Genomic DNA, 121,896 nt, shown 5'->3' with positions numbered 1-121,896 from the left:
CACTTTTACATTCTGCTCGTTCTCCATTTTCCCACATTAGTGGACAGTCCACCCGCTACACTTAGAGTTACACGATAATCGGTCCTTCTTTCATTTTTACCACTTGTACCATTGCGGATCCTGACACACTCCGGGTCCTCCGGATTCAGGTCTAGCGCTCTAGTTAATTTTTTTGTGCCTCTGCCCCTCCTCCTCGCATTTAATGACGGGGGCATGACAACATTTGCTCCTTCCGCATCCGGAACAACCAAAGAAACATTCCCTCGTACTGCTTTTGCAGGTAAGCGCATCCGTAGATTCACGACTTAAGACTAATATTAGGTGTGTTTCCCTCTCTGGTTAATTTTCCCATTTTTCTTCTCTTTTTGATCCGGTAGTTTTCCTTATAGACGATTGTATCCGCCCGTCTTTGACTGCTCCTGATATTTATGGGAGCCTCGCCATTCTGCATATATGCCACTACTGGCCGCTCTCCTACGTCAATTAACCGTTTTCGAACCGGGTTGGAATTAACACAGGTTCACCAGTGAGTGTTGACCCCCTTTTTTTTTACCTATTTGGTCCCCTCTTACGAGATCCTTACCTTTGTTGTACACCATGCATTTTTCCTCATTGACACTTGTTTCTGGTTATATCCTCCCACAGATCCTGCATATTTTGACACTTTTAAGGTATTTCCAACACTTCTGCCCTTGCCATTTCAATGGATTAATTTCTCCAATCTAATGCTACGCTCCTTTTTACTTTGTCTTCTTCTCTCTATTTCCTCTACAGCCTTTTTCCTTCTCTTTAAACGTTCTTTAAACTTTCAGTTAGTCCTCAGTTTTTTTCGCTTTAAATATGTTGCAAATGTCAGCCTTTTCTGTTATGTTTATGAACCCTATGTATTCTTGGCATGAAGATCCTTGTCATTGTTACAAGTAACTTTTTTATTGTTTCATGTGCATGACTAATTAATATTTTCGAGAGAACACAGCTCATTTCTGTTTCATTTTGCTAATGTATTAATCTTGCTAAGGAACTTCAAAAGTTTTTGGTCCAAATGATTTTCTCCTTTATTTACAGGATACTCTATTCAGTGTTTCATGTGAATAAGTGTTATTCTTTACAATGATCTGCTCTAGTTGCATTTTTGGCCAATTTATTGATTTTCCTACTCATTAGAGTTGCAACGTGTGCCTGCACTCACTCACCAACCACTCACGTTCCGCCGCTTTTATGGATTCGTGTCAATACACGCAATGTATATAATTATTCCAATGGTTTTACTGTTATTTATGCTTAGACAACTTTTCCATCTTTTTTCTTTGTCCTACTCTCTTATTTTCTCTTCTCTTCTTTTTTCCTTTTATCCAGTTTTCTCTACTACAATGAAAATAATATTTTCCCATGTCACTATTGGTCTTTTTCTTCCAGTTGTGTGAAGTCACATATTTTTGCTCTTTCCACATTACTTATATGGTTTTTCCACTCACCTGGAGGTGTTTTTCTCGCCACTTTTTCTCGGCGCAATTCATAGTGCAAATGTATCATTTGGAAAATTTGTACTGTACCATGTTTTGTTTTGTTATCCCTAGCCCTGAAGAGTCACGAGTGACTACCTGCTTGACGAAACACGTGTCGGCTGGTTTCTTCTTGGTGTTTTCCTTTTGAAGGAGGTCCATATTATATAAAACGGACAAATCAACTATTGTTTGTCGACCCTGTCTCCAATTTTGCTTTAACACAAAATATTTATTGTTGATTCACGTTGTTTTGAACCAATTTACCTGCCGTGTGCACGGGTCCTTTGTTTGTAAGCAAGAGTTCCATGTCACAGATTTAGCTCCAGCTTTACCACTGTACTCTGTAGCTGCCCAATGCCTTACTACAGTCGGGCCCCTTAGTCCTTTCAAGAAGCTCTCTCCGTGCTGTTGTGTGCCCGGGGAAGGCGCCCTGGTTCGGTGAAACCGCCTGATAGTTCTCGTGATTAGCAGGAGGGAATGAATTACACCAACACTCTCTTAGTGGGTAACGTGGTCTGACCCGGATGTCCGGTCATGACCTATCTTTATAACCTAGCCCCAGCCTCCGCCCAGGGCTGTACCAAAAACAAGTGGAGATCGGCGTGGAGGACACCCCTTCCATAATGGTTTCTCATGGGTGGTCCCACAACATAACATTCCTCCTTTACCACAAATTGACAGACAACAACGTATTGTATGACATGCAATATCAAAAACCTTCTTCTGCAATACAAGACAGGATGGCAAATAACCAAAGAGAGAGAAAGAGAGAGAGAGAGAGAGAGAGAAAAAAAGAAAAATGAACGATACGTGACATGGGAATTAAACATTGTCCATGTGGAAACACTTAGTCCAATACGAAACCTCTCAGTCGAGACGACAGCGCAGTATTGGCCTGGAGATGATACCTCTGACCTCCGTGACGTGTACCCCTCTCCCGACTGTCCTCCGCACGGTACATCGTCAAGGAACTGCCGCTGGAAGCCCTTGGTGATGACAGTTCTTGTTGGATGGGTAGCAGGGTGCCTGCAGGTGTAGGCTCGAACGTGGACTCAACCTCATCTGGATCAGGTGTCCCTTCGCTGGGAGACACATGACGTTGCACAGGATGTTGATACGTCTTGAAATGCGAAATGTTCCTTGTGATTGTCTCTATATCTCTGTTAGCAGTTATCATTGTGCCTTTTATTGCCTGGATGGTCCAGGGGTCCAGTTCAAACGGGAGTGAAAACTTCCCTCGTGGATGCCGATTCTCACCAGTACCAAATCGCCGACTGCACGAGTCCGTCTCTTTGCATGCTGTCGTTTGGACATTAGATCATTCTTGATTTGTCGTTGTTGGAGCCGTTCAGCAACCTGATCACGAAGGCTAGAGGAAAGAGTCACATGAGGGATGACATCCTCCACCATCCGGTGAATGTACAGCGAGCCAGGGCTGACCATGGTTATGGAGTAAGGTGTCAGCCGGTATTCTTTCAAGAAAGTGTACAGGCCACATTCCATGTTCTACTCTCGGGCAATAGCTATTCTGAGAACCTTGTTAAGGGAGGGCATAAAGCGCTTCGCTTTCCCATTCGCTTAAGGCCATCGAGGAGTGAATACCTTGGGACTGAAGATAGTCAGTGAATTTGTGACTAGAAAACGGTGGACCATTGTCCGTGCGTAGATCTCGAATGAGCCCATGCGTGGCCATGGTTATCTCGATTCTCGGTATTGTGTTGCTCGCGGTGATCGAGTCCAGGATCTCAACCGCTGGGTATTTTGAAAAGTCATCGATAACAACAAGCATGTTCCATCCATCAGGTAGACTCCCAAAATCGGCACTTGCTCTGTGCCGGGGGTGAGGTGGTATGTCTTCCATCATAATCAGTGCCAGTGGTCCAGCTGGGCCAACCGCTTGACATAAAGAGCAAGATCGGATAGTCTGCTCTACCATAGTGTCCAAATCAGGGAACCACACCTTGCTGCGCAGCCGTGACTTGGTTTTGACTATTTCTTGGTGAGCGATGTGGGCCAGATCCACCACTCATTGTTGCAGTGTTTGGGAAATGACCAGCCTGGTTCCTCTCATCAAACACCCTGCCGGGGAAATGGCCAATTTGGTACGGACATTATGTAACGCCTTGAGGACCGTTTGTGCTTCTTCTGTCCTGCATGACAGATTGTCAAGAAGGAGGTGCCATCTTCCAGATACCACCGTCGAGGTCGCCATATTCCAGCATTCGTCTGACTTGGTTGTTTCTACGATGTCCTCCAGCGAGTTGGGAAGGGGGCGAGAACGCTCAACCACCAGTCTGACGTACTCCTCAACCTTGTCCTCTTCACTTTCCTCTTCCCTGGTGACCGGCCTCGCATGCCGGGACAGAAAATCAGCTGGGTTATGTGTCCCTGGGCGATAGACTACGTTAAACTGATATTCCTGCAGCTGCAGGATCCACTTTTCAATCCTTGGAGGTGGTTATGATGAGACTCCCATGAAAAGTAGAATCAGCGGCTTGTGGTCTGTGTGGACGGTAAACGGTTGACCATATAAGTATAGATGAAAGTGGCGCCCCCCCCCAGTGAATTGCAATTGCTTCTTTTACGATGTGTGAGTATCTCTGCTCAGTGTCTGTTAGGGCACGGCTTGCATATGCCACCGGGGCCCACTCCCCGTCCGGCTGTCTTTGGAATAGTACCGCCCGAGTCCGATGGGGCTCGCATCGACAGATAGTTCTGACTCGTGCGCTGGGCTGAAATAGACTAGCGTGGTCTCCGCCGAGAGTGAATGTTTGGTGTCCAGAAACGCTCTTTCTTGCACAGGACCCCATTCCCAAGTGGTGGTGTTTTTTGTGAGATCTCTCAGAGGCGCAGTTAGTTCTGTCAGGCTTTGGATGAATCTGCCACAGTATGTGACCATGCCCAAGAAGCTTCTCACGCCAGTCACAGTGGTAGGGGCCGGTGTGGTCTGTATGTCACAGACTTTTGCAGGATCAGGGGAGACTCCTTGCTGGGAGAAGTGGTATCCAAAGAATGCTACTTCCTTCTGGAGGAACGCAACTTTTTCGCGATGCAGGGTGAGGCCACAGTCTTGTAGTCTTTGGAAGACTTCGTGGAGGTGGTATATGTGTTCCTCCATGGTAGGTGCATGTACCATAATGTTGTCACTGACTTTTATGACTCCTCTTAGGGCAGAGAGCACCCCTCTAATGGTGTCTTGAAACACCTCCATCGCACTGGAGACTCCAAAGCTGAGGCGCTTGTATCTGCGTAGTCCCACATGTGTTGAGAACGTGGTGATGGCTCTCGATTCGGGGTCTAGCAGCAGCTGGTGATAGCCCGCTCACAGGTCCATTTTTGAAAACCACTGCTAACCACTGACCTCTGCAACTATGTCGTCTACTGTGGGGGTGAGATGGCGCTCCCTCTTCATTGTGTGGTTCTGCACGCGTATGTCTACGCAGATTCTGACCTCGCCTGGTTGTTTGGGTTTTCGGGCTATCACGATGGGAGACACCCAGGGAGTCGGGCCCTCCACCCGCTCGATTATGTCAGCTGCCTCTAGTTTCCTCAATTCCTCCTCAACTTTTGGCCGCAGATGAAAAGCCACTCGTCGATGCTTGAGCGCAACCGGCTGGATGGATTTGTCCACGTGGAGTCGCACCATGTGGTTCTTGGGGCATCCTATGCCTTCGAACAGGGATTTGAATTCTTCCACCAAAGACTCCACATCTTCCTGGTGAACCGCAAATGCGAAGGCTACCAGCTGTAAGTGCTCCGCCGTGCTGCAGCTCAGTAGCATCCCCGACCCTTCCTGGGTGACATAGACCTTGGCTCGGGTGGATCTAGACTCATGTGAGATGGTCGTGGTGAATACGCCAGCCAAAACCAGAGGTGTCGTGGAACCATACGCAAAAACCTGTGTGGAAGTTGGTCGCAGGGTCGGCTGAATGGGAAGCACCCTTAGTACGGACTGCGCCATGATGTTTATGGAGGCACCTGTGTCGATCATTGCTTGTATCAGGTGTACAGCAACGATTATGCTTCATTTCAGGATCCGTCGCTTGGGGCATCCATTTGGTTGTAGGGCATGGATGACGTGGACTGTATCCTCCACATCATCGTCATCCATGTCATCTTCATCGTCTCCCATCTGCGGGGTATCCACGGCGTTGACCTGTTGGCCTCACTGCCGTCTTTGCCCGGCAGAGTGACCCACTTTTGCCATGTGATTTAGCCGGTGACACACTGAACATCTCTTCCCTTGAGCAAGGCATGGTCCTTGATGCGGGTAGGGTCCTCCGCACATATAGCATGTCCTGGTCGTGTTTGGTGTCTTGCTGCGTTCCTGCTTCTTTGGGGAGTGCTTTGTAGGGGACGCAGTTGTCACCATGTACACTGGTTCAGTCTTAACTTGTCGTTGGAGGGCAGCTTCCATGTGCGCAGCATGCACTTTTAACAATTCCTTGGACCGACCCATTGTCAAGATGTCAGCCATGGAGATTCCTGGGGTTTGGAGTATGTGCTCTCGCAGCTTGATGGATGAGCACCCCTGAATGAATTGAGCCCGTATTTCATCATCCACATCCAGCAATGTGCACATGCTTGCAAGTTCCTTCAAACGGGCGTAGAATGTGTCCACCGATTCCTCCGGGAGCTGACGTGCCTGGTGTAACAAGAAACGCTCATAATCGGGATTCGCTAGAGGTTCGAAATGCGCGGTCAGCACAGCCTTGAGAGTAGCATTGGTGTGGGGTGGACCAGCCTTCACCACTGATTTGCCTAATTTGTGAATCGCAGGGCCGCCCAAGTGTAGCAGCATGAGCCGTTGGCGCTCTGGCTTCAGGCCCACCGCAGCAAAATAGTTCTCGAGGCGCTCCAGCCAGTATTTCCATTTGGCCACCTGTGCAGAAGGTGGGCCATCGACAATGAAAGCCTCAACCGGGGGAACAGTAGCCATGCTGTGCACTTCAGTCCTCTCAGGGCCTGCGCTGTCGACTTAGCCCAATTTGAAGCTGAATAACCACGCCTGTGGCTAATTAAACCTGGGTTCAGACCAAGAATCCAGCTCACCTCTGCTCTGCACAATTATGAAGTATCTGCTGGTCAAAAGAACAAACGCACACTTGCCCACCAGAGGGCGTACTCGGTGTCCCGGTACAGGAGCTGTATGTGGCATGTAGAACTGGGCAGAAAAGAGATGCTCTGGTACCTCCTCCTCACTTGAGATGTGGCATGCTGAAATCAGCACGAAACTGCAGGCCAGGAGACCCTGCCTGCCGGGAACGAAAGGCAGATACAACGCAGGATACTGCCGTCAGCGTTGCACGCCTCCGCGCTGGGGAGGGCTTGCGCACGCACGCAGCCCACATGTGCGGGAGCCGCGCCAACTGGAAAGTTTGATGCGGCCAGGCAGCCGCTCCGAGGTGTACAGGGACTCTAGTGTGGGAAAACGCACCACGGAAGGAGAGCAGGTCACCAGGGAAGGGCGCTCACCGTGAAGGAAGCAGGTGAGTCCAGCACCCGAGAATAGTCCGCCGTACTGGGGCCGCTCCAGCAGCAGAGGCGCTCTGAAGAATCAGGGTGGGCATGTGAGGGCAGACACAGCGCTCAGGGGTCCAAGGATCAGCGACCACCCTCATCGCCAGTTGTTGTGTGCCCGGGGAAGGCGCCCTGGTTCGGTGAAACCGCCTGATAGTTCTTGTGATTAGCAGGAGGGAATGAATTACACCATCACTCTCTTAGTTGGTAATGTGGTCTGACCCGGATGTCCGTTCATGACCTATCTTTATTACCTAGCCCCAACTTCCGCCCAGGGCTGTACCAAAAACAGTCACAAGTGGAGGTGGCCATGGAGGACACCCCTTCCATAATGGTTTCTCGTGAATGGTCCCACAACATAACACATGCTAGAAAGGACTAACAAAGACTTCAAAACATCACCTTACTTGCTGCATTCAACATAGTACTGCCAGGAGTCTGAGAGGACATTTGGCAATACAGTCTTTTTAGGTCTGCCGTACAGACAGCTTTAGCTGCCTCACCAGCCTCATGTTTTCAGAAAAATATGATAAAATATATACACATATACGTAGTTTCAGTCATCCCTCTTCACCTTTTGTTTTAATCAAGTGTCATTCACATTGTGCTTCCGCCCTCCACACAACACAGCACAGGTCTTTGGGCCAGCCCGCCCAATTCATTGGCTGTCTTCCACTGAGTGCACTGCTTCCTACCTGATCACATGTGCACAGGCATCTCAAAACCAATTGTGTCAATACTGGTGGCCTAACGTATGCTTTATTTGTGCTTTTGTCATTGATTTACCTTTGCACATTTTAGGGTTTTTTCCCCTTGCAAAGCTTAATCCGAGTGCAGTCCGTAGGGAATTGCTTCAGGTGGTAAACATCCATTTGTACGCGATCATTACACCGCGTACTATTACTACACAAGCGTTACAACGCATGCGCTGTAATAACGCATAGCCATTTCTACACGTTATTACAATGCATGCGTTATAATGCGAACCACATTGTTGTGAGGAACTAAGGAGTTTCCTCACAACGACGTGCAACGATCACCGCCCTTCTGACGACGCAGGCAGGAAGGAGAACAGAGGACACGAGGAGGGAGAGGTAAGAGGGTCTGTTTTTAAGGGTTTAGGATAGGGGGAGGGTCGTGCAGGGGGTAGTTTTTCTAGGATTAAGGGTAGTGTTGTGTTTGAGGAGTAGTGTTTTGGCATTTAGGGTAGTGTCGGGGGGTTAGTGCAGAGGAGTGTTTGGGTGTAGGGACAGGACTGGGGGTAGGGGGAGGGTCGTACTGGGTGTAGGGTAGTGTATTAGGGTTTAGGGTAGTGTTGGGGTGTCGTGTACGGTAGTGTTGTAGTGTAGGGCATGGACTGGGGGAAGGGTGATGGTCGTGCAGGTGGTAGTGTTTTAGGATTTAGGATAGCGGTGTGATGTTTGTGTAGTGTAGGGTAGTGTATTAGGCTTTAGGGTAGTGTCGGGGGTTGTGTAGGGTAGTGCTTGAGTGTAGGGACAGAACTGGGGTCGTGGGAGGGTTGTGCAGGGGGAGTGTTTTAGGATTTAGTGTAGTGTTGTGGTGTTTGTGTAGTGTAGGGTAGTCTTTTAGGGTTTAGGGTAGTGTTGGGGTGTCGTGCAGGGTAGTGTTGTAGTGTAGGGAGCGGACTGGGGGTCGGCGGGAGGGTTGTTCAGGGGGTAGTGTTTTAGGGTATAGGGTTGTGTTGTGGTTTTAGTGTTGTGTAGGTTACTGTTTTAGTGTTTAGTGTAGTGTCGTGATGGGTAGTGAATGAGTGTAGGGACCGGAGTGGGGGAATGCGTATGTTCGTGCAGGGGGTATTGATTTAGGGTTAAGGGTAGTGTAGTGGTGTTTCAGTAGTGTAGGGTAGTGTAGTGTTTGAGTGTTTTGGTAGTGTTTTCAAATTTTTGATGTGTAGGGTAGTGTATTTCTATTATTTAAAGTACGGTTGTGTTTTAAACATTTTAAAAAAGGGGTTAAATGTCTTTTTTTAATATGACATGTTATTTCGCATACCATTTTTATTACTAGGCAAGTTTTTACTTCGTATATATAAAACTTTCAATCTTTAATTGGTATGCGAAGAAAAAACTTGCGTAGTAACGGTTATTGCTAAGTAATAACCGCGTAGTAATGTCATGCAAAGTAATGGCATGCAAAATAACATGTCATATTCACTTCAGGCTGCTCATGCACATTCAACATTCATTCCAACCAGGGGCGCAACTAGACTCAAACTTCTGGGGGTGTTAACACATGAATTAGGGGCAACAGAGACACCATAAGAACCAAATCAAAATTACTTGTGGGGGGCTCCCTTCACTTTTCCGATGTAGTGCGTAAAACACTGAGTCATTCTTTGAGACTACATGTGGCAAGGGTAAGTAACATTATTCTCGGCATGACATGATTTTGGGGCTCTCAAGGAATTTTAACACAGTGAATGACAAATGTTCTATTTTAGTATACATTAGGCCATTAAACCTTGTGCAATGGGAAACACCAGATTCTATTTTACATCACACTCTCGGGCAAATCGAACACTCCAAACATTCTGGGCCAGTTGTGTCAATCTAACGAGTCTTAAAAAAAATCTTTTACAGGGTATTTCACTATCTTTCCACCAAAGAAAGGTTTTGAAAATTGGAAGCAAATAATGCAGTTTAAGCACATTTATTTAGTTTCTGCTCTGTTCATGCTTCATTTACCTGCACACAATACTTTATTTTATTTTCTGAATATGATGTTAGTATAGTAAACAGCTTTGTATCTGTTTGGGGGAAGCTGACACATATCCTAGCTCTATAGCATAAATAATGTTGAATATATATTATATGGTACTTTGTCACAACTCCCACCAAATATTTTTGATTTTGAAATGCTTGGGTAGTCATTTAGCAGGAATCACAACACGTTTGATAAGATTTGCTCTAATAACATAGATTTAGGATAGAAATTAAGCACACAAGCTTGGTTATATATGATACACCCACATCACAGATGGGTGTCAATCTGGGATTACCAAAGGTTAGAGCTTTTGACCTAGTTTTCCATTTGGCACTCATCACACTGCACTAAGTACCTACCCTTTGTCTAAGTGAAAGGATCAGAAAATAAACAGAGCTTTAAAAGTCTTATGTATTTTCTACATTCCAGTCTCTCCACCAAATAAGTAGCTGTTGTGGAGGTTAGCATGGGAAAGGGATCAACCTTTGATGCACCTACAGCTATTGCTGCCATTTTAGTGAATAAATGCCATGGCAGCTCAGGGCGGACATTCAAACTTGCAATGTACCCCTGAATACAAATGGGAGCAGATTATTAAATAGCAATAACATTTGTGAAAATAATTTGCAACAGTGCTCGAAGAATGAGAATGAATTTACTGATAACAATGTTTGCAGATTTCTATTGAATTCTTGTGTGAAGCAAATGACGTATGAAATAGGACTTCTTGTGGTGGAAGCTTAGTAGCAGTATGAAGAAGTAATCCCAGAAATAACTTTGGATGCATGAGTCTGTCGTCCTATAAAAATGATGGGGCTACATTTGGACAATTGCATATCATTTTGGAGTAATCATAGTGTGAGAAAAAGACAAACTAGTCTCTGCTTTGTTGTGGCAGGCAGGACACTAAGCACAATCGCATGGTCCTGCAAACCTAATTCCAACCTAATTTGAGTTAACATATTGGCTCATCTGAGCAGGAAGCAATTACTGCAGGGACAGAAAATACCTTCACGAAGTATTATCCATTTTCAGTACTGCCCCTCATGCTAACATAGCCATCTGCCCTATAAACTATTGCAGAAGACAACACTACCATGCTTGCTTCTGTCTTCAAAAAATTAATCTCTCCCTTCCACATTCTCTCCTGCTGTCTCCTCAGCTAAATGCAACTATTATAGCGAGGATCATGAGAGATCTGCCTTGAGGACCTAAGTAGAAGGTGGGCAGCTCCTGCTTCCAAGGGGCTCTTCTTGGTTTGCCCTAGTATCTCCTGCTCTCAAAATACTAGGTCAGATGTTTCTCTTTCAAATCACTTTTTATTACCAACAGGGGAATCTATACAAAGTTTCAATGATACACAAAGAATAGAACTCTGGCCTCAAAACTGGCATCCCAGCCCTCATTCATTTCCTCAGGAAGCTACACACTGATGGAACTTCCTTCTCTGTCCACAAAGCAACATTTTAAAACTCACTCCCTACAAAGATAAGAAACATCCAAAACCACCTCAGATTCAGGGATGCAGTAAAGACCCGGCTAGTCTGTAAAAGATGACACCCCTGATGCAAAGCAGTCCCAAATCCTAACAACCCCATGAAGTTGAGTCACGCACCTATGATGTGTTTAAAATACCGGAACACCAGAGACTATCTTGCTCACTGAACAGCATTTGATAAAGTCGTGCCAGACGAAACGCGTCATGCTGGGTGGAATAAAGCAAGCGTGAACAGAACCTGTGTGTGCCCCGTTTCTATTCCTGCAATAGGGACTTTGTTGTTGGTTTTATTTATCACGCGCATGCCACTTGCACGAAGGAGGCACCCGTCGCATAAGGAGTTCGGCAGAGGGGTGGCGATTGTTGGAACATTAATTTTGTGCTGCCTGAACCGCCGTGGCCATATCTGATGCACTGGTCGACATGCAGTTGATTCATGACAACATGAAGGAACACTGATTACTCAAATCGGTGCTCTCAGGTGCAGAAGAAAGTGATGGCAGGAAAACAGTTGACGAATGGGTCTGACGAAGCAACACCGTGGCTCCATATGACACCACCGAGTGCGACCCCCCTTTTTTCTCGGCCCCCGCTTGACGAATCACCCCGAGACTTTCAGGGTAGGAGCTGAGCGGAGCGCCCCATTAGTTTTGAACATTTCGCAAGGATTCATCAACCGGCGCCAAAGTTATTCAAAATAGAATTTTGAGATTTCCTATGGAAACTCGGTCCTAACTATAACTATCTACTGGCGACCGCCAGTAGATAATATATATATATATATATATATGGTAACCACAGTCTTGCAATTGGTTCCACTTAGCAACCACACAGGTACGGACCACGATGTGGAGATGAAATAATCCTTTTATTGCAGATTTAAAAGTGCATGTGCATAGTTTCTTCCAAGCAAGTGCCCAGCCTTATATATATATATATATATATATATATATATTACCTATAGGAAATCCGCAACATTCTATTTGGAATAACGTTGGCGCCGATTGACGAATCTTCGCAAAATGTTCCAAACTTTTGGCCCGCTCCGGTCTGCTCATATCATGAAAATTTCACGATGATTTGTCAAGCAGGGGCCGAGAAAAAAGGGGGTCCCAAAACGCGTTTTCCCCATGCATTTTCCTGTAGGACCTGTTGACGCAGCTACAGCCCGAACTGCTGAACGGAATTACACCAAATTTGGCAAAGAGGTAGTCCTCAGTTCAGACTCGTGCCTTTTGCTCAAATTGTGTAAATCCATTCAGTAGTTCCTGAGAAAATTAGAGTTAAAAAGATAGATATATCTGGGCGGAGCCCAACCACACATCTCATCTTGAGATCTGATTGGCTGTCAGTACTTCATCCAAGAAGTGTTGGCAGCCATCTTGGGACCAATATACATGATAGCACCTAATTAAAAAGCATTGCAGTTAATAGAAGGTTTTAAGACTTTAGTTACATTATAAATCATTTGTTGATGCTACCATACTCCTTTTAGGAATTGTGGTGTGTTCTAAGGTGATTTTACCATGTGAAAAAGCCTTGTGCTGTGATATCATGAATTATGTTTGAGAGAAAACTATTTTCTCATGCTTTTCCCACAGAGGTTTGGAAGGTGATCTATAAGCTAAACTGAGAGCATATTTTCTGTAAATTCACATTATCTTCCTCAGTCATGTGAGAATGAAGTCTGACATTCTCAGTAAAACATGTACATCAACAAGGGCAGAGACTGTCAGTTGATTCCTTTGTGTTCTACTGCAGCTTCCCAGAGTGTTCTAAAGAACAACTAGAGCGCTAACAGTCCTACTTATGACAAACGTATTGCACACCTGAAGCCATCTTGATTGGAATAAAGTGGTAACTCTTAAAACATTTAATTTAAAAAGGAACAAAATGAGGGGGTTCATTTTGCCATAGAAATTATGATTAGTGCTGCAGAAAGAAAAATTAGGGCACATTTTGACTTCTCAAATCCTCTTCTATTTCATTAAAAAATTCTGACATGCAGACTGAAACATGCACTTTGAAGACCAGCAGCAGACTTCCCTGGTGAGCAGTAGCTTTACTACAGTGATCTAATGAGCAACTACAGTGCTAACATTCAGAATTTATGGCAAATGTGTGACAAATCTGAATGCCTTCTTGATGGAACCAAAGTAAAAAACTGAAAGTATTTCCTACTGAGGAGACTGCAGTAAATGAGGAAATTAGGAAACTTCATAACAAATAAATCTCCCAAGATGGCCACCAGAGACAAAAGAGTCCAAATGTAGCCCAAATATCACCCAGATGTAGCCCAAGTATTGCCCAATGACAGAATGTCCCAGAGTGTTCTTAAAGACAACTAGAGCGCTTACTGTCTTACTTATGACAAAAGTATGGCACACCTGAAGCCATCTTGATTGGAATAAACTGGTAACGCTTAAAACATTTAATTTAAAAAGGAACACAATGAGGGGGTTCATTTTGCCATAGAAATTATGATTAGTGCTGAAGAAAGAAAAATTAGGGCACATTTTGATTGACTTCTCAAATCCTCTTCTATGTTATTAAAAAATTCTGATATGCAGTCTGAAACATGAACTTTTAATACCAGCAGCAGACTTCCGTGGTGAGCAGTAGCTTTACAACAGTGATCTAATGAGCAACTAGAGTGCTAACATTCAGATTTTATGGCAAATGTGTGACATATCTGAATACCTTCTTGATGGAATCAAAGTAAAAAACTGGAAGCATTTCCTACTGAGGAGACTGCAGTAAATGAGGAAATTAGGAAACTTCATAACAAATAAATCTCCCAAGATGGCCACCAGAGACAAAAGAGCCCAAATGCAGCACAAATATCACCCAGATGTAGCCCACATGTAGCCCAATGACAGAAGTGTGCAAAACACTTATTTTTTGTGTATTTGCAGTTTTATATAGTGCAGACTTGTCAGGTATTGGAGTGCTTTACATGAGCATTGGTTACATCACACAAGATCAAATTCATTTTGGTTGTAGACATGGGGAGGTTGAGTGAGTTGACCAGAATCACAGAATGTTGAGCTGAAGCAGAAACTCCAACCTGGTTCCCCAGTTGCAAAGTCTGCAGCTCTGGAAGTAACACCACATCCTCTCCCCTAAGTGCAACATTTAATCAAGTGGTCAACTGGATGAAAAAACATAAAGATTACAAATAATTTAAAATTTCTTTGTCGCTATTTGAAAACTCAGAAAATTAGTCCTCATTTTAGTTTTTTAGAGCACTAACCATCATTTTGATGCAAATAAGACCCTCTCATATATGTAATTTCTAAAGGAAATGCTCTAGGTATTACGGTTTTGATTACATCAAGATGACGTCAGGCGTTCCACACTTTTTTAATAAATATAGAATGTTAGCAAGCTAGTTGTTCCTTGGGATACTGTTGAAAGGCAGAGGCCAGGGGCACGGACTCTGAAAATTGAAGGCAGGTAGGAGAGTGCAGAGGCAACAATTTGACCACACTGGGCAGGCAGGAAGGGCAGTGGCAGCACAACAGACTATGGAGGGCAGTGGAAAGGGGGGCAGGGGCAACAAACCAACAATACAGGACTGGCAAGAGAGGCTGTGGCAATATAATAGACCATTGTGGGCAGAAGGAAGAGGCAGTAGTAGTACAACCATACATGCCAACAGACCCGTTGCAGCCAGGAAACGTCCAATGTTTTTAAGCTCAAATGGGCTTTATTTGATCTGTCTCCTGTCTCCAATCTCCTCTTTTTCAATGTAACTCAAAGGGGAAAATCAATACCCCAGTTTTTTTTCAAAATCTCCCTCTTACCAAGTTCAAAATGTTCGCAAGTATGGTACATTGGATCATGGTAGGCAGGAGGAATTGGGGTAGGGACATGGACTCGGATAACAGAGGACAGGAGGGACATGGGGAGGTGCACCAAACTGACCCTACAGGGCAGGCATCAGGGTTTGCAGCAGCACAATACACCACACAGGGCATGCGGGATGGGAGTGCAGCACAACAATCCATAGAAAGCAATTGGGAGGGGACAGGACCATGCACATGGACAACAGAGAACAGAGGGTAAAGAGGCAATGGTAGCTAGCTGACCATAATGGACAGACAGGAGAGAAAGCTGCAGCATAACAGACCATAAAGGGCAGGAGGGACGGATCAGGGGCATTATAATGGAACAGACAAGCCAGGAGGGAGGGAATAGGGGTCTGCACATGGAAACAGAGGGCTGGGGGCAAGGGGGCAGGGAAGGAGCAGCAAGATGACCATGGAGGTCAGGCAGGATGGGCACTAGAAACAAGACACACCATGGAGAGCAACAGTGAGACTATGATGGCATACACACAGACCATGGAGGGAAGGTGGGAGGGGCCATGGCAGCACAGAAGACCATGCATGGCAAGCGGGAGGGTTAGTGGCAGCACAATGGCTATGATGGGCAAGAAGGAGGGTGCAGGGGCATGCACAAAGGACCATGGAGGATAGAAGGGAGGGTCCGGACCTGGGCACAGACAAGAGAGTTCAGGGGAAGGGGCCTCACAACAGACCGCGCGGGGCAGGCAGGAGGAGCAGTTGCAGCACAACAGACCAGGGAGGGCAGAAGGGTGTGGCAGTAAAATGGACTATGGAGGACAGGAGGAAGGGAATAGGGGCATGGCATGTGGACAGGCAGGGTGGAGGTGGCAGGCACAGTTTACAGTCATATGACAATGCTAGGCAGGTGGGAGGGGAGTGGCAGCTCAACAGAACACTCAGAGTAGATAGGAGTGGCAGGTCCATGGAACATGGTGGGCAAAAAGGATGGAGCAGGGGCATGCACAAAGACATCGGAGAGCAGGGGGAAGGAGAATAGGGGCATCAAGCTAAGCACAGAGGCTAAGCAGGAGGTTAATGATGGGCCATAGAATTGGGCAATGGAGGGCATGAGGAGTGGACTGGTACATCATGCTAAATGGAGGGCAGTGGCAGCACATCAGACCATGCATGGCAGGAGGGAGGAGGCTAGTCCATGGATTCAGACAACAGAGGATAGGGAGGAGGTGGATGGGGCAGCAAGCTAACTGTTCAGAGAAGGTGGGTATTAGGAACTTTATAATTTTAAAATGTGTGTCTGTGCGAACTACTTAAATTATGAACAAGTATGCAGCATAATCTCACTTTTATTCAGGAAGAAGAGGACGTTTGTGACTGTGACTCCGGGCTCACTTGGCAGAAACACCCCCTGACCCTCCACCCCCCATCGCAAAATGTAATGCCCATGAAAAGGGTAGGTGGACGCAGTGTTATATAGAACATAGTCCTGAGAGCACGATTGAAAATGTAAACTAGATATAGTATATGGTATAAACTATGCACCAAAAAGTGTGATATAAGATGAACCGGGGCGTGAAATATAATATGCAATACATTGTGCGGAATGACAGATTCATTGGAGAGCGCGAGATAGCACAGGCACTAGCGCGTGCTATGCGATATGTGCCTTGGAGTGTAATATGCACAGGGCAGTGTTGTGTAACCGAACTAGTCTCTAAAATTGTAATGTAAAATATGTGCTGGGGAGTGTAACTTTGCATGTGCATTGTGACAAAGATATGGATCCCAGATTTTAATATGTATGGCATAGCGCTGTGCGTTATAACATAGACATCGAGGAAGGCATGTTAGATGGGGCAATATAACCCGTGCGAAGGCAAGTGTGGCATGACATATTCACGGGGTGGTGTTACAGTGCACATGGGCTTGAGAGTGTCATAGCATACGCACTAGCTGGTGGAATACAACACAGAGGTGTGTGGCACTCGACGGGCACTGGTGGGTGTAACACAGCATTGGGCTCAGCCAGGAGCACGCTGTGACTCTCAAGTGAGGTTCGTCTCCTTTCCAGAGAGTAAAATAAAAAGTATTACACATCCGGCGGTGGATGTGTGTTTTATTAACCGTGAGGGGGGTTTCTTGCATAGTTTGGTCGAATTTTTGTCGAATCCCCTTTGAATGGCTTGGTGTGCGTGTGTATTAAATGTGCCCGTCAATAGCTACCCATGTTTGTATAAATAAATGAAATAGGTGTCTACTTGGAGAGTACCCACCGGCGGGGGCACCGGGATTAGGCACGGTAGGGCGTCAGACACGTCAGAGCTTCACTAGCGGTGTAAATACATTCCACGTGGATTCATTGTATGCATAGTCGCCTTTTAATGAATATCTCGCAAATCGTCATGGTGATAGGTACATACGGTTTGTCCAGCATGTCCTAGGTGTTTCTATAAATATATGTTTTTTTTCCCGGGCCATAAGTGGCCTGAGGAGTGGAACAACGCAGCCCCACTCCTAAAGATTTTTTTTTAAAAAGGTCATGACCCGGGGGTTGGGGTCCCCGGGGCCGATTAAGGCCTTGTGAGGGGGGCCACGCGGCCCCCTTCCAAATTTATTTTTTTCAACAAAAAAAATTAGGGTGCAGGCCCTGGGGGATGGGGTCCCCAGGGCCAATAAATTAGAAAAAGAAGGGGGGCCACACAGCCCTCCTTCTTAAAAAAATTTAAAAAAATAAAAGACCGGCATCGTGCCGGAGGCCACGCCCCCACCTTGCAGCACTCTGCAAACATGCCCCCTTGCCAGTTGTAAGTTGTGGAATTAATCCCCCTTCAATACTGAGGGTCCCTGAGGGCCAACTAGCCCAACAGGTATCTCCAGTATGCGCCAGGGAGTTGCAGACAGGTGTTCTGAGGCCACGCCCCTTTTTACACCTCTATGCAACGCAGCTTTGTGGCGCTTACTGAAGGTACCTAGTGGGCTAGTTTGACCCTAGGGACCCTTAGGATTCAAGGGGACTTAATCTCTCAACTTAGAACGGCCACAGGGCGCGTTTACACAGTGGTGAAGGGAGGGGACGGGGCATGAGGTGACGTGTGCAAACACGCCCCTGTGGGGCGTTTTAAGTTGGGGAAATAATTCCCTTTCAATCCTGAGGGACCCTGGGGGCCAACTAGCCTACCAGGTGCTTCCAGTAAGCGCCACTGCTCTGCGTTGCAGAGAGTTGGTGCAGGCCGTGCCCCTTTTTACACCTCTCTGCAATGGCGCTTACTGGACGTTCCTAGTGGGCTACTTTGCCCCTAGGGACCCTCAGGATTCAAGGGGACTTAATCTCCCAACTTAAAACGGCCACAGGGTGTGTTTACACAGTGGGGAAGGGAGGGGACGGGGTCTGAGGTGACGTGTGCAAACACGCCCTGTGGCTCCTTTTAAGAGGTAGTTTTAGTCCCCTGCCCTATTATATACTAGGGGCTTACAGAGGAGGTCATGCTAATCACAGGGGGACCCCAACGCATAGTGTTCCCTAGTATATGTAGGTGTTTTCACTGTATTCTGAGTGTCTTTTAACATAGCACTGGTTCTAGGACTGGTTAGTCAGACTCAGTTACCACCAGTATCCATCTGAAAAAGTTGAGGGTACAGGATGATTTTGCAACAAGGCTTCTTTCTGCACGTTATCCTTCTTCCTGCACTTTTCTTCGTCTTTGAGGACTTCTGGTGCTTCTTTCTGCATTTCTTTTTTTTCTTTCTGTGCGTTTTTTCTTCTTTCTTCACATGTCCTATCTCTGTAGGCATAGTTAGAAATTAGCATTTAAAAAACCTTTGAAATTAACTGAAAAAAACAGGTTTCAGGCACGTTATAGTTAGGAATTAGCATTTAAAAAACCTTAAAATTTCACTGAAAAAACCATAGGTTTCAGGGGCGTTATAGTTAGCTGGACTTTTCACTCATACAAAACCATTGAAATTCCCCCGTTATAGTTAGTTCAGCTAACTAAAACTTGCGCGCCCGCAATGCACTGCTGATGACGTCACATATTACATCACTCGTGACATGGTCAGTGACATCACTCATGACATCACTGATGACATCTCAAATGACAACACTGATGACATCACTGATGACATCATCCTTGTGATAGAGTGGCAGACCTCCTTTCCCCCTAATATAACCTTTGATACACACATTCAAAAATAGAAACTAAAATTTTACAAAACAATGGACATACCAATACCAGTTACAACAACCTATTCAGTAATTCTAAGATCCACATACACATCCACTCATTCACCAACAGTCCTCATACATGTACTCACTCATCATATGTACTCATACACCTATACATCCTGTTACACAACGCCACTCATCCATAGAGTTACTCACACACATAGTCACTCATGCTAATAAAGAATCAAACATCCATTTACTTGCATATACAGTTATACACACACCACCACACCTACTTACTTCTACAGAAACTTACACATACTTAGTCTTTTAAACAATCACTTATAGAAACACATACTTATTCATACAGGAACTCTTCCAATCTCTCACTCTCACATATACTCACTTAGATACACCAATAGTCACATATACTAGTTTAAAACATATGTAGTTACTCTTAAAGACACTATTGAGACAGTCATTCACTCACTAACACACCCATGCACACACTCATCCACCCATACAGTCCACCACATGCTGTCTTCAACACATACAAACAGTGAGTCACTCATTCATGCACCTATGCACTACGTAATACCCCCCACCGAACCATACAGACACTCAGACACTCATACTGATACTCATAAAACCAACTAATAACCTATATAGACACTCATGTAGCTACTCACCAACCCATGCAGCCACTTATACACAAAGTGAGAGACTGATACAGATATTTACATATTTAAACATTACTCACTAAGCCATGTATTCACTAAGATACACTTAATCAGTCAGTTATACAATCAATTTTTCAAAAACAAATCATCGATTTAGACACTTATATACCCATTTATTCTTCCATCGACCTTGAGATATACATATATAAAACATATGTAATTTTCAGAAAAACACACATTCACTGGATGATGTCATCAGGGATGTCATCAGTGATGTCATTTGAGATGTCATCAGTGATGTCATGAGTGATGTCACTGACCATGTCATGAGTGATGTAATATGTGACGTCATCAGCAGTGCATTGCGGGCGCGCGAGTTATAGTTAGCTGAACTAACTATAACGGGGGAATTTCAATGGTTTTGTACGAGTGAAAAGTCCAGCTAACTATAACGCCCCTGAAACCTATGGTTTTTTCAGTAAATATATATATATATATATATATATATATATATATATATATATATATATATATGCACAGACTGCCACTGCAACAGCGACGAAGCCAGTAATTACCGGGCCAACTGGTGAGGCGGGGGTCTCTAAAACCGTGTTTCTGGCACACACGGGAACTAAATACACGAACCTCCTTCTTGCGAATGAGTAGACACCACCCGGGGAACAGTAAGGAAGCAGCTTTATTCCTTTCAGGGGCGAATGCATTTCGGCTGCACGTCAGATCGGGACCCGCCATGGAGTTTGGAGAGGAAAGACAGCAGTCATGAGGTTACCCAACCCCATGTTGGGCGACGTGCATTGTCATCGTTGCCCCTGCCAGACACAATCCCTGAATTCTGAGGCTGAGGCGGTTGGGGGACCCAAGGAGGCGTGATGTTCCTTTACCCAACGGGAAATTGGCTTCAAAACGAACTGTCCTGCCATTCCGCTTATCCACCAGGCGTAACACCCCTTACGCATTACCTACCTGGATTTCACCATGCATTCTGGGAGTTGCAGTTCATCAACACCACCCGAACTGACAACAGGTGAGCGTTTCATCACAGGGGGCGGAGCGGGCCCTCAGCCAATAAGAGGGCAGCAGGACTCAGGCTCGTGAAGTGGAAGCCTCCTGAACATTATGGCGCTGACGAAGGCTGATGTGCACCCGAAATGCATTCGCCCCTGAAAGGAATAAAGCTGCTTCCTTACTGTTCCCCGGGTGGTGTCTACTCATTCGCAAGAAGGAGGTTCGTGTGTTTAGTTCCCGTGTGTGCCAGAAACACGGTTTTAGAGACCCCCGCCTCACCAGTTGGCCCGGTAATTACTGGCTTCGTCGCTGTTGCAGTGGCAGTCTGTGCATCCAAGTTATTGGAAGATCGGGACCCGCCATGGAGTTTGGAGAGGAAAGACAGCAGTCATGAGGTTACCCAACCCCATGTTGGGCGACGTGCATTGTCATCGTTGCCCCTGCCAGACACAATCCCTGAATTCTGAGGCTGAGGCGGTTGGGGGACCCAAGGAGGCGTGATGTTCCTTTACCCAACGGGAAATTGGCTTCAAAACGAACTGTCCTGCCATTCCGCTTATCCACCAGGCGTAACACCCCTTACGCATTACCTACCTGGATTTCACCATGCATTCTGGGAGTTGCAGTTCATCAACACCACCCGAACTGACAACAGGTGAGCGTTTCATCACAGGGGGCGGAGCGGGCCCTCAGCCAATAAGAGGGCAGCAGGACTCAGGCTCGTGAAGTGGAAGCCTCCTGAACATTATGGCGCTGACGAAGGCTGATGTGCAGCCGAAATGCATTCGCCCCTGAAAGGAATAAAGCTGCTTCCTTACTGTTCCCCGGGTGGTGTCTACTCATTCGCAAGAAGGAGGTTCGTGTATTTAGTTCCCGTGTGTGCCAGAAACACGGTTTTAGAGACCCCCGCCTCACCAGTTGGCCCGGTAATTACTGGCTTCGTCGCTGTTGCAGTGGCAGTCTGTGCATCCAAGTTATTGGAAGATCGGGACCCGCCATGGAGTTTGGAGAGGAAAGACAGCAGTCATGAGGTTACCCAACCCCATGTTGGGCGACGTGCATTGTCATCGTTGCCCCTGCCAGACACAATCCCTGAATTCTGAGGCTGAGGCAGTTGGGGGACCCAAGGAGGCGTGATGTTCCTTTACCCAACGGGAAATTGGCTTCAAAACGAACTGTCCTGCCATTCCGCTTATCCACCAGGCGTAACACCCCTTACGCATTACCTCCCTGGATTTCACCATGCATTCTGAGAGTTGCAGTTCATCAACACCACCCGAACTGACAACAGGTGAGCGTTTCATCACAGGGGGCGGAGCGGGCCCTCAGCCAATAAGAGGGCAGCAGGACTCAGGCTCATGAAGTGGAAGCCTCCTGAACATTATGGCGCTGACGAAGGCTGATGTGCAGCCGAAATGCATTCACCCCTGAAAGGAATAAAGCTGCTTCCTTACTGTTCCCCGGGTGGTGTCTACTCATTCGCAAGAAGGAGGTTCGTGTATTTAGTTCCCGTGTGTGCCAGAAACACGGTTTTAGAGACCCCCGCCTCACCAGTTGGCCCGGTAATTACTGGCTTCGTCGCTGTTGCAGTGGCAGTCTGTGCATCCAAGTTATTGGAAGATCAGGACCCGCCATGGAGTTTGGAGAGGAAAAACAGCAGTCATGAGGTTACCCAATCCCATGTTGGGCGACGTGCATTGTCATCGTTGCCCCTACCAGACACAATCCCTGAATTCTGAGGCTGAGGCGGTTGGGGGACCCAAGGAGGTGTGATGTTCCTTTACCCAACGGGAAATTGGCTTCAAAACGAACTGTCCTGCCATTCCGCTTATCCACCAGGCGTAACACCCCTTACGCATTACCTACCTGGATTTCACCATGCATTCTGGGAGTTGCAGTTCATCAACACCGCCCGAACTAACAACAGGTGAGCGTTTCATCACAGGGGGCGGAGCGGGCCCTCAGCCAATAAGAGGGCAGCAGGACTCAGGCTCGTGAAGTGGAAGCCTCCTGAACATTATGGCGCTGACGAAGGCTGATGTGCAGCCGAAATGCATTCGCCCCTGAAAGGAATAAAGCTGCTTCCTTACTGTTCCCCGGGTGGTGTCTACTCATTCGCAAGAAGGAGGTTCGTGTATTTAGTTCCCGTGTGTGCCAGAAACACGGTTTTAGAGACCCCCGCCTCACCAGTTGGCCCGGTAATTACTGGCTTCGTCGCTGTTGCAGTGGCAGTCTGTGCATCCAAGTTATTGGAAGATCGGGACCCGCCATGGAGTTTGGAGAGGAAAGACAGCAGTCATGAGGTTACCCAACCCCATGTTGGGCGACGTGCATTGTCATCGTTGCCCCTGCCAGACACAATCCCTGAATTCTGAGGCTGAGGCGGTTGGGGGACCCAAGGAGGCGTGATGTTCCTTTACCCAACGGGAAATTGGCTTCAAAACGAACTGTCCTGCCATTCCGCTTATCCACCAGGCGTAACACCCCTTACGCATTACCTACCTGGATTTCACCATGCATTCTGGGAGTTGCAGTTCATCAACACCACCCGAACTGACAACAGGTGAGCGTTTCATCACAGGGGGCGGAGCGGGCCCTCAGCCAATAAGAGGGCAGCAGGACTCAGGCTCGTGAAGTGGAAGCCTCCTGGACATTATGGCGCTGACGAAGGCTGATGTGCAGCCGAAATGCATTCGCCCCTGAAAGGAATAAAGCTGCTTCCTTACTGTTCCCCGGGTGGTGTCTACTCATTCGCAAGAAGGAGGTTTGTGTATATATATATATATATATATATATATATATATATATATATATATATATATAGAAGAAAAGGTTGCCCTGCTTGAGACCGCACACTCGGTAAGAAAACCACTTTATTGAAGACTTGGCAGGTTAAAACAGGCTCACAGCACAAATCCTCTCTGGGAAGCCTGACGCGTTTCGAACATCCTTGTTCTTAATCATAGGCACATCCCAAACGGAGCCGCCACAATGTTGCAGAGCAGTTATTTAAATGCACCAACATCCCGCCCCCATGGGCGTGTACAAAAGTGCCTGCTGGATGTTGAAGTTCTGCAAGGAATATAAACCCAAGTGGGTGTAGCTGGCATCCAGGAAAAATAATCCCCAACAGTGAGTGCATTTAGGCTGAAAGTCCCGAAGCACACTGCCCATATATGTCGACAACCAGGGAACCTCACCCCTCAACCGGTAACCTCATTGCAAAGTTTCCGTCGATCTGCAGTTTCTCGCAGCAGTGCGGTCTCGCGACTGAGCCCAGCCGCCGTATATGGAAGAAAAGGTTGCCCTGCTTGAGACCGCACACTCGGTAAGAAAACCACTTTATTGAAGACTTGGCAGGTTAAAACAGGCTCACAGCACAAATCCTCTCTGGGAAGCCTGACGCGTTTCGAACATCCTTGTTCTTAATCATAGGCACATCCCAAACGGAGCCGCCACAATGTTGCAGAGCAGTTATTTAAATGCACCAACATCCCGCCCCCATGGGCGTGTACAAAAGTGCCTGCAGGATGTTGAAGTTCTGCAAGGAATATAAACCCAAGTGGGTGTAGCTGGCATCCAGGAAAAATAATCCCCAACAGTGAGTGCATTTAGGCTGAAAGTCCCGAAGCACACTGCCCATATATGTCGACAACCAGGGAACCTCACCGCTCAACCGGTAACCTCATTACAAAGTTTCCGTCGATCTGCAGTTCCTCGTAGCAGTGCGGTCTCGCGACTGAGCCCAGCCGCCGTATATGGAAGAAAAGGTTGCCCTGCTTGAGACCGCACACTCGGTAAGAAAACCACTTTATTGAAGACTTGGCAGGTTAAAACAGGCTCACAGCACAAATCCTCTCTGGGAAGCCTGACGCGTTTCGAACATCCTTGTTCTTAATCATAGGCACATCCCAAACGGAGCCGCACCAATGTTGCAGAGCAGTTATTTAAATGCACCAACATCCCGCCCCCATGGGCGTGTACAAAAGTGCCTGCTGGATGTTGAAGTTCTGCAAGGAATATAAACCCAAGTGGGTGTAGCTGGCATCCAGGAAAAATAATCCCCAACAGTGAGTGCATTTAGGCTGAAAGTCCCGAAGCACACTGCCCATATATGTCGACAACCAGGGAACCTCACCGCTCAACCGGTAACCTCATTACAAAGTTTCCGTCGATCTGCAGTTCCTCGCAGCAGTGCGGTCTCGCGACTGAGCCCAGCCGCCGTATATGGAAGAAAAGGTTGCCCTGCTTGAGACCGCACACTCGGTAAGAAAACCACTTTATTGAAGACTTGGCAGGTTAAAACAGGCTCACAGCACAAATCCTCTCTGGGAAGCCTGACGCGTTTCGAACATCCTTGTTCTTAATCATAGGCACATCCCAAACGGAGCCGCCACAATGTTGCAGAGCAGTTATTTAAATGCACCAACATCCCGCCCCCATGGGCGTGTACAAAAGTGCCTGCTGGATGTTGAAGTTCTGCAAGGAATATAAACCCAAGTGGGTGTAGCTGGCATCCAGGAAAAATAATCCCCAACAGTGAGTGCATTTAGGCTGAAAGTCCCGAAGCACACTGCCAATATATGTCGACAACCAGGGAACCTCACCGCTCAACCGGTAACCTCATTACAAAGTTTCCGTCGATCTGCAGTTCCTCGCAGCAGTGCGGTCTCGCGACTGAGCCCAGCCGCCGTATATGGAAGAAAAGGTTGCCCTGCTTGAGACCGCACACTCGGTAAGAAAACCACTTTATTGAAGACTTGGCAGGTTAAAACAGGCTCACAGCACAAATCCTCTCTGGGAAGCCTGACGCGTTTCGAACATCCTTGTTCTTAATCATAGGCACATCCCAAACGGAGCCGCCACAATGTTGCAGAGCAGTTATTTAAATGCACCAACATCCCGCCCCCATGGGCGTGTACAAAAGTGCCTGCTGGATGTTGAAGTTCTGCAAGGAATATAAACCCAAGTGGGTGTAGCTGGCATCCAGGAAAAATAATCCCCAACAGTGAGTGCATTTAGGCTGAAAGTCCCGAAGCACACTGCCCATATATGTCGACAACCAGGGAACCTCACCGCTCAACCGGTAACCTCATTACAAAGTTTCCGTCGATCTGCAGTTCCTCGCAGCAGTGCGGTCTCGCGACTGAGCCCAGCCGCCGTATATGGAAGAAAAGGTTGCCCTGCTTGAGACCGCACACTCGGTAAGAAAACCACTTTATTGAAGACTTGGCAGGTTAAAACAGGCTCACAGCACAAATCCTCTGGGAAGCCTGACGCGTTTCGAACATCCTTGTTCTTAATCATAGGCACATCCCAAACGGAGCCGCCACAATGTTGCAGAGCAGTTATTTAAATGCACCAACATCCCGCCCCCATGGGCGTGTACAAAAGTGCCTGCAGGATGTTGAAGTTCTGCAAGGAATATAAACCCAAGTGGGTGTAGCTGGCATCCAGGAAAAATAATCCCCAACAGTGAGTGCATTTAGGCTGAAAGTCCCGAAGCACACTGCCCATATATGTCGACAACCAGGGAACCTCACCGCTCAACCGGTAACCTCATTACAAAGTTTCCGTCGATCTGCAGTTCCTCGCAGCAGTGCGGTCTCGCGACTGAGCCCAGCCGCCGTATATGGAAGAAAAGGTTGCCCTGCTTGAGACCGCACACTCGGTAAGAAAACCACTTTATTGAAGACTTGGCAGGTTAAAACAGGCTCACAGCACAAATCCTCTCTGGGAAGCCTGACGCGTTTCGAACATCCTTGTTCTTAATCATAGGCACATGCCAAACGGAGCCGCAACAATGTTGCAGAGCAGTTATTTAAATGCACCAACATCCCGCCCCCATGGGCGTGTACAAAAGTGCCTGCTGGATGTTGAAGTTCTGCAAGGAATATAAACCCAAGTGGGTGTAGCTGGCATCCAGGAAAAGTAATCCCCAACAGTGAGTGCATTTAGGCTGAAAGTCCCGAAGCACACTGCCCGTATATGTCGACAACCAGGGAACCTCACCGCTCAACCGGTAACCTCATTACAAAGTTTCCGTCGATCTGCAGTTCCTCGCAGCAGTGCGGTCTCGCGACTGAGCCCAGCCGCCGTATATGGAAGAAAAGGTTGCCCTGCTTGAGACCGCGCACTCGGTAAGAAAACCACTTTATTGAAGACTTGGCAGGTTAAAACAGGCTCACAGCACAAATCCTCTCTGGGAAGCCTGACGCGTTTCGAACATCCTTGTTCTTAATCATAGGCACATCCCAAACGGAGCCGCCACAATGTTGCAGAGCAGTTATTTAAATGCACCAACATCCCGCCCCCATGGGCGTGTACAAAAGTGCCTGCTGGATGTTGAAGTTCTGCAAGGAATATAAACCCAAGTGGGTGTAGCTGGCATCCAGGAAAAATAATCCCCAACAGTGAGTGCATTTAGGCTGAAAGTCCCGAAGCACACTGCCCATATATGTCGACAACCAGGGAACCTCACCGCTCAACCGGTAACCTCATTACAAAGTTTCCGTCGATCTACAGTTCCTCGCAGCAGTGCGGTCTCGCGACTGAGCCCAGCCGCCGTATATGGAAGAAAAGGTTGCCCTGCTTGAGACCGCACACTCGGTAAGAAAACCACTTTATTGAAGACTTGGCAGGTTAAAACAGGCTCACAGCACAAATCCTCTCTGGGAAGCCTGACGCGTTTCGAACATCCTTGTTCTTAATCATAGGCACATCCCAAACGGAGCCGCCACAATGTTGCAGAGCAGTTATTTAAATGCACCAACATCCCGCCCCCATGGGTGTGTACAAAAGTGCCTGCTGGATGTTGAAGTTCTGCAAGGAATATAAACCCAAGTGGGTGTAGCTGGCATCCAGGAAAAATAATCCCCAACAGTGAGTGCATTTAGGCTGAAAGTCCCGAAGCACACTGCCCATATATGTCGACAACCAGGGAACCTCACCGCTCAACCGGTAACCTCATTACAAAGTTTCCGTCGATCTGCAGTTCCTCGCAGCAGTGCGGTCTCGTGACTGAGCCCAGCCGCCGTATATGGAAGAAAAGGTTGCCCTGCTTGAGACCGCACACTCGGTAAGAAAACCACTTTATTGAAGACTTGGCAGGTTAAAACAGGCTCACAGCACAAATCCTCTCTGGGAAGCCTGACGCGTTTCGAACATCCTTGTTCTTAATCATAGGCACATCCCAAACGGAGCCGCCACAATGTTGCAGAGCAGTTATTTAAATGCACCAACATCCCGCCCCCATGGGCGTGTACAAAAGTGCCTGCTGGATGTTGAAGTTCTGCAAGGAATATAAACCCAAGTGGGTGTAGCTGGCATCCAGGAAAAATAATCCCCAACAGTGAGTGCATTTAGGCTGAAAGTCCCGAAGCACACTGCCCATATATGTCGACAACCAGGGAACCTCACCGCTCAACCGGTAACCTCATTACAAAGTTTCCGTCGATCTGCAGTTCCTCGCAGCAGTGCGGTCTCGCGACTGAGCCCAGCCGCCGTATATGGAAGAAAAGGTTGCCCTGCTTGAGACCGCACACTCGGTAAGAAAACCACTTTATTGAAGACTTGGCAGGTTAAAACAGGCTCACAGCACAAATCCTCTCTGGGAAGCCTGACGCGTTTCGAACATCCTTGTTCTTAATCATAGGCACATCCCAAACGGAGCCGCCACAATGTTGCAGAGCAGTTATTTAAATGCACCAACATCCCGCCCCCATGGGCGTGTACAAAAGTGCCTGCTGGATGTTGAAGTTCTGCAAGGAATATAAACCCAAGTGGGTGTAGCTGGCATCCAGGAAAAATAATCCCCAACAGTGAGTGCATTTAGGCTGAAAGTCCCGAAGCACACTGCCCATATATGTCGACAACCAGGGAACCTCACCGCTCAACCGGTAACCTCATTACAAAGTTTCCGTCGATCTGCAGTTCCTCGCAGCAGTGCGGTCTCGCGACTGAGCCCAGCCGCCGTATATGGAAGAAAAGGTTGCCCTGCTTGAGACCGCACACTCGGTAAGAAAACCACTTTATTGAAGACTTGGCAGGTTAAAACAGGCTCACAGCACAAATCCTCTCTGGGAAGCCTGACGCGTTTCGAACATCCTTGTTCTTAATCATAGGCACATCCCAAACGGAGCCGCCACAATGTTGCAGAGCAGTTATTTAAATGCACCAACATCCCGCCCCCATGGGCGTGTACAAAAGTGCCTGCTGGATGTTGAAGTTCTGCAAGGAATATTCTATTTTGAATAACTTTGGCGCCGGTTGACGAATCCTCGCGAATTTTTCAAAATAGGTGGGGCGCTACGCTCCGCTCCTACCCTGAAAGTCTCGGGGGGATTCGTCAAGCGGGGGCTGAGATAAAAGGGGGGTCCCAAAACGCGTTTTTCCCATGCATTTTTCCATAGGACCTTTAGACACAGCTACAGCCACAGCCAGAACGGCTGAACAGAATTACTTGAAATTTGGCAGAGAGGTAGTCCTCAGGTCAAGGAAGTGCCTTTTGTAGGTTTGGTGTAAATCTGTTCAGTAGATTCTGAGAAAATAGCCTTTAAATCAATATATATATCTGAGCCAGCTTACGGTGCGCTTACGGTGCGCTTACCGTACGCGTACGGTGGCGTGCGCGAGCGCGATTCTGTTTGGCCCTTAGATCTTAGTAAACATTTGAATCGGTCGAAATCAGGAAGCGGCGGCCGCCATTTTCTCTCTCGCACTCTGACAGGGGGTTGAAAAACCAAGTGCAAAAACATGTAAAGGGGCTGTTTACAAAGCTCCCAAGCACCTAGCCATGTCGAGGGAGTCCCCAACGATCCCCCAGGTGACAAAAGGCAATTTTAATTTTTTCGAAAATTTCGCCGATTACGCTTACCGTACGCGTACGGTAAGAAATAATAATAAAAAAAAAAAATATCCACATTCTCCCCACCCCGTGTGCAAAAGGTGCCCGAACGGCACCTTTTGTGCATGGCTTAGTAGAGCTAAACAAAACATATATTTTACCTGTCACAACGATGCTCATCATATGTCCTCCATGTGCGCACGGTGCGCGAAGCACATCGTGCGTTCATGGCCCATCTAGCGTAACGTGGGCACTCACTGTGCTCACTGTGCTCACTGTGCGCGCACGGTGCGCGCACGGAACGAACTGCGTTAAGTGGGCGCACACGCCACAAATGGCGTAAAGTAACTTAGCATTTAAAAAAACGTACAAATTCACTGAAAAAACCATAGGTTTCACACACGTTATAGTTAGGAATTAGCATTTAAAAAACCTTGCAAATTCACTGAAAAAACCATAGGTTTCACACATGTTATAGTTAGCTGGACATTTTACTGATAAAAAACCAATGAAATTCCCCCGTTATAGTTACTGTAGGCAACTATAACTCCCGCGACCGTAATCCTCTGCTGATGACATATGTGTCTTTATGAAAAAAAAATATTTGTAATATATGTATAGCTAAAATTTAATGGAAGAAGACATGGACAAATAAGTGTCTAAATACAGTATTAGCATCAGCAGAGGATTACGGTCGCGTGAGTTATAGTTGCCTACAGTAACTATAATGGGGGAATTTCATTGGTTTTTTATCAGTAAAATGTCCAGCTAACTAGAACATGTGTGAAACCTATGGTTTTTTCAGTGAATATATATATATATATATGCATTATTTGCTCAGTGAGCCGAACATGGGGCCTGAGTATGATGGCGGTTGGACATTTGTCCGACCTCCATACTATCGGGAATGGGACTGGCCGACTAGCGGTCCCGTCATAGGGATTTTGATGCAACCGCCTTCAAGGCAATCGCAACATGTTTGTTTTGTATTGTGGCGTGTGCTGCGGGCTGCAAGCACACACCACAGTACAAAAAATACACATTTTGCATATTCCTGCATAATGTGGCATGCACCTTGTGGTGCCTGCCACATGGTGCGGGGATATGCAGGGGGGCACCTAACACAAGGCCTCGAGCAAGGAGGAAGGGGGGCCCACAAGAGGTCCCAAAAAGTCCCTTTCTGCCTGCCTGTTCATGGCGGGTTAAACGGCTGGTGGAAAGGGATATTGTAATCCCTACGGCGGTGCAGGCACAGCCACTGTTGTAGGGATTCAAGTCCCTCTGACGCATCGACTGGCTCCTTGAGCCCGACGGATGCATGGCAGTCCGTCTCACCGACTGCCAACCATCCGCCCGCCATTGTAATGTGGCATCTAGTGCGCATCCTCCCCACTTAATAAACAGCATTTCCTATGGGGTAATGCTGCGTATACGCAAAATATGCAGTGAAGAATATGATTTAAGAATCAAGCAGTTGGAAAGTAAAAATCGATTCTTGGAAAGGGGTAATAAAACTCACATTATAGGTGCCGCCATATTGAAATTAAGAAGTAAAGCTTGGGAAGATTTGCTGCAGTATAATCCCAAACGTAAAAAAGATACCAATGATAAGGAAGATACATCTAGGGAACCAACTAGGCTTATTACAACATACTCCAGACAGGAACAGCAATTATGGGGTATCATAAGACGTAATTGGCCTATTGTCTTGGATGATCCCGTCATTGGTGGTCTGCTTCCTAAAAATCCGGCCATAACATTCAGAAAAACAGCATCGATGGCCAATGCTTTAGTGAAAAGCAGTCGGGAAATTCAGGATCAAAGTGGTTGGCTTACAGCGAGAAAAGATTTTTTAAAATGTGCCAACTGTAAGGCGTGCCAATATGGGTCTAATAGAACCACTTATCATACTGCTTTTAGTGAGCGAGCACAAATAATAAATCAGCACTTAACATGTCGAACGGATCATGCCATTTATGTTTTAGAATTTAGGTGTAATCTGATCTATAGAGGCAGCACAACATTAGCTGTCCACAAAAGAATTCTGCCGCATACAAGGGCAATCAACAATAAGGATCCAAGCTACCTAGTGGCCAGGCTCTTCCAGGAACAGCATGATAGTGACTTTAAACATTTAAAGTACTATGTCAGAGATGCTGGTCCCCCCTCAAAGTAAAGGAGGTGACTGAGAATCGAAATTGAGGCGTCTTGAAACTCGCTATTTCCTGGAATTAGACACAATGCAACCAGGAGGCCTCAATACGAGTGAGGATCTGTATACTTACTTGTAATATCTTTTAACATAATGGTTTTTATTTTTCTTTAATTACGGAGTATAATATTAAGGTAGATGATCCAAATATACAGTATCCCCTGATAAGCCAATCTGCAATGACATATGACAAAATCTAAATATAAATTTGCTATTCTGAATTTTACTGTTTTTAGTGTACAATAGGTTTTTAGGCATACCGAATTTAGATGTCTGAGAACTAGTAATGCACTTTAATAATAAACATTATCAGAAGGTAAATATGGAGTATTGTGTATCTGCATACACATATATACAAATGAAATCTTTTAGATAGTTTGTATTCTGTTTGAGGTAATTGAATTGTATTAATGAATATTTATATTTATTTATTTATATGTATATTTATATATTTTACAATCATGAGAATCAATTGCTTGCGAATTAGAATTATATAAGCTATTTAGCCTCATTTGCACTTGTACACTTGCACTTTTTTAAGGGTTATCTTTGTAAAAGGACATTAAATCATAAAATAGATAACCCTTGTCAGTTAAACCCAGTTTATAATTAGGATTAGCATTTGCATTTTATATATGCACTAATGGTAGCACTTTTTAATATGTTATGCACTGGAAATACGTTTACATTTGTTCTCTGTGATGTGAAACAGACAAGAAATCAATGTATCTAAAAAACATTTATGCAATTATCTCTAAGAGTATTATGGTCTATGAATATGCAGAAGTATATACTGTGTATTTACATAATTAGGGCATATGAACCACATGTACTAAAGGTTTGCCTAGTAAGACTATAAACATGCATTAATGCAGATATTTGTTGGTAGGATACACAAATGAGAATGAAAGATTTCTTCTATGTCTATACGTCGACCATTGGACACTTTCACTTTAAATTGGTATCCCACAATATGTAGCACTGTCATGTGATCAAGACAGGGATCTGCCGAAACGCATCATGGCGGAAAAGTTCTGGTGTGAATAAACGAAAATTGCACAGATTTTGGGTCGACTCTCGTTTTATGTTCCCGTGGAGAGGAGGCAAGAAAAACGATTCACTTACATATTTATATATATATACATATATATACGTGTGTGTGTGTGTGTGTGTATATATATATCTATATATCTATCAACAGACTGCGTCTAAACTACTGCTTTTCGTTAGACTCCACGCACTATATATATATATATATATATATATATATATATATATATATATATCATCTACCGGCGGTCGCCAGTAGATAGTTATAGTTAAGACCTATTTTCCATTGGAAATCCGCAACATTCTATTGGGAATATCTTTGGCGCCGATTGATGAATCTTCGCAAAATTCTCCAAACTTTTGGCCAGCTCCGCTCCTACCCTGAAAGTTTTGCGGTGATCCGTGAAGCGAGGGCCGAGAAATAAGGCGGGTCCCAAAACGCGTTTTCCCCATGCAATTTCCTATAGGATCTGTTGTCGCAGGTACAGCCCGAACCGCTGAACGGAATGACACCAAATTTGGCAAAGAGGTAGTCCTCAGTTCGGACTCGTACCTTTTGCATATTTGGTGTGAATCTGTTCAGTAGTTCCTGAGAAAATTATGGTAACAAAGTTAGTGATATCTATGGCCGCGGAGGATCCGCGGACCGTACCCGCACCGGACGCGCACCCTCCCCGAACGGAGCGCGCACCCTCCTGATCGCGCGCTGAATGCTAATTGGCTGTTGAGTGTCTCTCTACATTCGAAACCAGGAACTGTTGGCGGACATTTTCTGCCTCGGTAGAAGCGAGGCTGAAGATGGAAGGAGAATAAGTGTGTAAAAGATATAAAGGGGGCAGAGTGTAAATACTCTGACCCTCTAGATCTGCTTAGGGGGTCCCAGAAGGACACCCTGTGGCCCCCCTTTTTAAAAAAAAAAAGCGGCGAAATGCACGCACGGTGCGCGCATTCTATCGCGTTGGATGCACGGATTCTCTCGCGGTGGGTTCGCGGATCCAAGGAAAAAAAAATGAAATTGTTGGGAGATAAAGATTAAGCTTAAGTGTTGTGTTCTTGAGTGGCTCTAAAAAGAGCCGTTGTGTTCATTCAGAGTTTTTGGTACTTATAAGTAAGTACCTATACAGAGTCTAAAGTTGTTGAGGAAGACTCTGTTTCCTTCATCAGTAAAGTGTACTCCATCTCTCCTATACATCTTTTGCATATGAAAGCGCAGATTGTTATTGTAAATGGACCCCATTCTGTAGTCTCGGAGAAAAGCAGAAACAGATTTATTCACATGTTTCCTAGCTTTTTCAATCTGTGGACGAAAATGATCGGACCAGTTCCATTTCTGCCTTTGGCATATGTTAGAATACACAAAGGCAGTTTTAGGGAAAAGTGAAATCATCTGTGCAAAAGTGTCCTTCATAAGCATTTCCAGACCTACCGCAGTCAAAGTGCCTAGGTCATTGCCACCACAGTGCACTATTATGAGGTCATGGTGTTGGATTTGCATGAAGGATTTCACCAATGGCATCAATTGGTGCCACTTTAACCCTCTCTGTCCAATCCCTATAATGTCTACATTTGGCAAACCTAGGTCTTTGTGAATGCCTTTGTTTTCTGCATACCTTTGGCTCCAGAAAATGTAGCTGTGTCCCACAATCCACACTGTAAGCATCTTGTAAGGAGGTCTGGATGCACTCAGATGGTCTCTGTAAATGAAATGGCAGTTTGGAAAGTAAGATGTTTCTAAAATGGTGGCTAAGATGCAATTTTGAAAAAGACAAGAAATCATTGGTTGTTTAACAACCTTCTACACTGAAAGGTAGGGTGCATGTTTCTGTTTTTTAAAAGCATGATTCTTATTGGTTAACAAAATGTGCGTGAAAGGAACAGTATATATGATAAGCTGATATGTTGAGAAGTCAAGCACACTTGCTGTTTTGATTAGCAACATTGTGTGTGCTGAACGTGTGACCTGTGTGCTCAGTACAGTGTTCCATGACCTGTTTCTATGGTAACGGGCAGAAGGCAGATTGGGGGAAGGGTTGAAGTTTATGTCATTTGGAAAAGGTTGAAATGTTTAACCAATAGAAATGTGTGTTTGCTTTTGAATTTATGTGGGAAGGAATGTGAATTGATGTTTACATGTATATGTGTGGAAAATGAGAGGGGAACTTTGCCATTCTTTGGTTCTGCTGACAGGTGCACAGTGCAGAGATTCTGTGTAAGAAAATCTGGTGTGTGACTGATATCTGGTGTGTGACTGATATACTTCTTAATCTACAAAACATCTTAAAAGGTGAGTTATTTAATTGTGAGGGGATGTATGTAGACTATTTTTAAAGTATTTTTTCTGCTAAAGTGTAGGGAGTATTTTTTTTTCTCTACAATCTTATTGACAGTGTGTGTGCATGTGGAAACCATTTTGTGATAAGAATTTGTGTTTTTTCATGTGTTTGTAGACAGATAACTATGCAGTTCTTATATTTTGGTAGATTTAGAAACCACTTATTGTTTATGAATTTGTGAAATGAGTTATGTTTACTCCTTGTAGATGAAGAAATGTGTTTTGGTATAGTGCAAGGGATAGTGTTGTTTGTCTAGAATCACACAGAGAGCCTGTGTGCATTTGGGAACCACTGTGGAGAAGCGTTTGGTAACATCGTGCATTTGCTGACAGATAACTGTTTTGAAACCTGTCATGTTGTCAAGTTTTAGTAGCATTAGAAGCCAGTCTTTGCTTATGTGTTGATTAAATGAGTCAGGCATTGACACTAAAGAGCAGTCGTGAAATATGTAGATTGTGTGCAATTCCCTTATCACTTCCAGTGTAGTGAATGAGTTTTGGTAAACTCCTATGAATACTGGTGCTTGTCTAGAATCACACTGTGAGTCTGTGTACATTTGGGAACCACTGTGAGAGAAGCGTTTGGTAACATCGTGCATTTGCTGGCAGATAACTGTTTTAAAACATGTAATGTTGTCAAGTTTTAGTAGCATTAGAAGCCAGTCTTTGCTTATGTGTTGATTAAATGAGTCAGGCATTGACACTAAAGTGCAGTCGTGAAATATGTAGATTGTGTGCAGTTCCCTTATCACTTCCAGTGTAGTGAATGAGTTTTGGTAAACTCCTAGGAATACTGGTGCTTGTCTAGAATCACACTGTGAGTCTGTGTGCATTTGGGAACCACTGTGAGAGAAGCGTTTGGTAACATTGTGTATTTGCTGGGAGAAAACTGTCTTAAAATCTGTCATGTTGTCAAGTTTTAGTACCATTAGAATCCAGTGTTTGCTTATGTGTTGATTAAATTAGTCAGGCATTGACATTAAAGTGCAGTCGTGAAATATGTAGATTGTGTGCAGTTCCCTTACCTCTTCCACTGTAGTGAATGAGTTTTGGTAAACTCCTAGGGATAGTGGTTGTTGTCTAGAATCACTCTGTGAGTCTGGGTGCATTTGGGAACCACTGTGAGAGAAACATTTGGTAACGTGTATTTGCTGACAGATAACTGTTTTAAAACCTGTCATGTTGTCAAGTTTTAGTAGCATTAGAAGCCAGTCTTTGCTTATGCGTTGATTAAATGAGTCATGCTTTGACACTGATGTGGTGGACTTAAATATGTAGATTGTGTGCAGTACCATTAACTCTTCCAGAGTAGTGAATGAGTTTTGGTAAACTCCTAGGATAGTGTTGCTTGTCTAAAATCACACTGTGAGTCTGTGTGCATTTGGGTAAGGATTGTGAGAGAAGCATTTGGTAACATTGTTTATTTACTGACAGATAACTGTTTAAAACTTGTCATGTTGTCAAGTTTTAGTAGCATTAGAAACCAGTGTTTGCTTATGTGTTGATTAAATGAGTCAGGCATTGACACTAAAGTGTAGTCGTGAAATATGTAGATTGTGTGCAGTTCTCTTACCTCTTCCACTGTAGTGAATGAGTTTTGGTAAACTCCTAGGGATAGTGGTGCTTGTCTAGAATCACACTGTGAGTCTGTGTGCATTTGGGTAAGGATTTTGAGAGAAGCATTTGGTAATATCGTTTATTTACTGACAGATAACTGTTTTAAAACTTGTCATGTTGTCAAGTTTTAGTAGCATTAGAAGCCAGTGTTTGCTTATGTGTTGATTAAATGAGTCAGGCATTGACACTAAAGTGTAGTCGTGAAATATGTAGATTGTGTGCAGTTCTCTTACCTCTTCCACTGTAGTGAATGAGTTTTGGTAAACTCCTAGGGATAGTGGTGATTGTCTAGAATGACACTGTGAGTCTGTGTGCATTTGGGAACCACTGTCAGAGAAGCGTTTGGTAACATCGTGCATTTGCTGACCGAAAACTGGTTTGAAACCTGTCATGTTGTCAAGTTTTAGTAGTATTACAAGCCAGTCTTTGCTTATGTGTTGATTAAATGAGTCAGGCATTGATACTAAAGTGTAGTCGTGAAATATGTAGATTGTGTGCAGTTCCCTTACCTCTTCCACTGTAGTGAATGAGTTTTGGTAAACTCCTAGGGATAGTGGTGCTTGTCTAGAATCACACTGTGAGTCTGTGTGCATTTGGGAACCACTGTCAGAGAAACGTTTGGTAACATCGTGCATTTGCTGACAGAAAACTGTTTTGAAACCTGTCATGTTGTCAAGTTTTAGTAGCATTAGAAGCCAGTCTTTGCTTATGTGTTGATTAAATGAGTCAGGCATTGACACTAAAGTGTAGTCGTGAACGATGTAGATTGTGTGCAGTTCTCTTATCACTTCCACTGTAGTGAATGAGTTTTGGTAAACTCCTAGGGATAGTGGTACTTGTCTAGAATCACACTGTGAGTCTGTGTGCATTTGGGAACCACTGTCAGAGAAGCGTTTGGTAACATTGTGCATTTGCTGAGAGAAAACTGTTTTGAAACCTGTCATGTTGTCAAGTTTTAGTAGCATTAGAAGCCAGTCTTTGCTTATGCGTTGATAAAATGAGTCATGCTTTGACACTAAAGTACAGTACCATGTAGTATTGTCTTTACTGCCCCAGAACTGAAAATTTTATATTTTTACCCAGGCACTGTCCTAGAAGTAGTCTGATGATTTAGTCAGTTTCTAAGTACTTATGTTGTGAACCATTCATTACCAAATAGACTGCTTCAAATGTCCATGCAGTATGCATGTAGTTCTCTAACCACCTACACAGTTGTTTTTCACATCTTCAATTCTCTAGACAGTTTCCATACACTTCGAGGAAACACCCTATCACTCTCTTTGTAGTCTTCTAGTGTCCCATTCAGCACCATGTAGTAATTCATTCACTGTGCCAAAACCCAAACATTTATAAATTCACCAAGACACTCTCTTTCCAGTACTCTAATGATTCAGTTACTGTCTAAGTATTCATGCACTGAGCCAGGACTTAGTACATGGACTGCTTCAAACCCCTATGCACTATGCATGCAGTCTTTTAACCACCTAGAGATTTGTCTTTTATACTTTCAATTCCCTAGTCAATATCCATATAGTCCAGCAAACAACTTGTCACTCCCTTTGCAGTCTTTTAGTGACTTTTTTGGTACCAAGTACTAATTCATTCCCTGTGCGAAAAGTCTACCAGTTATAAATTCATCCAGGCAGTCTCCTTGCTGTAGTCTAATCATTTAGTCAGTACCCAAGTACTCATGCAGTGAGCCGGGCCTTAGCACATGGACTGCTTTAAATGCCTATCCAGTATGCATTCAGTTCTCTAATGAGCTACACAGTTGTCTTTCGCAGCTTCAATTGCCCAGTTAGTATTCATACACTTCTAGCAAACACCCTGTTACTCACCCAGTGTGTCTCTTTTTAGTACTGTAATCATTCAGTTAGTTAGCATGAAGTCTTTTAGTGAGGTAGGCTTTAGGGCATGAACTGCTTCAAAGTAGTATGCATTATGTATGTAGTGTTTTAATCATCGTCACACTTGTGGTTCAGGGCTATAGTTTTTTAGTCTGTTTTTATATAAAATGTGTTTGTACAGTAATGGAATATTGTAAATTTGAAAGTTATTAATATACATTTATTTGTGACTCTTTTTTGCAGATACTGTTTTTCAACGTGAAAATCGAGAAAGTATGCCACAAAAAAAAAGAAAAAGAACAGAGACAGGAGGATTATTTGAAGAAACATCAACCACAAGTATTGAATGAAAAAGATAATGTGGCTAAAAGGAAAAAATCTTCTGGTAAGATCACGAAGCAATTTATTAAGAATGTAGAGAATGCTGCAACTTCAGATAATTTTTTAAGTAAGAAAAAAAATCAAAATAAGAGGAAAAGTAAAAAAAGCAAATGTTCAGTCAAAGGAGATAAAGTATGGTAAAAGAAGACAAAATCAGTATAAGGAATTACGCAAAAAAATATTTTACAAGAGAGTAGTGCATAATTTGCTGAAAGATGTAAAGAAATATAAAAAGAGAGCTTTATTTTATAAAAAGAAGAAGCATATTGAAAGCATTGTGGAAAAGGCTTTTGAAGTAAAAAGGAAACTGTTTCTTTTAGTGTTAGACAGAATTCAATCACTAGATAAATCAATATATGTAATGAAGGCCAAAAGTGGGAGGAAAAGAGTTATTAATAAAAAAAAAAGATTGTGATGTTTTTTTGGGAGAATGGAAACACAGTTCTAGTTCAGAGCCTTTTTTTAATGAAGAGAGTTATTCACTAAGTGTAAAATTATTGTATGCAGTTGACACCAGTGGTAGAGGTTATGAGGTTAGTGATGGTTGTCCAATGGAGAAAGAGAAAATGGTTGAAAGAAATGCAGAAGAAGTGATAGCTGATGAAGTTTTAGGGAGACGTGCTAAAAACCCTGTGTACACTTGGGATTGCAGTAGTGTTTGTAGTGTACGACAGGAATCTATTGAAAAATTATGTAGTTTTTTACGAGTCTATACTAAAGAAAGTGTAAAACAAAAGATTAAGCTGTTGCAAGGACTAGACCCTTGCAGAGTGAGAAAACATACTGGTTTGCAAGGTCATTATGAAAGTGTTTTTCACCATTTCAGAATGCTGGCAGTACATCATACTCAAATGCGGAAGTTAGTGAGAAGGTTGTATTATGCAAAAAGTCCAGCACTAAAGTTAAGTGAGTTGAACAGTGCTCTTTTGCGTGGGTCAGTTTCAGATGTGAAGCAGGTCTGTGAGGATATTGAGTTTTGTTACTTTGGGCCTCAGCAAGAGAGTGAAGAAACTGACACATTAGTAAAACAAAATGTTGAAGACAATGTAGAACCTGTAATTACAGAAAAATTTGAGGATGAAATTACAAAGTTTAAGGTAATTTCAGGTGAAAGACCAAATGTTTCTTGTATTTGTTGTCGGCGAAGTCACTATAAAAATCAGACTAGGGGTGTTAATCTGTATTTAAAAAGTGAAATAGAAGATAATGATAAGGGGATGGAATTTGCAACTTATTTGTTGGTAGAGGATTGTTTGGATTTGGGATGTGAGCAGCGTATTTGCAAATATTGTTATAATAAATTAGATGAGAATAAAATGCCTGCTAGAGCTGTTCATGATAATCTAGAATTGGTTGCTATTCCTCCAGAGCTGATAGATTTAAATACGTATGAGTCTATTCTGATACAGTGTATTCACCCATTTCAGGCTATTGTTCGTATGGAGCCCAAAACAAGTAAATTACCTCCATCAGAGTTGCAAAGAGGATTGAAAGGAAGAGTTGTGTATTTACCATTAGATTTAAGGACAAACGTTGAAACTATTGGTGTAGATCATGCAGAAAATGAGCCACTATTCATTCTAGTTAATGGTGTTCCTACTAAGAATAAGAAAATCTGGCAAGAGTTAGTGGATGTTAGAAAAGTGCAAAAGGCATCATTGTATCTGATAAAAAATAATGAGTACTATAGAAATGTGTTTGTTGGAGAAGAAGAAATATATTTAGCAGAAGATAGTGAAATATTAAGTGGACAAATTGAAAAAGTGGACATGTCCAGATCTGAAGAGATCTATGAACATTACAGTGTACATCCACTTCATTCCAAAGATGTGAAGGGGAATACAATTGAGTTGTTTCAAATGAAAAAAGCAACAGGAAGTCCCATGAGTGTATGGGAAGAGAGTTTGAAAGCTCGTTGTTTCCCGCAGTTGTTTCCAACAGGTAAAGGTGGACGATATGATGAACGTCCTGTGCAGATTCCTGCATCTGAATATCGGACAACAAGATTATATGCAGAAGATCCAAGATTTCGACAATGTATCCCTTATATGTTTCATCTTCGGTTTGAAAGTGACTTGTTTGGACTTTCATATGCAGTAAATCACATTTTAAAAACTGGAATGCATCTGCAAAATGTAACTGCAAAGGATTTTATGGATAAAGTGCATCAGAGAGATGATCATTTAGAATCTCAGTTGATTAATCTGATGGCATGTGAGCGTGGGACTAATGAATATTGGTACCGTCGACATGGAGAACTGAAATGCATGCTACGGAACTTGGGAACTCCTACATGGTTTGTTACACTAAGCTGTGCTGAGTATGCTTGGGATGATTTACTTGAATTTCTTCGAGAGGCAAATTCCAATATAAATAATATTGAATACAAGACACCTGGAGAATTGTACTCTTTGGATCCTGTCAATGTATGCAGATATTTCAATCATATATTTGAAGCTATGATCTCTTTCATCTGCAATAAAAAGAATCCTCCTCTTGCAGAAGTTGTGGATTTCTTTTGGAGAAAGGAGTATCAAGCAAGAGGTGCTCCTGACATACATATGTTGTTATGGGTCAAGGATGCTCCCAAATTTGGAACAGATTCAGATGAAAGTGTTTTGTCTTTCATTGAAGATTATGCTACATGTGCTGTACCAAATAGCAGAGAAGACAAAAACTTAAAAGAACAAGTCTTACGATTTCAAAGCCATAGGTGTGGAAAATACTGTTGACGAAAGTACAAGTCAAAGGATAAGTTCTATACCAAATGTCGTTTTGGATTTCCATGTCCTGTATTAGCCAAAGGAAGAGTGAACAGTTTCATGTCAGCTGTACGACATACCATCACAAGAAAGTCTCCGAAAAACACCTACAACTTAAGAAGAAGCGAAGAATCAAAATACATAAATGACTACAACCCAGTTATTTTATCCATGTGGAACGCTAACATGGATATTCAGTATGTTGCGGACAAATCTATTGCTGTTGCTCGATATGTAACGTCTTACATTACTAAATCAGAAAAGACTGAATTGAAAGAAATGTGGGAAGAGATTTCTCACGAGAAGAGTCTAAGTAAGAAATTATACAGTTTCAGTTTGAAAATTTTATCGCATCGTGAAATTGGAGCATTTGAATGTTCAGATCGGTTATCATCTGCAAGTCTATATTCCAAAAGTAGAAGAATCATTTGGGTAAGTCTAGGTCTTGCAGGAATGCGAAATCGGGTACTGAAATCGGTTCAAGAAATTGAATATTTAGCAGAAAATTACCCTGAAAGTACAGATATTTTGAAAACCAATATGTTGGACACATACTATCCAAAGAGAAGTCATCAACTTGAGAACATGTGTCTCTATGAAGTGTTGCAAAACTACTCTTTTAAACGGAATATTACAGAGAACATCAACGATGGAAAATATGGAGTGATTGGTTCTGAAGGATGTCTGGTGAAACAAAGGAAAGGAAATCTAATGAATTACAGAAAACTGAGTTGCGACACTGCTGACAAAAGGGAATTTTACTATTTAACCCTTTTGCAAATATTCAAACCATGGCGTTCTGAACTGGAATTACTTGGAGATTTTCCCAGCTATGAAGATTCATTTAATGCTTGTAAAGATAGCATACAATGCAGTGCTTTTGCAAATTATGTGAAAATGTTGAATGATGAAATTGATCAAGAAGCTACAATTGCAGCTGAGATTGCTAGAGACAGTTCTCAAGACAGTCAAAGTTCTGCTGCACTGAGTCAAGATCCACTTGGACAACCAATTGTTGAAAATGAAGCAGCGATTGTATCAAGCACAAGAAGATGCAATACAGTTAGGAAACTTGGAAGAGCAACTAAATGTTGAACAGAAACAAATATATCAGCAAGTGAAAGAGCAGATTGACCATGGATTACTTCATGAAAAGAAAGACTGCTCATGTACATCATTTCAACCTATCCGAATGTATGTGAGTGGTCAAGCTGGAACAGGAAAGAGTTTCTTAATTAAAGTAATTACAAGTTATCTGCAGACAACAACTGAGTCGCATTTGTCTTGTGTTGTCACTGCTCCAACTGGGTTGGCAGCACATAACATTAAAGGAATTACTTTACATCATTTACTAATGCTGCCAGTAGAGCATGAGAACAAATTGGAATACCACAAGCTATCTGGAGAAGCTTGTTGTGAAGTTTCAAGAGTGCTGAAGAAAATGAAACTTCTCATTATTGATGAGGTGAGCATGGTTTCAAACTTGATGCTTGCCTTTGTGCATTTAAGAATGCAGCAAATTCTTAAAACAGATTATGACGTGTTATTTGGAGGAAAACATGTCATAGTTTTTGGAGATCTACTGCAACTGACACCGGTGAAAGGACAACCGGTATTTAAAACACTTGCCCATGAAGATACTAGAATACAAAGAACTGACAACAAATATGCGACAGGCAAATGATGCTGAATATGGAAGTATTCTTCAAGATATAAGAATTGGAATTCTTTCAAAGAAAGGGAAAGAAGCTTTGGAGAGTCGATTACTTTGCAATGTCTTTCCAAATGAAAATGCAGTTGCTGCAAAAGTGTACGTGGAAATTGCTAAAAATAAGTCAGTGATTTGCTTAATGCCAACACTGCGTGAGTGTTCAATATTCAACGAAGAATTATTAAAATTGGAAAATGAAGAAATTGTCAAAATGGAAGCCATCGATAAAATACTACATGAAGGAATCACTATTATTTTAACGGGTAAGTTGAGATCAAAACTAGATTGTTTAGAAAAAAAAATATCTAAAACTGCTGGTTTGGAAAAGACACTGGGCCCGATTCACAGAACTAACTTAAGAAAAAAACGAATTTTAAGACTTTCGGTATTCACAGAAGGCATTTAGGAGTCCTAAAGTTAGGATTCCTAACTTCTGTGAATACCGCAGTGAGTAAGTGTTTTCTGTGAATACCAAAATGAGTAAGTGCCTTCTGTGAATACGAAAATGGTAGTAAGTTTAGGATTTTGACTTAAGTTAGTTCTGTGAATCGGGCCCACTGTATGTGTGTGTAAACTGTCGGGTAATTTTAAGGCGTAATTTGGATGTAGAGAAAGGTTTAGTTAATGGTGCAATGGGCAAAGTGGTGAATTTTGTGAATTATCAGAAAAAAGAAGTAATTGAATTTTTAAAAATTAAATTTGATCAGATTGATGAAGTTAAAGAAATTGGTCGTTGTTCAGTTCGTTTTTTGCTTGTTAAAGATTTATATGTCCGTAGGAAATAATTTCCATTTTCTCTGGCATATGCAGTGACTATTCATAAATCTCAAGGATTAAGTGTAGACAGTGCATTGGTGAACATTGGATCTATTGTATTTAAAGAGGGTATGGCATATGTTGCTTTGTCGCGAGTCAGAACATTATCTGGTTTTTTTGGATTGATTTTGATGAGACAAAGGTTACTGCAGATGCAAACTGTGTAAGAGTATAATAGGTTAAGAAGGGTGTATGCTCCAAATTTAGGTCAATATCCTGTATTTGAAAAGCGTGTGGTTGGTCGAAAAAGAAGGTTAGAGAATATCTGTTCTGAAGGTATCAAGAAAAGAAAAGAACAAGATAATGTTGTGATTGCAGGTAATAAGAAATTGGACACTGTTGAAGAGATTGTTGGTTATCAGTTTGAAAATAGTTCTGGTGTCAACTGCTATGCTAATGTAGTGGTCAATGTTGTTTTTTATCTTGAAGATTTGCAAGAGCAAATTATGGAGAATCGGCAAAAAAGATTTTGTTCTCTGTTGCACTCTGTTTATGAAAAATTGACAACAGATAGAAGTAAAATACAATCTGTTTCAGATGTTCGTAGTCTTTTGGATGTGTGTTCTGGTTCTACACAATTTACCCAAAATATCCAACAAGATGCTCAGGAATTTTTAATGTATATGCTTACCATTTTTGAAAATGAAGGTGTAGAAATAGAAAATATTTTTGGCCTTTCTTACAAATGGGAACATCATTGTGAAAATTGCACGTATACATGTAGCACCAATGTAGACACTGAGAGATTTCTGTATTTAACATTACCAGACTGTAAATCAGTGGCTTTCAATAAATTAGTGAAAGGTGCAGTTCAAAATATGGAGTGTAGCCAATGTAAATCAGAAATGCTGTCCACATTATTGTTAACAAAATATGGAAAATACATAATTTTAATGATGCAACGTTGTACAGCTGATGGAAGAAAATTGGATACTTTAATAAAACAATTTGTAGCAGCACAAATATCAATATCAGGAAGGACTTTTGTAGCAATTGCAATAATTTTCCATGATGGTCCTTCCACCACATTTGGACATTACACTGCCTATCTAAAATGTGACAAAGGCTGGACACTTTGTAATGATGCCCAGTTGGTTTTCAAACAACGTTTGCCTAGGGAATTACAAAATTCCTACCTAATATTTTTGAAGCCAAAGTGTTAGGAAGCTAATACACTCTCTGAGGAATTTATTATTATAATTTAACAGAACTACCATTGGACAGTTTACATAAAGAAGAAGTGCACAAATACCATTTGGCCTCAAGGAAAGGTATATATTTGAATTACGGACTTTTTGGTGGTCATTTATTCGGGGATTATTTTAATGTGGCAACATTTACAGTTTTTATGAGTTAAAGTTATAAACTTTTGTAATCTGTAAGCATTTCATATATGTATGATTTGTATTTTCTGGTATTTTTACTGAGAATAGTAATTTTTGTTTTTTTAACAATCTTTCTGATTGTTTTTGTGATGAGTACCATTGAAATCACTATTTCGAGTGAAATTCAATATATTCTGAGAACAGTAAAAAGGCAAAAAAATTACTTTGTGGAAATTATGTTGTGTTGTAAAAAATGTATTATTATGGTGCCGATTCCGATCCGTTAAAAATAATTTGCGTACGACCCGTATCCGTATTTTTTTTACGTACGAGTCGTAGAAGTACCGTACAAACGGGCGTGAAAAATAACTACGAATAGCATCAGGAAAAGTCTACGAGAGTGCGTCGGAAAGTTTTCACGTCCGTATATCGTCGGGAAAAGTGTACGAGAGTGAGCCGGACATTTTTACGTGCAAATCGTAAAACACAAGTCCGAGCGCACAAGTACGATCCCGACCGACGTCCGAATACACAATCGCACGTAAAAAGGCCCGTACGGAGCCAACGCAGTAGCACACATGTACACGGGTAAACTCATGCCCGTGTACGAGCCGTACAGCCCCCCCACCCCCAAATATGTCAGCACCGTACAACACCCTGTCCGCACTGTACACCAGCCCCGCAACTGTATGCGCTGTACCCCCATGTACGTGCCATACCCCCCCATGTATGCGCCTTACCCCCCGTCCGCACTGTGCCCCAGCCCCGCACCTGTACGCGCCGTACCCCCACCATGTATGCACCGTACCCCCCGTGTAGGCGCCTTCCCCCCATGTACGCGCCGTACCTCCGCATGTACGGGCCGTACCCCAGGGCCGCACGTGTACGCACCGAACCCCCACCGCATGTACGCGCCGCACTCCAACACCGTACCCCAGCACCCTCACCCAGCATCGCGTATGTACGGATCGTACCTTCGCAAAAAAGACTCGTCCAGAACCAGGACACTGTAAAACAGCACAAGGAGGGTCAATTCGACTCGCACAACACCACAAAACACGTCTACATGAAAAAAAAACATCGCAATCACTGACCTGGCACATCCAAACAGGCAAACAGAGGCCCCAAATCACAACCACCTCTTATAACACACCCACCAAAATTCAAACACAGCCACACCCAAAAATGGACCAATAAAAAGGGCCCACACATATAACCCATGAGCCTTTGCAACAGACCCACTGCTGACAGACCCCACTGAGAAACAACTCCACAGAGAAACAACTCCACATCACTCATACCTCCACTACACCTTCACTCATACACCTTCACACAACCTCCTCCACAAACATCCCCCTCTTCACATTCACACACACACCGTCACATTCACACCCACACACCCACACCCACACCCCACACCATGCCCGCAGACAAGAATCCAAAGTTCACAACGGCGGAGCTGGACCTCCTTGTCAACAAAGTCATCAGAGTCGAGCCACAGCTGTTTGGAACATTGGTCAGACAGCCCAGCATAGCTGAAAAATCTGCCATGTGGCAGAGGATTGTCGATAAGGTGAATGCTGTTGCGCCCATCCGAAGGACCAGGCATGAATGCCAAGCCAGGTGGTACGATCTGCGCAGGGCGGTCAAGAGGAAAATGAATGAAGAATATGCCCAGACAAACATCACTGGAGGTGGGCCGACCCGCAGACCCGTAAACTACCATCCCTGGGAGGAGAAGGTGATGGCCCTGCTACCGCTGGTGGTAGTACACGGAGTCGAAGGAGTCGCAGAGCCTGGTGAGTACACAAACAACTTACGTAACATGGGGGCAATGGGGTCCACACCACATATACACCAAATGCACGTAACTTCCCCCAAGCACTCACCGCAAACAACCACACTCAAAAACCACGCTCATGCCACTAACGTCTCCATGCACCCTTCACAAATCAAGGCAAGGCCATGTCCAAGCCTACAACAACCACAAACACAAGACTGGATGTCCGGGAGGCTGGGAGTGTGGGCCCCACACAACACATTGTGAAAATGAGACGCAGACACCAATGCCCTCAGCCCATATGGCATAGGTACATACCCTTGCACAATGCACAGGGACTGGCAAAGTACTGACAAGGTAGATGACACTTGGCCCTGCTGTATGCAGCACAAGGCCCTCCTGGGACCACTGTACACTCAAACACCAACTCCACAAGCACAGGTATCTAGCACAGGAACTCACACTCACTCATGCCAGCATGCACCATGAGGGGACAGACACATCACCTGGGAGACCCAATGACAACTCACACTACACACAACAGCAGGCCCGGTCACAACCCCCCCTAACACAAGCACACACACCCGGGGCAGGCAACGGATTTACACACTCCCACAATGGACATGTGACACAACAAGACCGATCCAGAGCCAAATAAGCATCAGAGCAAACAATCTACAGGTCAAACACTCAGGAGAACATCCCAATCTGTCCCCCGCAACATACCCATCCCCAAGTGGACATTGAGAGGAATGCTAGGCCCATCCAACTACCTGGAGGAACTGTGTCAACTTGAATATGTATGAAACATAGATGTCGCATGAAACACCATTACATTGTCTCTCTCTCACACACAGGCAACGTCGTCGATCTCCCCCCAACACTGGGGGGAAGAATCACAGTCCCAGGCACCACGTGAAGACGATCCCACCGGCAGCGACGACTCTCACCACTCCGTGGATGAACCCGGCCAACCTGGACCCTCTGGTGCCCAAGCCCCTGCAGCACCTGCGTCAGGTACATGTGTGCCAACCACCACCCCCATTCCTGCCACATCCCAGGACACACCCAGGAGCCCTGCTCACACTGAACAACAAAGCCAGTCTGACCAGGAGGGACAAGGTTCTCCGGGCACCCAGGAGGAGGCAGTCAACCCTGCAAATGCCATCCATCAGGGGTCCCGTAGACCCGATGTGCCCACAAGGGCAGGCCAGGCTCAAGTGGGCAGGGGTGGTGGGAGTGGAGGCAGGCGGAGGCGCGAATCTGACCAGCCAGATCAGGACACCGGTATGTCACACATACGCAACATCCTGGAATTATACCGGTGTGACACCAGAGGCATCAACCAGGTCGTGTCAAGACTCTCCGAGATGCAGGGGACCCTCGATGAGATTAAGAACCTGCAGGTCGAGCATCATGCCAGTCATCAACAACACCAAGGACGGATGGAGGCAAGACTGGCTGAGCTCCTGGCGGTGCACAGGGACGTGAGCCAATCACTCCATCAGATCGCCCAAAGCATGGCCAACCCTCCCTGTGCCACCAGGCGTAGACCAGCACCAGACACAGGGAGGGAGGAGGAGGAGGAGGATTCATCTGACGGACCGTCCCCAGCATCGTCAAGGCCTGCATCTGAGGGTCCCCGGAGGAAGGTGGGTCGTCCCCGGAAAAGACCGTGAGAGTCAGCGGAACATCCCCATCTCCCAGGTCATCTGGCCTGGCACCTGGCCCTCTGGCGCAACAGCAGCACCTCATCCAATGACATTCTCTGCCACATGGACTTGCTGGTCACAGTCTGACCAATGATGACCAACACTGTGGTGTGGACTCTGATGACTTTCAATGCCAAGGATACCATCTCCCCCTGTGAATTTTGGATTCTATTCCCCCGGTACAGCACCTAATTGCATCTACCAAACCACTTACCCCACCGCAAATAAATATTTCACTTTGGACATGAGACGTTCCTGTCATTTTGCATTATTCAACGACATATGTGTGTGGAAATGTCAAACTATGCCTGAGTGTTGAACCAACTCCAGCCATCCATACCCTGGGATCAGAGTCTGGTACAGGACACACATGGGTCACAAGGTATCATTCAATGTAGGCATGGAGCACAACACTCACCTGTGATGGCCTCTGGCTGCTGAGGGGGGGCTTGCTAAACTGTGCGGAGAGACCTATTTGGGAGATCATCATCAAGGCGTAGAGGTCATGGCTCATGTGGAGGTTCCCGGGGAGGGAGTCCCAGGTATGTGTGGCCAGGTGGGAGAACAATGTCCTGTATGCTGGAGTACGGTGGATGTGAAGAATGGTGGCCAGGGCAAGGTTGGATGCACGGAGATGGCCCAACGGGATCTAGGATGACAGACGTACAAGGTTGGTTGGGGTCGGGGTTGTGGACTGCCTCCTGAGTGTGGGTGGGGAGTGTAGAGGTCACCCTGCAGCAGACAGTGATCCATTGCAGCTATCCATGGTGGACGGTGAGGTGGCTGGGGCGCAGGGTGTTGAATCTGAGGTGTGCAGATGCCCCCTGGAAGTGGACCAGTTTACTGGGAGTTTGGATGTACTTGCTCCGTAGAAGGCAGGGCAGTATTTGACACGGATGTTGTCATGGACCTGGGGGATGGTCTGTCTTTTCTTGGAGTGGATCTATCTGTGGATCATGTGCATAATGCGGATGGCGTTGCAGCATGAGGTACAGATGCTGTGGACTAGCATGGCATATGTGAGCGAGCCAAACATGATGCACACCATCTTGTGTGTGTGGCCACTGGGTGCTTGTGCAGGGCTCTTGAGGGTGGGACACAGGCACTTGACCCAGCTGGAAGGGGACAATCCTCAGATGTTCACCTCAGTCCTGTACAAGTCCAGCCTCAGGTGGCTCGTGTGCAGCCATTCATCAATAGATCTCATGCATACTTGAATGATGGAACTGCCAATGTCTGTGTCTTTGTTGAGGGTGAGGAGCACCTGGCTGTCAATGGCATACGAGCTGATGATGAGGTGCTGTGCGCATGTGATGGTGGAGAGGGGGGTCCTGGACACTCTGTAGATTGACATGCTGAGAGATGATACCTGTGCCATGTCCCAGACGATGACACCATACTACATGCTGAAGCCTTGAGTCCCACTCCCATGCCCTTGCTGGGCTACAGAGCGGGTGGGGAGTATTAGGGACGTGACCTGGTTGGTGTGACAGGGCCTGGAAGGCGGGGCAGCGCAGTGTAGGCAGTTGGAGTTGCACACTCAGCATGCAAAGGTGTCGTGTGTCTGCCCAGGGTATGTCTGACAGCAGGCGTTAGAAGTGCGGATGGACATAGCTCGGAGTGTGGCTGATACATCAGACTGTAGTGTGATGTGTGTTATGCAAGGACAGGATGGTGGTGCATTGTGCACCTTGCATTTGCTGATGGGCCAGCCTTTGGCACCGTGTGGCGGCAACAGTGGCATAGACAAGCTGAGGACAGCCAAATGAATGGGTGGAGGGAGGAAGTGAGGAGCATCCTGGAGGCGTGTGTGTTGCCAAATCTGGATACTCTGTTGGCCCTTGCTGCAGGGGCCGCAGCAGCAGGCGGCATCTCCTTGCAAAATGACAGAATTTGCACACATAGACTAGGATGTCAGAAGGACAACTGCAACAGGCGCGTGTGTAAAGTAAGGAGTGTCCAGTGTCACATGGCACACCCAGAGACAATGCATGCACAATCACCAAAGAAGCATGACACCGGATCAGGAAACTGAAGGCCGACCTGCGCACAGGAGACACACCCTCAGCAGCTGTTTATGGCCCATTGTGTGGACCAACATGCCAAAAAACATACACTACCATGTACGTCATGCCCAATAGGGAGCCTAACCCATGAGCAACTGCATGCATGTTGCTAAACTACACATGGACTCCTATGCATAATCTTCCACAACTATGCCAGATATGCCGCATGCAAAGTGCCAAGAGACCTGCATTGACAGAGATGAGGCACCTTTGAGTGTGACGAACACCTTTATTACTCAGCCTCACACTAAGGGAAATGCATCAATTGGAACAGACTCACAGGTCATTTGGCTGACCATGTGTGACCTACACTGGACACCCCCTTCAACACACAGATGTGTAAATCCTACTGAGCTGGCACACAAGTGAAGGGGTTGAGCCTAACACCCCTTGCTGCACAAGGAGAGTCTACAATTCCCCATTGAGCCTCATATGGGGATGTCCCACACCATGTCCACCATTAGCAACCCGTATGTTCCTGAGGGACGTTATACACACATTGATGCCTTCATCAGAATCCACAAACCATTACAGATGACTGTCAGGAAGGGTGACCATCAAGTCATGGGAGCCATGCAACACATCATGTGGCCCATGGTGAGTCGACATGTATGCATGGTAACACAACATGCACAGGAGCAGCCCCCACATATCACAAACACATACCACCCACAAAAAGCCTTGCTGCACTCCTTACCCCAAACGACTTTTCACCATGTCTGTGCATGTAACTCTGATCCAGCACACGTTGCAATACTCATGAGGAATAGCAGGGGGCAATGATGACATGAGCAGACGACAGCCGCAAGAACCTGGGGAGGACAGACACACAACAAGTGAGCGAAGAGCTAGTAATCCGCAGACATGTACATGTACTCTACAGGAATGATGTTGTCACCATGCCCTTAATAAATTTAGTGTCAAGTCAACAACCACTTTGCAACAATGTTAAATGTGGCCAACTGATTTTTCCAGATCACATGATGTAAAATTTTGAACTTGAAACTCGGTATCCATGACAACCAGCATGCATTTAGGCCCTAATACTTGTCTCTCATGTGTCCCCATTGTAATTCATGTGCATACACGCGTGAGTACGTGCCTATCACTATAGTTGGGGGTACCGTAGGGCCTAGTGATAGGGCACGTACTCGCGTGTGTACGGCCCGTACTCGCTTGAGTACGGCCCGTATCACTGTAGTGATGGTGCCCTAGGGGTACGTGTGAAAAGCACCGTGCCTGTGTGGGGATTTAAGAATTACAATGGGGACACATGAGAGACAAGTATTAGGGCCTAAATGCATGCTGGTTGTCATGGATACCGAGTTTCAAGTTCAAAATTTTACATCATGTGATCTGGAAAAATCAGTTGGCCACATTTAACATTGTTGCAAAGTGGTTGTAGACTTGACATGATGCTGCAAAATCGAAAGATGCAAAGGCTGTCACTGGTGTATGTTTAAAGGGATTGGAGGAAACGTAGGATGCAAATGAGTCTGACCAATCACTGTACTCCTGTTAATGAAATAGGCCAGCAAGGCAGATAGAAGGCAGGCAGAACCCATGAGAGGGCACTTGCCTGCACAACATGTCAGTCGATACCACTGCTGCTGTATTGTCTCCCTCTGGCACCATGTCAAGGACTGTGGAAAGGGCCCAGCCTTTCACCCAGGAGGAGAACGAGGCCCTGCTGGATGTGATCCTCCCACAGTACCCCATGCTGTATGGTCGACCAGGGGAGCAGGTGAGTGCTGACTCCACTACCTTTGCCTGTGCACCTATATTGTGTCTGTCACTTCTGGCATTGTGGCCAGGTGTGGCAGACATGCAATGTTGGGTGGAGTGGGTCCCGGGGGGGGTGGGGGTGGCTTATGTCTCTCATGCAGGGCTTGATGTAGTTCATGTGTGCACTCCTCACTTGCATTGTGCTTACTGTGACATTCACTGCATAGTGCATGGCACATTCCGCCAGTCAAATCCTCTTGGGCATTCTTGTTCTATTGTCCTGCGGTGATTCAGTGGTCACCCTGGTGTGACAGGTGACTGCATCCACAGATGTGTGTGAGAGTTGAGTGGAGCTGTGGTGAGAGTGGTGAGAGTGTTCAAATGATGTGTACGCCCCCTGGACATTGATGTGTGTGAATGTTTCTAGTCATGTGGATGAGTATCTATGTGGAGTGTTGTACCACAGCTGCATGGAGGAGGCAACTGCTCAATCCATCTGATGTGTGAAGTCCCCCCCCCCCCGGCAAGTGGCACATGTGCAGAGTGAGGTCTGCATCCGCTGTTGCCAATGGCAGGTGATTGATGTGTGCCTGTGTGTGTCTGTGTACTCTGCTGAGGTATCGTCAGTGGCCTGGGGCAGGTGACTGCTTTGCGGTGCTGTCCATCAGCCTTGTGTTGCTTGTGATGCACAGTGTGTGCCATGATCAGGGATTGGTTCGCACCCCTCATGCCACCTGTGTACTTACTATGCCATGTAGTGCATTGGTGCGTCCCCAGTGGAAAAAGTCCCTATGACTAAGGTGCTATTACTTGCCAGCATACTATGCCCTGTTCTACAAATCTAAGATGTTCAAATATGTGTCTCTGTGACATGGTGCAGGTGTAGTGATGTTGTCCCACTTTGTCATCCACACAGGTATCCGCCTACCACAAGGGGAAGATCTGGAAGGATGCCGTCAAGGCCGTGCAATCGGCGGAGGGTCGCAGTCGGCACCTGCCACAAGTGAGGAAGAGATGGCAGGATATCCGGTGCTGGACCCGGAGAATCGCCCAGGTCATGCTGAAGGAGGAGGCTCCTCGCAAGCATGGCGGGCGCCGGCGCCTTACCCACCAGATGCGGCGTGTCCTGGCGGTGGTCTTCCCTGACTTAGATAGGCGAATACAGGAGTTACAGCGGCAGGAAGGGGGTAGGTACATGTGTGTTTGTTGTGTGTCGCCAGCTTTTGGAGCTGCTCAGTCGCCTGGATACACTGCCAGGCTATATATGTGCAGTGCATATCCTGTACCCCAAAGTCAACCTGTGCTGTTCTTCCTCCCTTCCCCTCCTTGACATGTGTTACCTGGTCTGTGTGTTATCACTATTGAACATGGTCATCTAGGCTGCCAGTTTATCAAGGTGCACCCTGCTTTCAGCATCATGTGTGGGGGTGGTCTGCCTGTGCCCTGTCCTGTACAGTCATGTGGGGGTGCTTATTTGTTGCCACTGATGCTGAGTCCCAACATAGGAGTGTGAGGGTTCAAATGGACAGACTTTCTGCATGCATTACCAATGTTGTGGCCTCAGACATGATGTGCATGAGTGGGATATATGGATAGTGCCGGGACGGTTGCTCCTGTAACAGTCAGCTCATTCCAGGACCATGGAGCAGTGTGCACACTACAGTCCCCTGACACAGCCTGCCCTCCTACTCATGTGTGTCATCCAACACTGTGCACATTCACTGTGGGTTCATCATGGCTCTGCCTCTGTGGCATTGTTCCCTGGCCTAGGTAGTAGTTTTCACATGTGTGATACATTTGCCCACTGGACAGGGATACACCAGTTTGCTTGTGCATACTCACACTGGGCAGTGCCTGTGTGGCTATTCACAACAATCTGTTGATGTTTGTATGTGACCAATATGTTTTGCCAGCCCTACAAGGTGATGTCGTGTTAATGAAGCTAGTTTTCAAGCACAGTTATTGTAACCCTGAATAAGAGGTGTCACTTCTTGATCGGTATCAGTCACATTGACTCAGGTATGGGTGGGTGTGTGCGGGAGGGGCGTACATGTTCAACCCTGATGTTTCATTGCCAGTTCTGACTTGTGTGTGATGATTCGCAGTACAGAAAGTCATCGTGCAGTGCCCCCGTGATGTTGGCCAGTGCTTAATGTTGGTGCTTCATTGCCTGTGTCAGTTCTTGACAATCATGTATCCTGCTTGGACATTTTTGGCACCTGTGTGTGGTTCAGATGCTACACAGTTGTGACTTTGTGTGCTGACATCTGTGGGTACATTCCCTCATGAGGGGGAACCCACAGTACAGCTAGGCTTTTTTGCTAAACAATTGCAGGCCCATTAGCTTGTGCATTGTCCTGGGTGTGGACATGTGTGTCACTCCAGATGACAGTCAGTAGGTCATATGTGTAGCCAACTGTGTGATCAGGTGACGGATAGCCATGTGACAAATGACATTATTCAAGTTGTTACTCTGAGAAAATGTCCATTGGCACTCACTACACTTGTCAACATGTCTCAATGTTTCATATGCTTGACCTTGTTGTTTGGTTGTGAAGGACAATGATGTGCCTGCATGACAGATGTCTCCCAAGGAAGTGCACAAGACACCACCTTTACACTTTCCAGGGACACGCTGGCACCTTTTAAAGTAAGGCACAGTTTGAACAACACTTGTTTGGAGTTCATACATATACATGTTCCCACAGTGTGCTAGCATATGGGTTAGTCCATACCAACTTACGAGTGTCAAGTCATCCAGGCCACCCTGGTGCCATGTATCTGTACTTACTGCTACGCCATTTCTGCCTAACAGTGGCTGATTTGAATGAGTCTGGCAGCTCAGACAATGACTGTGTACATGTAGTTGGTGTGCACCTCCTTGTGTGACTTCTGCTATACAGATACATGTGTGTTGTGTTCACAGAGTGCCACATTAACACATGCTAGACATGTCCATTTTGTAAAGGGTTGTGATTCTCCAGGAGTCACAATGTATTTCTTTGGGGAGTCAAAAGTACTCACAGGTCTCTGAGTGTGGGGACACCTTCTGCATTGGCATGTGGTATTTGGCCTTGGGTGCGACAATACTGTTTGTTTCACAGTGAACAAGAGGTGGCATGCCTTCATAGTCTTGCTGTGCTCAACTGATCCCAGACACTAGCTTCTCATGATCATGTGATTTCAAGTAATTTGCTGTTGTGTCCTAATTTTCATTGTTTGCAAGTGGCATGGTGCGTCAACCAACTGGGGAGTGCAGGGCTTACATATGTGGGGAGTATCCTAGATGTTACTCATGATGCCTTTCCTGATATGCACTGTTGCCTATTTTGTTTGGACTCATGTGTCAGATGTATACAGGTGACTGATTTTTTCCTGTCTCTTCACCTTGCCCACAGCATCATCGGAGGACACCGAGGGAGACACCGGCACAGACGTGGAGGAGGGATAGAGCAGTGGTGCCACCACTGCTGTGGAGTCAGTGGAATCTAGTGGCACGGAGGGCGAGGGGAGTGAGGCAGAGGACCTGCCCAGTACCAACACAGACTACGAGGCAGACGGGTCCGAGGCTGAGCTCCCAGAGGGGGCAGAGGCTGCTCCCACAGATGAAAGCAGCAGTACATCTCTCGCCGCCCCCTCCATTCCCATCATCGCCCTCCCACTTGCTCAGGTCCCTTCTGTCCGTGCTAGGCCACACCGTGTCTCCTTCGTGCCAGGCACCGCACCCCCTGCACCTGTTCCCCCTGCTGCCCTCACTGCCAAGTCTGTGGACATTCAGCGGCAGTTGGAAGTTGGGCAGACATCGATCCTGACTGTCCTCCATGGCCACACCAGACTGCTGACCCAGATGGTGTCGTACATGGAGGGCATGTCATCAGCGATGTCTGACCAACGGATGTTGCTGAGGTCCCTGGACTCGTCACTGACGGCAATAGCGAGTCACCTGCAGCGCTGCCTCCCCCCCTACCCCTGACCCATCCACAAGTCCAACACCCATGCCTGTCCCAAGCACACCAAGACATCCACACACACGCACCCCACCAGACACAAGCAGCACACCACCACGTAAGGGCAAGCGCACACCTCCTGACACGCACACTCAGGGGGTAGCAGGCACACCCACTGGGTCTGGGGCACACGGGCAGGCACGCAGCCACAGTCCTCGTCCACATGACTAACTCCCCAGTCCCTCAGATGTCACTCCCCTTGGCTCCCCTGCCCCAGATTCGGAGAAGGAGGCCTACTTTGCTGGGCTGGGCCTCAGCCCCACTAGTTCACCTGGACGCAAACGGTCACGGCACTCCACCGGTAGGGGAGTTAAGTCCCCCAGCCCGTCCACCACCTCCCCCAGTAGCGCTGCAACCCATCCCTCTGACCCCCCCCTCCTTTGGGCCTGTTGTTTCTCCGGGTGCAGGGGACACGCTTGAAGAACTGGCAGAAGTGTGCAGCGCAGAGCTCGCCTCCACCTTTGGCGCTGCCCCACCCCCTGTGGTGGAGTCGTCCGTCCCTGCACCCACCACACCTACCCTTCCCCCTCCTGTCCCTGCGGTGCCTGGTCCTTCCCCACATGATCCCCCCCCAGTCGACGACACAGTCTTGTGATGTGCAGGCAAGCTAGGGGAGACGCATGGCCATGTGTCCCCCCCCAAGGACTGATGATATGGACTGGCCATTGGCCTTTGTGAATAGTCTCATTTACATATTATTATTTTCATGCTGAATAAAGCATTTTCTTTTTCGTTTGAAAAGTCTAGCATTTCAGGTATTGATGTTGATGCTGATGCTACAGGAGTTGGGGTTGTGGGCATGTGTTATGTTTCAGGGAAATATTGTAGTCTGCTGCTCCTGGGGTGGAACCTGGTATCTGCGTGCCATCACAAGATCTCTGCAAAGATTCTTTGTCGTGTATGCTCTTTGTGTTTGGAGACATTGTCCCAAGGGGTGTTCCTTCCTCTGTGGCACCTGACATCTCCCCTGAAGAGAGTTGCACAATTGTTGTGTTGCCCTGTGTCTACATGTCCTTTGTTGGTGATGGATCCCTTCAACTCTGGCCATGCCTGCTCAGCAATGTGTCCGGCTGCATCGTCTGTGCCATCCTTGGTACTCACTGTACTTGTGTATAGAGTATTTTGCCATGCCTTCATGGATAAATGGTCCCTATTCCGCACAATGCATGTGTGTAATCCCAGCCTAGTACACATATGGTACTTGTTCTGCTGGGTATTTGAACACCTGACTCACAATTGTGGGCATTGTATCTGTGGGAACTCCACCCTATTCCTTCCATGACAGACAACATTTTGGTGGCTAGCCCAGCACCTGAACATTCCTATCAGTCCTGGGATGTGCGTGACAGTGTGTGTTCTCTTTGGCTCTCTTAGTTTGTTAGGCAGTGACATGACTATACAGTCTTGTGGCATGATCTCAGTGTGTGTATTGTGCTGCATCTGCCAGGGGTGGGTATGCATGTGTTATTTGTCCTCACAACCACATGTGGTGTGTCATGCAGTGGGGGAAAGACATCCTTCCTCCTGGGAGTGGGACACTGCTGTCAGTGATGTGTTGTTATGGCACTATCATCATTCTCCTAAGCTAGGGATACGTACATTCACCCATGGAGCTGTGGTCATCTGATAATGATGTACACCCCCCCATGTCTCTGTCCACTGCTGGGAGTCCCCTCCACCCACCCTTCATATGTCTGGGCACTGCTGGGAGTCCTCTGCACCCACCCCTCATATGTCTGGGCACTGCTGGGAGTGATAGGCACCCACCCCTCATATGTCTGGGCACTGCTGGGAGTGATAGGCACCTACCCCTCATATGTCTGGGCACTGCTGGGAGTCCTCTGCACCCACCCCTCATATGTCTGGGCACTGCTGGGAGTGATAGGCACCCACCCCTCATATGTCTGGGCACTGCTGGGAGTGATAGGCACCCACCCCTCATATGTCTGTCCACTGCTGGGAGTGATAGGCACCCACCCCTCATATGTCTGTCCACTGCTGGGAGTGATAGGCACCCACCCCTCATATGTCTGGGCACTGCTGGGAGTGATAGGCACCCACCCCTCATATGTCTGTCCACTGCTGGGAGTCCTCTGCACCCACCCCTCATATGTCTGGGCACTGCTGGGAGTCCTCTGCACCCACCCCTCATATGTCTGGGCACTGCTGGGAGTCCTCTGCACCCACCCCTCATATGTCTGGGCACTGCTGGGAGTGATAGGCACCCACCCCTCATATGTCTGTCCACTGCTGGGAGTGATAGGCACCCACCCCTCATATGTCTGGGCACTGCTGGGAGTGATAGGCACCCACCCCTCATATGTCTGGGCACTGCTGGGAGTCCTCTGCACCCACCCCTCATATGTCTGGGCACTGCTGGGAGTGATAGGCACCCACCCCTCATATGGCTGTCCACTGCTGGGAGTGATAGGCACCCACCCCTCATATGGCTGTCCACTGCTGGGAGTGATAGGCACCCACCCCTCATATGTCTGTCCACTGCTGGGAGTGATAGGCACCCACCCCTCATATGTCTGTCCACTGCTGGGAGTCCTCTGCACCCACCCCTCACATGTCTGGGCACTGCTGGGAGTGATAGGCACCCACCCCTCATATGTCTGTCCATTGCTGGGAGTGATAGGCACCCACCCCTCATATGTCTGGGCACTGCTGGGAGTCCTCTGCACCCACCCCTCATATGTCTGAGCACTGCTGGGAGTCCTCTGCACCCACCCCTCATATGTCTGGGCACTGCTGGGAGTGATAGGCACCCACCCCTCATATGTATGTCCACTGCTGGGAGTGATAGGCACCCACCCCTCATATGTCTGGGCACTGCTGGGAGTGATAGGCACCCACCCCTCATATGTCTGGGCACTGCTGGGAGTGATAGGCACCCACCCCTCATATGTCTGTCCACTGCTGGGAGTGATAGGCACCCACCCCTCATATGTCTGGGCACTGCTGGGAGTCCTCTGCACCCGCCCCTCATATGTCTGGGCACTGCTGGGGGTCCTCTGCACCCACCCCTCATATGTCTGGGCACTGCTGGTAGTCCTCTGCACCCACCCCTCATATGTCTGGGCACTGCTGGGAGTCCTCAGCACCCACCCACCCACCCACCCACTTTCGCCCTTGCTGTGGTACACTGCTGTCCTGGGCATACACCACCCCCCATTTACAGCTGATGTGCTGCACCAAGCCGTACACTGCTGGGAGTGATAGGCACCCACCCCTCATATGTCTGTCCACTGCTGGGAGTGATAGGCACCCACCCCTCATAAGTTTAAACACAAAAAGTGCTGGCACACTGTAGCAAACATTTGTTTTTGTTCTGGAATAAGTGGAGGAAGTGTATTTTATCACTAACCACCCATGCTCATTATATTATATAGAATCACCCCATCCAGAATGCTACAAATTAAAAATTGTAAAAGTCAGTATAGTCAAAGTAAAGAAACAGAGTGAGAGAGATTGTGAAGTCAGTCCACAGATAGAGAAACTCTACACAAACCCTCAAATAATGAAGAAGTGAAAAATGTGTAGAGAGAGAGAGAGAGTACCTCACATGCGCACCACCAGAGGAGCTACTGGTTGGTTCTCACCAGCTTGCCCACGTCAGTTTCATCATTGGTAACTCTCTCTCAAGAAAAAAAGTGTGTAGTGTCCAGTGAGACAACACATAACACAGGACAGTGTAATGTGAAAACAAAAAAGACACATAAACTGTGCGAACAAGGACAGGAAAAAATGGGGAGGGGTAATAGACTCTCAAGTAATTATTTATTCTGGTTAGAAGTCTATCCCTCTATTTAAAAACACATCATGTTGCATACCTTAATAATGACGGCCAACATGTTTCATTGCCAGTTGATTTGTGGCAAATTCATCAGGGCAAGAAGGAGTCAAAGATCGCCTTCCCTGGACACACACCTTTAAAAACGGACTGACAAACACAAAAACAACACACAGCTTAATTCGTTCCGCGGGAAATGTGTACACTGTCAATCCCAAAAATGGTTAGGATTATAAGCTTAGAGCCATTTACCTATTTGGGGCTATGGGCCCACATACCAGCCACCAACCAGTCGCAGGGGCGTTCTAACCTCTATTTTCGCCTTCCTGCTCTGCAAAGCACGACCGTAGTTAGTGCCTGCACCTGTGAAAAGAGTATATCGATAACGTATATCTAACCCAACATAACACGATCCGTATTTTTGTAAAGCTCATAGAACTCTCATGTGTGCTTCACCTGGCGAATCGAAAGAGCACACTGGCGGCGGTTCAACCGTTTGTATACTGTACCACAAAACTACCCAATTCGTAGCTATGTCGTCCTAAATCCCCAGGCTTCGTTAAAACTACCCCTCTAGCATGTGCATTACTACAACAACGCTCGGGTTCTACCCACCATCAATTTCCATGTGAAGATCTAAAATACGAGCAGCTTTCTCTCAGTGGCCTATGTACCCCCAGCTTACCCTGTAACTTTACTGCCAGGCGGAAACTCAGCACTGGAACAAGTTGCTGCTCGACCGTGTCTGTTTTCAAGACGGCTCTCGCCCTGTCTCGCGAGACTCCCCGGTTTCACGTCTCATGACGAAATATTCATAGGAAACGCGGCGGCCATATTAGAACTGTCTCTAGTCCTATTTACAGGTAGTACGAGCCCAGTTGGAAAGAATGTTCCCAGCCACAAACGGGTAATTGAGGGTATGCCATCTCATTTTCCAGCTCCGGGCATATTTATTGCCCATACAAGAAACAACCATCCGGTAAATAACAAATATCGACCAAAGGGTGAAAACGAGGCAGCCATCTTAACAGTGTAATAGATATTGGAAGATGTTATCAACTCAAGTTTCTTTTAATAAAGTGTACCCCAATCTGTAGCACAGAACTCATTCATGGATAAGAGAACAGGATCGTGAGCCTCATGAAATATTGCATATGGGGAGGACGCAGCAATCAACATAAAATTGTCCCACAGGCCCTGCAGAGACCGTGTCAGAGACAGTGTCACCCCCAACTAGTCCATACAGATCATAAGGCTACACCTAGTATGTATTAGGCTGCACTCAGATTATCACGCATAGAACATCTAAAGAATGGCGAATGTCGTGGGGTCATAGTTTACATGATGTTATACTAAACTTCCAGATGACCACCTATCTGCTCACTTTGTTCCACTGAATTTGGTCATTAAGACCAATGGTATCCCCCTTCTCTGAGTAGATCCAGCGAGCTTCCTTCACAGCCAATTTTTTGTCTATTTCGCCAATCTCACCAAAAACTTTTTCCAGAATGACCCATTTTAAAGATCTAAAAGGATGCTGCTGGTCTCGATAGTGTTGCACCAAACGTGTGGTGAGCTTGCCGGCCCTGATCGTGCTCAGATGTTCCTGTATGCGAACCTTGACCTTTCTAGATGTTAGACCAAGATAATGTAAGCCACATGGACATGTCAGTCTCTAAATTACATGGCATGTATTGCAATTTGTGAACTGGCGGAGAAACCAGGTTCTGCCACTACCTAGTAGAATCTCAGTTGTCTTCTCCGTCAGTCCACATACCGAGCAACTACCACAGGGATGATGTCCTGGGGGAAGGCTGACGTTCTTCTTCCCATGCACAGGTCTCGTGTGCACCAATCTGTCTTTTAAGTTTTGCGTTCTTTTGAACGCAAACCTGGGCTGAGGCATCTGAAATTCGCTGGTCGATAGCAATGACCAGTGTCGCCTGATTATTTGTCCGATCTTGTTGGACAAAGGGTCAAATGTCAGAACTACTGGCAAGCTCTCCCTTGCTTCCTTTTTATTCCTTTCAAGTAAGGCCTCTCTGGGTGTGTTATGAGCCCTTTTACGAGCTCTGGTAATGATTCTCTTAGGGTAAGCACGTTGTGCCAGTTTCGTACTCAACACTTCTTATTGATGCAGATAATCTGTTATAGAAACTCACAGAGGCGTTGTTGAGTGCCTGTCCAAATACATAGAACATCATCTATATATCTCTTCCAGAGGCAAATGTGCCCCTGGAAGGGATTGGAAGAATGGTCCAGATAATGTTCCTCGAATTGGCCGACATAGATACATGCCAGGCACTCAACAACGCCTCTGTGAGTTTCTGGAATGGCTTAACTCGCTCGATACATGTTTAAACTTCACCTGGCAGCTCAGTAGAGAAACAGCAACGTATCTTGACCTTGATATTATTGTGGTTGATGATAGACTCAGCACCAGCGTTCATCACAAGCCTACTGACAAAAACTCCTTATTGCAATAATTTGCATTATTGGCCAGTTTCTGAGATATCGCAGAAATTGTTCTTCTACAACAGATTATCTGCATCAATCAGAAGTGTTGAGTACGAAACTGGCACAACGTGCTTACCCTAAGAGAATCATTACCAGAGCTCGTAAAAGGGCTCATAACACACCCAGAGAGGCCTTACTTGAAAGGAATAATAAGGAAGCAAGGGAGAGCTTGCCAGTAGTTCTGACATTTGACCCTTTGTCCAACAAGATCAGACAAATAATCAGGCGACACTGGTCATTGTTATCGACCAGCGAATTTCAGATGCCACAGCCCAGGTTTGCGTTCAAAAGAACGCAAAACTTAAAAGACAGATTAGTGCACACGAGACCTGTGCATGGGAAGAAGAACGTCAGCCTTCCCCCAGGACATCATCCCTGTGGTAGTTGCTCGGTATGTGGACTGACGGAGAAGACAACTGAGATTCTACTAGGTAGTGGCAGAACCTGGTTTCTCCGCCAGTTCACAAATTGCAATACATGCCATGTAATTTATAGACTGACATGTCCATGTGGCTTACATTATATTGGTCTAACATCTAGTAAGGTCAAGGTTTGCATACAGGAACATCTGAGCAGGATCAGGGCCGGCAAGCTCACCACACGTTTGGTGCAACACTATCGAGACCAGCAGCATCCTTTTAGATCTTTAAAATGGGTCATTCTGGAAAATGTTTTTGGTGAGATTGGCGAAATAGACAAAAAATTGGCTGTGAAGGAAGCTCGCTGGATCTACTCAGAGAAGGGGGATACCATTGGTCTTAATGACCAAATTGAGTGGAACAAAGTGAGCAGATAGGTGGTCATCTGGAAGTTTAGTATTACATCATGTAAACTATGACCCCACGACATTCGCCATTCTTTAGATGTTCTATGCGTGATAATCTGAGTGCAGCCTAATACATACTAGGTGTAGCCTTATGATCTGTATTGACTAGTTGGGGGTGACACTGTCTCTGACACGGTCTCTGCAGGGCCTGTGGGACAATTTTATGTTGATTGCTGCGTCCTCCCCATATGCAATATTTCATGAGGCTCACGATCCTGTTCTCTTATCCATGAATGAGTTCTGTGCTACAGATTGGGGTACACTTTATTAAAAGAAACTTGAGTTGATAACATCTTCCAATATCTATTACACTGTTAAGATGGCTGCCCCGTTTTTACCCTTTGGTCGATATTTGTTATTTACCGGATGGTTGTTTCTTGTATGGGCAATAAATATGCCCGGAGCTGGAAAATGAGATGGCATACCCTCAATTACCCGTTTGTGGCTGGGAACATTCTTTCCAACTGGGCTCGTACTACCTGTAAATAGGACTAGAGACAGTTCTAATATGGCCGCCACGTTTCCTATGAATATTTCGTCATGAGACGTGAAACCGGGGAGTCTCGCGAGACAGGGCGAGAGCCGTCTTGAAAACAGACACGGTCGAGCAGCAACTTGTTCCAGTGCTGAGTTTCCGCCTGGCAGTAAAGTTACAGGGTAAGCTGGGGGTACATAGGCCACTGAGAGAAAGCTGCTCGTATTTTAGATCTTCACATGGAAATTGATGGTGGGTAGAACCCGAGCGTTGTTGTAGTAATGCACATGCTAGAGGGGTAGTTTTAACGAAGCCTGGGGATTTAGGACGACATAGCTACGAATTGGGTAGTTTTGTGGTACAGTATACAAACGGGTGAACCGCCGCCAGTGTGCTCTTTCGATTCGCCAGGTGAAGCACACATGAGAGTTCTATGAGCTTTACAAAAATACGGATCGTGTTATGTTGGGTTAGATATACGTTATCGATATACTCTTTTCACAGGTGCAGGCACTAACTACGGTCGTGCTTTGCAGAGCAGGAAGGCGAAAATAAAGAGGTTAGAACGCCCCTGCGACTGGTTGGTGGCTGGTATGTGGGCCCATAGCCCCAACTAGGTAAATGGCTCTAAGCTTATAATCCTAACCATTTTTGGGATTGACAGTGTACACATTTCCCGCGGAACGAATTAAGCTGTGTGTTGTTTTTGTGTTTGTCAGTCCGTTTTTAAAGGTGTGTGTCCAGGGAAGGCGATCTTTGACTCCTTCTTGCCCTGATGAATTTGCCACAAATCAACTGGCAATGAAACATGTTGGCCGTCATTATTAAGGTATGCAACATGCTGTGTTTTTAAATAGAGGGATAGACTCCTAACCAGAATAAATAATTACTTGAGAGTCTATTACCCCTCCCCATTTTTTCCTGTCCTTGTTCGCACAGTTTATGTGTCTTTTTTGTTTTCACATTACACTGTCCTGTGTTATGTGTTGTCTCACTGGACACTACACACTTTTTTTCTTGAGAGAGAGTTACCAATGATGAAACTGACGTGGGCAAGCTAGTGAGAACCAACCAGTAGCTCCTCTGGTGGTGCGCACGTGAGGTACTCTCTCTCTCTCTACACATTTTTCACTTCTTCATTATTTGAGGGTTTGTGTAGAGTTTCTCTATCTGTGGACTGACTTCACAATCTCTCTCACTCTGTTTCTTTACTTTGACTATACTGACTTTTACAATTTTTAATTTGTAGCATTCTGGATGGGGTGATTCTATATAATATAATGAGCATGGGTGGTTAGTGATAAAATACACTTCCTCCACTTATTCCAGAACAAAAACAAATGTTTGCTACAGTGTGCCAGCACTTTTTGTGTTTAAACTATTGTTGTTTGGAGGGCGTTCTGGCACGTTTTCCCTCTGTGGCTCCCTTTTGATTGAACCCACCCCTCATATGTCTGTCCACTGCTGGGAGTGATGGGCACCCACCCCTCATATGTCTGTCCACTGCTGGGAGTGATAGGCACCCACCCCTCATATGTCAGGGCACTGCTGGGAGTGATAGGCACCCACCCCTCATATGTCTGGGCACTGCTGGGAGTCCTCTGCACCCACCCCTCATATGTCTGGGCACTGCTGGGAGTGATAGGCACCCACCCCTCATATGTCTGGGCACTGCTGGGAGTGATAGGCACCCACCCCTCATATGTCTGTCCACTGCTGGGAGTGATAGGCACCCACCCCTCATATGTCTGTCCACTGCTGGGAGTGATAGGCACCGACCCCTCATATGTCTGGGCACTGCTGGGAGTGATAGGCACCCACCCCTCATATGTCTGGGCACTGCTGGGAGTCCTCTGCACCCACCCCTCATATGTCTGGGCACTGCTGGGGGTCCTCTGCGCCCACCCCTCATACGTCTGGGCACTGCTGGTAGTCCTCTGCACCCACCCCTCATATGTCTGGGCACTGCTGGGAGTCCTCTGCAAAACTTGCGCCCTTGCTGTGGTACACTGCTGTCCTGGGCATACACCACCCCCAATTTACAGCTGATGTGCTGCACCAAGCCGTACACCTACATCCATGGTGTGTGTACGCCTTGTATCCATCATGTAATGGGGCTGAAGGGGTACGCGTGGTACGGTCCGTACCCACGCCCTCAGAGCGTGGGTACGGTCCGTACCACCATTGTAGTGGTGATGTAGGGGTACGCGTGTACGGACCGTACCCACGCTCTGGGGGCGTGGGTACGGCCCATACACGCGTACCCCTACATCACCACTACAATGGTGGTACGGGCAGTACCCACGCTCTGGGGGGCATGGGTACGGTCCGTACCACCATTGTAGTGGTGATGTAGGGGTACATGTGTACGGACCGTACCCACGCTCTGGGGGTGTGGGTACGGTCCGTACCACCATTGTAGTGGTGATGTAGGGGTACGCTTGTACGGACCGTACCCACGCTCTGGGGGGCATGGGTACGGTCTGTACCACCATTGTAGTGGTGATGTAGGGGTACGCGTGTACGGACCGTACCCACGCCCCCAGTGCGTGGGTACGGTCCGTACACGCGTACCCCTACATCACCACTACAATGGTGGTACGAACCGTACCCACGCCCCCAGGCCGTGGGTACGGGCCGTACCACACGTACCCCTACGACACCGCCACAATGGTGGTACGGCCCATACCCACGCTCTGGGGGGCGTGGGTACGGTCCGTACCCACGCTCTGAGGGGCGTGGGTATGTCCCGTACCACCATTGTAATGGTGACGGGTACGCGTCCACGTCCACTTCCGTTGTGGCGGGACGTGGGATTGGTGGACACGCCCCCCGAAGTGACCAGACCATGGAGGTAATTAATGTGCAGGATGTATTAGTATTTTGTAGGGTGTGGGTTATGTTTCCTGCCCCTTGCACCCCCCCCCCCCCTTAGCTCCTGGGGGTTGTTCTGACCTTCTGCGGCTTCTGCGGCGGTTTCTGAACACGAGGTCGTAGGCTATGAGGGCCGGGATGACGCGTAGGTTGGGGTCCATCGCTGTCCGTCGCGTACCGGTGCTCCTTGTTCGCATCGTCCTCAATTTCCCGGCAGTTTTTGGCTCCCGTAAAAAATGACGTCGGCACGAATCGTACTTGCCCTTCCGTAAAACGCTGCCTGACTCCGTCCGGACGTAGCGTATGCGCCGTCCAGAATCAGATTTGTATGTATTTTTTTGCCGGTCGGTGTTTTTTACGACTTGTACGGAAATGGTATTTCTGTGCAAATCGTACTTGCGAGTTTGTAAGGTGTTTTTCCCGGGTACGAGTCGGACGGAAAAAACGCTCCGTACGACCATTTGTACCCGGGTTTTACCGGATCGGAATCTGCACCTATATGTTATAATTTTTATTTTATTTTCTTTCACAGATCCAAATTTTAAAATACGCAATTTTTAAGAATATATATTTTAATGAAAAATAGGCAAAAATGAATAACATTTTTTATTCCTATTACTGTAAAGGTAAGTTTAACTAAGTCTCAATATGCAGAATGAAGAGGCCTGCAAGAATCTACAAAGTTGAAACACGTTTCTTAAAACACTTTGTTTATGTAGTTTTGAAATCTGACCATAATCAGATATCAAGTTACCTGCAAAAAAAAGAGATTTGAGGGGTTCATAATATTTCATCTTTTTAGCTGTTGAAGGACCGCAATCATTTCAATCATTCTTCTTTGAACATCTTTGCAGTCAAAATTCTGTGCTTACCTTCTATCATTCGCAAGGAAATTTAAAAACGGAAATATGTCACTTTTTGTAACATAGTTACTGTGTAAGATACTCTTTCATATTTTCAAAGAGAGGAAAAGGCACTCTGTGCACTTTTTATACTCCATGAAAATATAACCTCATCATGCAGACCACTTTCGGTTGAAAGGGTGTTCTATAAGTGTTGTTGTGCATGATTGCACTTAATACTCATAGAACAAGACACATGTCTAGATTTATTAGAAATTGTAAATCTCGATATGTGTGTGAATGGTGCACCATTCTACAATTGGTGTAGGAAACACAACAAAGAGAGTTGTTTTAATTTCTCCACATTTTTATATCTTCAATGCATGCTGAAATGTTCAGCATACATTGAAGGAGAAAAATGCATTTTCTCATTGTTTTTGTACAGGAAGGTGTGTCTTCCTGTAGAAAAACAAATAGCACATGACACAGATATCCTTGCACTATTGTGCAAGGGTGCCTGTGTCACCACATGGCTGCAGTTTAAGCAGCCGTGCAGAGAGAAGCATAGATTTGCAACATATTTATGTGCATATGTTGCATCCCTGTGCTTCGGAAGTTCTACAGCACACTACAATTAAAGAGGTTACTGTGTGATGCTGCAGCACTTCCTTATAGTTCTGCACTTATACATTCACCATACGCTACTAATGCATTCATTCAGTCAATTACGTACTACACATACATTCATCTAAACTTTCACACACTAACAAAGAAATTTAGCTCTTTTTTTAAACCAGGAAAGTTAGTTCTTAAAAGAACTTTTTTTTTTCTTCTTTTTTCTTTTATGTTTTTTTGGGGGTTTTCTGAACAATTTTGTGATTTTTTTGGTTTTTCTGAAAAAAAACAAAAAACAAAACAGGAGAAACCAAACAATGAACTTCAGGGATCAGTAAAAAAGAAACTAGCAAATTTGACTTTCCTGCCGGCGGCAGATGAGGTCGATTGACTGCTCGCCATAGCACAAAGTCTTATTGCACTTAGTGCAGAGCACTTTTAAAAATTGAAATTGAGGACGGATGTCCAAGGTTTGGTCTGAGGGATGCACTCTTGACGTGCTCGGCTGTTATGAGGTGGATGGCGCAGGAGTGTCTCTCATCCGTCGGCACTCTTCACGTGCAAGATTGTTTGGATGAAGGCTCCTCATGTGCTTCATCATACTTGCCGTGCCGCAAGAGTATTTCTTGGTAGGATCCCCTCTCGATAAGACTCTTTTGCAAATCTTACATGTGACCAAGGTGGCATTGGTCTTATTCTGTCCTTCGGGAAAAGTAAAAAATGTCCACACCACTGAAGCAAAACGTTTTTTGTGTGGTTCCTCCGGCAAAAATTAATCCTCAGAGGTTTAAGGTGATGCAGGTGATGCCTGCTGCCCTGAAGCCATTTTTGGTTGCAAAAATTTAGAACTAAGTGTATACTTAGTCTAAAAAAATCTTCTACTCTCCAAAGAGATGGCTCTCCAAAGAAGCTCAAAGAAGAATGATTGAAATGGGTGGGGTCTTTCAATAGTTAGAAGAGGAAGTGTAATGAACCAATCAAATCTCTTTTTTTGCAGGTCACATGGGATCCGCACACCGTGCGCTTACGCAGCACGCACCCAGCGCGCATCCGCAAAATTGAATTAAAAAGAAATATAGGATTAGATGTCAAAATATATTAGTTTTAAGACTAGTTTAGAGTTTGTCTTCAATTAATATTCACATGCAATACATAAATATGTTTTTTTAGATGTTAAATACTTCGCGGGATCCGCGGACCTACCGCATCACGGACGCATATGACGCATCGCAGAAGCGCGTAGACGACGCGTTACGTACATTGAACGTATCGCGTATAGGCTGGGAGTCACGTACCGGTCGCATAGCGATCGCGCACTAAACACGTACCCAAAGCATATCATGCGCGGATGCTATCGCGTACGGATCGTGAACGGTGCGCTTAGGGTGCGCGGATCCAAAAACATTGAAAAAATATATATCTAAAATAAAGTTTTGCACTTATAGTTAAAAAAATATTTTGAAAAATATAAAAAAATATGTTTGAAAAACCCATTAAGTTCAAATAATATTTTTAAATTTTTAAAAGAATTAATTGAAGAAATATGTTTAAAAAATGGTGATAAAAAAGAATTAAAAAAAAAATTAATGAAATTGACACACTGAATTTGAAAAATATAGAAATCCAATCAAAATCATTAAACATGATATCTTTAGAGATAAGTTATAGATAGGAATTAGCATTTAAAAAACCTTTGATATTCACTGAAAAAACCATAGGTTTGATGCACGTTATAGTTAGGAATTGGCATTTAAAAAACCTTTGAAATTCACTGAAAAAACCAAAGGTTTCAGGGGCGTTATAGTTAGGAATTGGCATTTAAAAAACCTTTGAAATTCACTGAAAAAACCATAGGTTTCATGCATGTTATAGTTAGGAATTGGCATTTAAAAAACCTTAGAAATTCACTGAAAAAACCATAGGTTTCAGGGGTGTTATAGTTAGGAATTGGCATTTAAAAAACCTTTGAAATTCACTGAAAAAACCATAGGTTTCATGCATGTTATAGTTAGGAATTGGCATTTAAAAAACCTTAGAAATTCACTGAAAAAACCATAGGTTTCAGGGGCGTTATAGTTAGCTGGACATTTCCCTCGTACAAAACCCTAGAAATTCCCCTATTATAGTTAGTTCAGCTAACTATAACTCGCGCCCCCGCAATGCACTGCTGATGACATCACAGATTACATCACTCATGACATGGTCAGTGACATCACTGATGACATCACTGATGACATCTCAAATGACATCACTGGTGACATCACTGATCACGTCATCCATTGAGTATGTGTTTCTGAACAGTTTTAATATGTTTAATATATATAGGGAAAGGCCTGTTGAAGAATAAGTGGGTGTACAAGTGTGTGAATGGGTGATTTTCTAGGTGCGTAACTGTCTCTATAAGTGAGTCATTAAATGTATCTTACTGCAGACTAGTGACTAAACTGTGTGAATGTCTGTATCTGTCTATCTGTTGGTGTATAAACGGCTGCATGGTTTTGTGAATAGCAATATGAGTGTCTCTATGGGTTATTGATTGGTTGTCTGAGTATCTGTATGGGTGCCTGAGTGTATGTGTGGGTGGGGTGTGTGTGACTCTGTGCATAGATGTGTGAGTGGGTGATTCTATGGGTGCATGGTTTTAAGAGTGCAACTGTGATGGACTGTATGGTTGGGTGAGTTTATGTAAGGGTGTGTTAGTGATTGAATGTATATCTCAGTTGTACATGTGACAGTAACTACATATGTGAAACAAAGTGTATATGTGTATAAGAGTAAATAACTATCTATATGTGAGAGTGTGTGATTGCGGGACTGGCTGTATGGATGAGTGTGTGCTTGTACTAGTAATTGAATAAGAGTGTCAAAAAATGTTAGTATTTTTATGAGTAAGTGAACTTGAGTGTGTTTAACTATATAGGTGAGTCAATTGGACTGTGTTTAATTATTTGCACAACTGACTAGGTGTGTCAGTACCTCAATGGATGATTGGCAGTGTGTGAGTGTCTATATATCTGTATGAATGCATGTGATAGTCTTGTACGGAGTGACTGTAAGTATGAGTGACTGTACAGGTGAGTGAGTGGAGGTGCATGTAGACCTAAGAGTCAATGAGTGGGTATGTAGTTATTGGTATTGGAGTATCTATGGTCTTCAAAATGGCCGTCTGAAATTTTGAGTTGGTGTATCAAAAGTTATATTAGGGTGTGAGAAGGTGTACTCATTTATCACATAGATGACGTCAGAGGAGGGGTGCTGACAATCACTCAGATACCCACTCACACACCCATACAACCACTCCTCACCTACAGACCTGGTCAGAAATCCACTCACTCACCCATAGAGTAAGTCATTCGTGCACTCACACACCTGTACAGTCACTCACACACCAACAATATAATACATGAATATATGTATATATATATATATATAAATATATATATATAAATATTTATATATATATATATATATTGAGGCGGACACTTGTCTGGCAAGAATGAAATAAACGTCGGAATTAAAACTGTGGAACCGCTTGGTGTTTGCATTTGGACGACAGCATTGTGCATGGTTTAAGAGGTCCATACCTGTATCCAACTCCCTTTGTTGAATTCGGGAGGTCAGGACTTTGTTTTTATATATATATATATATATATATATATATATATATATATATATATATATATATATATATATATATATATATATTATCTACTGGCGGTTGCCAGTATATAGTTATAGTTAGGACCTATTTTCCATTGGAAATCCGCAACATTCTATTGGGAATATCTTTGGCGAGGATTGACGAATCTTCGCTAAATTCTCCAAACTTTTGGCCAGCTCCGCTCCGCTCCGTTCCGCTCCTACCCTGAAAGTTTTGCGGTGATCCATGAAGCGGGGGCCGAGAAAAAAGGGGGGTCCCAAAACGCGTTTTCCCCATGCAATTTCCCATAGGATCTGTTGTCGCAGCTACAGCCCGAACCGCTGAACGGAATGACACCAAATTTGGCAAAGAGGTAGTCCTCAGTTCGGACTCGTGCCTTTTGCATATTTGGTGTGAATCTGTTCAGTAGTTCCTGAGAAAATTAGGGTAAAAAAGTTAGTGATATCTATGGCCGCGGAGGATCCGCGGACCGTACCCGCACCGTAAGCGCACCCTCCCCGAACGGAGCGCGCACCCTCCCGATCGCGCGCTGAATACTAATTGTCTGTCGAGCGTCTCTCTACATTCGAAACCAGGAACTGTTGGCGGCCATTTTCTGCCTCGGTAGAAGCGAGCTGAAGATGGAAGGGGAATAAGTGTGTAAAAGATATAAAGTGTGGAGTGGAAATACTCTGACCCTCTGGATCTGCTTAGGGGGTCCCAGAAGGACCCCCTGTGGCCCCCCCTCTTTTTTAAAAAAAAAGCGGCGGCATGTCGCGTTGGATGCACGGATTCTCTCGCGGTGGGTGCGCGGATCCACGGCAACGTTTTTTGAAAAACGACAAGAAATCATTAGTTGTATAACAACTTTCTACACTGAAAGGTAGGGTGTATATTTTTGTTTTTTAAAGGTATGATTGTTATTGGTTAACAAAAACAGATTGTAAGGAACATTATATATGATAAGCTGATATGTTGAAAAGTCAAGCACACTTCCTGTCGTGTGTAGGAACATTGTGTGCTGAATTTGTGACCTGTGAGCTCAGTGCAGTGTTCCATGACCTGTTTCTATGGTAACAGGCAGAAGGCAGATTGGGGGAAGGGTTGAAATGTATTTCAGTTGGAAAGGGTTGAAATGTTTAACCAATAGAAATATGTGTTTGCTTTTGAGTTTATGTGCGAAGGATTGTGATTTGATGTTTACATGTATATGTGTGGAAAATGAAAGGGAAACGTTTTCATTCTTTGCTTTTGCTGAGAGGTGCACAGTGCAGAGATTCTGTAAAAGAAAATATGGTGAGTGATTGATATACTCCTTAATCTACAAAAGAACTTGAAAGATGAGTTATTTAATTGTGAGGGGATGTATGTAGACTATTTTGATTTTAATCAGACTAATGTATTTTTCCTGCTAAAGTGTAGGGAGTACTTTCTTTTCTCTACAATGTGTGTGCATGTAGAAACCATTCTATGATAGGCATTTGTGTTTTTCATGTGTTTCTAGACAGATAACTGTGCAGTTTTTATATTTTGGTAGAATTAGAAACCAGTCATTGTTTATGAATTTGTGAAATGAGTTATGTTATGTTTCTATACTAAAATGTAGTACTACTTCTAGATGAAGAAATGTGTTTTGATATAGTGCAAGGGATAGTGTTGTTTGTCTAGAATCACACAGTGAGTCTGTGTGCATTTGGGAACCACTGTGAGAGAAGCATTTGGTAATATCGTGCATTTGCTGACAGATAACTGTTTTAAAACCAGTCAGGTTGTCAAGTTTTAGTAGCATTAGAAGACAGTTATGGCTTATGCTTTCATTAAATGAGTGAGGCATTGACAGTAAATTGCAGAAATATGTAGATTGTGTGCAGTTCCCTTACCACTTGCACTGTAGTGAATGAGTTTTGGTAAGCTCATAGGGATAGTGGTGCATGTCTAGAATCGCACTGTGAGTTAGTGTGTATTTGGGATCAGTGTGAGAGAATCATTTGGTAACATCATGTATTTGCTGACAGATAACTGTTTTAAAATCTGTCATGTTGTGAAGTTTTAGTAGCATTAGAATCCAGTCTTTGCTTATACGTTGATTAAATGAATCATGCTTTGACACTGATGTGCTGTACTTAAATATGTAGATTGTGTGCAGTACCATTAACTCTTCAAGACTAGTGAATGAGTTTTGGTAAACTCCTAGGATAGTGTTGCTTGTCTAAAATCACACTGTGAGTCTGTGTGCATTTGGGTAAGGATTGTGAGAGAAGCATTTGGTAACATCGTGTATTTGCTGACAGATAACTGTTTTAAAACCTGTCATGTTGTCAAGGTTTAGTAGCATTAGAAGACAGTTATGGCTTATGCTTTCATTATATGAGTCAGGCATTGACAGTAAGGTGCCGATTCGGATCCAGGAAAAAATTTCCCCATACGAATCGTATCCGGGATTTTTACTGTACGAATCGTACAAGTAGCGTACAAACTGCCAAGTACGATTCGTATGGGAAAAAGTCCATACGAATCGCATTGGGAAAATATCCCCACACGTCCTCGGGTCGGAAAATATGTCCGACACATCCTCGGACGATTTACCCTACGAATCGGAAAAATGAAGTCCGACCGCGCAAGTGCGATCCGTCCCGTCCTTCCAATTTTACAACCGTATGGAAAATACACCGTATGGACCGAACTGCAATAGCAACCATGGCGACATGTGCCCGCATACGCGCCGAACCCCTCCCAGACCCCGCGTATGTACGTGCCGTACCCCCACCCATGTATGTACACCCGTGTATGTACGAGTCGTACCCCCACCCGTGTATGTACGAGTTGAACCCCCACCCGTGTATGTACGAGTCGAACCCCCACCTGTGTATGTACACCTGTGTATGTACGAGTCGTACCCCCACCCGTGTATGTACGGTGCGTAACCCCAGCACGTAGCGCTGGGGGTACGCACCGTACATACACGGGTGGGGGTACGACTCGTACATACACGGGTGTACATACACAGGTGGGGGTTCGACTCGTACATACACGGGTGGGGGTTCGACTCGTACATACACGGGTGTACATACACGGGTGGGGGTACGGCACGTACATCCGCGGGGTCTGGGGGGGGTTCGGCACGTACCAGGCCCCCAATTCTGCTCGCATCGCACCGTACTTCGCTTTTCCGGCACTTTTTGGGTGCCGTAAAAATATTGCCGTCCGGACTGGTGTCGGTTCGAATCGTACTTCCTTGTTCGTGAAACGGAGCCTGACTGCGTCCCGACATCACGTCGGCGCTTTCCCGGATCACATTTGTATGTATATTTTCGTCGTCGGTGTTTTTTACGATTCATTCGGAAATGGTGTTTCCGTGCGAATCGTACTTCCATGTTTGTAATGTTTTTTTACCGGGTACGAGTCGGACGGAGAAAACCCTCTGACCGACGGTTCGTACCCGGTTTTTCCAGGATCGGAATCGGCACCTCAATTTCAGTCGTGAAATATGTAGATTGTGTGCAGTTCCCTTATCACTTCCAGTGTAGTGAATGAGTTTTCGTAAACTCCTAGGGATACTGGTGCTTGTCTAGAATCACACTGTGAGTCTTTGTGCATTTGGGAACCACTGTGAAAGAAGCGTTTGGTAACATCGTGTATTTGCTGACATAAAACTGTTTTAAAAGGTGTCATGTTGTCAAGTTTTAGCAACATTAGAAGCCAGTCTTTGCTTATGTGTTGATTAAATGAGTCAGGCATTGACACTACAGTGCAGTCGTGAAATATGTAGATTGTGTGCAGTTCCCTTACCACTTCCACTGTAGTGAATGAGTTTTGGTAAGCTGCTAGGGATAGTGTTGTTAGTCTAGAATCATACTGTGAGTCTGTGTGTATTTGGGAACCACTGTGAGAGAAGTGTTTGGTAACATCGTGTATTTGCTGACAGATAAGTGTTGTAAAACATGTCATGTTGTCAAGTTTTAGTAGCATTAGAAGACAGTTATGGCTTATGCTTTCATTATATGAGTCAGGCATTGACAGTAAATTGCAGTTGTGAAATATGTAGATTGTGTGCAGTTCCCTTACCACTTGCACTGTAGTGAAGGAGTTTTGGTAAACTCATAGGGATAGTGGTGCTTGTCTAGAATCACACTGTGAGTTAGTGTGTATTTGGGATCACTGTGAGAGAAGCATTTGGTAACATCATGTATTTGCTGACAGATAACTGTTTAAAAACCTGTCATGTTGTGAAGTTTCAGTAGGATTAGAATCCAGTCTTTGCTTATGCGTTGATTAAATGAGTCATGCTTTGACACTGATGTGGTGTACTTAAATATGTAGATTGTGTGCAGTACCATTAACTCTTCCAGAGTAGTGAATGAGTTTTGGTAAACTCCTCGGATAGTGTTGCTTGTCTAAAATCACACTGTGAGTCTGTGTGCATTTGGGTAAGGATTGTGAGAAGCATTTGGTAACATCGTGTATTTGCTGACATATACCTGTTTTAAAACCGGTCATGTTGTAAAGTTTAAGTAGCATTAGAAGCCAATCTTTGCTTATGCTTTGATTAAATGAGTCAGGCTTTGACACAAAAGTGCAGTCCTGAAATATGAAGATTTTGTGCAGTTCGCTTACCACTTCCACAGTAGTGAATGATTTTTGGTAAACTCCTAGGTATAGTGGTTGTTGTCTAGAATTACACTGTGAGTCTGTGTGCATTTGAGAACCACTGTGAGAGAAGCATTTGGTAACATCGTGTATTTGCTGACAGATATCTAATTTAAAACCTCTCATGTTGTCAAGTTTTAGTAGCATTAAAAGTTAGTCTTTGCTTATGCATTGATAAAATGAGTCAGGGTTTGACACTAAGGTGCAGTACCATGTACTATTCTGTTCACTGTGGCAGAACTGAAAATGTAAAAGTTTTACCTAAGCACTGTCCTAGAAGTAGTCTGATTATTTAGTCAGTTTCTAAGTACCAAATAGATTGCTTCAAATAAAAGTGTTCTGACATACTATACACTTGTCTTTTACACCTTCAATTTCCTAGTCAGTATCCATACACTTCCAGGAAACATCCTGTCACTTCCTTTGCAGTCCTCTAGAGACCCATTCAACAGCATGTACTAATCCATTGACTGTGCCAAAACTCAAACACTTATAAATTCACCTAGACACTCTCTTTCCAGTGCTCTAATGATTCAGTCACTGCCTAAGTATTCGTGCACTGAGCCAGGTCTCAGCACATGGACTACGTCAAACCCATATCCACTATGCATGCAGTCCTCTAACCACCTACACACTTGTCTTTCACACCTTCAATTCCCCAGTCAGTATCCGTTCACTTCCAGCAAACACCCTGTCACTGCCGTTGCACTCCTCTAGTGACCCATTCAGCATCATGTACTAATCCATTCACAGCACCAAACCCTTATAAATTCACCCAGGCACTCTCCTTGCAGTACTCTAATCATTCAGTCAGTACCCAAGTACTCATCCAGTGACCCAGGCCTTAGTATATGGACTGCTTCAACCCCTTATCCTCTATGTATGCAGTCCTCTAACCACCTACACAATTGTCTTTCACACCTTCAATTCCCTAGTCAGTATCCATACACTTCCAGGAAATACCCTGTCACTCTCTTTGCAGTCCTCTAGTGACCCATTCAGCACCATGTACTAATCCATTCACTGTGCTAAAACCCAAACACTTCTAAATTCACCAAGATACTATCTTTGCAGTACTCTAATCATTCAGTCAGTGCCTAAGTATTCATACACTGAGCCAGGCCTTAGCACATGGTCTGCTTCAAACCCCTATGCACTCTGCATGCAGTCTTCTAACCACCTAGACACTTGTCTTTCACACTTTCAATTTCCTAGTCAGTATCCATACAGTCCAGCACTTGTCACTGCCTTTGAACTCCTCTAGTGACCCATTCAGTACCAAGTACTAATCTATTCCCTGTGCGAAAAGCCTAGCACTTATAAATTCACCTAGGCACTCTCCTTGCTGTACGATAATCATTCAGTCAGTACCCAAGTAGTCATGCAGTGAGCCAGGCCTTAGCACTTGGACTGCTTTAAATGCCTATGCAGTATGGATGCAGTCCTCTAATCACCTACACAGTTGTGTTTCACACCTTCTATTCCCTAGTTAGTATTCATACTCTTCTAGCAAACACCCTGTGAGTCACCCAGTGTGTCTCCTTATAGTACTGTAATCATTTAGTCAGTTAGCATGTAGTCTTTTAGTGAGGTAGGCTTTAGGGCATGAACTGCTTCAAAGTAGTATGCACTATGCATGTAGTGTTTTAATGATCGTCACACTTGTGGTTCAGGGCTATAGTTTCATAGTCAGTTTTTATATAAAATGTGTTTGTACAGTAATGGAATAGTATAAATTTGAAAGTTATTAATATACATTTATTTGTGATTCTTTTTTACAGATACAGAACAGGAGTGTTTCTCATCTGTTTGAACTCTTCCCGTGCAAGATTGTTTGGATGAAGGGTCCTTAGGTTTTTCATCATACTTGCTGTGCCGCACGAGTATTTTTTGTTATGATCTCCTCGTAACAGAACTCTTTGGCAAATCTTGCGAGTGACGAAGGTGGCATTGGTCTTTGTTTGCTCCTTGGAAAAAGTAAAAAATTTCCTCACCACTGAAGAAAAACGTTGTTGGTGTGGTGCCTTCTGCAAAACATTTTATTCAGATTCTGTAAATATTTTAAAGCGGCAACATTTAAAGTTTTTGTAAGTTAAACTTATAAAATTTTGTTAGCTGTATGCATTTTATATATCTGTGATTTGTTTCTTGTGGTATTTTGTTGGGAATACCATGTTGTTGTTTTTTTAACAATCTTTCTTATTTTCCAGGTCTGTCGTCGACATCCATTGTCCCCACAGTAGTGTTCCGCCTTGTTGTTTTTTATTATTGTTGTTACATTTTGTTTATTAGTTTATTGTTCATATATATGTTAATAAAAAAATAAAGTTTGAAAATAGTTTTTCGTTTATATATTTATTATTATAAAAAATAAAGTTTGAAAAAACAATTAATAACGTTTTTGGTTGTTCTCTTAACTGCTGTGTGACTCTTTCTTGTTCTTATTACTGTTATTGGATGGAGTCCACCATGGTGTTAAATTTCGGGGCACTTATCGCTGGAATACTGGTGATATCTGCAGTTTGCACCAACTTCTGAATAGTGTGTTAGATTTATCTCAACTTTACTTCCGTTAAAGTGCTGATAATGAAATGGAGAGTAGCCGTTCCCGTGCAATAAGACACGAGGTGCACCTTTCCGATTTATTCTAAACACTAAAATCCTGTATTGAATTGCACTGAGGTATTGGCTGCACTTACAGTGTACACACAAAATCTATTAAGAAATCTCATTGTATTTATATTGATTGGGAATAGTCCATCAGGTGCTGGATCTTGATGAGATACACTGCTCAGTTCGTATATTGTTCTGCACACGAAAAAAATCACATCACAACTTTCACACCAATTGCAATGCGAAACATATTCCGGCGATAAGACACGTTAGCACCAGGGATTTTACACCTGCTTTCTGCTGGTGTTAAGCAGGACAACTACCTGCACCATGAAAGGGAACACAGCCAAGAGCCACACGAGAACACCCACAGGTACCATAGAGTCAATGAGCATGATACAGGGATACCCATGAGGGCCAGAAGACTCATCTCAACAACTCCAGGACTGCCAATGCCCCCCAAACCCACATCTTAGTAAGTGTGTCCCTGTGTTCATTGTCTTAGCATGATAGGCACGAGCCCTGCAACATCACAGTGTGCTGTCACCTCAGCGTTGGCAGTGAGCCTGGATGTGTAGCTACGCACGCATCCTCCTGCATGCACAACTGGTGTGTGCTGGTCTGGGGTTCACAGGTCAGTGCAGGGGTGTGCCTATCCGGCAAGGGGAACGGGGTGTCTCGGACATGTCCCTGTACAGGAAGTGCGGTAAGTGTGTCTCTGTGTTCTGGTGTGGCCTGCTACAAGAGCCGTAGCAGTTGATGTTGTAAACTGGCATGCACCACCTCCAAACGGCACTGTGATGTTGTAGTTGGAATGTAGCAGAACATGCGCAAATAGGCATTACAATGGTGTGCCGTACGAGTGCACGAGATACAACAGCGCACCGTACAAAAGTGTGGGGGCTCGTGGGAGGGAGGTGCAGCCATTTGACAACATAACACACAGTGAACTCGACCATGTGCCACATGCTGGGCATCTCATCCATGATGACCACGGTCGCAGACATCCCACAACACCAATGACTGGCATTTGTACACATCCTGTATGAATGCAGCGTGGTTTTCACTTCTATGCTCGTTCAGTGGTGTGATGTTGGCGGGTTGTGTGACTTGTGCTGCTGGTTGGTGTGTTTCATTTTGGCCATTGTTAGTCTATATGTGTGTTGTACTTAATTGTGCATGTGTGCCATTCTGCCCATCTCCCCCCTCCCCCCACTCCTTGCTTCTTCCTCTTCCTAGTGCTGTTGTGTCTATAATTTTGTTGCTGCACACATAAATACATGTAAAGAATAAATTAGAATAGTTCCTTGATTCTTTTAGGTTGCAAAACTTCTCTATTGGTTTCTTTTTAATTTTCCATATGAACCGTTTCTTTAATATTCAACAACACATAGAAGTCAGAAGTGCAACGTATTCTATCAACACACTTTCTAGAACATTCTACAACACGTGCAGGTTAAAAGTTCATCAATTTTTTAAAACTTAACGATATTTTTTTGTAACATTTTCTTGAATATTTAACGACATGTGCAGGTTAAAAGTTGATGATTGTTTTAAGTTCGAACAGTGCCTTCCAAATGCAAGTAGCAGTTGTGGTTGATCTGAGCAAATTTTATCCTTTGATATGTACTCCACGTTGAAACTGCTTTTTCTTAGCCAATCACAAAGATGCTTTTCCGCAAAACTAATGTGCACCCTACTTTTAAAAAAGAATGCTTTTCATGATATCTTCAGAGATAAGTTATAGATAGGAATTAGCATTTAAAAAACCTTTGAAATTCACTGAAAAAACCATAGGTTTCATGCACGTTATAGTTAGGAATTAGCATTTAAAAAACCTTTGAAATTCACTGAAAAAACCATAGGTTTCAGGGGCGTTATAGTTAGCTGGACATTTCCCTCGTACAAAACCCTAGAAATTCCCCTGTTATAGTTAGTTCAGCTAACTATAACTCACGCCCCCGCAATGCACTGCTGATGACGTCACATATTACATCACTCATGACATGGTCAGTGACATCACTGATGGCATCACTGATGACATCTCAAATGACATCACTGATGACATCACTGATGACGTCATCCATTGAGTATGTGTTTCTGAACAGTTTTAATATGTTTAATATATATAGGGAAAGGCCGGTGGAAGAATGAGTGGGTGTACAAGTGTGTGAATGGATGATTTTCTAGGTGCGTAACTGACTCTATAAGTGAGTCATTAAATGTATCTTACTGCAGACTAGTGACTAAACTGTGTGAATGTCTGTATCTGTCTATCTGTTAGTGTATAAACGGCTGCATGGTTATGTGAATAGCACTATGAGTGTCTCTATGGGTTATTGATTGGTTGTCTGAGTATCTTTATTGGTGCCTGAGTGTATGTGTGGGTGGGGTGTGTGTGACTCTGTGCATAGATGTGTGAGTGGGTGATTCTATGGGTGCATGGTTTTAAGAGTGCAACTGTGATGGACTGTATGGTTGGGTGAGTGTATGTAAGGGTGTGTTAGTGATTGAATGTATATCTCAGTTGTACATGTGACAGTAACTAGATATGTGAAACACAGTGTATATGTGTATAAGAGTAAATAACTATCTATATGTGAGAGTGTGTGATTGCGGGTCTGGCTGTATGGATGAGTGTGTGCTTGTACTAGTAATTGAATAAGAGTGTCAACATTTTTTAGTATTTTTATGAGTAAGTGAACTTGAGTGTGTTTAACTGTATAGGTGAGTCAATTGGACTGTGTTTAATTATTTGCACAACTGACTAGGTGTGTCTGTACCTCAATGGATGATTGGCAGTGTGTGAGTGTCTATATATCTGTATAAATGCATATGATAGTTTTGTACGGAGTGACTGTAAGTATGAGTGACTGTACAGGTGAGTGAGTGGAGGTGCATGTAGACCTAAGAGTCAATGAGTGGGTATGTAGTTATTGGTATTGGAGTATCTATGGTCTTCAAAATGGCCGTCTGAAATGTTGAGTTGGTGTATCAAAAGTTATATTAGGGTGTGAGAAGGTGTACTAATTTATCACATAGATGACGTCATCAGGGATGTCATCAGTGATGTCATTTGAGGTGTCATCAGTGATGTCATCAGTGATGTCACTGACCATGTCATGAGTGATGTAATATGTGACGTCATCAGCAGTGCATTGCAGGGGCGCGAGTTATAGTTAGCTGAACTAACTATAACAGGGGAATTTCTAGGGTTTTGTACGAGAGAAATGTCCAGCTAACTATAACGCCCCTGAAACCTATGGTTTTTTCAGTGAATATATATATACATGTATTATTTGCTTAGTGAGCGGCGGTCGGACGTTTGTCTGACCTCCATACTATTGGGAATGGGACCGCCCGACTAGCTGTCGGCGGTCCCGTCATATGGATTTTGATGCAACCGACTTCAAGGCAATCACAACATGTTTGTTTTGTATTGCGGCGGGTGCCGCGGGCTGCAAGCACATGCCACAGTACAAAAAATACACCTTTTGCATATCCCTGCACTATGTGGCAGGCACCATGTGATGCTTGCCACATGGTGCCAGGACATGCATGGGGGCACCCAACCCAAGGCCACGAGCTAGGAGGAAGGGGGGCCGCAAGGGGGCCCAAAAAGTCCCTTCCTGCCTGCCTTTTCATGGCGGGTTAAACGGCTGGTGGAAAGGGACATTGTAATCCCTACGGCGGTGCAGGCACCACCACTGTTGTAGGGATTTAAGTGCCTCTGACGCATCGACTGGCTCCTTGAGCCCGACAGATGCATGGCAGTCCGTCTTGCCGACTGCCAACCATCTGCCCGCCATTGTAATGTGGTGAGTGGACCTCCACGGTCCGGTAGCTGTGGGACTGTCACCGACCGGCTGACGGTGGCAGACCCACCGCCATCATAATCAGGCCCATGGTTCTGGTCCACGTGTGCGGCAATCGACCTAAACAAATATATTTTTGTTGAGGCTTTCAAGGCAGGATCTGCGAGTCCACCTAGTTTTAACTTGTCGAACTAAGGGCGGATTTATTGCAGATTCAGGGAGATGTATTTGAATTCCTGAACAAAAACAATAAAGCAATAATAAGATGAAGGTGTACAACAACAGTGAAAAAGCACAGACCTAACTCCTTAGTACATTTTTTTTTAATAATTACATTTATTGTAATCAAAGAGAACAAGAAATTCATTGGCAGCAAATCAGACACATTATTCACGCACAATGCAATCCTTGAGAATGACAGAGATCTATAAAAACAGTCATGGGATGGGTAGATCACCAGCTTATATACGACCACATACAGGCTAGACACGGCAACCTCAGGCCCGCAGTAGATTAACCATTTGCCCCAGATTCTGCCAAAGAGTTCAGGACAACCCCTAGCTTCGAAAAGAGGCTCCTCCTGGGTACCGCACCAGTCCACCCCCTTCTCCATCTCCGCACTGTTGGGCATTTAGTTTAGGATCAGAGTGCCGTGATGTCGCGTTTTGCCACCACCAACGCCGTTCCCAGGAAACGCTTATCAGCCCGGGATCCATCAAGGCCGTCAAACACCCCCAGGAGCATGCGCAGCGGGCCGTGGGGCACCTCTCACCCAAGGGCCTTCGTGAGCTTAAGCTCCACCCCCGCCCAGAATGGCGCAAGGGTAGGAAATTGCCACACCATGTGATAAAAATCTGCCGGGGCCTGTTGGCAGCACGCGCAAGATGGAGAGGGCCGCAAGCGAGCCCTGTACAGGCGCGCGGGGTGAGGTAAGCCGCATGGAGATAATAGAGCTGGACGAGCCGCAGCTTGGAGGAGGTCGTCAGCATTTTGGGGGCCATAAGGGCGTCCCTCCAATCCGCGTCCTCCAGGGGACCCAGCCACCCCTCCCAGCGAGCGCGAAGGAGGTCCAGGACCGCGGGTGCGTTGTTCACTAAGGAGCGATAGATCCGTGACACCCCCCTCTACCCAGGTTCCCCATCATCACTTGGGCCTCTAGGGGACTGAATTCTGGGAAGGATATGGGGGAGGGGATGTGGACCTGAAGGGCATGTCTGTGTTGTAAATATTTGTAGAATTGGGAGGAGTGGAGGGAATAACGGTGCTGTAGGTCTGCGAATGATCTGACATGGTCCCCCACCCAAACATCTCCCAGAAGCGAAATCCCTATAAGGTCCCACTTGCGAACGTCCTGGAGAGAGGAGACCTCCGCCAGCCACGTCCCATTCCACAGAGGCATCTGTCTGGTCAGTTTCTGGTTCCACTTTACATGTCTTAGCACAGCACGCCAGGCCACAAGCACTGCCCTGGTGACTGGGGGAAGAGTCTGCGGCACTGAGCTCCCATACAGATAGGCTTGGAGCTGTGAAAAATCTAATGTCGGACCAGCCGCCCTCGAACCAGTCATGGATCATGAGAAGCTGTGTGGCCAGGTAGTAGAGGTGAAGATTAGTCACCCCCATGCCCCCGTTGTACGGTGGTATGCGGCAGTGTGCCAGAGACATCTGCGGCCTCTTTCCTCCCCATAGAAAGCGGGTAAGGACCCCGTCCAGCTCCCGAAACCAACTCCCTGGGAGATAAAAGGTAACATTCTGTAGTATGTATAGGAAGCGGGGGAGCACCATCATTTTGAAAAGGGCACTTCTGCCAAGAGGGTTGAGAGGGAGAGATTGCCAATTCTTAAGGTCCGCCTTTGCCCTAGTAACTAGAGTGGTGATATTCAAGGCCCACTCAAGCTCCGGATGTAAAGCAATCTATACCCCCAGGTACTTAAAGGGTTGCCTACGCAGAGGGATAGATGTTTGCCAATCGAAACACTCACGTGATGGGTGCAAGGGGACCAGCGTGGATTTTGCCAAGATGAGCCTGAGCCCAGAAATTTGCTCGAAGGCCTCGAGAGCATCCAAACAACTCCGGCCAGAGCACTCGGGGTCCACCAGAAAGAGGAGAACGTCATCCGCGTATAAGGCTATTTTGTCAATCTGGGTCGGATCCCAGGCCCAACCCCGGATGAGGGTGTCTTGGCGGATGAGGCAAGCCAGGGGTTCAATCGCCAGGGCAAATAGAAGCGGGGAGAGCAGACAGCCCTGGCGAGTGCCCCTCTGGATAGGGAATGGCTCCAAGAGCACGCCGTTGATGAGGACCCTAGCCCTAGGAGCAAAGTACAGGACCCGGTTGAGACGTCGGAACGCGGGTCCGAGCCCCATCTTCTCCAACACGTCCGCCAGATAACCCCAATCCACCGTATCGAAGGCTTTCTCGAAGTCTCGGAGGAGTAGAGCCAGATATGGGGTGAGGCGGTGACGGTGTGCCAGAGCGAGGTGGAGGTTACGTATGCAGTGCCTAGTACCCCGGGCAAGCATAAAGCCACATTGGTCAGGGTGCACCAGCGTTTGCAAGAAGGGGCGAAGTCTCTGAGCCGCCACAGTGGCAAAGAGTTTGATCTCCATATTAATGAGGGAGATAGGGCGGTAGTCCGCGCAAGCAAGGGAGGGCAGCTGCGTCTTTGGAAGGACTACGATAGTGGCCACGTCCGTCTCAGGTGGGAAGGACCCCGCCTCCAATACATGGTTGAACAACTCCACCAAGTACAGAACTCCTTAGTACATTTAATACCTGTTAAGTAATCATTTTTAAATTGGTTTATTTTGCCCTGCTGTCAATAATATTGAATTTTTGTCTTGCAGCTGGTTGTACAATAAAACTTCTGAGGGCCATATTCACAAGGATCTATCTCCGAGTTAACAGCACTTTGTCGCAGCCAAAGTTGCGATAAACTTAACGCCACAATCACAAGCTGGTGTTAACAGCCCACAGCACCAGTATACCCACGATAGCAGCCCGCAACTATCGTTAAAGAGATGCAGAGTAGGCGTTTCCGTTCCAAAAGCCGCGACAACACCACACCTCAACATTCTCAACGACCAGCCAGATCGGCGATAAGAACACAAAACAGGCGATAAGGCGCGTTAGCACCCGGAAACTAACACCTGCTCAGACCTGGTACAAAGTCAGACGACGGCCTGCACCACAAAAGAGAGCCCAGCCCACAGCCACATCAAAAGGGTAACAGAAGCCATGGAGCCACTGGTCATGCGGCCCGGACACCCAAGGGGGTCACAACACCCACCGCCACCACCCCAGGACTCCAACACCCAACCGGAAACCTCCCTGGACCACCACAGAGGCAGGGCAGACAAAGACAGTGGACCCCCAGGAAATGCACCAGCCTCATAGACCCAACACCTGACAATGTCATTGCCCACTACAGGCTCAAAAGGACAACCATCCTACGCATCCTGACCATCATCACCCAACAGGCTGACGGCACCAACACAGCCGACAACCAACATCCCACCCCACACAAAGCTGCTGGCTATGCTGTACCTGTTGGCCCCTGGTACCCCCCAACCAACACCCCCCAGAGTCAGAGGAGTCTCACAGCCAGCCACATCCAAGTCCCTCACACCTGTCCTGGACATCAACATCAGCCTGGTACCCCAGTCCCTATACGACCAACACAATGCGCAGGATCTGCTGGAGACCAAGAAAGGACCATACGCCATAGCTGGATGCACGCACGTTTTGGGGGCAATCCATAGCACACATGTCCCACCTGTGCCCCCTGGTGATACAGCACACAATCAGCGCAACAGAAAGCACACGTCTCATATCAATGTGCAGGCAACATCCGAACACCGTGGAACCTCCACCAATGTCGCCTCCAAATACCCAGCCAGTGTGCATGATACCTTCATCCTCCGACAGTCCATCAGCAACAAGTGTTCCCAGGATGGCACCAAGGGAAATGCACAGCCGCTTGGCAAGTTCCAAATGAACACCCCACTCACCTCAACTGCACAACCATGCAACTCACAACTCTGGCAATGCACACGTCACCAAATCACAACCAACATGCAAAACAACATGCCCACACACCAGACAGGACAGAACAACTCACAATGGTAATCTGAGCAAGCCGTGAACATGAGCCATCAATGGCATGGCACCCAAGCAACACAATAGTCAAATGTGAGGAGAGGTGGCAACCAGGCATGTGTGAAGGATGCAGGAGAACAATGATTGGAAAGTACACCATGCCAAGAGTGGCAGAGATGTGCTGGACAGACCGCAGTATGCAGAACACACCCATATCCATGGCGACATACACCTCTGGTGTATGGAGTGTAGTGGACAGTGGACGCAACCATATCACTTCAGCCAGTGGGGGAGTTCGCGGAAATGTTGCCTGTTACTTCCACCCCGTAAGCGTGAGCGGAGTGGGATGGCCCGGCGTACGCCAAGCCAGCATAAGGGTGTGAATAAAAAGCACATTGCCATGGACGTGGTCCTCTTCCGGAAAGCCCAATGTCTCTGCCAGGGCAGTGCCTCTCACCACGCCACGAGGCCGACGCCGTCCTCCTGAGCGGAGTTGCCTGCGATCCTGTGCGCCAGGCACACCCCGGCCCGCTGGACCCCGAACCCGTCAGGCCCGCCCCTGCGCAGCCAGGCCACACTGATCACCTTCCAACACTGGCGTGTGTCAAGGAGGGCCCACCACGTGCCTGCGCAAGCTCCAAGCCTGAGTCCCGCGATCTTGGCAGCCTCCTCAGACCATCATGGCCTCCACGACACAGGCCCGCTTTAGTCCTTTCTCGATGACGTACTCTACTGCCGCCTCCGGCCAACACCACAGTCAAGTAGGTCACACATTTGGAACTGAGTCTTGATTACACGATGGCAGAGTACATATGTTCATTGCAGATTTTATATCAGTGTACTCCCTTCGCTGTGGTGCCACCAAATCTGTGCATGGCATTCTTACGACACATGTCTGTTGTCCCCTGCAGCAAACAAATGATGGATTTAGGCCCAGATCTCTGTACTGGGGTGAATGTATGACATTGTTCTGCATTCTGTCCATCAACAGTTCTTTTTGCATTTGTCACCCCAAGTGGGACGGGTATGTTCAGACGTGAGTCCCATGCTCTCCATGCCAATGGAATCAAGCTATCCTGGCTGAAGAGGGGTAAAACCCCGAAACCGGTCCTAGGATGCTTGTTTCCAGCCCAGGGAGGACCTGGCTTGCCAGTTCGGGCTGGACTGTGTGGAAATATGGATTTTTCTGATCAGTTATGTCCCCTATCTTGGACCCCAACGGTTCCATGTATGAATCACAAGTACATGTATGTTCCCTCCAGTTCCAGTTATGAAGACGCAAACACATGTGCGTCCACTGTCAACATGTCCTCTTTCAGATCCGCCATGAATAAGCCGGATATTCCATTCCTAAGTATGAAAGGCCACCGGCTTTATATGGTTCACATATGCCATTTTACAGTCCAGGCAAGTAGGCCCTGATTCTGTCATCAAGCTTTTCTTGCCTTCTGCCTCTGAAAGCTCCAGTCTGAGCCTGCATCTGTGACCATGAACTTTGTCTCATTCCCTGCGCGGCTCACGAAGCCTGACATCAACCTGCTGCCTGCCAAAAACTGTATTTCACCTTCGAAATAATCTGCTCCGCTCCCTGCTCAATGCATTCCTGTCTAGTAGTTTAAGTAAACATTCTTCCAGCTACCGAGCAAAGGCCCGGCTTCTCTGTCTTTATGCAAGTAATTCATAGCCCTATTATTATGGAAGATTTCCGCCCTCGCATCTAGTGTAGACACTTAGACGCTTGCACACGCACTAACAGTCAGTATAGTCAGTATAGAATAAGATTCTACTCTAAGAGACCTCTCTTTTGGATAACATAGTTCTTTAAACATAGGATGTTAGATATGATTTGGGATTAGGTTGACTTGACCCTCCAGACTTCTGTCGCCACATGTAGAGCTAAATGTCAAGTCCCCTTCACCCCCTAGTTGCACGTCAATCACACGTCATGCTGCTGCGCGCGCATTTCTGCCAAGTATTTCTGCTGACATTGCGAAATTCTTTCATGGAACCACCCTATTATGACATCACACCTGATGATGTTCTTTAAGTCACACCCAGTTACACCTACTTTTGCTACGTATGTACATTTTATCCACACTATCAATTGTTACGCCTCTTGCATTTGCTTCACTGTAATGCCTATTGTATAAAAGTGATTAATTATCAATAAAATATGTACTTCACTTCCTGAACCTTCGTGGTGATGGAACTTGGAGCAACCGATTCGAATCGTCCATTGGAATAAAGCCCATTCCGAACCTCTAATACCACGGATTCTGCCTCTTATTTACTGAGCTATTTTTATTATGTTTCTGTATCAAATTAAGTCCCGGTAATTAAATTATTTACCACAAGAATGGCGCCCGAACAGGGACACTTTCTCATCTCACGCGCCGGCGGTGCGTTGCAGGCCCGGTCTCCTGCCATAGCTGGACGGACAACAACGCGTACCAGCAGGATTTCCTGTATCTCCCTCCGGTCAAGCGGGGGCGACTGAGGCTGCGATCAACACCCAGACGAGGCGGTGAGAAGTGCGAAGTATCCCGACCAGAGCCTAGCTGAGAGAGCAAGATCCGAGGTATACAGAGGCCCGCCAGGTGTCCAGAGTGTCCGAAGTTTTCGAGTCGAGTCCAGTCCGGTCCAGTTCAGTTCCGTTCCGAGGCCTTCCGTTCCGAGCTACCCGGTGAGTACCATTACTGGGGAGGCGTTCTGACGTGCACATAGGTTGTGCCGGTCAAGACGGGTTTGGGTACACAAATCCGGTCTGCACTGTTTCAGCAGTGTATCTGTACTGTTTAGCAGTATATCTAGTATATCAAGTATATAAATTCAGAATAATTCAGTTAATGTCGAGTATTATGTTTAATGATTACGTTTTCCTTAGATCGTCATTATCATTGTTGCTCAGTTAAATGTTAAATGTTAAATGTTTTAAATACGTTCTGCATATTGTGGTGTGAATGACTGTTCATTATTGTGTTTTATTTGTATTAAGTTTGTTCAAAATCAGGTATCAGATCAGTTCTCAAATATGCCGCTCTTTTCGAAATTAAGACAGATCACAACTAGAAAAGGGGTACTCGAAGAAGCCGTTCCTATTCCTCCTAGGGACACTCCAGGGTACTTCATGTATCACAAACACGGCTTAGACGCTATATTATTTCTTGATTTATGGGTAGACTACACCAAGGAATTACCAGAAAGTCAGAGGTGGCCCGCAGCTGGGACCTGGGATGCAGAGTGCATCATGAAAGTAGAGGAAGAGTTATGGAAAAGGAAAGTCAGACAGTCACAGAAAGACGCCGTTGAGTTATGGCGTAAAGAATCTCACAGACGTACAGAAAAAGCACTCCGACAGGAAGAGAAAAATAAAGAGAGTTCAAATAAAGTCCGAGAAAATCTATTAATTGAAGAAGGTACACGAGTGAAATCAGAACAAATAGACAGACAAAGAAATGCCCTTATGAATGGTATGTATCCCCTCCTGGCCGAGGGATTACCTAAGGCTACTCCGGAAATACCAAAAGACTTGCCACCCCCATTATTTCCAATAAAAATACATCCTAAGGGGCATCCTAGAACCGCAGAAGATGTTTTTCTTTCCTCATATTTAGATGACGCAGCTCCCGAGTATGCTAATCCCGCCCCACATAGACCGCCTGCCAGGGAGGTTCAACGCCAAGATCCAGTATCCGTATCTCTACAGCAACAAATCCTGACACAAGTTCCGGCAAGCACATCTGTTTCTACATCTGTTCCTACAGCTACTTCTATAGCTGTGTCCACACCTATAGTTGCTGTATCGCGTTCAACGAATCCTTTCACGCCCGATACCCCAGACGGGGCTACCGGAGTTGCTACCAACATTTTTTCTACGCCACCCAGAGTAAATAAACTTACCTTTCAAGAATCAGCACATTCACGTACCCCCAAACTCATAAATGCCCGCACGCTTAAGGAACTTCTTATAGATTGTAGATATGACCCTGTGCCCGGCAAAGAGGACGAAATGATCATGGCATCATTACGTATCAGACGAGCCGCGGTGTATCTAGGGAAGATACCAGGAATGACTGTGCATCTAGATAATATATACCATTTTGTCCAAACAGGGCGAGATTCTGAATGTATTAACAGAGCTATGGAATACCAGAAAGTGGAGATACAGGGGGAACTGTTACGTTTCCTCATAAATTGTGTGATCAGAAATCAAGACCGACCGGGGGTAGACCCGGAAGCAATGCAAATTCTTACCAGATGGAGCCAGAATATATCAGAAGGGAGACATGATAAGCAAAATTGTATAATAGCCATGTGCCGAAAGATCCGTAAGGAAATAGAACGCCTACACGAAGAGAGATTAGCGGTAGACCAGTTCGAACAAAGCGAGGAGGAAGGATCAGGACTGCCCACAGGACAGTCAGATACCATAGCCTATGTAGGTAGAGGAAGATCTTGTAATAGTACTAGATGTTTTATTGACCCGATACGTCCGATATGTCCAGATAATAACAGGAATTTCCAAACACCTATAATAAATATAAGGTCCCCCGAGCATTCGTTCCAAGCCGCTGACAAATTACTCCGAGAACGAAGGGGTTATCATTTTCTCGATTCTATGGATGAACAAGAATTAGCCAGGTCAGCCGTTCATTGGGTGGACAGTCCCGGAAAGTATGGTGATGATACAGTAGCACACACATTTTTGAATCTCACCCCAGATGAACAGCGTTTAGCTGGGATTTATATGATTCAACAACTCCTTATACTATATCAGAGTCAGCATTCAGATCCTGGTCCCTTACCTGATATATTGACTGAATTACTCACGAATAGATGGAGAGGTTCAGGTACTAAGTTAATTAAAGAAATACTAGAATCAAGAAAGCAGTACATTCTCTTTGTATGCCCAGAACATGTCTCACTGCCCATCAAGGAAAGAACGACGTATTACATGGACAGACAGAATCCCTTACGAGAAGTACACCCAATAAAAGGCGAGGACAATGAGTTTAAACGTGTATTTGTATATACGCCCATATCGAAAATAGAATTGTTACAAATGAAGAAAGTGGTACCCAGTCATGATAAAGACCCAGCGGGTTTCCACCGAGAAATTAAAGACATGTTACTCATGGGAGAGTATACCTATCCCGACATTATGACAATATTAAAGGTATTGATGCCTGCTGGCATTTATGAAAAACTCAAGGAAAAAGAGTGGGAGGTGGGGGACCAAAAGATAGACTGGTCAGCATTAGAAGCAGAAGAAAAGGCCCGAACTGCAGGAGCAGGGCTTGGGGATAAAACTAAAGCACTACCAGGTTTACTAGTACAGGTACTGCCACGTTTATTAACTACGAAAAAGGAAGACTGGGGTACAATTTCAGCCTGTAAACAAAAGCAAGATGAGGACACTAGTGATTTCTATGCCCGATTTGAAAAATGTTTTGGTATAAATAGTGGCATAAAAGCAAGTAGCGAATCATACCCACATCTGTTTGTGACAAAATTAGTTGAAAACTCCTTACCCCAAGTGAAGAATAGAGTGTTAAAATTCGAGAGTACCTGGCAAGGTAACACCCCATCACAAATGTTGCAAATGTTACAGTACCATCACAATAGAATTAGAGAGGAACAAGAACATGAACAAAGACGTATGAAAGACACGAAAATGAAAATGCTAGTTTCCCAGACAGTTCCAACTGACGGTCATAAAAAGGGTATGACACAGTCCAGTGTTTCAGCAGGTCCTGTAAAAGGGACATGCAACTATTGTAAACAGCCAGGTCATTACGTACACGATTGTCCAGTTTTAAAACACAATATCGCCATAGGTAATACAAAAGAAAGACCACGACCACCTAGACAGGATCAGAATGAACAAGGAGCCCCGCAGCATGCACAGTCCATGCCAGGTCCACCACAGTCTATACAGTTTGTGCCAGCTGCACCAGCGCTGCCTGTTGCTGCCACACAAACCACGACACGACAGCTGTACCAGACCGCACAGTATGACTATCCTGATTATCAACGATACGCATGAACCAGCCTAGAGAGGGAAGTTGACTTACCCCTTATCGAGGTCCCTGTAGACCAAGAAGGACCTTATGTACATAGTGAATTATTAGGCCAAGATAGAAAATTTTTACTCGATACAGGGGCAAGTCGAACAACCATAAAACGTAGTGAAGTTCCAGGGGCACCCCTCTCAGGCTCACAGAATATTTCCCTTGGTTTTTCAGGAAAACCTATTGTTAATGAAGTATCACAGCCTCTTCCACTTACGATAGGACCTTTGACCCGAACTACAGATTTATTGCTTACTAAATCATGTCCAGAAAACCTGTTAGGTATAAAAACACTGAAAGCTCTAGGAGCTATAATATGTTGTTCTCCGGAAGGAGTAAGATTGTTTTTACGTGATTTCAAAGGTCACTATGTGTCTAGAGACATGGATCCCCGACTGCAGACTTTACCTACACATCTATGGGCACAAGGCCCTACTGATGTTGGTTGCATGAATATTACACCATATCGAGTTACACTAAAGGCAGGAGTGGTACTACCACGAATGCGACAATACAAGTTACCACCAGATGCTGTAGTGGCTTTACTGCAAATCATTGACGAGCTCATTGCCCAAGGAGTGGTTGTGGAAACAGACTCCAACGTATGTAATTCACCGATAATTCCGATTCTTAAACGAACAGATCCAAAGGCCCCGCCAGTATATCGATTGGTTATTGATCTGCGCGAATTAAACAAGTGCATTGTGCCACAATTCCCTGTGGTCCCAGATATCTCGTCATTACTGACAGCTATTGATTCCGAAGCAACATTCTTTACTGTAATTGATCTCAAGAATGCCTTTTTCAGCGTCCCAATAGATCCGGAAAGCCAATACTTGTTCGGATTTAGTTTAAATGGACGTAGCTTTAAATTCTCACGCGCACCTCAAGGATTTACAGAAAGCCCCAGCATCTATAGCCAAGCACTGAAACGAGAACTCGACAGTATCCACATGCCAGTTAACACTGCCTTGCTTCAATATGTCGATGATCTGCTGATCACCGCTAGAAGCGAACCCGAATGTGAGAAAGCATCACTGACAGTTTTACAATTTCTAGCCGAAAAGGGGCACAAGGTGTCCCCTTCTAAGCTGCAATTCTGTGTCCAGCGAGTTGTTTATCTTGGACACTCGCTGTCCAAGGAGGGAAGGCAGCTTACACCCGACCGCATTCAATTAATAGCTAACATGCCAATACCCAAGACACAAAAGGAGGTGCGGGCTTTCATAGGCCTCACTTCATATTGTAGGCAGTGGATCCCTCAGTATGCATTTCTAGCAAAACCACTCATTCAGTTGACAACACAGGAGGCAGCCACATCGACTGTTCTCCCTTGGACTCAGGAACATACACAAGCTTTTGAAAGCTTAAAGAAAGCTTTATGTCAAGCACCTGTTTTAGCAACACCATGTTACAATAAACAGTTTACACTCTTTGTTACAGAGCGCGAAGGTACTGCCTTGTCAGTACTCACACAGGAACAAGCAGGATCACACAAACCATGTGCTTATTTTTCTAGTACATTAGATCCCGTAGCTCAGGCTTTGCCTGCATGCCTGAAATCAGTGGCAGCAACAGCTTTAGCAATCAGACAAAGCGATGCCATAGTGTTAGGACATCCATTGACAGTTCAAGTACCAACTGCAGTAGAGGTTCTCGTGAATCGAACGCAAACACAACACTTGACTATAGCGCGACTTACAGGGTATGAATTAAGATTGTTTCAGCCACATATAGAAATCAGACGTTGTAACACATTGAATCCTGCCACACTTTTACCTGTAATCGGAACAGACCCACTAGCTCATGATTGTATTGAAGTTATTACAATCACGACGAAACCCAGACAAGACTTAACAGATGTCCCATTGTCAGACTCAGACCTAACGTTGTATGTAGATGGTTCATGTATGAGAACAAATACAGGAGAGTTAGTGGCCGCTTACGCAGTCACAACAGACACTGAAGTCATCGAATCAAATTGCATAAATACCTTGTCAGCTCAAGCCGCAGAGCTCATCGCTCTGACACAAGCCTGTATTCAAGCCACAAATAAAAAAGTCAACATATACACTGATTCACGTTATGCATTCGGAGTTGTACATGACTTCGGCGTGCTGTGGCGAGAGAGAGGTTATTTAACTTCTCACGGTGCCCACATTCAGCACGGACCCCTCATTCATGCCTTATTAGATGCAATACATCTACCCACGATAATAACAATTATGAAATGTAAAGCTCATACGAAAGTTACTGATATCATTTCTCAAGGCAATGATCTAGCTGACAGAACAGCTAAACAGACTGCTCAAACTCAAACATCCGACATGACAAAGACAATAGTCCCGATGCCAACACATTGTATGACGATTAAAGATCCTACTCTTGACGTAATTGACATACAGACACATGCTACACCAGATGAAATAAGGAAATGGACTGAGTTAGGAGGGATTCAAACGGATCAAGGATGGATGACGAAGGAAAAATCTGTGTGGTTCCTTCCTGATTCAATGGTCCAAGTCATTATTAACACTATACATAGTCCAGCGCATCTAGGAGAAAAAGCTATGCTAGACAGCATTCAACACATTTGGTTCAATAAACATTTACGAGCAGCAGCTAAACAAAAGGTTCGTACCTGTATGATCTGTTGTCAGTTCAACCCAGGAAAAAGCGTACCTGTAGAACAGGGTGGATTTCAGCCTCCTGATCACCCTTTTGAAGTCCTCCAGATGGATTATATCCAGATGGAACGATGTCGAGGATTCAAATATGTTCTCGTAGTTGTCTGTGCTCTTTCCCGTTGGACAGAGGCATACCCGGTTTCAGATTACACTGCCCCGACTACTGCCAAACAGTTGGTTCGAGAATTCTTCCCACGATACGGTTTACCACGTGTTGTCTACTCAGATAACGGCCAGCCGTTCTCATCCGAATTAATGAAACATGTTTCACTTCGGTTAGGATATCAGTGGAAATTCCACTGTGTCCGACACCCCGAGGCAGCAGGTCTCGTAGAAAGACATAATCAGATCCTGAAAATCAGATTGTCCAAAATATGCAGAGAGAAAGGTGTCGACTGGGTAGTAGCATTACCAGTTGCACTCTTTTACATGAGAATGGTAGCACACTCTCGAACAGGGCTATCCCCGTATGAGGTGATCTTTGGCAGACCACCAAATATGTGGGGGACGCCTATACCACGCAAAATAACTGATATTGACTGTAATATGCTGACAGATTACTTGGCTTCCTTGATGTCTGCACTACAATCTTGTCGTTCACAGGTAGCTGCAGCCTTTCCCGACAACACTGAGGTGAAACCCCATGACGTAATTCCGGGGGACCTGGTCTTAGTGAGGAACTTCGATCGGAAGACTCAGCTGGATCCTAGGTGGAAGTCGCCGCAACTTGTCTTGCTCACCACAAGGACAGCCGTGAAGATCGAGGGCAGAAAAGGCTGGGTACATTCAAGTCATATCAAGAAATTTCATGGACTACCATCGGATGTAAACACCACACCTCGTGTGTCTTCACCTATTGACTCAAAACTTCCTTTAGTTGAAACGAGTAATCACGAACATTATAAACTAAAACTCAGGTCTAATCAGTCAAGCAATTTGATTGTTTAAGTCCTCTCCAAGGTGAAGCGGTTGAATTGTCTCTGACATGTATCCCTTAGACCTGAATAGAGAACAACCCCGAAAAATGTTGAAACGACAGGCGTACTGTAAATCACTGCGTAGTCATTGCACAGTGACGTTATTAATTTTGTTTTTCTTAAGTCTTTTAATAATTACTGCAAGTATATTGTTGCACATATATTATCCCATTTCTAGACACGTTTATAATGTTACTACTGAACATTCTTTTAGTGAATTACCTCCGCTTGAGTTGTCTTATAGATTTGCGCTGCGCAATAACACGTTTATTAGTATGTTACATCATTCCCATCAGGTTAGCAATGCTACAAATTGTTGGATATGTGGCCGACTCCCTCCCTATCAGAATTATAAAGGAATTCTACCTCTCTTTCCATACCCGTTCACACACAACGGCTCCTGTGGAGCATGGTTTAGTTTAATTAATTCCCTAGATTCGAATTCTGCAGTTTATCAAGACAACTGGGTATGGGGAAATTTGAACTTAGTTTTACTTAAAGTCTGCTACCCTAACAAGGAGGGACTTCCCAAGAGAACAGGAACTGATCTAGAAAATGAAGTGTATGGATTAGGTAATTTTACGCTTAATCTTATGATCCTAAATGTCGAATCCGAAGCTACTCCAATCTTGCCCGCTATGTCAATATTTCCAGTAAAAAGTGAATTATGTGTAAGAAAGAATGGTTCCATACATATGGGCCATAGTAGATGCACCACTGTAGTAGAATTTAGTGATCAAGGCAAGTCTACATTTAGAGCCTCCCGCCATTCCTATTTTATATGTGGTCAGACGGCATATGTACGTTTGCCTCTAGATTGGGATGGTACTTGCTATATTGGATTCCTTTTGCCACCAGTTTTCCTAGCTCCTCCTGACTATCACAGAAATACTCATTTAGTGCACAATAGAGGAAGGAGAGATCTCCCAATAGTCGATTACACTGAAACAGCATGGGAAAAATACACAGATTTCAATAAAGGTCTCTTTCCCTATATAGGTACCGTTACTAATAGTAAGCTGATACGTAGATTAACTAGAACTCTTGAAGCAGTAGTGAACGAAACTATTTCCGCCTTAGGCAATTTAACAGAAGAGCAGTCTGCTATGCGGATTGTTGTGCTTCAAAATCGTCTTGTCCTTGACGTCATCCTGGCCGATAGGGGCGGAGCCTGTAGGGTCATCGGATCAAGCTGTTGCATTTTCATACCAGAAAATTCGCCATCTGTATATAAAGCCATAACTCGCCTTCATAAGATTGTAAGCCAGATACACCAGAACCCAGGCACCTGGACTTGGTCCGGTTGGTTTTGGAGTGTATTATCTACCTTTGGATGGAAGGTCCTATCCTTCCTAGGTATTGGCCTTCTCATACTATTCAGTTGCTGTCTATGTCTACAATGTGGACCAGCGATCTGTGGTCTGTGTGCCACATCGTGTATTCCACCACCAAGATTTCATTCATCCCAGAGGAAAAAAGAAGAACAAATGATGCTATATGAACAGATCAATGGATTGATGAAGATTGATATCTCTTAACGGGCAAGTAGGGGACAAGGAGGGAATGTGGAAATATGGATTTTTCTGATCAGTTATGTCCCCTATCTTGGACCCCAACGGTTCCATGTATGAATCACAAGTACATGTATGTTCCCTCCAGTTCCAGTTATGAAGACGCAAACACATGTGCGTCCACCGTCAACATGTCCTCTTTCAGATCCGCCATGAATAGGCCGGATATTCCATTCCTAAGTATGAAAGGCCACCGGCTTTATATGGTTCACTTATGCCATTTTACAGTCCAGGCAAGTAGGCCCTGATTCTGTCATCAAGCTTTTCTTGCCTTCTGCCTCTGAAAGCTCCAGTCTGAGCCTGCATCTGTGACCATGAACTTTGTCTCATTCCCTGCGCGGCTCACGAAGCCTGACATCAACCTGCTGCCTGCCAAAAACTGTATTTCACCTTCGAAATAATCTGCTCCGCTCCCTGCTCAATGCATTCCTGTCTAGTAGTTTAAGTAAACATTCTTCCAGCTACCGAGCAAAGGCCCGGCTTCTCTGTCTTTATGCAAGTAATTCATAGCCCTATTATTATGGAAGATTTCCGCCCTCGCATCTAGTGTAGACACTTAGACGCTTGCACACGCACTAACAGTCAGTATAGTCAGTATAGAATAAGATTCTACTCTAAGAGACCTCTCTTTTGGATAACATAGTTCTTTAAACATAGGATGTTAGATATGATTTGGGATTAGGTTGACTTGACCCTCCAGACTTCTGTCGCCACATGTAGAGCTAAATGTCAAGTCCCCTTCACCCCCTAGTTGCACGTCAATCACACGTCATGCTGCTGCGCGCGCATTTCTGCCAAGTATTTCTGCTGACATTGCGAAATTCTTTCATGGAACCACCCTATTATGACATCACACCTGATGATGTTCTTTAAGTCACACCCAGTTACACCTACTTTTGCTACGTATGTACATTTTATCCACACTATCAATTGTTACGCCTCTTGCATTTGCTTCACTGTAATGCCTATTGTATAAAAGTGATTAATTATCAATAAAATATGTACTTCACTTCCTGAACCTTCGTGGTGATGGAACTTGGAGCAACCGATTCGAATCGTCCATTGGAATAAAGCCCATTCCGAACCTCTAATACCACGGATTCTGCCTCTTATTTACTGAGCTATTTTTATTATGTTTCTGTATCAAATTAAGTCCCGGTAATTAAATTATTTACCACAACTGTTCCCATGAGGCACATGGTCAAGACTGATTTGCATATGGCTGGGTTCAAACTGGAAGGGCATGCTGAGCAAAAAAACGATGGATTTAGGCCCAGATCTCTGTACTGGGGTGAATGTATGACATTGTTCTGCATTCTGTCCATCAACAGTTCTTTTTGCATTTGTCACCCCGAGTGGGACGGGTATGCTCAGACGTGAGTCCCGTGCTCCCCATGCCACTGGAATCAAGCTATTCTGGCTGAAAAGGGGTGAAACCCCGAAACCGGTCTTAGGATGCTTGTTTCCAGTCCAGGGAGGACCTAACTTGGCAGTTCGGGCTGGACTGTTCCCATGAGGCACAGGGTAAAGACTGATTTGCATATGGCTGGGTTCAAACTGGAAGGTCATGGTGAGCAAAAAACGATGGATTTAGGCCCAGATCTCTGTACTGGGGTGAATGTATGACATTGTTCTGCATTCTGTCCATCAACAGTTCTTTTTGAATTTGTCACCCCGAGTGGGACGGGTATGCTCAGACATGAGTCCTGTGCTCTCCATGCCACTGGAATCAAGCTATCCTGGCTGAAGAGGGGTGAAACCCCGAAACCGGTCCTAGGATGCTTGTTTCCAGTCCAGGGAGTACCTGGCTTGGCAGTTCGGGCTGGACTGTTCCCATGAGGCACAGGGTCAAGATTGATTTGCCCATGGCTGGGTTCAAACTGGAAGGGCATGGTGAGCAAAAAAACGATGGATTTAGGCCCAGATCTCTGTGGTGGGGTGAATGTATGACATTGTTCTGCATTCTGTCCATCAACAGTTCTTTTTGTATTTGTCTCCCCGAGTGGGACGGGTATGCTCAGACGTGAGTCCCGTGCTCTCCATGCCACTGGAATCAAGCTGTCCTGGCTGAAGAGAGGTGATACCCCGAAACCGGTCCTAGGATGCTTATTTCCAGTCCAGGGAGGACCTGGCTTGGCAGTTCAGGCTGGACTGTTCGCATGAGGCACAGGGTCAAGACTGATTTGCATATAGCTGGGTTCAAACTGGAAGGGCATGGCGAGCAAAAACACGATGGATTTAGGCCCAGATCTCTGTACTGGGGTGAATGTATGACATTGTTCTGCATTCTGTCCATCAATAGTTCTTTTTGCATTTGTCACCCCGAGTGGGATGGGTATGCTCAGACGTGAGTCCCGTGCTCTCTGTCGGATGCTCCACAAGACTTACCTCTGCTTGTGCAGCGATTCCGCAGAGACGACAAGAGCGCCCGTCCCTGTCCCACCTGACCCTCGTGGACACTAGAGCCCAGCAGGGATGAGATGGACGCAGGGAAAGGAATCAGGACGAAGGTAGTAGGTAGGCGTGCATGGTATCTTCGGAACTACCTAGAAACAGGGAGGCTCAATTTAGTGAAGAACCCCAATACCTACTTTACCACAACACCGTAGAAACACACACAGATAACATCCCTGTCCCCAACTCCGGAGACTCACCAGCACTTGGCAGACCACAGAATACTGGTGTGAGTGCAGCTTCACCGAAGCCACGCAGGTGAGGTGCTCCAGTGCAAGCTGTACAGTATATCAAAGGAAAGTGCTCCTGCACGTGTTAATGGAAACAAAATCATCAAACGCGCTCCTGCGCAGTGGAACCAAAATCAGCAAGGGCGCTACTGCGCAATAACCAAAATCATCAAGGCGCTTCTGCGCGGGTAACAAAATCCTCAAGGCGCTTCTGCGCGCGTAACAACATCATCAAGGCGCTCCTGCGCAGTGGGACCAAAATCAGCAAGGGCACTATGGCGCGATAACCAAAATCATCAAGGCACTTCTGCGCGGGTAACAAAATCATCAAGGCGCTTCTGCGCGGGTAACAAAATCATCAAGGCGCTTCTGCGCGGGTAACAAATCATCAAGGCGCTTCTGCGCGGGTAACACCAGGCTCTCCCCAGACGTGTTTGAAAAGGAAGAACCCCAGGCAGCCCCTTCAACGTACCAGCGTGACAAGGGCTCCAGGGTTGGTAACCAGTGGTACTTCGATAAGTCTTCCGGCGATATGAAGAAGGCCAACCAGCAGGGCTCCAGCAGGGAACGAACCAGCTTGCTTCCGACCTCTCAGTACCAGGAATGTTTCTCATGCATCGTCTCTCGGGGAGGATTTCAAAAGGAATACGAAGCACTGAGCCGGCGGGAAACGCGATGTTTATGCGTTTCCCCCGGAAGTGCTTCCCTGACCCGTGTTGATGCGCAGAAGACTAGACCGGGACTCGACTTCCAACCGGAAGTGAGTCTCCCGGCCGTATCTGTGTGTGCGTTCAGCGGAGGAAACGGCAAGCGCCGTGCGACATGACACTCTCCATGCCACTGGAATCAAGTTATCCTGGCTGAAGAGGGGTGAAACCTCGAAACCGGCCCTAGGATGCTTGTTTCCAGTCCAGGGAGGACCTGGCTTGGCAGTTCGGGCTGGACTGTTCCCATGAGGCACAGGGTCAAGACTGATTTGCATATGGCTGGGTTCAAACTGGAAGGGCATGGTGAGCAAAAAAATGATGAATTTAGGCCCAGATCTCTGTACTGGGGTGAATGTATTACATTGCTCTGCATTCGGTCCATCAACAGTTCTTTTTGCATTTGTCACCGCGAGTGGGACGGATATGCTCAGATGTTAGTCCTGTGCTTTCCATGCCACTGGAATCAAGCTATCCTGGCTGAAGAGGGGTGAAAAGCCGAAGCCAGTCCTAGGATGCTTGTTTCCAGTCCAGGGAGGACCTGGCTTGGCAGTTCGGGCTGGACTGTTCCCATGAGGCACAGGGTCAAGACTGATTTGCATATGGCTGGGTTCAAACTGGAAGGGCATGGCGAGCAAAATAACGATGGATTTAGGCCCAGATCTCTGTACTGGGGTGAATGTATGACATTGTTCTGCATTCTGTCCATCAACAGTTCTTTTTGCTGTTGTCCCCTGCAGGCTACTGCCTTCAGAAGACACTACAGACAAGTAGGTCACACATTTGGAAATGAGTCTTGATCATACATTGTCCATGTACGCACAAGAATGAAGATTCTACTTCACTGTACTCCCTTCGGTCAGGTGGCAGCAACCATGTGCATACCATCCCAACGACACGTGGCTATGGACCCTTGCTGACCGCTGCCCCCTGCCTGCACTGCGGTCGAATAGGTCACACACACTTTCGAATTCAGCCTTGATTTATTTATGGCAGACTTGATGTCATTGTACAGGCCTCAACGCAGACTGTATCCCCTTTCAGCCCCGGTGTCACTATGTCTATTCCCCGAGACCCATGGACACTTTCTGGTTGGACTTTGGTGGCGACTGAGTCCATGGACTTGGGGTTGTCGTCGCCATCATGGCGGTGATACTGACTTTGTGGCAAAAACGAGGCCGTGGCATTCCACCCCTCGGTTTGCTGCTTCCGGACAGCTTCCACCCTCTGCATCATGCCCTGGAGGACACATTCCACTGTCCCACGCAACCCTCCGCAACATACACCTAGGACATTGATGAGGACCCGCTCAGGTCGCATGGCCCATCTGACTGCACCGCAAATCACCATCCCGTGGCTGGGTGCCTGTGCCAGCCGCAGTGCATCCGGGGCCACTAACTCTGTGCTGGTCATGTCCGGGACCCATTCTTCTGAGATATTGGATGGCCTCTGAAGCGATGGCCTTGGGGTCAACAACTCCATGTGTCTGTGGCCCTGCGCTGTCCGTAGCCTCCGGCCTCAACTGCGGCCCACCAGGGCTCACACACCAAATCGAGTCCTGACCGGCCTGGACGTCGCATCACCGCAGGAGGCACACGCCACCACCGCCAGGACCGACTTCAACTGCAAAATGCCTGTGTCAAAATGGTCGTACTGGCAGACTGATGGAGTTGCCTCCACATGTCGTGGATGCCATCTTCTGCCTGATCCCCTACTCAGCACTCCAAGTGCCACTGACTCAGTGCACCACGAATCATCGTCCATCACTGTCTTGGTTATGTACTGTGGTGGGTTCACGCAGAAATGTCACCTCAGGCGGTCTGGGAGACCTGGGACATCGATGAGTAAGATGATGCAGGTGTGACACCCCCCCCCCCCCCCCCCCACTGCAGCTGCATCATGTACATCCCTAAGGGACAGAATCCTAGACATTCTGTTCACATGAGCGCGCTCAGCTTTGGTGCCCCAAACTCAGCGCACTGCAACTCACGGACACTTCTGTTTGCTCATTGTGTGCCCTCTGGACTCGCTCAGGCTACCTCCATGATGCTCCGCAGTTGTCCCTGTAATGCTGGTGCTGTCTGTTTCCGTATTCATTGTGTTAACTGTTGTATTTGTTGCCAGCGCCAACAACTCCCTCAGGGCTGGCTTGCACCCACCCCACACACATTCAGCACAGGCGTCACTGTACTTGTGGCCCTGCCAATAAAGGGGCCAGGCGCACTTACCCGTAGCCAGTTCGACATAATATCTGCGTGTGTCCCTGTGGTCTTGTATGCATGAGGGCCCTAGGCCCTACAACATTACATTGTGCTGTGTACAGCAGATGCAAACATATCACCGCAGGCAGCAGGTAAGAGCTTGGACATGTAGCTTTGTCGTCACCCACTCAATTTGTAAGGGAAGTGGACTGTGCCGTCGTATGCAGAGCCAATGTGGGTGTGTAATTGATATGTGCGTGCCCCTGGGCGTGGTTCTGTACTGGGAATGTGCATCTGCATGTGTCTCTATGGCAGTGTGGGTCTCCTTTGTGTGGTGTAGGTGGTCGCTGAAGGGTAATGGACACCCATGTATGTGTTCTGTTAAGCCTTCCATGGTTTCGGACCACACCCGCACCTGTTGGGCCACCTCATTTTGGCGTTCTGACACCTGACATTGGTGTGCCATGTGTGAGTCGGTGAAGTATTGTGTGCCAGCCGTGCTTGTGGGTGCTTCATGCAGTGTGGTCTGTTGCAGGGGCTGGGTTCTCCTCTGGGTGGCTTGTCGGCCCTGGTCCTGGTGGTAGGTTGCGTGAAATGTCCATGGGCTGTTGTAGGACGTTGGTGTCGAAGGTGTGGCGGTCGTCTCCGGCATTACTGATGGGTTGTCTGGTGTAACCTGCTGGAGGTGTTGTTTGTCCCTCTGCAATGTGAAGGGGATGCATGTTGACATTGTGTTGACATTTATGTTAGTGCATTGTTGTTGTGTACATGCAGACTGTGTGACAATGTACATCATGACTGTTTGGGCGTGGCTGGCAATTTGAGTTGGGACAGTGGACATTTGGACTACATGACTGATGTGAGGTTGTATCCGTACATATGCATCTCACAGTTCCCTGCTCTGTCCAATGTGATTGGCCTGTTTCTGAGCATGGGCGGACCCAGTTGTGTTCCCTGTTCTGCAGTGTTGGTGTTGAACTTTGTGCCACATTGTCATGGGATGTGCTGGGATTGCTATGTGTGTGTGCTGCAGTGTGTCACGGGGATAGAGGACAGGTCCCTGGGTATTTGTGGTTGGGCAGTGTGCTATACATCGCTGCGCATGTGTGCCATTATGCCCATCTCCCCCGTCCCCCCAGTCCCTTTTAGATCCTCAACCTGTTGTTGTGTCAGGTCCTATCGAGCTGTGTCCGGACTCCCAACTCCTTGCACCGTCTCCACACTGATGACTGGTCTCAATTTCCTCCAGCTCCTCATGTGGCGCAGGACTCCCACCTCCTGTCGCCGTTGCTGCCTTCCTGTTGGCAGCGGGTTTGCGCTGGTTTAGGTTTCCACATCATGCCGGCACCTCTTGGCCTCCTCCTTTGGCCTCCTCAACAGTCCGTCTGCATTCAGGATAGTCTGCTTGTGGGTCAGTAGCTGGTAGTGTTCTGTCACCTCCATGACGCTGGTCTTGTTTTCCTGTGGTCTGCACCCCGTCTTCCTCTCCCTCTTCTCCTTGGCCTTCCTCGACCCCGTTGTTCCTTGCTGGTGGTCTGTCGGGGTTGTGGGGTTCGCGTTGGCCTCTGCGCTGGGTCAGGGTGCATCCGTGTTGCTACGTCCTTTGGCTTGTTTCTGGTGTGTTGTTTCTGTGGTGTTTATGGTGCATTTTTCTGCCAGACGCGTGAGATTTGCAGGCCGGTGGCTGGTTTTTGTACCGTGATTGGTCTCATCGCATGATTTTTTGCGTTCGCGTTTTGCATTTTTGCGGCGTGGCGTTGATTTTATCTGGTGACTATTGCATGCTACCGCCGCGTTGTGAATACTTGGTTGGCACAGCGTAATTTTCCGGCGATAGGCTGCGATGTTGAGAGTTGCGTTAAGCTACTCTTTCGGTAGTTATCACACGTTCTTGTGAATATACACCTGAGTCTTTACATGCACAGTCACATTGTGAGTAGACTCAAAGCTCCTCCACACACAATGCATGGGAATATCATAAGAACAGGGCAAGGCCCACAACAAACACGCAGCACAGGTAATAACAGAGGAGCCGCCTGTACAAAGAAAAGCAGTGCAAATGTCCCTAGCAGAACATAATGTACAAGATAATAGGTTTAACATGGACTACAGCAGAGCAAACCTATTTTATGCACATAAGGATTAACCTGGAAAAACACCACTGTAAGCTTTTTTTGCACACAGAAAACAGTTCCAGCACTATGTGCGTGCACGTGTATTTATTTATGAAAAGCTGTGTTGTCTCTCACTGATGTTGTAAGAAGTTCAACCACTCTTGCTACCACATAGTTCATTGGTGGTAACTGAGTTGTTATTGTGTAGTTCACTATTTACTGTTTGGGATGGCTTCCCACTTGCCTTGGCATAGCAGCACATTTTATATTGTTTAGTTTTAGAGTTCTGGTCTCCAAATATTGTTTTTTATCAAGGCACCCATTTTTCAATCTCGCCATGCCTGGGGGAAAAAAACTAATTTCACTGAGCAAGAGTTGTCAGTCGTGGTGGATGAAATCCTTAGAGTAGAACCACACTTATTTGGAGCCCAAGTCCAGCAGACTCCTCACAGTAGGAAATTGAAATGTGGGACAGGATAGTCAACAGAGTGAATGGTGTTCGTACCACCCTGCTCACACCGGGCGACATGAGGAAGAGGTGGAACGACCTCAGGCTGAGGGTACGCACAATGTACAACAGGTACCACCTGGAAATACAGAGGACTGTTGATGACCCTACCAGCACATCATTACAGCTCTTACCCTGGGAGGAATAGAGGGGGAGTGGACTGGTAAGTTACACTTCAAAGAACTGCCACAATATTACAATGTCCTGTTTGCTTTCAACTCTGCTTGTGCTAATTTGTTGTTTATCTACTTTCCTAACATCCAATACTCAAGGTATCTGAGATGTTGGTTGGTCTGTGGCAATGTGTATTGATGCAAATAACAGCCCATGCATCCAAATCCATGGCATGCCATATGTTGCAATGCTGTCTGTAAGTGCATTACCAACAAAATATCAATCCAGGATCCGTGATATGTGTCAATATGTAAATGTATGATTCATCCCAAATGCAGGTTGCCAACAGATATGGTACACTAACCATGTGTCAAGTATTGCCAAAGTGAGGTTTAACTGACTACAACTACCATGAGGCCTTTTGACTCCAACTCTAACCAAGATGCTAACCTGTCCGTCATCTTATCACTGATCTACACTAGTCATGCAGCTCACCTTTTCACAAGTGTTGGTAAGTAGAGATTGAAAAACTCCCCCTACTACCATGAGGCCTTGTCACTCGAACACTAACCAAGATGCTAGACTGCTTTTGCCCCTTCTCACTTGTCAGTCATCTTACCACTGATCTACACTATTCATGCAGCTTACCTTTTCTCAAGTGTTGCTAAAGTGAGGTTGAACTGACTACAACTACCATGAGGCCTTGTCACTCGAACTCTAACCAATATGCTAGACTACTTTTGCCCCTTCTCTCTTGTCGGCCATCTTACTTCTGTTCTACACTATTCATGCAGCTTACCTTTTCTCAAGGGTTGCCAAAGTGAGGTTGACCTGCCTACAATTACTATGAGGCCTTGTCCCTCGAACTCTAAAAAAGATGCTAGACTGCTTTTGCCCCTTCTCATTTGTCGGCCATCTTACCACTGATCTACAATAGTCTTGCAGCTTACTTTTCTCAAGTTTTGCTACTGTCACAATCCACTATGGCTCCTGTAGGCTTGAGTGAAGCACAAGGGTTCCACCTCCAGACGTCCCCGACTCTGGATTACATAAACACAGAGTACTAGGGCAATCAGGCAAGGGAAAGGAATTTAGGGTGGGGACAGCGGGGATTGGGATTCCTGCAACATAAAGAAAAAAGAACATAGAGAAAAGACAACAATGCCAAACCTACTCTCGTTTAGGTCTCACTAATATTCCTAGCAAATGTGTCTCGTCATTCACGCCGCTGAACAAGCAGCCATGCCCTATAATGTAGCGTTACCCTGAAAGGAGGACACACACCCTCCAACACCAACAGAACGGATTTGACCATTCGCATTCACACCTCCCCCTTCTCCTCCCAAGGAACACAGGCACCTATGTGCGATTTGTGGAGTTCAAACACTGCAGTCAAGTAGGGTGCCCCTTGGACCACCAGTACTACTACCCTAACATTAGCATCATGTTAGCGGTTGTCGTTCCAATCCTTTTTTAGAAAAGCGAGAGAGTTTTAGTAAACAGATGACACGCAAAGCTTCAGAACACAAGGCGTTTTGTTCCTCTTGCAACGTTAATTAGTCCCGCACAGGGCAGCCCCTCCCCTGTTCCTTTGATACCTGAAATGCTGAGAGGGCTGTGGGTCCTACAGAGACCCCCAAAAACACTGGCTCTCAGTCCGCGAGGCGATGGGCGCTCCTCTGCTCCTGAAAGTTCTACGAACGTAGGACGCGGCGACGCTTACGTCAGCGTCCCGCGGTGGTGTTCCCTAGACACGGAACCGAAGTATCCAAAAGCTGTGCACTTCACGGCGGCTTCATGCGACGACGGTGTTAGCGCTCACAGCAGTCTCGGTGACGCTTGCACTAGCGTCTCGTCGTTCTTCTTGTGGCGTCTTCCGCAGCACCAGCTACAATAGTCAGTATTACGCGCACCAATTGGTTCCTGTTCCGCGTATTTACCGGCAGCGGCCACGCCTTCTTGCAGCCGGGATTTCTGGGTGATGTAGTCCGGGTCCGGCTGTATCCCCAGTAGGCGCTTTTGATCAGCGCCTGACAGCTACAGTGAGATTAGACTGTCTAAAACTACCATGAGGCCTTGTCACTCTAAGTCTAACCAAGATGCTAGAGTACTTTTGCCCCTTCTCTCTTGTTGGCCATCTTACCACTGGTCTACACTAGTCATGCAGCTGACCTTTTCTCATGTGATGCCAAAGTGAGGTTGAACTGACTACAACTACCATGAGGCCTTGTCACTCCAACTCTAACCGAGATGCTAGACTGCTTTTTCTCCTTCTCACCTGTAGACCATCTTACCACTGATATACACTAGTCATGCAGCTTACCTTTTCTCAACTGTTGCTACAGTGAGATTAGACTGTCTACAACTACCATGAGGCCTTGTCACTCTAAGTCTAACCAAGATGCTAGACTAATTTTACCCCTTCTCACTTGTCGGCCATCTTACCACTGATCTACACTAGTCATGCAGCTTACCTTTTCTCAACTGTTGCTACAGTGAAATTAGACTCTCTACAATTACCATGAGGCCTTGTCGCTCCAAGTCTAACCAAGATGCTAGAGTACTTTTGCCCCTTCTCTCTTGTTGGCCATCTTACCACTGGTCTACACTAGTCAAGCAGCTGACATTTTCTCATGTGATACCAAAGTGAGGTTGAACTGACTACAACTACCATGAGGCCTTGTCATTCCAACTCTAACCGAGATGCTAGACTGCTTTTTCTCCTTCTCACCTGTAGACCATCTTACCACTGATATACACTAGTCATGCAGCTTACCTTTTCTCAACTGTTGCTACAGTGAGATTAGACTGTCTACAACTACCATGAGGCCTTGTCACTCTAAGTCTAACCAAGATGCTAGAAAGCTTTTGCCCCATCTCACTTGTCAGCCATCTTACAACTGATCTACACTAGTCATGCAGCTTACCTGTTCTCAGGTGCTATTAAAGTGAGACTGAACTGACTACAACTACCATGAGGCCTTATCATTCCAACTCTAACCAAGACGCCACCCTGTGTTTGCCCCTTCTCACATGTTGGCCATCTTACCACTGATCTATGCTAGTCATGCAGCTTACCTTTTCTCAAGTGTTGCCAAAGTGAGTTTGAACTGACTACAACTACTATGAGGCCTTGTGGCTCCAACTCTAACCAAGATGCTAGACTGATATTGCCCCTTCTCACTTGTCGGCCATCTTACCAGTGATCCACACTAGTCATGAAGCTTACCTTTTCTCAAGTGTTGGTAAGTAGAGATTGAAAAGCTATCACTACTACCATGAGGCCTTGTCACTCCAACTCTAACCAAGATGCTAGACTGCTTTTGCCCCTTCTCACTTGTTGGCCATCTTACCACTGATCCACACTAGTCATGTAGCTTACCTTTTCTCAAGTCTAAGTAAGTAGAGATTGAAAGCTACCACTACTACCATGAAGCTTGTCAATCCAACTCTAACCAGAATGCCAGACTGCTTTTGCCCCTTCTCACTTGCCAGCCATCTTACCACTGACCTACACTAGTCATTGAATGTGCAATATACAATAAATGTTCCACTCAAATATATGTCTGAATACGTTGATTGATGGTGTCCTGGACCCATAAACTGAAACTATTGATGGCATGAGTGACACTATAACAACGGTGTACCCCTAATATATATCAGCCATGCGGAAAACCCAGCTCATTATCAGTGCAGGTGATCCCTTGACTCTGCACTTCTTACATGATAAACAATGCTACATCTACAAACAACGTGGGTATTTGCCTGAATTAGACACAACTAGGCTTTAGAATGGATAAAAACAGATGGTATGACTACACTGTGTTGGTAGCTGACTTTTGAAGTTGTCATGTCTATCCCCAAAGCCAAAATGCCACAAAGCCTCACTTCTAATGAGCTGATGAAATCTAATACTTAGATTGAATGATTGCAAATGTCTAGTAACCAACTTCAACTCCAAGCTAATGAGTGACAATACTAATCTCAAACTATTTTGTTCTATTCTAGGTACCCATTGACTTTGACAAAAACAACTTGGATGTAGATAGCTCACTTCAACAATGACAATGTTCTCCATTTCTAAACAGGTCAATTTACCACTGCACCGGAACAGCGGTTGGAAACCAAACAGAGTTCCTCTCCTCCCCAGCAAGATGCCCTCAGTGATAACAATGCTGCTGAAGAGGTGGACATGGATGATGGTCCTGGACCATCTGGTCAGCCTGGGCAGATGCCAACAGCGGGGCTCGCTGTGCCATAAACCCCACCACCCACCACAGCTACGATAACACCGCCAACCACTGCTCCCCCACCTGTGAACTTAAAACAGTAACTACCATCCTGTGCCTCCAGTCCTGATTGTTAATCCAGCTAGCACCACCCCAGTCACAGAGGAACCAGGACCCAGTGGGAGGTTGCAGTCAGTGACAAGAAATGCATAGGGGAGTTAGCCCACTGAAGACAGAGACACCCAGGCTGCCATCACCCAAGTCCTGGGATTCTTCCAAGACTAAGTGTGATGGGACAGGTTTTGACCGAAATCCGAGAAATGAAGGAGCTGCAGCAGGACACATACCAAGAGGTTGCTGACATCCACCCTGCAGTGGCCGGCATCCACACTGAGGTGGCCTGCATTCACACGGAGATGGTTGTCATCCGCACTGAGGTGGTCAGGCTCTGCACCAAAGTGGCCTCCCTGCTTGGGGTGCTGAGGGACATAAACACTACCCTCTGAAGGGCTTTTCCCCCTGCAACAATCCCTTCATGTGGCCCAAGTACACCCGCACCATCAACATCTGCCACAGCCACAGGAATGGAGGCTTGACAGAGGATGATATACCTGCAAGCGCCCCCCTCTGTCCAAGTGAGGGGACGTCCATGGAAACTGTGAGTAGCTCAAGATTGGAAGACACCCACACCCGCCAGATAGAAACCTTCCCCCTAATGTTGTTCTGTGTGTGTTTCACACTCAATTTGTTGACTAATCCTGCCCACTTTTCCATGTCTGATGGACTTTGGACTATAGAACAAATGGACCCTGCTACAGTGGTTTCATCCACTGTGATTGAAGGCTACACATTTTTGCTATTACTATTTAAGTTTTTTTACTTGATTTCCTGGGCATGTTCACTCAAATAAAAACACACGCCACCAAAGCATTGCCTCTGGTTGTAATTCTCACATGTAACATTGTGAATGTACTACTAGGTGAACTTTGCATCGTAAATATTTGCGACTTCTGGAAGCATAGATATGCTGTCTGCAAAAATTTTTAAAATCAGGATTACTACCATGTCACAACAACACATACATACAAGTGTCTGGGCTTACAACATCTTTATTCCATAGTTCAAATCATAGGCTGACATGATGTCAGACACATAACAAGAAAGACATGTTTCAGTTATACTGGGTCAGTGATCACATGATAACTTGAAGACTCTCACAATATGGAAGGAGGGGCTACATCTGACAATAGCTCACAACATAGGCAACAACAAATTAGGTCTACATCATCAGCTAAAGCAATTTTGACCACCTCACAAAAAAAAGTCTACATCAAAGTAACAAACAAACAGACACATGTCAGTACAACAGTTTCTGACCATAGGGTTTTTTCAATCCAGTGTTGCTTGCATCTTTTGAAATGTCACCAACAAATGTCAGTGATGTACTACAAGCACTTTGCACTACAATGACAGCAACAGCCACATTCAGTTCATAGACAATGAGGAATTAGCTGGATAGCGTTATTTGGGCACAACACAACATTGTGTTGAATCAGATTATGGCACACATACTGCATTAGGACCAAAGCATCACAAGAAGCAAGTCCAACGGAAGCCCTGTAACTTTCAATCTATGGGGGAGCCTTGGGAGAGCCAAGATGGTCGCCTGGTAGGAGCTCTGCCTCAGAGCTCCCGGGATGGGGATCACCAAATTCGGTTCATATCCCCTTGTTAACCCGGCCGTCCACCCCTCACTAGAAACGTGACACAGAGACACAGCTGACCTCGACCAACAATTAAAAAAATTAGCTAACCTGCATTAAGGATCTTCGTGAAGAACTCGCTTCATTCTCCTCGTCACCTCAGACAGGATCAGTCTCCTGAAAACCCCTCGGAGCCCCTGAAGAAACTGGCCAGGCATCTGTTGACTGATAGTCGAATGCTCCACAGAGGGTGCACCGATCGGAGCTGTGAGACCTGCGGGCATCAAGCAGATGCACAGTGTCCCGGTGAGGACTTGGCTTCCATCAGCCTGGGCATAGCCCTGTTTTCGTGGCCGACTCTGACATTGGGGTTGGGGCTTGGTTCTCGTTGGTGTGCCGCGCAGCCGACAGCCATCCTGGAAGTGGATCCCAGGCTCGCTCGATGGATTTGGGGCAGTAGATTAAAACCAGTGGCCACCATTGATGCTAGTCCGACTTACTCACAGCGCCCCAGCGCAGACTCTCCGCCATTGAGGTGGCTCTGACTTGGATCTACACGACGCCCCAGCGCAAAGGTGGCCAGTCCACGATCGCAAACTGAAGACCCCAGGCTGGCTGGCTGGTCCTAGATGCTCCCTATTTGTTTCAAGAGCTTGGGAACAGGTTCAAGAGCCAGTGGACACGGCTGAGCTCCTTTCCTCACTGCTGCGGTAGGCGTCTGCATGTGCCTCAGCCGCATACAATTGGTCCCAGGTCGTGGATCGTGACCTGCGTCTAATCTGAGGCGGAGGGGCTGTGATCTTCTTGGAGCTGTGGCGGACGGGCCTGCGATGGAGCTGAGATGGAGGGGCTGTGACCCTTCATTACTGCAGCTGTCGTTGGAGCAGCTGTTGTGCTCACGTGAAGTGGTTGGCCGGTGCGGGGCTTATGGAGATTTATCCTTATTGCCTCCACTTCAGCTGCTGAGGAGCGCAGCTCTCCACTTTGCACTGCATTGCCCTGGATTGCCCTATTGAGTGCCGTTGTTCTCCCTAGTACAGCGATAGTGTGCTCCCTACTGCCGCAATGCTGTTCCTGCCCATTTTTAAGGAGGTGAGAGCTGGGCCTGGGGGTCTCTTGAGGAACAATCGCAAGACATCCCTGACTCTGTTTGTTTAGATAGAGGGACGCCCATTTTGTTTATACCTATCTTTACTGCTGATCTCGGGCACCCATTTTGTCCTCTGGTCACTGGAGTTTGTAGTGGGATGCCCCACCCCTCCCCGACCTCTTTGCTCGGATGGGCATAGAAAATTAAAGGGGCTGGTTCCTCCCTCTGCTTTTGGCGGCCATCTTGGAGTGAGCATGCTAATATTATCCCACACTCCTGGGCTGGGTCATGAAAGAGATAAGGACTGGTTTCCACCCTCTGCTATTGGTGGCCATCTTGGAGTGGGCATGCTGACATTATCCCACACACCTGGGCTAGGCAGAGAAAGAGAAAAGGGCATAGAAAGAGATAAGGGCTGGTTACACACTCTTCTTTCAGTGGCCATCTTGGAGTGGGCATTTTGTCATTATCCCACAAACCTGGTTAAGGAATTATCCTCTTAACACCATCCTTGCCCCACGGTTAAGACATTACCATCGGACAATAGACACACTCTGAAAATGGAGTTAAGCCCCGATCCCTCAAGATCCAACGCATTCACTATCAACTACCCACCCAACATATCAAAAAATGCCGCCAAAAAACACAAGCATCACATACTCGGGGCAAGGCCCGAAACCTTAATTTCGGACGTCTACTTTTGTACAAACAAAGGTAGTTGAATTAATGACCTTACTTTCTACACTAGGAAAAGAGCATGTTGGCGAAAAGTCCTCTACTCTATGCTTCGAATATCAGGTACCAGAAAAACACCTCATGGTCTCAAACTTACTACAGCGCCCTCATCCACGCTCAATGCCAATGCCACCATCACCCTCTATAACAAAGCTTCCAATGTCATTCTAATTTAGATAGCCATTATCTTCCCGTTACTCAAAAACGTGGTTTCAGCTAAATCCATTGACACCCACTCTCACCCTACCATCACTCAGGTCATCACCAGTCCTCCCCCCACCCCTCTGGGGAAATCCTTCATCTCGCTAAACCACTCATCGCCTTTAGATGATCTCAGAGCGGCTATGTCCCCTGTTGATGTGCCCCAACCCCCTAAACCCTGACTCAGATGGTGAGAGACTTTTCGAGTTCACTCGATGCACTGCCAGCCAGTCCAATTCTATCCATTCCTCGCTCCAAGAGTTCCCCGTGTGACCTACTATCATTGCCTTTAACGACTGAATCCTCTTCCCTCATCCCTCTCCCCATGCCCCATACTATGCTGTTGAATGAGCAAATGCCCTCCACCGATCATGATCGTTTAAACTCACTATTTCCTGTCTGGACCGTATCTGACCCTCAGCTCAAGGGTCATACCTCCTTTTTTAATGTCTCAACTTTGATATCCAATGGCCAAAGAACTCAGCTAGGCCCAAATGATCAACTCCCTCCCCAGGAACCACTCTCCATCACCCTGGACCCCAAGGACCCCCTTCTCCGCTCGCTTTCCCAACACAACCTTTACCCCTTTCAGACTTGGTTGCACGCCTGGATGATATATCTCTCCAGCTGCACTTCTCATCAGCCTGAACACTAAGAACAATGCGTCATGGGGCACCTTTACCCCATTCAGTGAAAAAGACATCAACAAGATTCTTCAGAACATCAATCCATCTAACCACTTCAGTTACCCGTTGCCCCCAGCCATCTTCAAAGAAATTAAGAATGTACTCATCCCCACCTGGACAAGGATTGTAAACGCCTCTCTATCACAAGGCACGATCCCAGACTGCCTAAAAGCAGCTCAGGTGTCGCAGGCTCTGCCTTGGATTGGCTGAAATCTTTTTTGGAAGATCGTTCCCAGCAGGTCTGGTCACCTCCTTTCTCCTCAACTGCTAGGAAAGTGGCTACGGGAGTTCCTCAAGGATCCACCTTGAGCCCATTACTCTTTAACATCTATCTGACACCTCTTATTTACTTGGCAGAGGAGCTGGGGGCAAAAATAATTGCCTATGCCGATGACACCCAGCTCCTATTTACTTGGAGACTTGGTGACTTTCTTTTCGCGTTACCAGGCGCATGGTCCTCTACAGATTATTATAACCCGGTTCCTTTTCCAAGCCACACTTTATGGCAGTGTGTCCTACTTCCATGACTTGATAACAATACTTTCAACATCGACACAACTATTATCTGAAGCTTGTGCTTTGGTTACCATTTACATTATGGAGAGGGTCATTTGAATTGACACCCTACTTAGGATGCCGTTTATAATTGGTGGATCAATCGAACGTACATTGAGCCTTGAAAAAGTCATTGTACCTATTCTAGTACAGACGAAACACGTGTTGGCTGCTCTGGATATTTAACGGCTGTGTCTAACTATTGGATATTGGGTCCACAATTTAATAAAGAGGAGAATTTTGGACAATTTTGGCAACTTTTGCAACCTGTCCGGTGATTTCTAGTGAATATTGTGAATCCGCCAAAGACTTTCTTTATATCATTTTCATATTCATCACAAGGGATTGGTTTCCAGACCAAAGATTGTATGGATGGACTTTTTTGTACTTATACTTTAACAAGGGTGTGCTTATAAGCTTATTCTTTTTGAACAATTGTGGGGACCAGTCGATATTTCGACTTGCCAACAGCACTTTTTTGGTAGTAAGTGCTTATAGCTTCACTAGCACCCCGTCACATTATACTGTTAACGCTATAATACATTATTGATTTATTGTTCAAGAAAACTCTGTTTCAAATTGATGTGCGGTTTTTCACCCATTTTGGGGATCACAACTACCTTACTTAGAATTACTTGGAGAGATGGTGGCCTTTCGACTTCTCGAGCGCAGAATTGCCTTTCCTCTGTGTTTCAGTGGTTGGCACATGCCCAACTAAAGTGCAATGAGAATAAGTCAGAGGTGCTGCTATACGGCTCTTTTCCACCTGCCTTCCATGAAAATATGTGGCCGAACAACTTCCCTCGTCCGAAGTCAGTGGGTGCGCCTGCTAAGAACCTAGGAATATGGTTTGGCGACGCTCTCCGCTTTGCGGTGCAAGTTAAGAAACTCACTGGTGTTTGCTTTGGCACACTTAAATCTCTTAGAAGATTTTTTCCTCTTCTTCCCAGACATGCAAAGGAAACGGCCGCTTGGACTACGCCAACACCCTCTACTGTGGCATTCCCGGCTATTTGCTGAGTAAATTACAAACTATTCAAAATGCCACAGTCAGACTTCTATTTAACATCTCTAGAAGATCTAACGTGAGACAGCATCTGCGTGACCTGCACTGGCTTCCAGTGGCCCAAAGAGTGCAATTTAAAGCTCTTACGGTGGCTCACAGAGCGCTGCGTGGTTTGGGCCCTCTATACATAAGGAAGCGGTTCAGCTTTTATGTCCTTAATAGAGCATTCGATCAGCCACCCAACACTTGATGACCATCCCCTGCTTTTGTAGGTCCCGGCTGGGAGGTAAGTCCATTTCTGTCAAAACTGCGCTGTCCTGGAATTCTCTCTCCTTAGAAATTCGGAGTATTCAGGAGCTCGGACCCTTCAAGAAACGACTTAAAACCTTTCTTTTTAATTAGCCGATCTAAACATCCCTCTCTCTTAGGTTCTCCGATAACTGCTCGCGCCAGGACACTCTTGAGTAATTGAGCGCGCTATAAAATTCTCTATAACATAACATAACATAACATAACCTATACTAAAAAAAACTAACGCAGATAAAACTGATCTCAATAATTTCCGCCCTATCTCCAACATCCCCACACTAGCCAAACTACTGGAAAAATTTGTCCAATCCCAACTTTGTGCTCACATAGAGAATTTCCAACTCCTAGACCAGCATCATTCTGGCTTATGGAAGAGGCACAGTACCGAATCGGCTCTCATGCGCGTTATGGATGACATTTTTAAAATGCTTGACCAAAATGATTCCTGCCTTCTAATCCTCCTTGACCTTTCCTCCGCATTCGACACGGTTAATCACGACAACCTCCTATCCATTCTGAAGAACAGGATGGGTTTCTCGGGTCTGGTGTTACAATGGTTCTCTTCCTTCCTCCACCACAGATCGCAAAGAGTCAAGGCAAATTACTCCCTCTCCCAGCCCTCTCAGCACTCATGGGTGTCCCCAAAGGTTCCGCTCTAGTGAATTCACTAAATTCCACGAACATTCTCTACCATATGTACATGGACAACACACACCTTTATTTGAAAATCTCATCCCCGGTTAACATCATCTCACTCAACACTGGCCTTCAGGCTACACAAACTTTGTTAACTGTTAACCATCTACTGTTCAACACCTCCAAAACTGAATTCCTTCTCATCTCTCCCCCAAACCACATCCCCAAGCTAGTCCTTTGGCTGGATTACCTCACGGCCTTCAACTGCACCCCCCTCATCATAGACTCAGCCAGATCTCTCAGAATCCCCCTGGAAAAGTACCTGAATATGAAAAATCATATCAGCAATGTATGTAAGAGAGCTAACCACTTGATGAGGACCCTGAGAAACATCAAACCATTCCTGCCACAAAAGGATTTCAAGCAGGTGGTCCAAGCACTGGTCTTGCAGAGGCTAGACTACGGCAGCGCTACACTCTGTGGCCTTCCCAAATACACGCTGGCTCCACTAAGGGTATCACTGAACTCTGCGGCCAGACTGGTCACAGGTACCAAATGAAATGAGCACATATCTCCAGTCCTAAAATCTCTCAAGTGGTTACCCTACGAAGCTCGAATTCAGTTAAAGATTGCCGTTCTGGCGCACAAAGTCTTGTATTTCAAAACTCCCAGGTACCTAGCGCAAAAGCTTGAATTATCCTGTGGTAGGAGAGCCTCAAGAAGTGCTAACACTTTCCTCCTTAAACCACTCATCCTTAGCAAAAAAGAGAACTTGTCACCGAACCTTCTCCGGCGCTGCCCCAAAGATATGGAACTTTCTTTCACCGGAAGTACGCAGAATCTCCTCAACGACTGCTTTCAAACTGGAAGCCAAAAGATTCCTAATGGACAAATTCCTACCTTAATCTGGGCTAGGTTCACTGGCTCCAAATCATTGATCCTAGAACCATTGTTCCATCATGTGATGCTGCTCTTCTTTACCGCATTGTGTGCCCCCTTCGTAGCCTGCCATATACCTGTTTATTGTATTACTCTCCTTTGTGTCATTTGTCTGTGAATCGTGCGATTATTCATGTTGTGTATTCTTACTAGATGTTGATATTATGACCTTCCTTCCACCCTTTTGTAATGCACTCTGATATCCTTCAGGATCTTGTTCGCGCTATATAAAACTTTATAAATAAAATAAAATTAAAATAAATTAAATAAAATTGCTGTGCAAGCTGTCTTGGTACCGGCATTGTACACCCAAACTCTGTCACACAGATTCCCAGAAAGAATCCATGTCCACTTCACACGTCTGAATTGCATTATATACCTGCTAAAGTCACAACTCTGCAATTTCCAAATGAAGATGACATGGTGAAGATACCTAAAACAGACCAACAGAGAGAGATTAGCTAAGAAAACATACAAATGACACACTTCACATTGTCATCTTTTATAGAATACAGTCCAAAACAACATTTACAGCTGAAAAAGCTACACTTACAATTTCAAAACCTTTCCTTAGATCTTTCCAGAGCCATATATTACTAGTATGAAACATTAACATCTTCCTCACAACATCCCTACAACATTTGCAAGAATGATCAAAGTCATCACATCTCACACCATACTTACACTCAGGAGAAGAAGTTCTGGATGAGATCCTGACGCAAGTCAGCTCCTTCGTCATCACCACTTTCATCATCTTCATTTGGCTTGTCATGGTCCGCACCAGGTGGGTCTGCATGGCCTGCGATGTAAGGGATGTTCCGTCGCAGGGCAATGTTGTGGATTATGCAGCAGGCCACAGTGATCTTATGCACTTTCCCGGGTGAGTAGAGGAGGGCTCGGTCAGTCTTGTCCAGACATCTGAATCTGGCTTTCAGGAGCCCAAAAGCCCACTCCATTGGCTTTCGTGTTCTTCCATGGGCCTCATTGAAGCGGACTCCCCCTGCCATCGTAAGATTCCTCAGCTTTGCCAACAACCATGGCCGGTTGGGATATGCTCAGTCTCCTAGATGGAAGATAGACAGAAGGGCAACATTTGGTTACACACTTTCAGATCATACTTCCTGAAATTTCCCACACAAAGTTAGGACAGATCACACTTACCTACAAGTTAGTCCCTTTCTGGAAGTAGTTGTGACATCAGCTGGGGTATGGTGCTGTTCTGCAGTATGAAGGACTCATGTGCAGATCCTAGGAACCGGTAAGCAGACAACGTGCACGTTGATAGAATGGAAGTGCTTCCTGTTCTGGTAGACTTGTTCCCTGTCATGCGGTGGTACTAGGCAATATAGGTGCCATCAATAGATCCAATTTCATGTGTAATATGACCAAATCCATAGTAATTCACACTCACAGGAACTAAATCTTGACATCTGTGGAACTGGATGTAGCTGCCCACGTGTCTCAAAAGTGCTGCTAGCACCTCAGTGAGGACACGGCTGAACATAGGTTGTGCCATTCCATCAAAAATAGCAACAGTGAAATGAAAAGAGGCTGTGGCCAAAAAAATGCAGCACTGAAATGAGTTTAATTAGTGTTGGTGTTGATGTAGGATTATTGAGGTGAGGTAAGAGGTCAGCCTCCAATTTATGACATAGATTCAGGATTGTTTGCGGATTCAAACAGAACTTCTGGACGATATGTCACTCTTCCATGGTGTGTAGGTCTAGAAATGGGCAGTAGACTGGAGGCTGGAGTTTCCTTCCTCTCCCAGGGTACCTATGTGAGGAGTAACATAAAAATGTATATTGTTAAAAGTGTGCAGAGAAACATATGTGAAGAGCAAGGCTAAAGTAATGTGCCTGAACAGCAATGCTTCATGAAGCTGTACACATTTTACATCATCATTGGCAGATCTGAACATCAACCTGTCATCTCCAAGCTAACCTTCACAGGTCTGTAACAAAACTGTGCATATCATCAAATCAACAATTTCTAATTGCTACTACAGTGAGGGTAGCATAACATGTATTACCACCAACCTCGGTATACAGTGCGCTGCACACATATTATTTAAGTGCACAGTAATGCACTATACAGATGAAGGTTCCTACTGGACATGAGATGGAAAAGGAGCATTTATAAAGTAAACATGTTTGCCAACATTTGTGGTGATAGTGATGCACTTAACTGTCACAAATACAGCCTCAGCAACTGGTAAAATACTGTCACCAATACACTTTGTACAATCACTAAAATGGCGGGAGTCTGACCTCGCATATGGGACAAACGCAAACTTCCACTGC

The 121,896-nt window shown here is 45.7% G+C and overlaps 1 long non-coding RNA gene across 2 annotated transcripts; it reads left to right on the top strand.

The window, feature by feature from the left end:
• The first annotated feature begins 206 nt into the window (after positions 1-206).
• Positions 207-112,660, top strand: LOC146810951 (uncharacterized). 2 transcript variants are annotated; one of them, XR_014966658.1, is made up of 5 exons: positions 207-280; positions 378-526; positions 646-671; positions 107,843-108,015; positions 111,593-112,660. It is a non-coding gene; the product is annotated as an uncharacterized LOC146810951 (long non-coding RNA). The 2 variants fall into 2 exon arrangements; XR_014966659.1 differs by having other exon boundaries at positions 111,513-112,660.
• Positions 112,661-121,896: the final 9,236 nt, after the last annotated feature.

Source organism: Triturus cristatus, chromosome 7, assembly GCF_964204655.1.
Source record: "Triturus cristatus chromosome 7, aTriCri1.1, whole genome shotgun sequence".
Classification (NCBI taxonomy): domain Eukaryota; kingdom Metazoa; phylum Chordata; class Amphibia; order Caudata; family Salamandridae; genus Triturus; species Triturus cristatus.
The sequence above is the reverse complement of the archived record's forward strand: the minus strand, read 5'-3'. Positions and strand labels throughout refer to the sequence as shown.